At 37.9% G+C, this 136,877-nt stretch overlaps 4 protein-coding genes and 2 long non-coding RNA genes across 10 annotated transcripts in view; 5 read left to right on the forward strand and 1 right to left on the reverse strand.

Moving 5' to 3' along the window:
- The first annotated feature begins 20,049 nt into the window (after positions 1–20,049).
- Positions 20,050–26,740, forward strand: rhcgl1 (Rh family, C glycoprotein, like 1). Its single transcript, XM_067458443.1, has 11 exons — positions 20,050–20,286; positions 20,385–20,577; positions 20,748–20,898; positions 20,982–21,129; positions 24,156–24,322; positions 24,416–24,553; positions 24,669–24,805; positions 24,978–25,102; positions 25,187–25,260; positions 25,675–25,754; positions 26,254–26,740. The coding sequence occupies exons 1-11, from the start codon at positions 20,100–20,102 to the stop codon at positions 26,273–26,275; spliced, it is 1,422 nt and encodes a 473-aa protein (XP_067314544.1). The 5' UTR covers positions 20,050–20,099; the 3' UTR covers positions 26,276–26,740.
- A 34,842-nt stretch (positions 26,741–61,582) lies between these two features.
- lrrc15 (leucine rich repeat containing 15) lies at positions 61,583–68,124 on the forward strand. Its single transcript, XM_067459913.1, has 2 exons — positions 61,583–61,779; positions 66,089–68,124. Exon 2 carries the CDS (start codon positions 66,095–66,097, stop codon positions 67,757–67,759), a length of 1,665 nt encoding a protein of 554 aa, XP_067316014.1. The 5' UTR covers positions 61,583–61,779; positions 66,089–66,094; the 3' UTR covers positions 67,760–68,124.
- Positions 68,125–68,644: 520 nt separating this feature from the next.
- LOC137094336 (leucine-rich repeat-containing protein 15) lies at positions 68,645–82,758 on the forward strand. 4 transcript variants are annotated; one of them, XM_067459911.1, is made up of 4 exons: positions 72,364–72,470; positions 72,868–72,950; positions 78,012–78,160; positions 78,983–82,758. In XM_067459911.1, the coding sequence occupies exons 3-4, from the start codon at positions 78,153–78,155 to the stop codon at positions 81,180–81,182; spliced, it is 2,208 nt and encodes a 735-aa protein (XP_067316012.1). In that variant the 5' UTR covers positions 72,364–72,470; positions 72,868–72,950; positions 78,012–78,152; the 3' UTR covers positions 81,183–82,758. The 4 variants fall into 4 exon arrangements, with proteins under 4 accessions (XP_067316009.1, XP_067316012.1, XP_067316010.1 ...); XM_067459908.1 differs by lacking the exons at positions 72,868–72,950; positions 78,012–78,160 and adding an exon at positions 68,645–68,735 and having other exon boundaries at positions 72,364–72,415; XM_067459909.1 differs by lacking the exons at positions 72,364–72,470; positions 72,868–72,950 and having other exon boundaries at positions 77,100–78,160.
- Positions 82,759–85,889: 3,131 nt separating this feature from the next.
- Positions 85,890–114,737, forward strand: LOC137094338 (uncharacterized). Of its 2 annotated transcripts, XR_010908645.1 has the most exons (4): positions 85,890–86,164; positions 86,271–86,327; positions 113,728–113,782; positions 113,908–114,737. It is a non-coding gene; the product is annotated as an uncharacterized lncRNA (long non-coding RNA). The 2 variants fall into 2 exon arrangements; XR_010908646.1 differs by lacking the exons at positions 113,728–113,782; positions 113,908–114,737 and adding an exon at positions 106,476–107,737.
- Positions 107,871–109,714, forward strand: LOC137094339 (uncharacterized). Its single transcript, XR_010908647.1, has 3 exons — positions 107,871–108,139; positions 108,914–108,951; positions 109,188–109,714. It is a non-coding gene; the product is annotated as an uncharacterized lncRNA (long non-coding RNA).
- Positions 114,738–136,809: 22,072 nt separating the features above from the next.
- her6 (hairy-related 6) overlaps positions 136,810–136,877 on the reverse strand; it is a 2,031-nt gene continuing 1,963 nt past the window's right edge. The window contains exon 4 of the mRNA XM_067458444.1: positions 136,810–136,877. This exon is cut by the window's right edge and continues 749 nt beyond it. The gene's annotated coding sequence lies outside the window, so the exon portion shown is untranslated.

Here is a 136,877-nt window from a genome sequence, read left to right on the forward strand (position 1 = left end):
ATAAACACCATTTTATACAATTTCTTTATTCCAATTCATTTATATGTATATAGCCTTTAGATTTATATATTAAGTTGCTCATGCAATTGTAATCCGTTAACATAGGTGCGTAAAAATAGTACGATTGTGCAATCTTGTGGAATGTATACTCCCAAATGGGTTTTGGCGTGCATATGGTACGCAGTTTTTCGCGTGCATATGATACGCACTTTATGGAGTATTATACAAACCACCCACCCCACCACTCCCAACCTACCCATCTTCTAAATGAGTTCAGAATCTTCTGATCAAAACACAGGCCAAGAAGTCAGAGAAACGAGCGATCTCATATGTAAGCATATGTAAAATATATTGTAACATTAAACATATCATCAACATTAAACATCATATGTATATATAGAAAAACGATCTAATGTTACTGAATGAAAAGTGGACAAAAAAATGAGCTATAGGACTGTGCAAGCATTAGGTGTGGTGATAGACTCAATCTACTGAATTTCGATCTGGATGTTGTCTTTGACAAAAATTATATTTTTGTGGACTTTTTTTGTTCTTCAGAAAGAGTAGGGGTTTAAGCCCGGCACCCTTACCAAACTTAAACGTTGGCCTCATTGCATTGGCCTATCCCAATATATAATGATTGGCTTCATCACTCTGTCTCCTCTCCATAATAAGCTGGTGTGTGTTGAGAGTTCTAGAGCACTGTGGCTGCCGTTGCATCATCCAGGCGGATGCTACTGGTTGGAGTTGTAAATGGTGTAAAGTCATTTGTGCTATATAAATATAACAAGTTATTATAATTATGTAGTATAAACCATGTATCCAGCCACTCACAGTATATGAAGTGCATTGTGGTAAACTACAGTTATAGCATAAAGTTGAAGCATCAAGAGGATAGCATGATAGCTAAATTATTAGTTTAAATATTGATATGAATCAGTGAAAATGAAACATATTCATCAAACAGTACATTTATCTAAATTATTCAATAATAAAACAGCTAAAAAAATAGTATTTAAAAAAAAACTTTTATTTTAACAACACTGTAATATTTGCTTCTTGCTCACTGTTGAACACAGAATATTTTCCATTGGCTACTTTTTATAAACAGCCCACCAGTGTAGTTATGTGAAGTAGGCCAACCGACATTTAGCCTAGTACTGCAGCTCTCTTCAGGTTTTTATCGCCGATATGAAAATACAAAATAAATAAATATGTCAGTCTGTGATGGGTGTGTTTTAATAATACTGGCAGGAGGTAAAAGTGTGGGTAAATTGATTTAGGAAGTTCATGCATGAGACAAAGTTGCTTCCATTTCTGGCAGAGTCAGACTCCGATTTCTCACAGTTGAGCAACATCTGCATTCCCCTATGGTATGGAAGGCAAATTGATTTTATCTTTCCTAGCCTGTCAGCAGTGTGACAGAACATTATAAAACAAAAAATACAACCACTGAATCCACGGGATGTCTAGGGCTGTACCTCATTCCACTCCTTTGTCCCCTGTGATGTGATTCAGTACAAATTTGGCCTCTAAATCCACTAAACACAGAGACACAGATGACTCAATTACCTGTGACACAACTACAAGGTCGCTCGTTAAAATGAAGCTGTATAATACGCAACTACCAATATATTTTTTGGCTGCATTTTCAGAGCTGTTAAAAAGCACGACGGTGTTTTGAAATATTCACTTGTCATATGATTTTGACTTTTATTATAGCAAAACATGGCAAGGTTATGCAGAACTTACTAAAAAAATTAACAACAAAAAGCCAGAGATTAAAGAAAAATATATAAAATTATTTCATAATTTTTTTTCAAGATGCGTTGTGGGAATTTATAGAAAGCAAACATTTTTGTGCAATATATATATATATATATATATATATATATATATATATATATATATATATATATATATATATATATATAAACTTTCATTATAAGGCTTGTACTCAAAGACGTAAAGTTAAAGGTATGAGTTAAAGGAATAACAAACTGGTAAGTTTAGCAGAAGGAAGTCAGAACACAATCCAATTCAGGTAAGAACAGAAGAGAGACAGATATTTAACTACAATGGAGTCTTTGAAGATGATAACTGGTTTTGTCTCACAGGTAGTTGACTTACAATCGAGGAATTGAGATAACAGCATTGCAGATGATAACTGAAGCTTGCAGTATATTCCGAGATAAGTTTCCAGCTAAGATAGTCTGTGTTCCCTTGACCAGGCCAGACAACTAGTGATGATGTGTGTGTTCTTTATAGTGCTGGTTTCCACTGAAGCCGCGTTTCCACTGAAATTACCCACAACAACTAGTCCCAAGAATGTTTTATTAAGCAGAAGTAAAATTAAATCGCTAGTTAATACAACTAGCAAGGCTCAAAATAACACTAACACGGTAGCATAATGAGGGTCCCTACATGCAAACCGAAGCATTGCGAACTTTGTAAGTGTACAAACAGTTTAATAAGAAGATACTTTATAAAGACAGTACATTACACGTATACAAGCAGGAGGCATCTTGGAAAAAAGTGTTGACGAGTCTAGCCAAGAAACGCTGTGCTAAGTGATGAACTGTGACTTGGAATCTCATATGGTCCGTTGTTTCCCGGAAGAAAGCACTGACCGCAACAGAGAAAATAAATAAATAAAAATAAATACTTTCATGTAATTAGAATTCACAAACTTAATTCCTATCGACCAGCTCAGCACAGCGTTCGTGGCTCGACTCATTGAGAAATTTTCCCCAAGATATGACTTGACTATTAACTAATTGATTAAGTAATATGTAACTGTGGTTATGGGTTTCAAATTAATTTTTAATTAGTTAATAGTCATGTGCCCCAACAAGTAAAGTCATAACATAATGAAACCTTTGTAAATCATAGCTAATGATTAATTAAAGCAGACAACTGGAAGTTGAAATGCATGGCTTTGACCCCTTGTGGTAATTAACACATTAATTTACATTATTAGTTAATATAATATGTAACATAATGAATACATAATAACAACTTAATGATTACTTAATCTATTAATCATGTAGAATTTGTATTAGTTGCTGATAATCATTAAAAATAATAATTAATAAATGGGTTAGTTCACCATTAGTAATACATTAACTCATTATTATCTGTGCATTAATTAAACATGAATTAATGCATATTAATGCACCCGTATTGTAAAGTGTTACCAATGATTTTCCGCCAGACCTGTTGCTGTCTGCTGTGAAGATTAGGCAAATTAGTCTGCAACAGACTTTTAAAAATGGTGGTTGAATTAAAATGCTAAATAGAGTCAACCAATCAAAATGCTGCGTGAACTCAACCAATGTTCAATGAACTCAAAGCATGTTCAGCGCCTGAGTCCCACCCCCCGAAAGTTTCTGTACTTAGTAAAAAAGTATCTCGCTAGCAGGGACACTCTGAGGGGGGAAATTCTTACCCAGAATTTAATTTAGACATGGTCCTTATGGTCGAAACACACAGAGTACCACCCCGATGTCCCTAGTTCTTGGGGAAAGTTCCTGTGGTGGAAACGCAACTTTAGTGAGGGAGAGCATGATTGTGACAGTAAGATAAAGCCGTAATGATCAACACGGTCTCACTCCCAACTCGTCAACATATTGAGGCTCGGTCAGGACTTCTCTGCGTCCTTTTTTTAACACACATGGTATCCCTTTTTAACATCATTTTTTAACGAGCAGGGTGCTCCATTCATTTATTGTTTGCCTAATGCGTCAGATCAAGATGCATTTAATTATTTGCATTTGTAAACGTAGACATGATTTTATAAATATGTATAGGCTACTTTTATATTTTGGAGCAACTAACCCAACTCCTATCCTAAACCATACCCACTTCTCAACAATATAAAACACATAACAGGCAAATAAAAGTACAGGTCACGGGTATTTATTGCAAAAACGGACCAAAACAGAATAAAAGTATTAATTCATGTTGCATTCCAAGTCTTCTGAAGTCATACGGTGTCTTCATGTGAAGAACAGAGTTGATCTTAATGTTTTAATCGCTGAAATGATGATCCCGCCGCTCTGTGAACGCACTCATTCATATCTCACTCAAATGATACACACAACTCTTGAGCATGAGTCAGTCGGTCACAAGACACAGGAGAGCCAATGACATTTTACAATCAATGCTGACGTAATGACGCAATTGGTCATGCGACATACGAGAGCCAATGACATTTCACTATGAAATCTGACGTAACGTTTCTTCGGGCAGCATTTTTTTAATTGATGTGTGCATGATCTTCGGCTGATGGAAGCGCTGATCGCTTTTGGGGATTTCCTTCACACAAACCAATCGTTTTTTCCTCGGAACACTTGGAATTTTTGTACTTGTTTTACTAAATTGTGCATGCAGTCATATCTGCCTGTTATAGCATGTGTTTTATATCATATAATACACAAATTGGTGGGTTTAGGGATGGGATGGGGTTGGTTACACGTGTCTAACTAGCATAAATAAAATACATGTAAATGAAAATATACTCCAACATGCCATAATGGCAAAATCATAACCCAATATATAATTTAATTATGATGATATGCCCAAGGGGTCTGTGTATGACGCCAAAGGTTTCTCATTGAAATGAATAAAGCATCCTGCTCGTCAAAAATGTATGCTAAAGTGGTTAAAATGTGACACCGAGGGGTCGTGACCAGGCGTCAGTATGTTGACGAGTTTGGAGTGAGACCGTGTTGTAATGATAGACTTCTATAGTAAATCATCTATTTAACAACATTGTTATTATTAATATTTAGTTCTTCACACCTTTTGTTAAATTGTTACATTTAATATATTTGTAACTTTTTTTAGTGTGGTGGGTGAAAGCTAGAATCAGTGTAAAGGCCTTTACTCATACCAAAATTCTGTCAAATTTGCATTTGCCATTAGTAAAGCAAGAATATACTGGACAAGTCATGCATATTGTTGAACATTGTATAGGAGAAATATATTCAAACATTTTCTGATATTTTCAACAACTACAAAAATGATGAAAGAGAATGACTATTAACTCAGGAGCGCTTAATTTGCTACCACAACTTTTCCATTTTCATACTGTAGTCTAAGGGTGAAAACACTGGAGATACTACATTAGCTTAGTCTCTCATTAGCTTGTGGAGCTGCTATTAAAGTATTGGACATTTTCATTCTCACCTTTACTTCAACTGCAGAGTACAGTCAGAGCCCATGGGAGAACACACTCCGTACAGGCTGTGCACACTGTGTCGTGAATGAGTGATGATGTAAATGCTCAGTCTGAAATGAGCAATATCACAATGGAAAGCATGTGTTTCCTTGCCCCCAAGATAAACAGAACTCATTATATCTAAGCATTGATGTATTATATATATACGTGCTATAATGTGCATTGCTGTACTTTTTAACATTTGCATTCCGATACCATATTGTTTCTGTTTCCGAGTGTGACACACTTTTAAAATATGCGGTAATGTTCAGAACATGGGGAATGCATTCATTACAGATTTATTATAATGACAGATTGGGAAGTTGTAAGCAAAGGTGGCTATAGAGTGAGTATTAAATAAATAAATAAATAAAAGGCTATGCATATTTGCAGAGAGAATCCGGCATTGGGATTTAGGTCACATAAGTAAACCTGACTTAAACACTTTGGGGTCCGTGCGAGCCTTAATAACAATTCAATTCATGGATGGTCTACTGTGCAAGCCAGTGGAAGCATTACTGGAATCAAAGTGACCTACAGGTCTGAAACTTTCATCCCCTGACAAAGAAATCAAGATTTAGTATGTAGGGCACACAGAAATAAAGAAAGAAGAGGGCCTTTGCTTTCTTCTCTCATTGTTATGAAGACCTCAGCAATCCTTTTTAAATTCATATGAGCTTTTTGGGCATCAAATGATAATCAGGGTTAATTAGCATGTAATAACCAAAAACAGCTCAATTACTATGTATTTTCAGAGTTCATTTACTGTTTGTGATCTACATTTCCCGGTAAATCAAATGCAAATGGACAAAATACCCAAGCATAAATTTGTTTGCAAAAACCTGTTTACAAGATACATTTTTACATACTTCTTTGCTGATTTACATAAAAGGTATACAATATTGGAAACATTATATTGGAAGTTTGCTTTTAATTTTCTACTTTCACTAAGCCCTAAAAAATACATTTCATACATTTTAAGTCATTGTGTTTCTGTCCTGGGGCCTCATTTATAAAACGTTCCATTGATTTCATCCTAAAAATGTGTATACACACAAAAGCTAGATGTTTTGTGTGTACACGCACACATTTTGAGATTTATAAAACCATGCATATGCCATAACTTGCACAAAATTCCCTTAATAAAACCGAGTCAGCGGAAGACGTACATGCATCTCCACCCTGAAATTACCATATATGGAGCTTACAAAGCCTAGTTTTACTATGCATATCCTCATCTGCGCATCTTTTGCATATGCATATTCATTCATGTTTTAATGTTAAAAGACATTAGGCAACAATGAGATAAGGATGCGCCTTCACATTGTATTGCTTAAAATCATTCAGTATCCTAGCCTTGCCTTGTTTTTGAGTAAATAAATCAGTATAATAGTTTATAATAGTTTTTCTCAATCTTTTCCACTGGTCAAATAGTATGTTTAATTGCTTTAAATTTTAATGGAAACAGATAGGCCTTATTGCACATTATTGACCATTACTCATGTGAAAAATATTTCCTTAGATCATTAAGTCTCCTATTATCATACGCCAAGCTGTAGTTAAGTTAAAACAGAGCATGCCACAGGAACATTGTTTGCACAGAGTTTTCATACAGATGTGCAAATGTTCCTGTTTTTATAAATCACAACGTATGTGTTGGAAGTGGCATACTCCTGTTTTGTGTGTACGCAATGGTTATAAATGAGGCCCATGGTCATTCCAATTTGAGACATGCATCTTGAGAGCTAAGTGGATGCTTTGAAAAGTGATTTTATTTGTGAAAATGCCTTTAATGTTCATTCAAAAATGATTTCCTTTATTAATGCTTAAAATAAAGTCTATTAATTTGTACCATAATTGTCCTACTTTTTTATCCAGGGGCCTTTTTGCAGAAAAGCAGGAAGTTGGAAAGCATGGAAAGAAACATTCTCATTAAAGAAATGCTGCCATTGTACCCACGTTTTTTTGGTTATTTGGCCAGCACTTATTACAGGAACGACCTCTCAGAAGCAACCCGGGGTGAAGTGTTTTGTTTATATATGTTTCATTAGCTCTCCAGTTAATGGAAACTAAGGCCACTAGATTACCATGCCAGATAGCAGTGGATCTGTAAAGTGGTTTTTATCTTGTTATAAAAAGCATTTTAAATAGATATTAAAAGATTCTAATTTGTTGGCAAGGTCATTAGCTTACATACCATTTGAAATACTACAATAGTTAATTAAGTAACTATATTCATGTATTCTTGGGATTTTTTGATTCATGTGTTTTTGTTGCTTACTAGAAAATGTTACTTGCCTACAGCACAAAAAGCATAAAAAGAAAAATTAGAAACCTTTCCAAAATAGAAAAAAGATATGTTTTATCATGTTTTTATTTTTTAATTTGTATGTGCTGTATTGACTAAAAAGTTGCATTGTTCATGCTAACTAAAGAACCTTTAAAAAAGAACTTTTGCAGTCCAATTCGCTTATACTAATATCCTTCTCACATACAGGGCTTACAATTTTACAATCTATCAAATATACATATATTTCAATTTTGTTTAATAATGTTAAAGAAGGGAAATCACATATTCTGCGATAAAAGAGTTCATACTATGAAAGCAAATCCAAAAAAGAAGATTTATATTAAAATAAAAAAAACAAGCAGCTTGTTCAAAAATCCTTCGTTTGAACATTTATGTGATAGCGATGCCCTATTTTGTGTTCATGACCCTGCCTGGCTCATTCATGATAAAAGAGCAAAATGTGTTAGACAAAAGCACTTGACTTAGCATAGTAGGAAAAAACAGTCCATTTATTTATAAAAATGCACAATTGTGAGGAATATTTTTATTTTCAGGGGATCTTGGTGGGAAAATGTATTACCCTGTTGGGTATTGACCTTTTTAACAACAATAGAAAAAGGGCAATACCTTCTACTGTGCACTGATGTGGTTACAGAAAGAGAAGCCAGTCGACATTGATGTTGCTATGTAACAGAATTATATAGCATTCTACACAAGCGTGTTTACTTGTGCAACACCGAAACGTGGTCACGGGTAAAAATAAAAATGAGTTTAAAATAACAATATGTTGTAGGTTTAAGAGTGAAACACACCCAAACTGGATTATCTGAATTTCCAATATAGTGCTGTGTTTAGCTCCTCTCATCTCATTCATGCCATTGTGCGCTGTATTTTAGATTGTATTGATTTAAAGAGTGGTTTCTGGTCAGTTGCTTGAATTCAAAAGCAGTACATGTGTTTCTATTTTAACATCCCTATTTGTTCTACAGGAACGGCCCTGTTCTCCATCCTGTTTTTACAGATGCTGCCAGGTATCTTAAAGCTTTCTCCAAACTCTGCAAAATCTCGCAACTTCACAAATTTCACTCCTGGATTCGTCCTTGTAACAGATCTAAAAATCAAGACTTACAAGCCGACAATCAAATCAGTGGACAGGAACTTAATAGCTGATAAACTGCCAAGCTTGCAGCCCAACCTCGCCAACCTTGAAAAAAGTCCGCGTGAAAGGTATACCCTCCCCGAAAATGTGCACTCAACACCATGTTTGTGCAGTAGCTACCCGACAAACCTGTGTTGCCAGATGATGCGCCTACTTGAATGCAAAATCCAAACATTCCTTTTGTGTAGTTAACTTGTCAAAGTTGCATTGTTAATGAGGACAGGTTTCTTTTGGAACTACGACAGTGTATGATTTAGAAATAGACTGCTCAACATGATAGGCTCTAATTTTTTTGAGTACTTAATCCCAAAACAAGTTTTTCTTTCTGAGCCCTGCGCATGATACCCTTTGAATGTACTTAATCCTTACAATTGCTGTTTGCCAATGCAGAATGCAAAATATCCGATTACATAAACTGCTACTCACTTGATTTCATTTGTTGTTGTCATCTGCCAAGTTTTTTGAGACTGGTTTGGGCAGAGTATACAGACGAAAAATATAGGTCTCAACACTGCCATTAGGCACAGACAACATGTCTCGATGTTGTCAGGTTAATGTGGTTGGAAAAGCATCAGAACGCAGGCAGGTAAGGGGATAGAAACCAGTGGGTGAAACTGCATCGTTATCCAGGATAAGACTCTCAACAGCACAATAGGTTTACAAATATATTCCTAACATTTCAATGAGGTCAACTTTTGATTTGGACCCCACTGACGTTCATTGTAAAGACAAAAACAGTCTGCAAAATATCTTCTTTTAGGTTCCACAAAAATAAAGAAAGTGCATTTGGACTGTCATACAATATATCCCCTTTAAACCAACTTAATAAATAAATGATAGAGAGTCTCCAGTGTATGCTTTCTAGAAGCTTTAAACAGTATATGCTCCTTGGTTGAAAATGCACTTGACCTTATACAGTCATAATTAAAGGTACACTATGCAACTTTCCATCTACTTGAGGGCGCCATTTCAAAACAAATGCGTAGTTTGATGATGCAAAATTTGAGCGCAGCATCTTGGGACATGTGGTCTTCACTTCACAGCCAGGACGACTGGCAGAAATCACGTTCATATATGCGGTTATTAACGTTACTGTAGTATAAAGCAGTGCATGACCGAGTGTTGTGGACCTGAGCACGGCGGCTGGAGCGATTGTTAAAGAAATACCCGCTTCGCGAACACCGGGACTTTTATTATGACGGGACGGGATACATTCGCTGAGCGCCCACACTGATCTGCTCTTCCGGTTATTATTATGAGGTAATGCAGCTCTGTTTATCATATTAGATACATTTAAGTGTGTTGAAAATGATGTTATGATGTTACTCCGTGCGTTCACTTGTTCACACTGCTAAGAGTAAAGAGAGTTCCCTTTCGGGGAACTCGAGCTGCGTCGAAACGCTGTGAGAACGCCTCTGCGTTAATGCGTCGTGAAGCGCCTGTAGAACCATTCCATCGGAAAAAAGATCGATCGTCGGCGTGATGACGTCATCGACCGGAAGCTATAAAACGTCCGTGAAAACAAACAGGAACTAGCTTCTGTGCCTTCAGTAAGCGATCTGTGTGAACCTGTCTGTCTATTTGGTGTTTTTGTCTGTCTATTGAAAGAGTTTTTCCACCCTTTGTTAAATATTCCACATATTTTACAAAAAAGAGAAAATAAAATAGATAGAGAAATGGCGAGCGAAAGCAGTAACTTTAAGAGGTGTGTTCATCCCTGCCCACGCTACATCACGAGTGGGGATACACACTCTCTTTGTGTTGCCTGCTTGGGAGCGCAGCATGCCCAGGCAGCCCTCGAGGGGGCTGCTTGCGAGCACTGTGAGCGTATGCCACTGAGAACGCTGCGCTCCCGCCGGGCACTCTTCGAGGAGGGTGCCTCGGCTCGTGTTCCCCGCGGCTCTGGTCCCGCTGCTGCCGAGGCAGAGCGGAGGCTGCAGTCGTGGGGTTCACAATTGGATGTTGCGGAGGGGTTTGAGACGGGCGCTGCCTTATCTCTGCCCTCACCCGCTCCATCCAGCGGTTCTTCTCGGGGCTTGGAAGCACGCATTGCGGTTTCTTCCCCCCCGAGAGAGCCGCCGGTGCTCCAACTATCCAGCTCCGAGGAGGTGGACGTTGAGAGCATCGCGACTGAAGATTCGCCACTTCAGTCTCCTGCGAGTGATGAGCTCGTTGAGGTTCTAACGCGAGCCGTGGCCAGGTTAAATATTGACTGGCCCGTAGAAAGATCTGAGGCAGGAAAGAGACGTTCTAGTAAATTAGACGAAAGATTCCTGCCCGCTCGCGCTTCAGAACCTCAGCGGCGGGGCCTGCCATTCTTCCATGATTTGCACACCGAGGTGGCAACATCATGGAGGAGACCGGCATCATACCGTGTGTTCAGCCCTCAGACTACGGTCTATAGTAACATCATGGGGCTGAAGCACTACGGTTATGGGGCGATGCCAAAGGTAGAAGAGACGCTTGCGAGCCATCTCTCGCCTTCCTCGGCATCGTCCCTAAAGGCCCCGACTTTGCCCACCAGACCATTGAAAACAACGTCGGCACTGGTGGGCAAAGCGTACTCGGCGGCAGGTCAGGCTGCTGCATGCCTTCACACCATGGCAATTATGCAGGCTTATCAGGCTGACCTGCTCAGGGACCTAGATGGACGCGATGAAGTGGGGGGTGACGTCATAAATGAGCTTAGAACAGCAGCCGATCTAACTCTCCGGGCCACCAAAGAGACGGCCAGATGTGTTGGCCGCTCGATGGCAGCATTGGTGGCTACGGAGAGACATTTATGGCTCAACCCCACCGAAATCAAAGAGAGGGAGAAGAGCTTTCTGCTCGACGCGCCGCTGTCTCCTGGTGGCCTCTTCGGTGACGCAGTACACACTGTCACCGAGAGGTTCCAGGAGTCAAAGAAACAAGCTGCGGCGCTGAAGCAGTTTCTCCCTCTCCGAGTCCAGGTCCCTGGGGCTGCCGCTGACATCAGGCAGCCCAAGCCGAGTACGAGCTCAGCTCACAGGGCACAACAAAAGCAGAGCGTCGCCGCTCGGGCTCCCCCTCAGCGCGGGGACGAGGGGCGGCGCTCTCAGACGAGGCCTTCGAGGGGCAGGGCTGATCTGCGGACAGTCCTGATCGCCAAGAAGGCCTCGTCGAAGCGTTCCTGACGCCAGAAGCGTCAGGACGCTGAGGGTGGTTCCCCCCGTAGGGAAACGGTGTCTACCCCTGCCTACGGTACCCGTTTCCCTGCGGCACCCTCGGGGGGCCGCGCTGCCAACCCCGCCGCAATGCCGGGGCGCAGTCGGTCTCCGCGGGCCACCCGAGGGTGGTCCGCACCCCCTTCGGGGGGTCCCCGAGCAGTCAAGTCAGTCGTTCCCTGCCGGTCCGCCGCTTCAGGGCACTGCATTTGTTGCTCAAAGAACACCAGAGGCCAGCCTCGAGAGGCTGGTTCCCTTAGTAGATTTTCTAGACGAATGGAAACGTCTATCAAATATATCTCATTGGGTCCTGCAGATAGTAGAAAAGGGGTATGCCATTCAATTCAGAAGTCGGCCACCTCCTTTCTGCGGTGTCCTACCTACAGTGGTGGGCCCGGAGCAGGCTCTGGTAATGGCACAGGAAGTAGAGACACTCCTGCAAAAAGGGGCTATAGAGAGGGTTTCCCCTCCCAGCAGGGAGTCTGGCTTTTACAGCCGTTACTTCATCGTGCCGAAGAAGGATGGGGGCTTACGCCCGATATTAGATCTGCGGCTTTTGAATCGCTCGGTGGCCAAGCTCAAATTCAAGATGCTTACACTCAGACAGATTGTAGCGCAGGTCAGATCAGAGGATTGGTTTGTCACCATAGACCTCAAAGATGCGTATTTTCATGTTTCCATCCTTCCACATCACAGGAAGTTCCTGAGGTTTGCCTTCGGGGGAGAGGCATACCAATATCGTGTACTTCCCTTCGGTCTAGCACTGTCACCCCGCACGTTCACCAAGTGTGTGGATGCAGCTCTGGCGCCGCTGCGTCTTCAGGGCATCCGCATACTGAACTACATCGACGACTGGCTGATTCTAGCGAATACAGAGCAGATGGCGGTTCAGCATCGAGATGCTGTTCTCGCCCATATGTCGAAGCTGGGGTTGAGGCTGAACGCCAAGAAGAGTGTGCTTTCTCCGGCTCAGAGAACCACTTTTCTAGGTGTGAACTGGGACTCGATAATTATGCGGGCGCAATTATCGCCAACACGCATAGCGTCGATCCTGGCAGCCGCCAAAGAACAGAAGCTAGGCCGAGCCGTCACTGTGAAACAGTTCCAGAAACTGTTAGGTCTCATGGCAGCAGCGTCCAACGTAATACCTCTTGGCCTACTGTACATGAGGCCGCTGCAGTGGTGGCTCAAAACACAAGGGTTCTCCCCGAGGGGAAATCCGCTCCGCACGATCAAAGTCACGCGGCGATGCCTACGTGCTCTGGTCATGTGGAAAAACCCGGGGTTTTTATCTCAGGGTCCCGTGTTGGGGGCTCATGTTCGTCGCGTAACGCTAACGACAGACGCCTCCCTCACGGGCTGGGGGGCGACCATGAGTGGTCGCTCATCCCAGGGTCTATGGCAGGAACATCAGCGGCACTGGCACATAAATCGGCTAGAGATGCTCGCAGTGTTTCTTGCATTGAAACAGTTCCTGCCCGACCTCAGGGGCCACCACGTACTAGTCAGAACAGACAACACGTCCGTGGTGGCCTATATAAATCACCAGGGGGGTCTGAGGTCTCGTCCGTTGGACAAATTGGCACATCGGATCCTCCTGTGGGCCCAAGGGAAATTGCTGTCAATCAAGGCAGTATATATCCCGGGGGCCCTAAACCAGGAAGCAGACAACCTGTCGAGACAGGGGCCGAGGCCCGGGGAATGGAGACTCCACCCAGAGGTGGTGGAGCTCCTATGGAAGGTTTATGGGAAAGCAGAGATAGACCTGTTCGCTTCGGCGGAGAACTCTCACTGCCCGCGGTGGTTTTCTCTGACCCGTCCGGCTCCGCTGGGGCTGGATGCCATGGTACAGGAGTGGCCGAGGCTGCCTCTGTACGCCTTCCCCCCGATTGTTCTGCTTCCAGGAGTTCTGGAGAGGGTACGCCGGGACGGGGCCCAGGTACTCCTAGTGGCCCCGAACTGGCCGACCCGAGTATGGTTTTCGGACCTGATATCTCTCCTGGAAGGCTCTCCGATGGAGATTCCGACCAGGAGGGATCTACTCTCTCAGGCGGGCGGGAGATTCCTGCACCCACGCCCGGAGATGTGGAAACTGTGGGCCTGGCCTCTGAGGGGGCTAGGCTCATAGAGGAGGGTCTCTCGGCCGAGGTCGTAGAGACCATCCTACACTCCAGAGCTCCGTCCACGAGGAAGCTGTACGCTTTGAAATGGAGACTTTTCTCAGCTTGGTGCAGAGAACGCCAGTGGGATCCAGTTAACTGCCCGGTTGGTACAGTGCTGGAGTTCCTGCAGGAAAGGTTCTCTGCAGGGTTGACCCCCTCCACACTTAAGGTGTACGTGGCGGCCTTGGGCGCTGTCCACGTCCCTTGCAGTGGAGTGTCTTTGGGAAGACACCCTCTAATTACACGCTTCCTTCGTGGCACATTAAGGTTGAGGCCAGTTATGCACTCGAGGGTCCCGGCATGGGACTTGGCCATTGTTTTGAGGGGCTTGTCCGGACCTCCGTTCGAACCTTTGGAGGAGGTTTCGGATAAGTTCCTCACCCTGAAAACTATCTTCCTTTTGGCCATTTCATCTCTTAAAAGGATAGGAGATATTCAGTCCCTGTCAGTAGGGCCCTCATGTCTAGAGTTCGCGCCTGGGATGGTGAAAGCATTTCTGCATCCCAGGCCGGGTTATGTCCCCAAGGTTCCTACGAGCCCACGGGGTCCCATCACTCTACAAGCCTTCTGTCCTCCTCCATTCTTGACGTCAGACCAGGAAAGATTAAATCTGCTGTGTCCGGTGAGGGCACTGGATACTTATGTCCACAGAGCTGCCCTGTGGAGAAAAACTGAACAATTGTTTGTTTGCTTCGGACCCCCTAAGAAGGGGGCTCCTGTATCCAAGCAGAGGATGAGCAAGTGGGTGGCCGAGGCCATTTCACTTGCTTATGAAGCTGCCGGGCAGCCATCTCCTTTGGCTGTCCGGGCACATTCTACCAGGGGTATGGCTGCTTCTAAAGCACTTTTGTCGGGGGCTTCCCTCCATGATATATGTAACGCGGCCGGATGGTCGTCTCCTTCTACCTTCGTCAGGTTCTACGAGCTAGACCTGGCATCTACAGTAGGGGCACAGGTTCTCTCGTAACCGTGTGCGCTTCGGTTTCACACATACGAGACACTTGGTCCTATGGCGATGTGGGTATAAGCGTTCTCACAGCGTTTCGACGCAGCTCGAGTTCCCCGAAAGGGAACGTCTCAGGTTACGTATGTAACCCTAGTTCCCTGAGGGAACGAGACGCTGCGTCGCTCTGCCATACTCCCGGCGTGTCCGTGATCACTTACTTCAGGCTTTATCAGAAGTTAGTTCCTGTTTGTTTTCACGGACGTTTTATAGCTTCCGGTCGATGACGTCATCACGCCGACGATCGATCTTTTTTCCGATGGAATGGTTCTACAGGCGCTTCACGACGCATTAACGCAGAGGCGTTCTCACAGCGTTTCGACGCAGCGTCTCGTTCCCTCAGGGAACTAGGGTTACATACGTAACCTGAGACGTTTTATTTCGCTCCTGCCAAATAAAACCCGAAACCGAGGGTAACGCAGATATGACGCAATTGACAGGCGACTCCCTCAAACGCTATGCGGAAACATTTGGGATACTGTAGGTATTTAACTGAACAAAACATATAACACCGCCTAGTGGTTTTTGGATATTTTACTGCAAAAATACTACATAGTGCACCTTTAACGCTGCACTTCTGTTTTGTAATAATCCAGAAAGTTCCATTCCTTTGGTTTTGGGAGTGGCTTCTTGTGGTTCCCAGTTTCATAATGTTCTGTGACATGACCTGTGGAGTCATATACGAGATGACAACATTTTATGATATCCTACAAACTGGATTTAATGTACACATACAACCTTTTATTTGTATTTATTTATCTCTTTATTTATTTATTTTTATTATAAGCATGGTTTATTATAATTGGAGGGGTTCCTGCTTATCTTTAGTCTTGTATTATATGTTGTACGACCCATCTTAAGATTTATTTCATCTAATACAAAAATCCTTATTTTATGCATAAGTATAGCCTATAAGATCTGGAATATTCTAACAAAATGTGGTTACACTTTTAAAGTGTCCTTTTTACAGTGTAATTATACACTTAAGTACCAAGTAATATTAATTAACTACATGTAATACAACTACAACCCAGGGTTAGGATGACGTTTGGTTTCATTTTAAAATATTTATAGTTAGTATGCACAATTCATCTTATCTCATATCACATTGTGTTTGTTTGTTTGTTTGTTTGTTTTTTGCTTTTATTTGTATATGGCACACTAAGGGTTAGTGTTAGAGGTAGACATATACTGTTTCTGATACATGTATTCATTAATTTGTTAGTCGCATTACAACTAAAAGTCAAAGAAACTGCAAAGATTCACACATTTTATTGGTTCTTAAACTAACCAACTAGGATTGAATGGACATAAGTGTGACAGTATTCAGCATTTTTTTTATGTTAATAGTACCTTTCTACCTAGATAGTAAATGGCTTAAGAAAACATGGAAAAGAGTGGATGGATAGTATATACTATTCTAACATTTATCCTTACTGGCACTTTTTAGCACCTGCTACTGTTTACTCTTGTCGTAAAAGAAAAACAATCAATAAAAGATTTTAAGACAAAATTCCCTAATAATCAGGAGGAAGGAAGAGTCAGTAAGCTGTTATCTACTTGCCAATCTAGCATTACTACAAAGCTGGCATTCATGATTGACAAAGCAGTCAAGTTGAATAAACAGAAAATCTTCTATCCTTGAAAAAGGTTATGCAAAAGTGTGTGCTGTTCAACAAAAATGGTTGGAATGGTGTGGTCTAAGGGTGTCTGTTATCACTAATGAGTTTTTACTTTCATTGTTACAGATCTTCCGCTTAAAGAATTAATGGAACGCAGCACCAAAGAAAATATCATGTGTATGCAGTGGCCTGACTCTGAACGGCAAACGTGTCGACTACATAAAACCTTACATAATGGTCTAGTTTCTTAGAAAAAGATGAAAGTCTTCATATATATATATATATATATATATATATATATATATATATATATATATATATATATATATATATATATATATATATATATATATATAATTTATTTATTTAATTTTTTAATTTAATTTTTTTTTTTTTACAAAATGCAAAGTTCTATACATTTTAGCTGTTCTTCTGAATGTTAAAATAATTCATTAAAATGTTTACTCTCCAAATTAATAAACTGACAGCCCATAACTAATAATTAAAGGGTTACTTCAGCGATTAGCATTAAAGGGTTTGTTCACCCAAAAATCTAATTTATGTAATTAATGACCCTAATGTCGTTCCACACCCGTAAGATCTTCGTTCATCTTCGGAACACTGTTTAAGATATTTTATATTTAGTCCGAGAGCTTTTCTGTTCCTTCAATGAACGAGTATGCACACTATGCTGTACATGTCCAGAAAGGGATAAAAATATCATCAAAGTAGTCCATATTTGACATCATGTTAATCAGAATCTCTTGAAGCATCGAAAATACATTTCTACAAAAAAATGCATAAAACTCTACAGTCCAAAAACTACGACTTTATTCAGCATTGTCTTCTCTTCTGGGTTGATTCATGATTCGGATCGCCAGTGTCACGTGATTTCAGCAGTTTGAAACGCGATCCAAATCATGAATCAATACACTGATTCATGACCGTTCAAATCTTTATTTGAGGTTTGAAAACAAACGTGGAAGAGAAGACAGTTTTAGTCGTAGTTTTTGTTATTTTTGGACCAAAATTTGAAGCACGTTCATTGAAGGAACAGAAAAGCTCTCTGACTAAATATAAAATATCTTAAATTGTGTTCTGAAGATGAACGGCGGTCTTACGGGTGTGGAACGACATTAGGGTGAGTCATTAATGACATACATTTATGTGTGTGTGTGTGTGTGTGTGTGTGTGTGTGTGTGTGTGTGTGTGTGTGTGTGTGTGTGTGTGTGTGTGTGTGTGTGTGTGTGTGTGTGTGTGTGTGTGTGTGTGTGTGTGTGTGTGTGTGTGTGTGAGAGAGAGAGAGAGAGAGAGAGAGAGAGAGAGAGAGAGAGAGAGAGAGAGAGAGAGAGAGAGAGAGAGAGAACACACTCTTAAAATCGGTTGTTGGTGAATTGCATAAGGACGAAGGAAATTTTCAGAATTATTTCAGAATTTCTTCTGAGCATTGGTTAAAGTATATGTAAATATATTGATGTAAGTAAATCTATGTGAACTTACTGTCCGTAGAAATGTGTTCTGTCGATCAGTGTAATTCAGTCGACATATGAGCTGTTGCCTACTGGTGATTCAACAGAAAACCCCACAGATGAATGAAACCGCTGGTGTCACATGTGCACATGTGTTAGCACATGTATCAGACTATAGGGTGTGCCTCACATGGGTGTCCATAACTTCAAGGATGGTTCTCTTACAAGTCTCACAAAGCCTCACCTTGACTGTTACTCAACAGCAACGATTTATGTCTTTAGTTAACCCTCTGATGTATGAATTATTAGGTAACAAAAGAAAGAGGATATATCAGAATTACTTAAAGACATAATCATGCATTTATTTATTTCCTGAAATACAGTTAGGTATTTTGAGAAAGTTACTAATCTGTCCACTTTTGTGGACTCCATACATGTATCATTAATATTAGCCAATAGCAATTTTCTGTAAAGCAATGAATATGCCTCAAGTAAATAATTAACCTCTAGCAGTTTTTATATAAATATATATAAAAAATGGTAATACCTATAATAAATTATTAACTTTCTCTGAGTAGAAAAAAATACAGGTTGATTCAGTATCTGAGATGGTTTTGCTTGTGCATCTCCTCACATATTGACATACATCTGCCTTTAGCTGATAAAACATTATATCAGGAATTGACATGCATGGTCTGTGCTCTTTTTGTAAACCTGCAGGGGAAACATTGTTTACAATCAGATAAGTCATTTAGTCAACCAGATAAGAGCTTAAAACCCCCTTTTGTAACAAATGCATTTTTTGTCACTAAAAATGTAAGCAGTGAATAACTGTGTTTCTACTGTATATCATGAGAACTGATAAGAAGGGGGGGGGGGGGAGAAGAAAAAAAACCCCTCAAAACTCCATATTATTGTTTTTAAAAATGAGTAGTCATTTCCTTTGAAGGGTTGTTTTTTTCAGGTGACATAAGAAAAGTCTAGTCACTCAAAGTGAGAAGTGATGGTGATGGATTGACACACTAGCATGTTGTTGTGGCAGCATTTGACAGTAACTAAATATTGCGCATACCACAATATAAATGTTGAACATACTGCACATGCTTGACGCAAAAGTGAGGTAAAAAACGTTGACAATAGGCTTTTTATCTGAGCAGCAACGGCAACAATAAGCATGTAAGTCACACACTTTAACAGCGCTTTTAACAATTATTTATACATTTTTAGTAAAATTAATACCCAAAAATTAACAATTAATACCGAAAAAAATATTCTACACAAAATATTAAATGTACTTATATATATATTGCATACTTTTATAATTTTCTAAACTGAACGTGTATGCAAATCTATGATATGTAGATTTAAGAGTTTGTATTATCTTGATAGTTAATTAGTTTTTTCATTTATATATATATATATATATATATATATATATATATATATATATATATATATATATATATATATATATATATATATATATATATATTGATATACCTGTTTAAAAAGCACAAACCTTATTTTCTGTTTTAAAATATCCTATTTGCATATAGATGGCTACTTTTAACGTAAGTGTTTATGTTTATTATTCCAATCAACAACTTAAAAAATATATATAAATTAAAAAACATTAATAAAATGATGGAAGAAAATATCTAAATTGAACTAATATTCTTGCTTGGGCTTAGTTAAGAGACCATATGACACTGAAATTATTTGCAATGTGTTTGCCTATTCAATTCACCTGAAACCATTTCACAGGAACACACATACTATTCTTCCTTTTCCTCAACTTTTTGACATTAGTATGTGTGTTTTATGTCTTTGTATGTCTTTGTAGGAGTGGTTACTTGGTGATGATACGACACACCTCCAGACCTCACTATAAAACCTTTATGACAAAAGGTGAGTCATATTTTTCCCATTGAAAGGAATTCCACTGTCGTCTCCAGAACCTCTCTTCTGGACAATCTGCCAGACTTAAAATGACCAAAAACACCAATGTTCGAATCAGTCTTCCAGCAGTCTGCTTTGTCTGGCAGATTGCAATGATCATCCTGTTTGGTGTGTTCGTTCGTTATGATGAGGAGTCTGACACCCATTGGATCGAACACAGAAGAAGAAAAAATATTTCCACAAATTTAGAGAATGACTTTTACTATAGATATCCAAGTAAGTAACATCACCAGAATGCTTTGCTGCAATTTGCTGCAACTTATCTCCTCATAATCGTGTACATATTGGCACACTAACATTCCTCGTTTCCTCAGGTTTTCAGGATGTGCATGTGATGATCTTTGTTGGTTTTGGATTTCTCATGACCTTTCTTAAGCGCTATAGTTTTGGTGGAGTTGGCTTCAATTTTCTCATCGCAGCTTTTGGAATTCAATGGGCTCTGCTGATGCAAGGCTGGTTCCATTACCTTGACAGTGCTGACTGGAAAATAAAAATTGGGATTGAGAAGTAATTGATTATCATAATCTATTGACATTATTGATATGTTCACCTTCATACAGTGATACATGACTGACATGCTTCCTAGACGTTTACATGTGATTCACTGTTCCATTTTTCAAGCAATGCTTAATATAGGCATTTTGAATCTGTAAGTTGAACTGTCATTTTTCAATCAGCCTCATCAATGCAGATTTCTGTGTGGCCGGCTGTCTCATTGCATATGGAGCTTGTCTCGGAAAGGTCAGTCCGGTGCAGCTGATGGTTCTTACTCTGTTCGGGGTCACCCTGTTTGCAGTTGAGGAGTATATCATTTTAGAACTCCTTCATGTAAGTTTGAAGTCCACCTATTTTCTCCCAATGAATAACATCAGAGCTGGAAATGATCGTTTTTGATGGCTTCATTCATATAGGTGAAAGATGCTGGTGGTTCCATGGTCATCCACACTTTTGGAGCATATTATGGATTGACCATATCTTGGATCTTATATCGACCAATGCTATCTCAAAGCAAACACTTACAAGGATCCGTATACCACTCTGATGTGTTTGCGATGATTGGTAAGTAGTGAAAGAACACCCTCCTCAGCCTTCCCCTGTTTTATTAATCAAGCTGGAAATAACAAATGCCACTTAGAAGAGCTGTTGATTTTTCGAAGGTATTTTACATTTTTACACAAGTACGTATAATTCAAAATAACCACTTTAGCAAATGGTGCCATTTTAGGTTTAATCATATTTTGCCATTTCAAAGCTTCTTAAAGGGGTCATGAACTGGAATTTTTAAATTATTATTATTATTTTATAATGTTTCCTGAGTGCTCAGTTAATATGATTTTGACATCAAAAAAATTCACAATTTAGAAATAAACGGATATTTTCTATCCTGATTTTAGCCCTATGATTTGAAAGATCTGTTTGAAGGGGCGTGCTGTGAGACGTCAGTGTAAGCACCCACTGCTGTGATTGCTGTATGAAATAAGTATTATATGTGGAACCCGCTCGAATACTTTTTCTACATTTTTACTATTACAGCTGTTAAAACGAAATCATGAAAAATGTTGATTATACCATTATATTTAGACATTATGAAAGGTTGCAGTGATGAGCATTGAGATGACAGAGAGTTTGTTGATCACGTTAATGCCGTGATCTCCTCATTACTACGTGGTTTCTGCCCTCCATGAACGATTTAACCACAAATAACAATACAAACATGATGTAAATACAGTAAGCGCTTCATTGCACAGCAGTGTAACTGCGTCATTGATTGCATAGCAGGAGTTTTGGCAGCTTCAGCGAGTGCTTTTATTTAAATAGCATATTGGTTTCATGCTACTGCAACCTGATCTCACAGATTTCCGTGAAATGAAAACGGACCCATAACTCAAAAATCTGTGGTAGTTTCAAGGAATCGCCGAAAATTCTGTGATGGGTCCGCGGAAGTGATGCCTATGTATGTCAATGACAGTCAGCATCCGTGATCCACACACGGATTCCCTGTTCCAACACCTTATATTCGTTAGTTTGATTCAGTCAGCATAATTTATTTACATTTATTTTCTTTTTATTTCACGTTTTGAACACATAACTGTATAACAGGCAGATACACAGATACTGCAGGCACAATTTATTCAGAAACTACAAATATTCCAAGTGTTCCGAGGCCAAACGATTGATTTCTGTGAAGAAAATCCCCAAAAGCGATCTGAACGTCGAGTCCATCCGCCAAAAATTAATAATACATTTCAAAAATTGCCGCCGGAAGAAACGTCAGGTCAGCTTTGACAGCATTGGCTGTCGTGTGTCTCGTGACCAATTGCGTCATTACTTCAGCTTTGATTGTAAAGTGCCTTTGGCTCTCGTGTGTCTCGTGACCGATCGTGTCATTCTAAACTTTTGTGTATCATTTGAATCAGAAATACTAACAAGTGCGACAGTGCGTGTGTGTTCTGTTCACAAAGGGGCGGGATCATCATTTCAACGACTAAAACATTAATATCAACTCTGTTCTTCACATGAAGATATCGAATGACTTCAGAAGACTTGGAATGCAACATGAGTTAATACTTCTATACTGTTTCTGGTCCGTTTTTGCAATAAATACCTGTGACTGTACATTTATTTGCCTGTTATGTGTTTTATATTGTTGACAGTGGGTAGGTTTAGGGTAGGAGTGGAGTTAGTTGCTCCGAAATATAAAAGTAGGCTATAAATATTCATAAAATCATGTCTACTTTTACAAATCCAAATAATTCAATGTGTGTTGGGAATCCGTGTGTGGACCACGGATGCTGCCTGTCATTGACTTACATAGGCATCACTTTCTCTGAACCCAACACGGAATTTTCGTCGATTCAGTGAAACTATCACAGATTTTAGAGTTAAGGGTCCGTGTTGATTTCACGGAATTCTGTAAGACCAGGTTGGCTACTAAGAGAAACAATGTGAAGTTTTTAAAGTCCATTGGAAGCTAATGTTACATTATTGGTGGTTGAAGATATTCCCTCCTTCTATATGTAAAATGATTTGAGTACCCAGAAAAGCACTATATAAAAGTAACAAATTATTATTATTATTATTATTATTATTATTATTATTATTATTATTATTATTATTATTTATCCTGTGTCAATCTTTTCTCATTCTTATGTTACTATTTACTAACGCACCAATGAGCTGCACCAAAGATGCAGTGATGTAGACATAGGCATCAATCTTCTTTCGCAGACATCATAATTCCATACTTTTCACATCCCGTCGTTTTCTGTCCTTGGTTTCATAAAATCTGTATTTGAAATATCAAGGTAGTTTTGAAACTCACAAAATATTTTTATAGTGTAAGATTCTCAGTTTATGACCCATGACCCCTCTTGATCATCAAAAAAATATATATTTTTTGATAATATCAATATTTAATCACCCTCGAGTTTTTCCAAAAACTAACTTTCATAGTATTTATTTTTACATACTATGGAAGTCAATGGGATCCATCAGCTGTTTGGTTACCCATATTCTTTAAAATATCTTCTTTTGTGTTTTATCCCTTACACTCAAAAAAATACTTGGATGTATCAAATTTAGCAATGTTTAAACTAACCCGATCACACATAAATGCGTATAAATAGTACGAGTGTGCAATGTCGTGGAATGTATACGCCAAAACTCATTTTGGTGTGCATATGATACGCTGTTTTTCGCGTGCATATGATACGCACTTTATTAAAGTGTACTATTTGATATGATAAACGCACATTCACATGTGTAAGTTACTGAAAAATAATAATAAAATCAAGAAAAAATTGAATTATGACTCAATCTGTTGCTTCAAAAGAAAACAAAATCTGATCACATTAGCTACATATGCAACATTTGAAAAACGACGAAATGTTAGTTTGTATCAAATTTCACCCTTTAGGCAATGAGGAGAAGTGCTGTGCTATTTATTGCTAACTTGGTGTTTTGGAAGAAAATCAAATCAAATAGGCTTATTAACCCAAAGGGGCCTTGGCTTGTCGTACCCAATTTTGTAGGCTATCAAAATGTTGGGAGTTGATCCTAATTTTCCTAATCCTCCATTTATTCAGGCACACTCTTTCTTTGGATGTTCTGGCCCAGTTTTAATTCTGCTATTGCAGATCATGGAGATGGGCAGCACAGAGCTGTTATAAATACATACCTCGCACTGGCTTCATCAGTTCTTACTACCTTTGCCATTTCAAGTCTCTTACAGAAACATGGAAAGCTCGACATGGTAACCAAATCTCTGCTGGCTGTCTATGAGATCTCAGCTGATCTTTATTTTTACATTCAAAGAATAACCCTTACATGTTTTGGACATTTTTAGGTACATATTCAGAATGCTACCTTGGCTGGTGGTGTTGCGATGGGAACAGCTTCAGAGTTCATGATTACACCTTACGGCTCTCTGATAGTGGGATTCTGTTCAGGAATTGTTTCCACACTTGGATATCGGTTTCTGACTGTGAGTTTTGTTGTGGATGGTTTTTAATGTTTCTATTTACTGTATAGTGCACATTTAATGTCTAAACTACAGGCACTCACGAAACATTATCTTTTATATATTTCTTTCTTATCAGCCTTTTATGGAAAAAACTCTGAAAATACAAGACACTTGTGGTGTACATAACCTGCATGCAATGCCTGGAGTTATAGGTGGTATTGTTGGAGCTATAACTGCTGCTTGCGCCAGTGAGTCAGTTTATGGAAAAGAAGGGTATGTTTGTATTAGTCAGACATTATCATAATAGTTTATTACATTCCCAAAGATTCAGGTTTTATTATTATTATTATTATTTTATACACATACTAAGAGTCACAGTTGGCTTCTGTTTGCCGCAGAAAAGAAAATGAAAGCAAAGTATCGCGTGACTCTCATTTCTGTTCAGGTTGATTAACACTTTCGACTTCAAGGATGCCGTTGCTGACAGGACAGTCAGCATTCAGGGCGGTTACCAGGCAGCAGGTCTCTGTGTAGCACTAGCATTTGGCCTTGCAGGTGGAGCTTTGGTTGGTGAGTGCAAATAAAGTTAAACTAATTGTTTTTAGACAATAATATGCAGTAAAGCTGACATTTGTATGCTGTTTAATCTTCCAGGTGGGATCCTAAAGCTACCAATCTGGGGAGACCCAGCAGACAACAACTGCTTTGATGACGATGTTTATTGGGAGGTAAGAAAAGTGTCTCTGTAGATCTTACCACATGATATCAAGTAAAACGGAACTGATTAATCGGAGGTCTGTCAAAGGAGTCCTGGGGAGAAATAAACCTGTTGGTGTTTATTTCAAACCGATCTCATGGCAATTTGTACGGATTTTACGAGGTGGCTAATTCGTACGAATTTGTACAACCTCATTTGTATGAACAGGTTTGTATGAAAAACGTATGAACATATTTGATGAATTGGTCAATTCGCATTATTTCATGCAAATGACCTAATCTAAAACCCCGCCCCCTAATCCTACCCATTACTGTAGGCAAATCATGCAAATGTATACGAGTGAGGTCGCACAAATTCATACAAATTAGCCACTACGTACAAACACATATGAATTGGTCATGTGATAACGTGGATTTATTCGTAGGTTCCTGAGGATGAGGATGAGGATGAGGATATTGCGTCTAGACACCCAAACATGAACCACACAAGCAGCATGGCAGATACGTGAGTATGCATGCTATATCAAGTTTTAAATCCATTCATGAATCCCTCCTCGCAGTGGGATGGCAACCTTTAGTTATATTTCAGTAATAAAGGTGAAAAAATACAAGTAAAACTAGCTTACTCTAACATGGTACAATACAATTATGTGGATAAATGTCCAGTGTGGAATTACTATTAAAGGGATGGATCACCCAAAAATGTAAATCACCCCATGACTTACTCACACTCAAGCCATCCGGGGCGACATTATGTGACATTCTTCTTTTAGGCGAATACAGTCGGAGTTATATTAAAAAATGTATATTAAAAAAAGACTACTTTTATTAAATTATAAAAGTAGTCCATATGGCTCCGGGCAGTTAATGAAGTCTTTCTGAAGCAAATCGATTGGTTTTTGTAAGAAGAATATCCATATTTAACACGCTACAAAGTCTTACATTTTGTTTAAAAAATGTTGTATGTAAATACTTTTTTAAATGTAAATCTCCTGTGTAAACAGATATCAACGGAGTAATGTGTAGGGGGAAAAAACAGCCACTCCACTTCCTGATGACTTCAACTCTGAATGATTATGGAATAGGAATAATGAAGAATTTACTGACTGATTAGATAAGCTATGGAATTGTTTAAGTCTGTCATGTGCTGTGGGTTGTACTATGTCTTTACCCTAAAGCATCTCGTCTGCAGCTCCTGACTAACCAGTGTCGCCACTGCTGCTTCCACAAAAAAGCTAACCCAAACAGTGCGTTTATTTCCTTTTTGAATTCTTTACATTCTTACTCCAACGATGTGAGACTTTGAATGATCTTTGTTTGTATAATGTCTCTTTCTATGCTGGTTCAATTTTGATGGAGCTTTCTTTTTGTATTGTTAATAATCGTTACATAATTAATCTGTTCAGTGTAAAGAACAAGAACAAGATTGATTATCTCCATGACTAGGTAACTACCCATGTTATTTAACACTGTGATAAAACCTACCTAATAAAGTCAACTATTTTTTAACATATATCGATTTCACAGTTTTGTTAAGTTTTGTTGTTTTTTTATACTATTGAATGCTAAAGGATGTTGATGCTGTAACACGTGATTGACTTTGACAGGCGAATTTGCATACTTGCCCGAGGCCTCTATTTGAAGGAAGTCATTGTGGGCAAAAGAAACTTGCTACTGTTTGGAATGTTGAGAGCTACTAATCTATCAACACTCTGTGGGAAAAAGTCCAATTTATTAAAATAATAAGAGGCCATTCCCATCAGACAGCATGAGATCTCTGTAGATGTATCTTGGAGTCATTCTTTGCAATTCCTGTCACTAAAATTGTTCCCTACCAACATGGATATTCTCTTTTGTCTCCCCTTCATTCTTTCTCAGCCGCAAACCATTCAAACTTTGGGAGCTAGATGAGTATTTGTCACTCCAGAGAAATTAATGTTTATGACATTTCTTTGTTTATGAAAGTTGTCATGGGTAAAGTTATGGTTAGGATAGGAGTTAGGGATGCTGTAAAAACAAACAAAAATCATTGCATATGCATAAAACTGAGAAAAGAGAACAGGCTCTACACACAGAAAAATAGTGTGTCAAAATTGTACCTTTAGCTTGTCGCTGGGCAGTACCCTTAAAAGGACATATTTGTACCTGTTTTACTCATAAAAGGTGCATATTAGTACCTTTGAGTACAAATGTGTACCTTAAGGTACTAGTATGAACCTTTTTGTGGTAAAACTGGTACAACATTGGTTCTTTTAAGGGTACTGCCCCAGCGACAAGCTGTTGTACCCCTAAAGGTACAATTTTGACACCCTATTTTTCTGTGTGTATGAACCAGATCAGCTACACAGCTGGTGTTTTTTGCCCTAACTGACCAAAACTATTTGCAAAAAGCAAGCACTTAAATAGTGTGGGAGGAGGCAACAAGATAGTAATTTTACCTGGAGACCTGGAAATGTACAAGTGTTAAATGAACACTGAAAATAAAATGCATGGGATTTAACAGCACACAGACAACAGATACTCATTATCTACAGAAGGCTATACAGTTTGTCTTACTGCAAGAGTTGCTTACACGTAGTCAGAAATGAAGTGGCTGACTGATTGTTGGTGAACTCTACTGATCAAAGGATTTGAGGGTTATAATTACCCCTCTTTAGACAACCTTGTGAAAATGCAAATAAATTGCTATAATTTGGTTCCTGTGTTTTAACATCAGAGGTGCAGGTCTTCAAAGTGAAACCTGCTCCTTATCTTGATCAGTCCAACATTGTGGAATTACAAATGAAGGAGAAAAAAAAAAACATGTTCTGTGCAAAATCTGTGAATCATCCTCAACTTTGAATGTAGCCTATTCCGAAGGAGACTTTAGCCATTAATATGTTTACAAGCAATTGTCAAAAGCAAGGCCCAAGGCCCAAAAACTCAGACTTCAGAGAGGCCCATTCTCAAGTTGTGGATCAAGATTTTCATATTCTGTGTTTTTTTGGCAATATGTGATGGATCTACATTATGCAATGGTTTCTTACTATTGCCTAAGATGCATAAAGCTTGCATATTTTATTTATTGTAATTGCCTTTAAGTCTAGTTATATCAGATTTTTGATAAATGATTTCTAATTGTACATGTGCAATTGATATATGTAATTGGTTTGAGTAGAGCTCAAATTAAACTAATTAATTCAAACAAATTAACTTTTATGAGTATTTAGAACTTTCTTTTTCTTTTGAATTCACAAACACATTTTAAGTAATCTGAACTTTCATTTTTTGAGTTTTATGAACTTGTTTCTTTTAATTTAAACAAACTTACATTTAACTGAAGCTAGGCTGGGAGTGATATTTCTAAAAAAATAAATAATATTAATAAAATAAAATAAAAAACATTTTGTTTTTTCTTCAGTTATACAACAGTGAAAGAAACAGTCCCACTTTATATTAAGTGGCTTTAACTATACTATGTACTAACATTTAAATTAATAATTTGATATAATGCACTTATTGTGGATATACTTATTGTGTATATATGTTTTTAAAAAATAATCTTGTAATTACAACGGCAATAAATGTATGTCATTATATATATATATATATATATATATATATATATATATTTGATATGTGTTTGATATGTGTATATAAACAAAGGAGATTTGATTTTTGATATTTATATAGTGCTTTTTACAAGTCCAATATTGTTTTAAGACAGCTTCACAGTGTTATCAAGAAGATAATGCAACAGAATTTGTTTTGGCTGTACAGTTGCTTTGGAGAAAACGGTTATCCAGCTAATTTCAATTATCATAGTGTCAATGCGAGCAGATCGGTAATATAGTTGAAATTTAGTGTCCCCAACTGAGAAAGCCAAAAGCCAAAGGCAACAGTGGCAAGGAAACCAAACTCCTTCAGGGCCAGAATGGAGGGGAAAAAAAACCTTTGGAGAAACCAGGCTCTGTTGGGGTGCCAGTTCTCTTCTGGCCAAAGAACAAACAGTGTATGATTTTAATTCTGCCAACATTGCAGGTCTTAAGTCATATTAGGTAAATAGATATTCGTAAGATTATTCGACAGATTGGAGTCATCATGCCAGAGACAGGTTTATTGGGGATGCCGTGTCAAAGCAGCATTTACAGGGGGGAGTTTAATTGACATGCTCTCTGCAGACCCTTCAGGGTTGCGTTGGTCATGTCCAGGCGCAGGTCCACCATCTGGTCTGGATACGGCCCGGATCCGGCTGACTACAGTAAACCTCGGGATAAATAGAGTGACTACATTAGCGTAGATGCATTTCTTCTTAAGATGTAACGAATGCATCAGGTGTTATGGGAAGTGTTCCCGGTTCCTTGTTAATGCAGCCTAACAATCATTTTACTGATTTGAATAATAGAAATTGATATGTTCTATATTTATGCCATAGTAAAGAGATGCGTTAATAATTACACCATTGACCGTGTCCTTACCTTTATACCCATCCTTAAACCTACTCATACAACCAGGTCCATACAACATCACCAACACAATATATATTTGTGTTCAACAAGAGCAGTTAATTTATTTGGTTGGTATTATATGCCCATCTGTTACATTGTGTTAAACTAGCTGAAATTTCAGAGAAGATCACTGCCGGCAAGTCAACCCTTCACAAGCATAACTGCAGAGATCATAGCCTCTCCCATGATGGCGTCATACTATTGTGCATATAGTTTCATAGCTATAGTTGTTGTTCATCATTTTGCGTGAGACTGTCTGCTATTAGGAACAAATGAGTAATAGTGTAAACCAGGCATTATTTGTTTAAGGCAGATGTGTTCTGGTAGTGCAGGTATATCCAGTCATGGAAAGTTACTGGAAACTACGCCGGTCCTCATGTGGCTGAGTAAGGTGATCATCATGGAGTTCAGAATGTACAGACTTATAGTAACAAATTGGATTTGTCAGAACAATATGTTTTGTGCATCAGACCACCCTAAAAATAAACCGTGTATCAATATTAATGGAATATGAAGCATGTTTTATTACCAAGGTTGAAGAGGGACTCCTATTTTTAAATAATGAGTAAGTACTAGCAAAATTGAACCCCTGAAAAACAATTAAATTTACACCAGAGAATTTAATAAGCTTGAAAAAATATATAAATTATGAAAACAAAACATGTTGAGAGTGCAATTGGGACTGAAATATCACCTTGTAATGGATGAGAGGGTGCTTCATTAGGATAAATAATTAACATTCATTTAAATTATTTCAGGGGAAACAAATGGGATGATCATTTTTGATCATTAGGTAAACTTGAAATGACGATATAAAGAGCAGTCCCTTTTTAAAGTGCCTCTTTTGTTCCGGACCTACACATGCTAGTCGCAATGAGACCTGATTGAGTTCCCTAGTTTTAACTGCTGAGAGTAAAGAGGATTACATGAACAAAAGCCTCTGTGGATGGTTGAGGAGGATATCCTGAAGCCAACGGGTTTTGTTTACATCATTGTATCTGTTAGACCACAGAGCTAACACGGGAGCACTAAAATATGCAAATATTCTTAATAACCAAGGAGCTGCAACCATGAAGAGCACGGTGGTTAACGCCTCAGTCCTTTGTTTCAGGAAGAAATGCTTGTGAGTGTTCGGTAAATGGGCTGAAAGTTGCAACACTGTAGGGTTAGTTCAATATTTTTATTCCCGTGCTGTTAAAGACAAAATCCCATGCACCTGAATTTCAAGGTTAGCCTTGTAATATTTTAGAGGTCTTTCAGCAGCTGTGAGTGAAAGACTCTGGTCTCAGAGCAGTGGTCCAGGGGGCGACTGCAATCCAGCTGTGTTTTTAAATGAGGAACATCCATCTGAGCCTCTTTCCTACTTATTGGCAAAAGAGAACAATCAGCTAGATAGAGAGAGAGCTCCACACTGTGGTAAGAATTCAACACACAAAAGCACGCACTTCCACTTAATGAGGGAAATGTACACAAATATGTTAGATTTGTGTTGAAGGTTTTATAGCTGAATCAAAGGTGAATTTTTGTTAAATATTTATTTTTATTTTTTTCATGGAAGAATTATATTTCCCCAGCTAACATGAAACATCCTCTGAGTGTTCTGGCAAGGTTCTCTCAAAGTTTTTCTCCCAGTAACGTTAAAAGAACGTTCTGGTCTTTAATAATGTTCTCAAAACATTAGAACACACATTATCTATTGTGCATGGAACCTTTTTTCTTTGCATAAATGTTTTATCTGGATGTTCTTCTAACACTTTTTAAATGTTACTTTCAGAACATTCATAGAACATTCAAAAGTAACGTTTTGATGAATGTAATGTTCTCCTAACGTTTGTATAACAATGATTAAAGCATTTTTAAAACTGGACATATTGCTTTCATAACTTAATGGGAAAGTTAAAAAGAACACATTTTTGTTAGCTGGGTTGTTGTTCTTGTTTATTTGTATCATTGTGTATATGTGTATCTGAAACTGTATACAGTGCATAACATATATTTTGTGTGTTTTTCAATTTTCGATTGTGTATTCTTTTCCATACATTTACATGTGCATTGTAATTCTGAAGATGATGTATTCATCCATGTTAGTGAACAGCACTATTCAGTAGCCTACATCACAGTGCTATATAATTATCTTTTTTGAATTCATTTTGAATGTCTGATGATGTCTGAAGGATAAAGTAAAATAGATCATTGGGCTGTTAAAATAATGAGAATAATAATTAAAATCAGATCAGAATAAAATTGTGATAAACTTACACCCTTCAATGAAACAAATCATGTTGTTTATCTTTTAAAATTATTATTTTTTTAAATCAAACTTGTGAGAAGCCAGCTGCGTCTGCTGCTTTCCTTTGTGCTTGCAGAGACTCAGGGGATTCCCGCCTATCAGGTCAATCAGACGATGATGGCATTGTGGTGAGGGTGGAATCTAAACTTTCTCGTCTAAACGGGAATCTTTTTTTGTATGTTAATGAGTGAAGAGGCGGATGTAAATTAGATGATTTAGATATGGAGCTCCCAATCCAGCTCCTGTCATAACAAAAAGTTAATTAAGAAAATAATCATTCTATTCAGCACACTCATTCAGCTCTCCCCCACATTCCCTAAAGAAAAGCACAAAAACATTTAAAAAAAAAAATCAACTTTGTGTTTTCTTATAAATGAGAACATTACCCATTCAGTATGCAGTGAGTTTGGTGTTGGTTATTCAAATCAGGGTTGCCTGTGGAAAAAACTAACTCAATTACTTTAGGGAGCCCCAATTGTCTATGCAAATATGTGGATGCATACGTAGTGTTTGCAGATCCAGCCTAGTTTCTCTAGACACTTTTATTGGCTAAAATGCCTATTAAAGGCTTTCTTAAATTTGGCATTTACCTGTAAACATTTACGCTCAGGGTTACACCCCCACCCCCCTTATTACATGGCTGGAATACTTTATTCTGATTGCTCGACTGACATATTCAAATTATATTTTATGATTTAACACTTTATAGACCAGATCTCATGCTAGTCATAAATATATATTACAAATATATATATATATATATACACACACACACACACACACACACACACACAGAGAGAGAGAGAGAGAGAGAGAGAGAGAGAGAGAGAGAGAGAGAGAGAACCAAGCATAATAGGTTCTGCCTTTTTTTAATATAAAAAAAAATATGTTTATGTGGACTTGGTGTAGACTTTTTATACTCACTGTATACACACAGTATTTCACAAAAGTGAGTTCACCCCTCACATTTTTGTAAATATTTTATTATAACTTTTCATGAGACAACACTGAAGTAATTACACTTTGCCACAAGTATTGAGTGTACAGCTTGTACAACAGTGTAAATTTTCTGCCCCCTCGAAATAACTCAACATAGAGGCAATAATGTCTAAACCGCTGGCAACAAAAGTGAGTACACCCATAAGTAAAAAAAGTGTCCGAATTGGACCCAATTAGACATTTTCCCTCAGCGTTATGTGAATTTTTAGTGTTACCAGGTTGTTAGTGTTACTCATACTGGTCACTGAAAGTTCAACATGGCATTTTTTAGTAGCCTAGAAATCTAGAGGCACCCTAGCGGCAGCAAATATAATCTGCCGCAAGTATTGTCTAGCAACTCTCAATAAATGGACTGCATTTATATAGCACTTTTATCCAAAGTGCTTTACATTTTGCCTCACGATCACCCATTCATACACCGACGGCGATGTCAGCCATGTAAGGCGCCATCCAGCTCGTCGGGAGCAGCTGGGGTTAGGTGTCTTGCTCATGGACACTTCGACACTTGGTCAGGTGGAACCGGGGATTGAACCACCAACCTTCTGGTTTGTAGACAACCTACATGAACCACTGAGCCACTGCCGCCCTCAATACACATCTGAGCTGTAAAAACGGAAGTCTGGTCGGGCCAATCACATCGTGTATAGAGTCGGTGGGCGGGGCTTAACATAAGGACGGCCGAATTGCGCTTAAGTGCTTCTAGTAAACACAGAAGATGATGAACGGTGGTCTTTCGAATCAGCTTTGACCACAACTTTGGAAGACTTGGAGTTAAGCTTTTCTCAGAGAAAAGAACAAAAAACGGAATTGAAGTCATTCTTAAGAAGGCAAGATGTGTTCGGAGTTATGCCAACGGAATATGGCGAAAGTTTAATCTACTAGCTCTGCTTCACTTTGCTCTGGTTGGTTGTAGCGCTATCCTATCGCGTGCAGAGGGAGTTTGAAAGACAACCGTTTATCCTGCCCCTCGGATTGAGCCCTGTCTATGGTGAGTTTCCAGACCAAATATTTTGACATGGGTCTGGCTTGTCAGACTAATTTTTCAGAGGATCAAAAAAAAAACTGGAATTGTTGCTCTAAATAAAGATAGCCTAGTCTATAGGTAGATTACAAACACCCTAAAACTGATTTGCAGCATGGTAACCAAGACTGTAAAAAAAATGTCCGTAAAAATAGGGCACAATTTTCTGTATAAATATAAAGGAATTTTCCGTAATGTTTTTTTACGGTGTTTTACCGGTATTTTGAATTACACATTGCATTAGTTTGTGCATTAAGGGTCAATGAAAATTTCCGTAAAATTACTGGATAATTACCAGTACATTTTCTGTTTTTATTTTTTACAGTGCAGCGGTTTAACAGGACAGGTTCTACTCAGACCAGGCATCGCCATGATTGACCAAAGAGGTTGAGTGCACGTGCTCAGCATCATATCCAGACTCCTGTCAGTGCTCAGACCATACTGCATTAAATTGGTCTGCATAGCTGTCGTCCTAGAAGGAAGCCTCTTCTAAAGATGATGCACAAGAAAGCCAGCAAACTGTACGCTAAAGACAAGCAGAGTAAGGACATGGATTACTGGAACCATGCCCTGCAGTCTGATGAGACCTAGATAAACTTAGTTCAGATGTTCTGACGGCAACCAGGTGAGGAGAACAAAGACAAGTGTGTCTTGCCTACAATCAAGCATGGTGGGGGGAGTGTCATGGCCTGGGGCTGCATGAGCGCTGCCGGAACTGGGGAGCTACAGTTCATTGAGGGGAGCATGAATGCCAACATGTAACGAGACACACTGAACCAGAGCATGATCCCCTCCCTTCAGAAACAGGGCAACAGGCCAGTATTTCAACATGATAACGACCCCAAACACACCTCCAAGACGACCACAGGCTTGCTAAAGAAGCTGAGGGTAAAGGTGATGGACTGGCCAAGCATGTCTCCAGACCTAATCCCTATTGAACATCTGTGGGCATCCTCAAGCATCGGACATCCACCAGCTCCGTGATGTAATTATTGAGGAGTGGAAGAGGACTCCAGTGGCAACATGAAGCTCTGGTGAACTCCGTGTCCAAGAGGGTTATGACAGTGCTGGAAAATAATGGTCGCCCCAAAAAATATTGACACTTTTGGTCCAATTTAGACAGCTGTTTAGACATTAACGGCTGTGTTTTGAGTTATTTTGAGGGGACAGCAAATGTAAAACTGTTATACAAGCTATACACTCACCACTTTACATTGTAGCAAAGCGTCATTTATTAAGTGTTGTCCCATGAAAAGATAATATAAAATAAAATATTTACAAAAATGTGAGGGGTGTACTCACTTTTCTGAGATACTATAAATTAAATAAATAAAATGTGTGACCCGTCACGAAAACCAGTGACACAAGTCGGCAGCACTACTTTCGAGCAAAAAAAAAAAAATAGGTGATTTTCGCTTTTTTGCAGAATCTTTTTGTTGAGATCACAAAGAAACCTCTTCTGTGTTTGAGAGAGCAGTGTTGGTGTATTTAAAAGCATACATTTTGAGGTTGAAATCAGCTTGTGTTTCGGAGATTCTAGCACGCAGTAGAGGCGTCATTGTCTGTGTGTATTTGCATACTGGATAAGCCGGCTTTTGTTATCGCCCCGCCCTCCAAGGGAAGCGTGGCTACTTATTATGCGATGATGAAAGCGCCATAATAAGACTGAATAATATCCCTTATCTAAAACTGAGCGAAGGTGAAGAAGAGGAAGAATGTATTTGACTAATTTGATCACCAAGTGATGCTGCTTTCGTGTCTTATAACGCTTGCTACTTGTTTCAGATGGAACTGGTGCCATTGTCTCATATCAGATGTACTGACGATGACCTCAGAGTACTTGTTATTGTAATTTTGTATGCAGTGTCTTATTGCTAGGCCAACTGTTTTTGTCTATTGCAATATTGTAATATGTTTTTCTTAGTGAAAGCATTAAGATAATATAAGCTACTGGTAAAATTGTTATATAAACCCAAATCAATATCTCATGCCCACATATGCATATATGTATTGACCAGCATGTATAGAGATACAAATAACATATGTGTTTCTTAGGGTGTTCACACTTCTAGTTCTGTTCGCTTGGTTTGTTTGGACCGAACCCCCCCCCCAAATTAATAAAACGAATTAGTCCGGTTAGTGTTCCAATTGGCATGTTTAAGACCGAACCTAAAGACAAAGGGATGCGTTCACATCCTGATTGGGTGGCATTTGTGGCTTATTGCCTATTTTGAAACAGAACTTATCAAACAACCAAAACAACTCCGTGTGCTGAATATGATGGCATTTCTCCAGCTGAGAACTCAGGAAGAGCTTATAAAATGTATAAAGTAGTCAAAACCGCGGCAGGAATCCCTTCATTACACACACAAACGATCTGCTGTGAGAAAACGCAATTCTAATGCATGTACTGAAATGTGATGGGCAACATCCTGGCTACGATAAGAAAAGACAAAATGATATGTGTAAGCATTCTGTCCTTTCTTGGAAGACTCTCATCTTCCTGTTTTGTATTGTTTAAATGTATTACAACATGTTGTCCGTGTTGTGTTCATATATCATTCAAACTGCACAAAAAAGAATTTGTTTGGAAGCAGGCCGAGACCCATCTTTTCAGCGGTCACTTATTCAAATGAACGGCACTAACAGAGCAATCTCAGCAGGATTAGTTTTAAACGAACCAAACATGCCAAGCATGAACACACCCTAGTTTACTCACTTGGCTAATACAACTTGCATGCATGCAGTAGTAAACACAACCAAAGGAAGTCATATTTGTACCTTTAATGTTAAACTTGTGATTTTATCTTCAGCCAGCTTAATAAACATTTGATGCCGCTATGTACTAATTTCAAAATCTATTTTTAGTTATTTTCACTGGAATCCCTACATCACATCAAAACTGCTTCGATCAAGCCTGTAAACATCTGACAAGATATTTAAGCATTGTGTGTGCCATCTGTTATCTTGTCATCGCTTGTTATCCACGCAGATTATTCTTGTAACGGTGACATCCAAAATTAGTTTTCCATCACTACTAACTAAAAGTGAATAATTGAAACAGTGAAACAGTTGAAAGACCTCATGAGACATGGCTTAACCATGTTCATATTCCAAGATTTTACAGTGCAAATATACTACTTATAACAGTTCAAAAGCAGCACAAAAAAAGAAAGAATGTGGACCAATTATTATTTGTATAGATTAATGCTTGGCAATGTTCAAGTCGGACAGATTTTTGTTCAGAAGTCCAATCCCCAGCTGAGCTGTTTGCTTCACAAGCAAATCCCAGCTGCATCGGTCTTTTACAACACCTGTTCAGGTTTTTTTCCACGTGAGCTGCGCAGGTTCTTCACAGCTGACTCACAAATCACGTCAAGTGTGTAAGTGGGGTAGACAGCTACCCTTCTTTTGCACACTAGAGTGCCATTCCTTATAATCATTCATCCCTACGGCCCACCCCTAGACCTCCCTCTTAGTTACTCCCAGACTTTATGATAGATAAAGGAGAGGTTCATTATGAAGAGTTTGAAAGACTGTCTGCTTAACTCTTTCCCTGCCAGCGTCTTGAAAAAAAAGTTGCCAGCCACCACCCGGGTTTTTGACCATTTTAACCAAAACTGAATAGCCCATAGAAAATTTTGTTTTATGAATGGGTTGTCAATTAAATCAAGACTTATTTTGAATGTTTGTGAACACAGAACTTTACCTTAAACATCTGAGCATGCAATGATCCTCTTCTTTTAAACACCAAAAATATTCTAGCTTCATGCATTCCTTTTTATCAACTTGAATATGGGTAGGTTTCATTAAAAAAAAGCAACATTTTGAACAAAAAGCCCAGATCAGATTCAGAGGGATGATCAAACACAGATGGAGTAGATCGAGTTCATCAACACCCCTAATGCTTCACGGGTCTTGTAGCTCATCCTGGGTCCACATTTAATTCGCTAACATTAGAAAGTTTTGATTTATATTATGTTTAATGTTGATGATCATGTTATTTTTTCATATGCATTTGCTTACATTAGATTGCTTGTTTAACTCCGTCTTCCTGGCGTGCGTTTTGATCAGGAGATTCAATACTCATTTAGGAGATGCGTGATAGTGCCCCCTATCGTCTAACAGTGAAAAAACGGAAACCCGGAAAATTCTGTGTTTGGCCGGGAAATGTTGTCTCACAATTAACGGAAAAATTCCATGTTTGGCGAGGAAAGACGAAAGAGTTATAATGCTAACAATTTATTATGATGTATCCCAAACAGACATTGTACTGACTATACGTACGTAATTGTGCTTTTATTTGCTTGTTATGTGTTTTATATTCTTGAGAAGAATATTTTCTTAATATTATCATATATATCATATAATTATGCATAATATTTTCCCCCTTCTAGCGGTGAAAAGGTATAAGACCATCCAGTGAATAATAGTTTCTGTTCCTCTCAATTCTGATTTCGTTTTAACTCATACGGTGGCCGATTTAGTCCAAGATTAAAATGGCAATCCCCCTCTTCACTTTCGACATGGTGCCATCAAGTGTTAAAACGCGGAAGGCGAAGATTGAATTTACGGATATGTCCCTCTTTGGCTAATGTACTTTCAAGATGGAGGGGCAACATGGCAACCAGCATTCAAACCCCCCACCCGTATGTATTTTCAATGGCATATTATAAACTTATGAGAATACTTTATTACTTGAATGAAGTAAATATTAATGAGCACATATTTTTTTGAAAGAACTTAGTGTTTTAGCTAAGAATATACTAAAAAAGTTACACAGTGTAGCTTTAAATATTCATAAAATCATGTCTACTATTACAAATGCAAATAATTAAATGTGTCTTGATCTAAAGCATTGGGCTAACTAAAATCAATGTCGGAAGGGACACTAAAGGGGTACGTGCGTAAAAAAGTAATGCTAATGGGTCCTGACCAAGCATCAATGTATCATATAATGTGACGAGTTGTCAGTGAGAATGTGTTGCAGTTTTTTTTTAGGTAATAGATTTTGAAGTACTCATTTGTTCCTTTGTTAGTTATCCATTAATGAAGGAACAGTATTCTAAAGTGTAAGTGAATTAAGTGTAACCGGCTGTCCTAAAAGCTCAGAGCATAAAACATTGTTTAAAAAAAATGCACATATTAGAAGTATATAAACAAGTTATTCTTCTGCCAATGTGTTTGTGCAGTCTTTTGTGTGGGGTGGTGAAGTGCTCTGAGCGTAAAATTTGTTTTGCATTCTCTGTATTTTGATGAGCCCACCTCTGGGGTACGAGGGAGATAAGACGTATGTTGAGAAATAAATATCATCATTTGGAAAACTATCAAAATTTTCCAGCTTGTTTTAATAATCCAGCCCAAATATGCACACACTCTCCTTTTGTTTGTGTTAAATTACATTTGAATGAGAGAAGATGAAATATTCATGAATTGGTAAACCCAGACTTACTTCCTTGTATTAAAGTATGGGATTAAAAATGTAAATGGTGTTAAATGTATCAAGACAATGGAGTTCTTCTGAAATCTGATGCCTGCAACTAAATACAATACAAATCTTCATGTTTTAGGTAAAGTTCTGTGTTCACAAGCATTCAAAAGAAGTCTCGATTTAATTGACAACCCATTCATCTGTACACTGCGTTATAGGATCAAAAAGTCTGACATAACCTCTGTCTGCATGCTGGCATCTCGATTTGAGACGCCTCCTGTGATGTCCGCTAATTCTTTTCATCAGCTGAACATCACAAGGGGCTTAAGGATGCCAGATGTCACTGATTTGAGATCTATGCGCATTTTGTTATGCTATACAGATTCATAAAATTAAATTTGAAATGAATTCCCTTTCAAGTACCTGAGTAGCTTCAGTATAAACACTGCATTGCTCTCTCATCTGAACTCAAAAAGGGTGAGCCATTATGAAGTATTTTACATGCCATTGACACTGGATTTTAACCATGCAGCTCTGATTCAATTATAGATTTCTCCATGCCAGAAATGTTTACGCTATAGGTGAGTCGATGCGGAGTTCATGATCTCAAATGAACCTCGGCCCACTGCTGAGTTTTGCAAATGATGTCAATACCACAGAGCATCATGCTGACATCTTTGCATATTCGAACACAATTAACTGTTTATGCATGAGAATGATACTGTGCTGAAATAAATAAACCATTGGTTATTAAAGGTGCAGTGTAGTGTTTATCAGGATCTATTCACATACATGCAATATAATATATAATATAATATACACAACTATGTTTTTTATTGGAGTATGAAGACCTTAGATAAATGTACCATTAAGTTTTTATTACCTGAGAATGAGCAATTTCTATTTACATACACTGCAGGTCCCCTTACAGTAAAACCGCCATTTTGCGGCATCATGTTTATACAAGTGGAGAACCTTTTTCTACAGAGTGCTAGTTACTCGCTGCTCTCTCCAAAGACAACATTTGTGTCCCGTGTTGGCCACCGTGGCTTCTCTATGTGCTTCGAAAGGGAGGGGTGAGCGGTGGGTAACTGCAATTCACAACCTCATCACTGGATGCCGCTACAATTTACACACTGCACCTTTAAAAGAAATAACGAACATAGCCATTGTTGTCAATTAAAAAAAAGATACGTAAAGCTTTTTCTCTTCTATTTCAATGCTGTCAAAGCGATTAATCACGATTAATCACACCTAAAATAAAAGCTTGTGTTTACATAATGTGTATGTGTACTGTTTATAATTCTTATGTCATGTATCTATAAATACACACTCATTCATATATATATATATATATATATATATATATATATATATATATATATATATGTATGTAATATTTGCATGTATATATACGTCTTTAATGACCCTTGAAGCATGCAGGAAATACAGTTTTCTGATTGTTTCCTTTGCTGGATATAGCAAATGAGGACTAAATGAATGTGTTTAATGAGAAAAATGCTGTATGCTTAATTTTATAATAAGTGGCCGATTAATTGTGAATAATCACATAGCAAGAGTGCGATTAATCGTGATTAAACATTTTATCGATTGACAGCCCTAATATATATAACAACATTTGTATTTAATATATACATATGTATGTGTGTATTTATATATACATAATTATACACAGTACACATATTGTGTAATACAAACTTTTATTTTGGATGCAATTAATCGTGATTAATCGATTTGACAGAACTTTTAGTTTATTTTTTTATTTTTAATTAATGCATTGTTTTGTTTTGTTGTTCTATACTGAGCCATTTCTTTAGCATTTAACATATTAATTTATATATAGATACTATATCAGATTTGCTAATAACAACAATTTTATGTTTTTTTCTAATAGCTTTAGTCCAAAGAGAGTTTTTTATTTGTGCCATTAATTTAAGGCATGCAGAGCCATTATCTGTATTTATAGGGCAGAAACGTGACCAAAGAGATATGAATTGCATGTGCAAATTCCACAAATGATGGGGTCACTGAAGCTGTGTGATTTTCATTTCAGGTGAATCATTTCTTTATCTCCCTGTCTGACTCTCTTATGTTTCTTGCGCTTGTAGCTTAAAGAATGTATACTACAAGTTGGTGGAATATTTGCCCAGAATTATGGGGGATAAATGAAGTATTCGAGTGATAATGAATCTCTCTCTCTCTCTCTCTCTCTCTCTCTCTCTCTCTCTCTCTCTCTCTCTCTCTCTCTCTCTCTCTCTCTCTCTCTCTCTCTCTCTCTCTCTCTCTCTCTCTCTCTCTCTCTGTTTATATAAGTACGTGTGTGGTTCTGTTTGAAGGTGGTTAAAGGGCAGAGGTTTGGCCTCCCGCTCTCCCTCTCAGTAATTACGTTTATGGAAATGGTCTTGGCAGCCTTTGCCCTTTACTTCTTATTTCCTAGCGCAAGAAATCATGGAAATTCATGACTTAATAGAGGGAAAATGCTCCTTCAAGACTTTAGCTGAGTAGATGGCATAGATATGTGGCAGAAAACTCTAGGAAATGGGGAAAGGAAAGCTGGGTCGCCAAAGCACATATTTTGTCTTTTGTTGATTACTGTCAGTTTCCCCACAGTGATTTATGTAAAGCAATTAGCATGAGTAATGCGGGAGCACACGCTTCTGTGTTTGTTTGTTCTCCCAAAAGAGCAGTGAAAAATTAAGCACCTGCACGGATCTATAACTAGGCTAAGCATTCTGGAAACAAGCAGCTGAGCACAGACAGCATTTCCAATTGCACTGGATCGGATGTGCTTCCTATCACTCTTTCCATAAAAAATGAAAAGATGTATTTACGCCATTATTTTTAAATTCAAGTAAATAATTAGCACATATAATATAACATTAGAAAGTTTTGTATTAAGTGTTGTGCACAATGCATACATATGAAATGCATGCATATTTAAATGTATATTTAAAAGCATTAAATTAATGTATTAAAAGATATGTTGGAGTCATAAAGTGCTCAGTTGAGGCAACAACACACAAAAAAGGCAAAAACTAAAAAACAAGCAAACAATAAAACGTATTGTCTAGTTTGTTTTTTTATTCCTGTTGCATTTTGCTCTACAATTAGAATTCAGCTGGCCTCCTCAACACAATCAGCCAAACATCAACGGAGGCCAAGGACTTTGTCTTGCCCCGATGTTGCATTGCCTTATCTTACTCAGTGCAACTCAAGGCAGTCTGTTCCCCTGGCAACACATCCTACTGGGTCTTTTTAAACCTCCCCACTATCCTCTAGCTCTCATTACCATCTCTGTGGTACCTTCTTCTAACACTGTTAGAAAAGCATGGGGTTACAGTGGGCTAGTACATGTCAGTTCAACTGTCCAAGTAAAGGGAGTCACATGTCATGCTGATGGATCTCATCACACCTCTTTTCTGTACTAGCTCTTTAGATCAGACACTTTAGAGCATTGCAGAGCATTGTATAATATTAATAAACCTAAACCACTAGGTTTCAGTATAAATGCAAGTTGACTATACTATTACTATAGATATATATATTACTACTACTATAGATACTATTTGTCAGTGCAAGAAAAGCAATGATAGAGGTTACATCCAAAATTGAGTAGGTTCTTTTGAATAAATAATTAATTTGCAACCATTAAAATAGTATGTTCTATAGTATATATTTTGCTGGCAAAATAGGTCGAAAATCTTTTATTTATTTATAATTAGCCGTTGTCTAGCAATCCCAATGCTCCGAATAGCAATTAAACATCTCAAAGTATCTTTATCTTTGTACGTGAGAGGAGTACCTTTCCTTTGACCATGAAAATGATCTCACTCACACTGACTGACAGATCCGGCGTGTGATCCCATACATAGAATTGGCCTACAGTTGTTCAAAATATCCATCTTGATGAGTATTCACGCAAACATTATCTGTTCTGTCTTATGTGAACTGTTTGGGAAAAACATCTGATGTGTTAGATTATTTTAGATCCATTTTAGATGTGCAGTACAATGGGTCTTAATATAGGCTATAGGCTGTCGGTTTCATTAATGTTAATCAAACAATAATGTATCACAGAAAAAAAAAAGTTTTTTTTCTGGTCTTTGCTACTCTAAGCAGTGTACAAATCTTAGTATTTAGGGCACTTTTTGTGTTTCGTTGCCTCTTCTTGACGGATCGCTTCCTGTTCTCCTGAGTTGTAAGTCGCTTTGGATAAAAGCGTCTGCTAAATGCATAAATGTAAAATGTAAATGTAATGTAAACAAAAACACTAATTTTATTTTTATTTTATTTATTTTTTTATAAAGAATGTGAAAATAATTTGCTCATTGTGACTCCTCATGGGTCACAGTATAGTTCGGGTGTACTACTTTTGCCATTGCTTCTGTTTTATGAATAGTATGAATTCAGACATTTGGTAATGCATTACAAGTAACATGACTTACATAATCAGATGACTTTTTTCAAGTAAATAATGTAGGCTTGATGCATTAAATTTCAATTTAGTCCGAATTTTCATACATTACAAAATAAATACGACCTGATATTGTGTCAATCATGTTTACACATTGCCTCTGAAACTTATGTCGGGTAACATTTTCTGTGTTTTCTGCATCCATAGCAAGCATTTTGAGAGGTGTTTTGACAATTCAGAGCCACCATACAAGCGAACGCCAAAATCAAGAATGACCACCACCTGACTAGTTGATCCACTTCGCCTCGCAGCACAAAGCACTGTATGATGACAACCCATATTTTTAATATGTGGGTCCAGCAAAGCATGAAACTGAGACACTGACGTCGTAAAGTACACTTTGAATCGCTCTGGATAATCCCGCAGCTCCATGATAAGGAAGGGGAACTCTCCTTCCTCTCTAAGTAATCTCATGATTGGATGAACCCAATATTTCCTTTCTTTTTATCTTTTTAAGAAGAGAGAGGACAACAAAATCGTCCTCACTGCTTGAAGACAATTTTTTTTGCAACGGATTCATTAATACACATCGGACTCAATGTGCAAGGTTTCTTTGCGTGACAAATTTTTAGGATGACAAATACGAAAAAACGCATAAGAAAATTTCAGACCTAAAGGTGGGGTGAGTGTTATTTCAAAACCGTTTTACAAAACAGACTCGGGCAGAGTCCAATAACAAACCTGTAGCCAATCAGCAGGTAAGGGGCTTGTCTAATAATGATTCGCTGGCTGCTCTCGAATCGCTCTCGTGGTTCTTTGTTGTGTCACTGTCACGTATTGACTGGAAGTACGTAGGAGGTCAAAGTCAGGGTGGGTTAGACCAGTGGTTCCCAAACCTGTCCTGGGGGACCCCCAGCACTGCACATTTTGCATGCAACTCATCAGCTCATTAGTAGAGATGGCAAGACCTGAAGTGGGTGTGTCTGATTAGGGAGACATACAAAATGTGCAGTGCTGGGGGTCCTCCAGGACAGGTTTGGGAACCACTGGGTTAGACTATGTATTTTGCTGAAATGGAGTATGTGGCTGTTGTTGTTATAAATTTGTTTTGACCATGTTTCAGGTGCATTATTGTGCATCAGGCAAAGTCTAAATTGAGGAAGAACCACTTCTGAAGAGACCCACTGTGCTTCTCAGGGACTTCAGCTCAAGATCTGGTTTTATCAGTTTTCTCTTAACTTGTTCTAAAACTATTTTGGCCAAGCTGGAGTGGTTTTCTGTTCCGTCATTCATATGATTCATTAAAACTTAAGCTTTTCCTGAACAGAAACATTTAGACAGCTGTTATGAAAATTTTACTCTAACTAACAAAATATGGCACCATCTATCACCACTGCATTTGATTCCGGTTGTTCTCAATTAGAGTAAATGAAATGGACTGCGTAATAGTCAGCTTTAATGCGAATGTAGAAGAGTATAATAAAGCAAATAACATTTGGGAGTTTGATTTTCTGATGGCCTTGCAGACTGTTGATAACGTTAAGCCTGTATGTGTCGCTTATGTTCTTGCCAAATTGCAGGTGGGTACACAATTCAACCCATCTGTGCTTCTGTAAGGGGAAAAAGATACAAAAACATACTAAGGCTGAGATTAGGCATATTGATATTGCATTTAAAACGGTTATCTAAATGTAAAAGTAGGAAATTGAAAGAAAGCCAATGACACATTCATGTAATCTACCATACGAAATACTCTGTTATATTAAATACAGGGATTTCAGCTGGTCAGAACAAATTTCTCTAAAACAGAAATCCGCACATTCCCTTGCTGAACACAGACTCAATCAGAATGTTTTCTGCAGAAAAATTAAGCTTTTTTGTTTTTGTACATTTATTAATCTCTGTTTTTCTTCATCCGTGTAATACCCTGATACAGATAATACATGACAAAATAGTGTGCTCACATAAGACCAATTTGCCAAATGAAATTGAAAAGACATGAGGGTCAGTTTATGTTGATAAGAGATAAATCTATAATATAAATTCTCATAGAATTATAGAGCATTTTTACATTTCTCATAGAAGGCATAGAGAGGAATGGAAGGGGGTCAGAGGTGATCTTATCTAGTTTGTAGTAAAATAATTTTAGGGGGATGGAGAGAGGCAGGTTATTCCAGGTCTGTAGGTCTAAACAGAATGTTCCTCCAAGGGACCCGTTAAAGATAAGACTGCTGTGCTCCCACTGCACACCAGAAATGGTTTGTGGTCCCAGCTGTAGCTGTGTGAACATACCTCATAGATTAGACTCTCCCCAGCAGCAGTCATATAATGCTTCTGCCAGCCGTTCTCACTCCCAAGGCGTCAAAATCCGAAGCATGGTCAAGTGCCTTCCGCGTCACAATAAAGACGCTAAAGGTGCCCCTGTGCGTCATTTTGCGACGCGCTGGGTGCTCCATTCATTACAATGATAAACCTTTGGCGTCATAAACAGACGCATTTAACTATTTGCGTTTATAAAAGCAGACATGATTTTATTAATATTTAAAGGCTACTTTTATATTTTGGAGCAACTAACTCCACTCCTACCCTAACCTACCCATATCTAAACAATATAAAACACATACCAGGCAAATAAATGTACAGTCACAGGTATTTATTGCAAAAACTGACCAAAGCAGTATAAAAGTATTAACTCATGTTGCATTCCAAGTCTTCTGAAGTCATACGATATCTTCATGTGAAGAACAGAGTCGATCTTGATGTTTTAATCGCTGAAATGATGATCCCGCTGCCCCGTGAACGAACTCATTCATTTCTCATTCAAATAATTCAAAAGACTCCTGAGCATGACGCAATCGGTCACAAGACACACGAGAGCCAATGACATTTTACAATCAATGCTGACGTAATGACGCAATTGGTCACAAGACATACGAGAGCCAATGACATTTCACTATGAAATCTCACGTAACCGGCGCCAATATTTGAAATTTGATTGTGTTTGTTGATGATCTTCTGCGGATGGAGATGCTGATCGCTTTTGGGGATTTTCTTCATACAAATCAATCGTTTGGCCTCGGAAAACTTGGATTATTTAACTTTTTTGAATAACTTGTGTATGCAGTCGTATATGTCAGGCTATATCCTGTGTTTTATATCATGTTCAGACAAATGGGTAGGTTTAGGGATGGGATGGGGTTGGGTTACATGTTAAGCATGTCTAAATAGCGTAAATAAAATAAATGTAAATAAAATTATGCTTGCTGATTAAATTGAAAAACACACTCCAACATGTCATAATGGCAAAATTATAAACTAATACAATTTCACCATGGCGATAACATTACTAATACCCAGCGCGTCTGTGTATGACGATAAAGGGTTCTCACTGAAATGAATGGAACACCCAGCGCGTCGAAACATGACGCCTTGGGGCACCTTTAGCGTCTTTATTGTGACGCGGAAGGCACTTGACCATGCTTCGGTTTTTGACGCCTTGGGAGTGAGAATGGGTTGAGACACTACAGTGGAAGAAAGGCTCGTTTTTATCCATATATGTCTTAAGTCACCCCTTTGCTAGAGATTCAACAAACAAAAAAATTAAACAGATTTTATATATTGTGAGCCAATAATGGACAGAGCAAACAAAACAAAAAAAGACATGACATTGTGAAAAAGCCAAAATCGGAAAGCTCTGATTATATCGATGCTTGTCTCCTTACAACTGTCCGAAATATCCACCTGCTGTCTCAAAATGTCCTCCCCTCATCTTCCCTTCTCAGATCTCATCTATCAGTTACAGGCAGCATGACATTATTGTCTGTCTCTCATACTAATGATGACAGTGATGTAACCTTATTATATACTAGTAACAATGGTCATAATCCAGATAGACATAAATTCAGAGGGAAGTGAGATAATAAAGCCAGAATGCCAAAAGGAAATACTAATCTTATAGCGTCCTCTTGTGGTAGAAAGGCAATATTGAAAATCAGCAAGGGAGACCAGGGCAAGTTGTCACAGCAATGCATATTGTCATTCACTTTTGTTTGGAAGGTTTTGTTTCTTAAATAATGATATTGTAGTATATATAAAATATATACTATATGTAGAATATATATAATCATCCTTAATAGATTAAAATATGAACATATATTAAATCACTTTTTTATATTAGAATATTATTTTATTAACTTGTTATTTATTATGTTATATGTTTACTGTTTTACTTTATACTTTAAGTTATAAATATTTTTAATTAGCGTATTCGATATTCTGTTTGATGTTTCTGATAAAATTCACAAAAATTATCCTTATTTATAACAATTTAAACCACCAATCATAACCACTTATTGAGAAATCAAATATTCATGCAGCTGGACGTTCTAACTCTACAGATGTATAGGCAATGTGAAAACTGGCTCTGATCTTCAAGTCAATGAACAGTTTTTAGGAAGTTAGGTCACTTTTATGTATGGGGCAAGAATAAATACTTGAATTTTGGAAATGTTTTCATACCCAGTTTAGGTAAATTATTAAGCACTACAACTGAGTGTCAGTTCAGATTCAGCCGTTATCATTTGAAAATAATTGTAATAGACTGCTACTGGCCCGGAAAGGATAGACAATGATATTGTTGAACTTCACACATTATTATCTACTGTTACACAAGAAAGCAGAGCACACATCAGCAATTTTCAAACCCATTTGCAGGATCAGGCTGACCAGAGGATGACTCGCCAAAAAGAAAGCCATTTTCTTTCTTTTCAGAAACAAAGACAATGTTGCTAATAAGTTCACTGATATATATATCAGTTTAACTTGAAAAAGTAAGTAACCTGGTTGCCTTAAAATTTTGAGTTGATTGAAATAAAAAATAAAAAACGTTGAAATAAATTGAAGGAAATTGGTTTAACAAATAAAAACTCAAAAAATTATTGTATCTGAACCAAATAAAAAATTCCATGAAAATTTGGATTGTTTCATTGCGTCATCACAAATAAAACACACACATTACCCAATATGCGTACAAAATCTTTTAATAATATTTGAATTTTTTAAATATTTGTACAGTGTTGCTCTGACTCAAAACACATACATAGATTACACCTTCTATTAACATAAAGTGAGCATAGAATTGCACAATATTAGCATAAATCGGTATAAATTCATTTATTGTTGCTATTTTTTGATACTGTTGCCACATCTTTACTTCATGTAAGTTTGTAATAAGTAAGTATAAGTAAGTAAGGCTTTTGATTATAATTCCCATTACCTTTACAGTTTAGCTCATTTTGCTTTGTGTATAGTTATTGGTTTTATTATATAACATGCATTTCTAGGACAGTTCCTAGATTTCCATATACCATGCTGGATTAAGTAAACCAGATGTCACGCTTGTCATGCCAAGCCATTTGTTTACAGATCCTAGAGGGTTATTTTGTGACAATGGATAAGACTCCTATGACCAGTTCCCAGGATCTGCCCCCTCCTTCACTTACTCCAGCTCTCCTGCCCCACCGGCACAATCACAAGTCTCCTTTATGGACTGCCAGATCCACCATTGTTTTAGGAATCAGGGTAGTCTAAGGGTTCAAACAACACACATTTTTGCTGTGAAACCAACGAGACATAGGTCAGAAATGCAGGTTTTTAAAAGTTGAACTTGTTTTACTTTTAGAATGTGTCATGCAAAAGACATGACGTCTGTCTTGAGACGTGTTACATTGAAAAACAATAGAAAAAATATTGCAGAGGAATGTGTTCTGTGTGAACAGCCCTAAACAGCCTTGCCCCTCTCAGCCCATGATTCTGTCTGAGCCCTCTAATCCCACAGCTCCAACATGGCTCTCCAGACCCTTGACTTCACCATGGTCCATCACACTTTTAACTACACCATGGTTTGTCAATCCTCTTGTTCTACACACTCACCTAAAGGATTATCAGGAACACCATACTAATGCTGTGTTTGACCCCCTTTCACCTTCAGAACTGCTTTAATTCTACAAGGCATTGATTCAACAAGGTGCTGAAAGCATTCTTTAGAAATGTTGGCCCATATTGATAGGATAGCATCTTGCAGTTGATGGAGATTTGTGGGATGCACATCCAGGGCATGAAACTCCTGTTCCACCACATCTCAAAGATGCTCTATTGGGTTGAGATCTGGTGACTGTGGGTGCCATTTTAGTACAGTGAACTCATTGCCATGTTCAAGAAAGCAATTTGAAATTATTTGAGCTTTGTGACATGGTGCGTTATCCTGCTGGAAGTAGCCATCAGAGGATGGGTACATGGTGGTCATAAAAGGATGAACTCATTTCAGAACAGAAACAATGCTCAAGTAGGGCTTGGCATATAAACAATGCCCAATTGGCACTAAGGGGCCTAAAGTGTCCCAAGAAAACATCCCCCACACCATTACACCACCAGCAGCAGCCTGCACAGTGGTAACAAGGCATGATGGATCCATGTTCTCATTCTGTTTACATCAAATTCTGACTCTACCATCTGAATGTCTCAACAGAAATCGAGACCCATCAGAACAGGCAACATTTTCCTTTAGTCTTTAACTGTCCAATTTTGGTGAGCTTGTACAAATTGTAGCCTCATTTTTCTATTTGTATTGGAGATGAGTGGTACACGTCGGGGTCTTCTGCTGTTGTAGCCCATCCGCCTCAAGGTTGTGCGTGTTGTGGCTTCACAAATGCTTTGCTGCATACCTCAGTTGTAACGAGGGGTTATTTCAGTCAAAGTTGCTCTTCTATCAGCTTGTATCAGTCGGCCCATTCTCCTCTGACCTCTAGCATCAACAAGGCATTTTCGCCCACAGGACTGCCACACACTGGATGTTTTTCCCTTTTCACACCATTCTTTGTATACCCTAGAAATGGTTGTGCATGAAAATCCCAGTAACTGAGCACATTGTGAAATACTCAGACCGGCCCGTCTGGCACCAACAAACATGCCACACTCAAAATTGCTTAAATCACCTTTCTTTTCCATTCTGACATTCAGTTTGGATTTCAGGAGATTGTCTTGACCAGGACCACAACCTTAAATGCATTGAAGCAACTGCCATGCCATTAATGAGAAATTGAACAGGTGTGTGTGTGTGTGTATATATATATATATATATATATATATATATATATATATATATATATATATATATATATATATAAAGTATGAATATAAATGTTAGTGCATGTATGCGTGCGTGCGTGCGTGCGTGCGTGCGTGTTATATATGTTCGTATGTCATCTATTTGCTTGTAAGCTTTCATTAGTCTGTCTCTTAAGCGTTGTTTTCTTGATAGCTAACTTATGCTTGAGCTTTCTGCCTAGAATATTTTATCCTTTAGCTTATAATTGCTACCGAAGAATAGTCCTTGCAAACATGATAACAAAGAACTGTTTGCCTGGAAGCTCAAAAAGAGGAGAAAATGAGAACTGCGATATGAGAAAGTGACAACACATGCAGAAAAAAAAACATCCAATCTTATCAGAACTCTACACTGTTTATACAAATGAATGTCCCGTCTTTATGTAAGTATGAAGCTACACTTCAGTATCAGTGATGCTTCCTCTCATTGTGGTGATGAACTTAACAAAATAGAGGAACCGAATGCATGCTGTGGCACTGCGGCATGAACTTTTTATGGGGTGGCCTAAGGTAGTGGTTCTAGGGTAGCACACTAAAATGCACACTGGAAAAAGTGGTAAACATATTTGTGTTTTAAGCCCATCTAACCCATAAGCATCATGACTTGTGTTGATGTAACTTGTCAGGTTGATATAAAAACTGTTAATTTAGATGTTATCATGTAAAACACATTATTTAGGTTATGGTAATTTAGTCATAGTAAATGGGAAATGGTCATTTTTAATTCTGTTAAATATAGAGATGAATATATAACATACACTTACACTCGAGTTTCAGACAGTTAAACACTTTGTGTTGAGTAGGGGGAAGCATATCTTATAAAAGGGAAATAAAATAAAATGTGGTGAAATTGTTGTATACATGCCTACTTGTGAGTTTTCATTGTTCTGTTTCAGTTTGCTAATAGTTTTGTCATCCTAGTCCCCTGCCTGTTTATTTCTATGGTTATTGTCTTCTACGGACATCCCGTGCATGACCTTTCTGACGTGATGGTGTCATAAATCATGGAAAAGCTGAACACAGAAATCACGCATTTGAGGTTAAAAAGTATATAAATATTTTATTTTATTTTTAGAAAATGACAGATGGTTTCTCTAGATAAGGCCTATTCCCCTCTGAAGCCCTTTAAAACCACATTGATTTTGGACCTTCAACCCGTTGGTTGTCATTGAAAACCATTATGTGGAAATTTCTTTTTAACTGAAGAAAGAAAAACATGAACATCTTGGATTAGATATGGGTGGGAAAAATATCAGGAAATTGTCATTTTTAAGTGAACTAATTCTTTAATCTATGCTGTACTGTGGCTCAGTCCTCCTGCTTTGATTGTTTGTTAGCCAGATGTTTGTTCTGAAACATTTAAAAGCATTCTGAAATCTGGTGTGTAGCTTTATGAGTATCCCTGTTGTTGGCTTTTATGGTCAATGTGTTTCTGAGAGCATCTGAAGGAGACTTGAGGTTTCAGACCCACTCCCCTTGCAAAGATGCAAAAAGACAATGATGTAAACATTTATAGCCGAATAGTGAACATATTTTCAGTGTGCAGTAAGACATGACACAACTTTTAACAGCCCTTCGGTGGGTGTATTAACAGGGGAGCTGGCTTGTTTATTTCTAAAATGTGTGCATTACACTCAACTGGAAATGCTAATCTATAATCACCAAACACTATTATGAACAATAGAATATTTGGTAGGCAGTAGGCAATATTTGGTAGTGCACAAAGCAATAGATGTCATTTACACCAAATGTAAATAGAAACTATATTATATTTACACTGCAAAATAGGAAAATAACACAATGCTATTTACACCATGTAAAAGTATTTTTTTGTAATATGTGTAAATAGTAATTAGATGCTATTTATACTTTATTTTGACAGATACATACTATTTACACCTCTATTGTAAACAGGATGCAATATTAACATGGTGTAACTGATTATATTTATTAAATTATGAAATGGATGCTGCCTTAATGGGACAATAAGGCACATTTAAACTGCAGGTCTTGATGCACAATTCAGATTTTTTTGACCACCCGCTTACATCATCTTTTAAAAGCGACCCATTTTGGATATTACACTGTAAATGTAAATGTAAGTCAAATGGGGCGATATGCAATGGACGAAGTCAAAATGATTATTTAATGTTTTACTTTCCGCACTTTTCCAGGCAGCAAAGGCCAGCAAAACAATTATCTCGTAAGGCGGAGAAAAAAGAGAAGCGGCCTTTATCGCAGTTTGTGTCCACCTGAGTTGACCTCCTTCTACTCTGTCCCTTTTTCAATGACGTATACGACTTGCATTTACTGGGGAATATCTGATTTGACCATTTACATGGCCTGTGTGAGGCCTGAATCCGATCTGAGGATATTGGAATTGATGTGTTTTTTTTTGCCTTCTTATATGTTCATATGTCATATCCGATCTGTGCCACATGAGAGGAAAAAAATCGGAATTGGGTCACTTGAACCATGCAGTGTAAATGCGGCCTAAAAGCCCTCCCTACACCTACTCCTAACCCTACCCAATAAATGTTTGTATTATTAATAAACATTTCGCCAGGCCTTTTATTTCCATTTTTAGAATGCACCTGAAAGTGTGACACGTGCAGCAAACAGCCAATCACAGTGTCTGTTTGATTTACTTATCTTCTGAAGACTGAGAGATTGTTTTAAAAATGACTATGCAATTAAATGTGTTTACAAGGCAGGAATAAACACTGCTGCTGCGGCGAAGTTTGAGAAGGCAGCTTAAAGAATATCTGACTATATCAATGCATGATGTGAATCATAGAAATATGCCTAATAATTATAGGTTCACAAAGAGCTCAAATTAATACACATTGTTTAAAAGAATTATGAATGCATTATATTTATATTACTATTTGGCCACTTGTCAAATTAAAATAATATTTATATGAACATATATGAATTCAAAGTGATTATAATTAATATAATATAAACATAATATATAATTAGCACTAAAAGATGCACAATTTTATTTCTAAAGTTTTTTTTTCATTATAAACTGCTTTAATTTGGAACGAGAGATATAGGGGGTGTGGCTTTGTTGTATCTTTACTTGCAGCTGATTGGTCCGGTTTGGGTTTGCGATCTCTAACCCAAAATAAAACTTGCTCCAGAGCAGGTTAGCCTTGTAGTATAAGTTACTATGGTGATGAACACTGATAAAAAACAATCCACCTTCTTGAGCCCGAAGAAACAGAATTTGCTCAAACTAATCTCGAACTAACTGAAACTAGCTTTGTGCAACAGGCCACTGTGAACAATGATCAATCCATAAACCAATGACAACATGATACAGGAACACGAGGCAGGAACACATGAGGGCATGGAGTCACATGACAATAGACCACATGACGAGACCAGGAAGTGCATGACAGAACATGACAGTGAACATGAAAACCTTAAAACATTGCTGCGGCCCAATTCACTTAAACTACGTCCTAAAAGTCTGTACTCTTTTTGTGAAGAAAAAGTATATACTTTTGAGTGTGTAGCAGAAAAGTATGCAACTTTGGGACATACTACTTCGCCATCTTTAAGAGACCCCGTTTAACTGCCATGTCAATCATCGTCAGATTTGATACAGTTCAAATTCTCCACATTCAGATTAATCTCCTACTGTATAGGAGAGAAATGTAGCCGCATGTTGATCTGCCATGTGTGGGTATTTAATGCAGAAACTCTCCTCATGTGTCTGCAGTTGAAATATAATGATGAATTTAAAAGTTAATGGCCAAACGTGTCATTACAAAAGTTCACAATGCTGCTGCAGGTGAAATATAATGTGGACAACACTGAATAAATATATTTTTGTCAGGTTAAATATTGATAGTTGGTCACTCAAACCCCTTTATCTAAACTTCTCTACTAAACCGTTGGACTCGCACATCCATCATGTTTGTAGTTTTTTAGCGCTTTTTATCCGCGTTTGTAGTTCTAAACGAATCCTCGTCCAACTCGCAATGAGTTGTGGGCAATATCAGCCGTTATGCTCGTCGATCCGTACTTTCGCATAATTCGGACCCGAAATAGTAAACCATCCGGGTATCTTTGGAATACTCTTTTCAACATATTACGATTTGGGACATACTAATTCTATTTTCAAAGACTATTTAGTTTTCAGTTAATGTGTATTTATTACCAGACGCATTTTTTTTCCTTTCATTGAACTTATTGAAAACATTTCAAGGAGTCATCTTAAGGCAAATCAAGTCGAAACAACAATTGTAAAAAATAACAAGGGTACAAAAAGAATAAAACAAAAAGGGAATATATTTATGTATTGTGATTAAGCATTCAATCCAACATTGTCAGCAAAAAAAAAAAAAAAGCAACTTAAAAAATGGAAATAATAATGATAAAACAAAGGAAAAAATGTAAAGATAAACAGTTAGATAACAGTTTAGGCTTCTGTCTGAATGTTAAAGCTGCGGTCTGTAACTTTTTGCGCTCTAGTGGTTAATAAACAGAACTGCATGCGTCTTGTGGAAGAACATTGCAGCCGGAGCTACTTCTCTCAGTTTATGTCTATGGCGGATCACGCAGGGACTGTGCTCCTCCGCAGCGGTACCTACCAGTCTGGCCTAAAATAGTCCCAATATAAATACTTATTATAAGTGTACCATAATGATTCAGGGTAAGACAAAAACACGGTTTGGAAAAGTGGATTCATGTTGTACATTCTCATTATATAATTTTTGTAAATCTTGAACACAAAAAAATTTACGGACAGCAGCTTTAACCTAATATTTTCTTTTTGCAGGTGCCACTTTAACACAGATTTAACAAAAACATGCATATTTTCATATTGTTATCTTGTAAATACTGGGACCTTTTTAGGTTTTAAAGGTTTTTGCTAACATCATTTTCAAAGCCGAATCTGACAGATGCACGCATGAAAGCAGAGAGACAAGCATTATTGTGGTAAAGTTGTTGATACAGAAAACAATAGGTCATTTTTTTTACTGAATAGGATTCTATGACTCATATCTGTCTACAGTAAGTTTTAGGAGCAAAGGAAAGGATAATTTTTCAATCAGGCCAGAGTTTCCCTAAACACTCACATCCTTATTATGATTATAATCCTTACTGCTCTGCTGCTATGGGAATCAACACAAGTTACACTGAGACATTTAAAATGCACATCATATACATTCATTAATAAAGGATATATGGTTCAAAAATATTCTAGGTAAAAAACTTTTGAAATAAAACTGTGCATCTTTTGGTGCTAATTATATATTATATTTATATTACGGTATATGAATTATAATAACTATGAATTCATATAATATGTTCATATAAATATTATTTTAATTCACAAGTGGCCAAGTGTGTCTACTTGGAGTTCAGATTATTTATTTTTTCCCACATTGATTTCACACAAAGTACAATTTTAAGTCAAGTCTAATATAATTAAATGGCTTTGTTTCATTAATCCAGTGTATTTTTTTTATTTACACCCAAAATAATGGAAATGAAATGTGACAACATGCCCCATAGCTGGGGTACATTGTAACCATGTGAGGGGCACAATGTAACATGAATTTATCGCAGCTTAAAATGTTATCTGACATCAATTTAAAATATAATCTATATATTATAATAATGGCATTTTTTAATCATTAAAAATAAACACATTTTTGAGTTTGACAACAAACACACCTCAAGTTGAAGATGTATAGCTTTTTCTCACAGCACTTGATATAATGAAACTTATCAATTTTGATGGCAGATCCAGAAAAGTTCAAATGACAATCACCAGTGACAACTGGAAATTCACCCGTTATAAAGTGCAAAAGACTTTCGGAGTAGCTACAGAAAAAAGAGAGACTTCAGCCGGGCCGATGGGAAAGGGCATTTGTACCATGAACTTATAGGGGTTCTAAACAGATGCAGAGACAGCTTTTTTTTCTGCTGGATATGTACGCCTAAGACATTTCAATGGTTCAATTGTAACAGTAGCACACTTGTTAACTTAATTCATACAGTTACAGAGTTTTCTGTTGTGAGTTTTTTGAGTTTTTTTCTGAGTTTTCTGTTTCTGTTGTGCTTTTTTTGCTATGTACATTATGGTAAATGCTATGAGAGGAAGCAATTCACCGCTACTCCACATTAAATACACAAAGTTTCGTCATCCTGGCATGTGTGGAAAGTGTTAAACCAGGGTATTCTCACAAAAATGCGTATAAATAGTACGAGTGTGCAATGTCGTGGAATGTATACGCCAAAACTCATTTTGGCGTGTCTATGGCACGCTGTTTTTCGCGTGCATATGACACGCATTTTATGGCGTATTATACATACGAACCCCCCACCCCACCACCATAAACCTACCCAAGCACGTGTCATATATACGCCATAAAGTGCATATCATATGCACGCGAAAAACAGCGTATCATATGCACGCCAAAATGAGTTTTGGCATATACATTCCACGTTCTATTTATACGCATTTATGTGTGATCGGGTGTCACAACTAACCCCATGACATTCTGTGACCAGCGCTCCCCTACATCTTCCCCCAAAGGAACGAGGAATCCAGATAAAAGTTTGTTTTTATTACTGTACATTCTTAGTTTCCTGTGAAAAAGGAAATGAAACCTGCTGGCACCAGACTTACTTACATGATCATGGTTTAAATCGTGGCTTTATAGTGGCCAAAATTGATGTTCGGCATAGGAAAATTGACATTTTTTTTTTTTTTTTTTTTTTTTTTATGTGGTTCAGATACTATAATTTTTTGAGTTTCTATTTATTAAACCAATTTAAGCGTTTTTTATTTTTTGTTTTTTTTTTATTTTTTATGAACTTAATTTTAAGGCAACCAGGTTACTTACTTTTTTAATTTAAACCAGCAATATTTTTTACAGTGAAGTTGACTTCATTTTAGTCTGCATTGTGTATCAGACAGAATATTCATTGTGGAACATGTTATTATTTATAGCTAAATGTGTGTAATCACTAACTACCAACTAAGTAACTTTGTCAATAACTTAATTTCAACAAACAATTAATTTGCAAATACATGTCAACTAATTCACATTATAGGGAAGCAATTTAAGAAGACAGCTAATACTCTAATGACTGACATGTAGGGCCCTATCTTGCACTCAGCGCAATTGACTTTGTACACCAATGCATGTGTCATTCCTGTTTTGCAACCGCGCAAAGCGTGCTTTTCCCTCCACAGAAGCACGTCACTAAACTAGTGAATGAACTTGCGCTCCCTGGGCGGTTCAGCGCAAAAAAGGAGGCGTGTTCCGGCGCAAACAATCCCTGGTGCTATTTTGCTGTTTCATTAAACAATTGCGCCACTGACCAGAAAAAAACTAGTCTAAAGTCAGTGGCGCGTTGCGCGTTGTTCATTATGCTATTTTAAGGGCACATTCTTGACCATAATGTATAGCGTGCACAACGCGCATACACTTGCTCATGTAATCTACACAGATGCAACAGTTATTTTTGCAAATTTTAATATTAACAAATGAGATGACGGAAATCATTGTGGTGTGCCACAAAGATGTGAAAAAATAGGCATAAATCTAGCTTACAAATTATTCAGAAAATAGCAACAGCGCCGAGACCCGCCCACAAAGTTACTTGCGCTTAGCGCTTTGACACTTGCGTTTGAGATCATTAAAATAGGGCCCTTAGTTGCAAAGTTAATTGATGTTGATAGAATGTCTAAAGTGGACCCTCAAAATAAAGTGTTACTGTAATTTATTCTTGTTCAAAGCTGTGACCACACATTTAGAATCCAGCCAAACACAATTATAAGAGTATGAGACCATTGGTTCAGTAGGGCTCAGACCCTGCTGGCATAAAATATGGGAGATTAAATGACATGCAGACAGACAGTGATTCATATGTCATATGATTCATAAATGTTGGAAAATCCACTGCAGCAAAATGACTAGCACTTGCAAAATAAAAGGAAATAAGTTTGGGTGGGCAACACATTTACAGAGGAACAAGTCATCATAATAACTTTCTACAACTTTTGTTTTGATAAAGTCATGCAATGTCATATTCCCAAGAGTTGTGTTGCCACTTTAGCCAGCAAAATAACTATTAGTGTTAGTTGGCACAGCAAAACTTAACCCTCTGGTCCTCTTTGGTCAAAAATGGCCAAAAAAATTAACATTTGGAAATTGAAAACATTTTTGGTTCATCGGAATGGGATGACACTTGGTGACTTTTGTTGCATTAGCTATGTGAACACACACACAAAAAAAATTATGTTAATGTTAAAAAAAAATATTTTAATTAGTAATGTTAAAGGGTCGTAAAAAATAGTCACACCTGTCTCCTTCGCAGTCAAAAACGACTGGCATAGGAATTTAATGGGAAATACACAAAAACAGGAATTTTTTGCAAGTATATGAAACAAAATCAATAATTCAGCCACAAAGCAGTAAAAAAAAAAAAAAACAAGGAAGAGGTTCTACACTCTAAAACATCAAGAGGTCAAAACAGACTCAAACACTCAAACACACAAACATGTAAATACACTCAGAGACACACACACAAAGCCCAATATTATACACACACAAATGAACTGGTATGGCTGTTATTAATGTGGTAAAATTGAGCCAAAAGTGTCAAATAAGAGGTTAAAATCAGATCTATTATGCAGTGATAAAACATACCTGTTCATTTTTGCTACATTTTTATTGAATTTTGATGGTATTCCGGTATGTTCAAAATGTTCTCCTCTGTGTTCAGGTTCGAATGTAGTAAAAGTAATGCAAAACTGACATTCAAATCAACATAAATAATCTAAACCTTATATAAAAAATAAAAAATCTAAACCTTGACAAAAAGTAGTCTTTGAGAAGGTCTAAGTCCATATTATATATAGCCCTCTCCCTATTTTAACATGAAATACTGTTTTAATTGAAAAATAATCATAAAAATAAATTACATTTTTATTTTTATTATTATTATTATTATATTCAATGGGGAAAAATAGCTAATAAAAATATTTATGTACGGTCACTTTTGACCACGAAGAGGACAAGTGTGACCCTTAAACAAAGAGAACCAGGGGGTTAAACTGAATTAACCCGTTTAATCCCAAATATTTTCAATTTGAGTACATGCATTACTCCTTAGACCTATTTACACATTTAAAACTTTAAATAACAGTAACATATCCAACATATACTTCAAAACTTTATTTCTATTGTTCATGATACACAATGTTTTAAAAAAGGATTTGGGTATGAAAATCACAGCCCATTGAGATAGAACAAATCTCATAGATATAGATGGACAGACAGACAGACAGACAGATAGACAGACAGACAGACAGACAGACAGACAGACAGAAGTATAGATAGACAGAAAGAGGTATAGATAGACAGAAGTATAGATAGACAGAAAGAGGTATAGAGACAGAAGTATAGATAGACCGAAAGAGGTATAGATAGACAGAAGTATAGATAGACAGAAAGAGGTGTAGATAGACAGAAGTATAGATAAACAGACAGAGGTATAGATAGACAAAGGTATAGACCCTATAGAAGTATGTACGTATGGACGGACGGACGGACGGACGGACGGACGGATGGACGGCCGGACAGACAGACAGACAGACAGACTACAGATAGATAGATAGATAGATAGATAGATAGATAGATAGATAGATAGATAGATAGATAGATAGATAGATAGATAGATAGATAGATAGATAGATAGGTAGGTAGGTAGGTAGGTAGGTAGATAGATAGATAGATAGATAGATAGATAGATAGATAGATAGATAGATAGATAGATAGATAGATAGATAGATAGATGATAGATAGATAGATAGATAGATAGATAGATAGATAGATAGATAGATAGATAGATAGATAGATAGATAGATAGATAGATAGATAGATAGATAGATAGATAGATAGATAGATAGATTGATAGATTGATTTTTTTTAGTTTTCCCGTTGTCATTGTGTTAAGATGGCAGTACAAAGAAATAAATGTGTGTGGTTACATGACAAAACTACCCAACAATGTTAGACCTGCCCAGAACTCATGTAGACATCTTAAATGTGTATCATAAATTAAGATTTGCTTTATAATAGAAATTGCTTTTTAATACCACACTTAAATATGGGAGGAAAATGTATGGTCACAATACCCATTTGTTTAATCCCACCGGTCACAATGTGACATACATAGACCTCATGTAATTGAAAACATGTGTCTTCATTTATTTTCATTGCACACAGTGTAGCTTGTGTCTAGAATCCGGTCCCATGCACACATATGTATGAAAAATATTCAACATACTTGGTGCCTTACTTAAAAAAGTAGTTAAAAATAGTTTAACGGTTTATTCTCATTCAAAGTCCCACCATCAAACATCAAAGCTTCCTGTTTTTTCAAACTTCCTGCCCCTTTAAAGAGAAGCACAAGGGTGGAGCTCCAAACCAGCATTTCTCCACCGACTCATTACCAAATAATGTGGGTGAGTATATGAGAGCTTTTGTACAAAGCAGTGCAGTCAGCAGTTGACTGTAAAGAGGATAACCAAAAAGATATGAGGAGGAGGAAAGGAATTTGAAAAAAGAAAACATTGCAGCCGTTTAAAAGAGTAATTGGAAACGCTTTTGTGCATAGAGGAGAGCAAACCACCCAATATCTCTGACAAATCTTCTTCAAGATCAAGGGTAAGATACTCTGTACTAATTCATTCAAACAGAATTTCTGAGTTGTAGATTAATAACAGCTCTTTCTTAAATATTAATAATGAATTAGAGTGATGGAAATCATTAACAGTCATGTCCTTACTAACATAGTTTGATAAACATTCAAAACAGAAACAACTGGTTAACGAAAGCCTGATTTCATTTTTTTCTCAATAACAAAGTATTTAAAGACAATTAGACAAAAAAGAAGAAAAAAATGTAATTAAAGCTAATAATAGTTAGAAGTATTTAAAAGACTACACAGTTCAATGTCCCAGCTCTCACAGACTGTGGTTTGGTTTTACTGGAACAGATTATGAAGTCTCAACTTTTTCCATGTGCTTTTCTTTTCTTTTTTCTTTTCTTCTTCTGACCTAAAATTGCATGTTTGCATATATACTTTATTTTTCTATTAAATATCTGTACAAAGAGAATAGCAGAAGGAAAGTAATGATGTTTTGTTGTTGTTGTTGTTGTTGTTTTGTTTTGTTTTTTAAAATGGGATCCTGTTTATTGAAAGAAATAAGAGAAAAAGCTAACACTTTATAATAATGTTCAGTTGTAAGTCATGTATAAGTGGTTTGTTCATGATGAGATAATCATTTACAAACCATTCATTTGATTGATTCATTCATAAACAAGTGATATGCTAACATTTTATTAATGTTTCGTTAATTCTGTTACAAGGTATTTACCAGTGATTAGTAAATTATTAACTAATCATTTGTGAAACATGACCATACATTTCATAAATGTTAATAAACTGTTACTTTTTTGTATATACTGTAGATTTAGTCATAAATTATTAACAGTTATTATTAAAGTTATTAGATAATGATAAAAATAATAACAATATTTTATTAATCACTGAAATGTCAGTGTAGCATTATCTCAATAAACAATTGTTAATCATGAACAAATGATGATCAAACCATTAGTAAATAATGAATATATAACTTGTTGATGCATTAAAACCCACAAAAATGCCTTTATGCTAAAGCTATTTTTTTAAAGGATGATAAATTACTAGTTGTCAAATTAATAAACATTTTAAAATGATAAAAGGCAGGGGATTGCAGTGTTAAGTTAAATCCTTTCACTCAATGGGTCAGACTTGTGTTCTTTGTGGGGTCTAGTGATAATGTGAACTGCTTTTACCCTCCAGTGAAGCATCAGGTGCATGTTAAAGACTCCATGTGTGTCCGAGAAGACAGCTGTCTATACCCTGACCAGTCAGCATTTACATTAAAGTACACACTACAAAGTGTTCAACACCTGTTTAAGATGATGTTGTAAATGCATTAATAAATCATTTACAAAGCTTTATCACGGGTTGCAAATGAGCTGTACATGTATTCAAGGCATTTACAAAGCTTTCCGCGTTCCCATATCTAAAGAGTAGACTTTCATCACTTGTAAATGTTTCACACTTCATTTGTAGATCTTTCTTATCCGTTACAAATGATCTGTACATGTATAAAAGGCATTCACAACCCTTTCCGCGTCCGGTTTGTGTGAAGTAAATCCCCAAAAGCCACCAGCAGCGTCGAGCCCATCCACCGGCCGATGAATGATTAAGGCCCTGTCCCACATGGCACACTTCATGTGCACTTTCGGTCTTGTGGACTTAAAGCTACACTGTGTGATATTTTCCCCCATCTAGCGGTGTAAAGGTATATGACCATCCAGTGAATATTAGTTTCTGTTCCTCTAAATTCCTATTTCATTTTAACTCCTACGGTGGCCGATTTAGTCCAAGATTAACATGACTTCCAGTTAGACCTCTTCCATGAGTGCCATCGAGTGTTAAATCGCGAAAGGCAAAGCTGGAATTTATGGGTATATGTCCCTCTTTGGCTAATGTACTTTCAAGATGGAGGGGCAACATGGCGACCAGCATTCGAACCCCTCACCCGTATGTATTTTCAATGGCATATTATAAACTTACGAGAATACTTTATTACTTAAAAGAAGTAAATATACATTATATTATTTGCACATTTTTGAAAGAACTAAGTGTGTTTAGCTAAGAATACACTAGCTTTAAAATGGCCATTATGTGTGCGTGTCCGTAAAGTCCACAAGACCGTAGGGTGTCCCATTCATCATTTAAGCTTAAAGAAGGGTGCTCATGTTCGCCCCCTTTGCGACTACTATGCGCCCTTGATGCGCACTTCAGCTGAGCCCGGAAGTTTGCGATCTACGCAGAGGACTTCTACCCGGCAGTCAAAGCGGCATTATGTCGTGAAAGTGCAGACCCAGAGGAAGACTGTGAGGGTTTAGGGTACCATTTGGGACAGGCCCTAACACATTTCAAAATTTACCGCCGGAAGAAACATCAAGTCAGCTTTGACAGCATTGACTGTCGTATGTCTCATGACCAATCGTCAGCTTTGATTGTATTATGCCTTTGACTCTCGTGTGTCATGTCACCGATTGTGTCATGCTAAAGTGTCGGGAGTATAATTTGAATGAGAAATATGAGAAATATGCGTTCATAAAGGGATCATCATTTCAATGATTAAAACATTAAGATCAACTCTGTTCTTCACATAAAAATATCGTATGACTTCAGAAAACTTGGAATAATACTTTAGCTAACACTTTCACACTGTTTTTGGTCAGTTTTTACAATAAAAAAGTAGCCTATTTATATTTATAAAATCATGTCTACTTTTACAAATGCAAATAATTAAATGCGTCTTGATCTGACGCATTGGGACATGCATCAATACATTATATACTCATAATTTACTAATGCTTTGATCATCATTTGTTCATGATTAACAATTTATTGAGATATTGAGATTCAGTGATTAATAATATATTAACTAGTAACTTAACCATTTACTAAGGATCTGTTTGGTTAATTTATGATATGATATTTTTTAAAGATAACTTATGACAGATTTGTAAATCGTTGGCATATTAATCATTTATGAAAGTATAATCAGGATTTGTAAATTACTTGTTTAGCATTATCTACTAACTTGTAAATAATTTATAATTGAACCTACAAACATACAAAAAAGTAACAATTTAGTAACATTTATGAAATGCATTGTCATGTTTTGTAAATCATTAGTTCATCATTAACTAATCAATTGTAAATTACTTAAAACTAAATCTACAAAACATGCATAAATAATTAACAAATCACTCATTAATCATTTATGAATGCATAGTCATGTTTCACAAATGATTAGTTAATTGTTTACTAATAACTTGTAAATGACTTGTAATGGAATTTACAAAACATACATAAAATGTTAACATATCACTTGAAAATCATTTATGAATGTTTTGTAACTGATTAGTTCATCATTAACAAACCACTTATAAATGACTTACAACTGAACGTTATAATAAAGTGTTACCGAGAAGGGTAATAGTCATTGTCTTGATCAGGTATATTTCTGTTAACACTTTAGACATATTTTCTGTCATACTACACATAAACAACTCCAATATTATCATTTTTTTACCTGCTGTTAACTAACAAGAAAGTGAGAGTACCTTAGTTAAATGAGGTCCAATGTAGCTAATCAGTAATTACTATGTCAATTACTATTTCACTATTACAATAATTACCTCCTCTAGAGGACTACCAAAATACTATTATATACTGTTTTATAATTAATGGGAATAATGCACAAAGTGTAATTCATTCTAATGTAAAGTAACGTAAAGGTAAACAACTAGTAATGACTTGTGTATTACCAAATCCTTCAGAAGGAATTTATCTATTTGGAACAGTATTCTAAAGTAAAATCATTATAACTATTTATAATGACTGAAGACATCATAAGCTTTTGAGGTTTTTGTAAGACTTTAAAAAAGTAATGACTACATTGCATTACTACATCACAACTGTTACATCACTCTAAATGAGTTATTATTTAGATCAGTATTTTAAAGTGAAAATCGTGGTAAGCCACTAATAATTACTAAAGTGTTACCAAGTGTCTTAAGGAATTACTATCCAAACCCTTACAAAAACCTCAAAAGCTTACATTGAGTAATTATCAAACCACTACTATCAATCCAACCACTATACTAATTTTAAGGAACCGAAAACTACAGGAAGGACTCAACAGGAAGTTTACACATAAGGCGTTGTCGTTTTCCTTCTGTGTCGACATTTGCTATATGACAGATTTTTTCATTGGCTATTTTTTTTATTTTTAGTACTAAGGACTAAAGTAAAAGTAATAAAAAATATCTGAATTTGACAAAGCTTTGCACTCGTTAGTTCCCAGTTCTAATGATATTTGTCTTGATTCCTTCGTAGGAGTCAATGGACCTGGTGTGGTGCATGATTTTTGGCATGTGTGCCATGAATGCTGTTGCCTCTGCATGTCCAGAAAACTGCCAGTGCAAGCAAAACAAAATCCTTTGTCAAGGCTTTTTAATAAAAGAATTTCCAACCTCCATCCCCCAAACCACCGGTATCCTCTTAATCACCAACACCAGCATACAATCATTAAAACCAGCTGATTTTGAGACTTTCGCAGAGAGCCTCACTATGTTTGTAGCCAAGGACTCAAGAATAGCTGAGGTGGAACCTCATACATTTGACCAAACCAACAAACTCATTGCCTTAGGTTTCAGTGGGACAATGCTAACTTCGCTACCAAAAGATCTGTTTCGGAATCTACAAGCATTATCAACTTTAACGCTCACTAACAACAAAATAGATGTTCTGCCACCATCTCTTCTCACCCCTCTTGTAGATTTGAACAATTTGGACCTAAGCAAAAACCTTCTAACCTCTCTGCCAGAAGACACTTTCCGTGGTTTGAAAAAGCTGGAATATGTCCAGTTGAAGAGAAACTCAATCAAAAACCTTCCCAGCAGTATTTTCCAAGGACTCAATAATCTCAGATCCCTGATCCTCCAGGAAAATCAGTTAACAGATTTACCAGCAGGCATCTTTGATGACCTAGTCAACCTTGAGGTACTGCATCTTCAAGACAACAAAATCACACAGCTACCAGCTAATCTTTTCTCAAACTTGCAAAAGCTAAAGAAACTCTACCTCTCTAACAATAGGTTATCGTTGCTTCCCAATGCAATCTTTTTTAATCTCCCTATCCTCACTCATATATCACTGTTCGAGAACCAACTCAGTAGGTTAATGCCTGGGACTTTTGGCCCAATGGCCCTCCGGGAGCTCTGGCTGTACGACAACATGTTAACCCACATTGAGGAGAATGTTTTCAGCAACTTAACTGAAATTCGCCTTTTGGTGCTTAGTAGGAACCGGATTCAGCACATCTCTCCTGGTGCTTTCAACGGCTTGATGGAGCTAGAGGAGATCTCTCTTCACACTAATCGATTATTCAGTATTGAGGCGGGGATATTCAAAGGCCTTCCAAAGTTAGCTAACATATCCATAGAGAATAATCAAATACATCATATACCAGTAAAACTCTTGGATGGTGTGTCTCACTTAAATCTCCTGGAGCTTCAAAACAATTCTCTACCAAACTTGCCAAAAGATTTTCTAAACTCATTGTCTAAAGTTGATAATATTATACTTTATCAAAATCCCTGGAGGTGTGACCAAGACATAATACCTTTTCTGGATTGGCTTAGACAGTATTCAGAGAAAGTGAAAAACCTTACTTCTGTGACGTGTGATACTCCTCTGTTCCTGAATGGTAGAAATATAAGAGAGCTGACGGAGGATGACATCATGGTCAACCATTCACTGCACACTTTGCCGACCAAAAGGACCTATGAGCCAACATCAGAATCTACAACAGTCTCAGAAGAGAAAGAGGACATAAGTGTAGATGATTCTGTCTCTCAGGGTCTGTCCAAAGACAAAATCATTATCATTGTAGCCATTGTCTGCACTGCCGTCATTGTCAGTCTCATTGCCTTTGTGTTATGGAGGAGGAACAAGCAAGGCAGTCAAGACTTGGACCGTCAAAGAAACACCAACTCAGTTATCTAACATTACATTAAAGTGTTTGTTTTTTTCCAAATTCCTTTTTTAACAGTCTTTAGTGGATTAATGGAGGAATTTTTATTTTTATTTTTTTATTAATAGTCAAAGAAAATTTAACAAAGATTTGTTATTATTATTTTCTTTATTTCTTTCTTGATACGTAATTCTGCTTACTAACTTTTTTGAATGAAAAAAAGATATAGATATGTTTTAATGATCACAACCCTCATGAGTGGTATCACACATGAAGAACTGTACTGTATTTCTTGTCTCTGTCCATGGTTACACATTTTCTGCAGTTATGTATATGTTTGTTCTTATATACCAAAAAACTTTTTCAAAGATGTAAATAAAACAAAGCTTTTCAGAGAAAAATTTACAAGAAAATACTATTTGTCTTTCTACTTTAAAAAAACATATTTAATGTGCCTTTTTGTAGTTATTTGTAATATTTACTAGCAATTTCTGAATGAAAGCAAATATATGCAATATATATATGTATATTTTTTTTTTCTTTTTTTTACATGACTACACTAGTTTTGCCCATATTATTTTCCATTCTATATTTAGGATGCAGCCAAACAACAATTATTTCAGTTCTTTAAAAATGTTTCCATATATTCCCACCCAAAATATACTACTGCTAAGGACCTTTATCTATTTATTGCAACTTTGCAGAGACATGTTCACAAGGCAATAAGAAAACAAACGGTCTTAAACTGCTCACAAAATAGATTTTAAAAAGACAACAAAAGATAATTAAATAATCTGAAAAGTATCTCTAAATATTTGTACTTTGAGAAGTGAGTTTGATGGTTCCATTTTTTTATCTCTTTAAACAGAAAACGAACCACACCCTTTTTGCTGACCTATAGTCACACAGTAAACACTTGGGCTATGTAGATATTGAGTAGAGCACTAAATATATTTGCTTCTGTGAGCAGTTTCTGAAAGGTCATTCCGCTACAATAGAGATAAATAGGTACGTTTTTTTTTTTTTTTTTTTTTTTTTTTTTTTTTTTTTAATTTATTTATTTATTTATTTATTTATTTATTTATTTATTTGTTTGTTTGTTTGTTTAGTTAATTATTTCATTATATTTATTATATTGAAATTGAAAATTGTGTCATTAAAGGGGTGATGAATTGAAAAATTAACTTTCCCTTGAGCGTTTGATATATAAAAGGTCATGGTAATTTAAGAATATTCTGTACAGTTCAGTGCTGAAAACTTCCTCGTTAGTCAAAGAAAAACTCTTAGACTGCATTCACACTGTTCAAGTGACCCAATTCCGATTTTTTTCTCTTATGTGGCAGAGATCGAATATGACGTGAACGTGTAAGCAGGAAAAAAAAAACGCATGAATTCCAATATCCTCAGATCGGATTCAGGCTGTGGTAATAAATCTGATATGAATCGGATACGTGTATTTGGGTCTGCCATGTAGACGGTCAAATCGGATATTCCCCAGTAAATGCGAGTCGTATACATCATTGAAAAAGGGACAGAGGAGAAGGACGTCAAGTCAGGTGGACACGAACTGTGATCTCTTTTTCTCCGCCTATCGAGAGAAATGTTTTGCTGACCTTTAAAGATTCGTGGAAAAGTGCAGAAAGTAAAATATTAAATGTGTCCATTGCATATCGAGCCATTTTACTTCCCTTTCCGGTTAAGAACGGCTTGTTCTGTTTCGCCAATGTACAGTGTAAATGCAAACATCAGATACGGGTCACTTTTAAAAGATAATGTAAGCAGGTCATCAAAAAAATATATCACCATATATCATGGATATAGTCACCAAAGCGGAATTGTGCATACAGACGTGCAGTGTAAATACGGCCTTATAGACACCAGGCCCAGAAAACGATCGTGTACACATATTTACATCATCGCATGACGAAACAGGCCTCTACAGCGCGTCAAATTCAGTAGTCCCGCCCACCGACTCATGAATCTGATCGCCTCGCGCTAGCCAACAACAATAAACATGTCGAAGAATATAGCAAAATATTGCACTATTCCTGGTTGTGGAAGAACACAGTCGCTGCATAAGCTTCCTTCAGATCCTAATATTAGGAATCTGTGGTTGAACTTTATTTTTAATGAAGTTCCAGCTGACATGGTGTTCACTTAATTTCACTGCAGAATCGTTTGTAAACAAATCTCAGGTCAATGCTGGATTTGCAGACATTTGAGATTAAAGCACAATGTCGTTTCTTCGATATTGAATTCGACAGGAATGGTGCAACATACTTACACTCACCTAAATGATTATTAGGAACACCATACCAATACTGTGTTTGACCCCCTTTCGCCTTCAGAACTGCTTTAATTCTACATGACACAGATTCAACAAGGTGCTGAAAGCATTCTTTAGAAATGTTGGCCCATATTGATAGTATAGCATCTTGCAGTTAATGGAGATTTGTGGGATGCACATCCAGGGCACTAAGCTTCCATTCCACCACATCTCAAAGATTCTCTATTGGGTTGAGATCTGGTGACTGTGGGGGCCATTTTAGTACAGTGAACTCATTGTCATGTTCAATAAACCAATTTGAAATTATTTGAGCTTTGTGACATGATGCATTACTTCGTCCTGGAAGTAGCCATCAGAGGATGGGTACATGGGGGTCATAAAGGGATGGACATGGTCAGAAACAATGCTCAGGTAGGCCGTGGCATTTAAATTATGCCCAATTGGCACTAAGAGGCCTAAAGTTTCCCAAGAAAACATTCCCCACACCATTACACCACCACCACCAGCCTGGGCATGATGGATCCATGTTCTCATTCTTTTTTCGCCAAATTCTGACTCTACCAACTGAATGTCTCAACGGAAATCGAGACTCATCAGACCAGGCGCCATTTTTCCAGTCTTCAACTGTCCAATTTTGGTCTTTGAGCTTCTGCAAATTGTAGCCTCTTTTTCCTATTTGTAGTGGAGATGAGTAGTTCCCGGTGGGGTCTTCTGCTGTTGTAGCCCATCCGCCTCAAGGTTGTGCGTGTTGTGGCTTCACAAAAGCTTTGCTGCATACCTCGGTTGTAACGAGTGGTTATTTCAGTCAAAGTTGCTCTTCCATCTGCTTTAATCAGTCGGCCCATTCTTCTTTTACCTCTAGCATCAACAAGGCATTTTGCTCACAGAATTTTCACACCATTCTTTGTAAACCCATAAAAAAATTATTGTGCGTAAAAATTCCAGTAACTGAAAAGATTGTGAAATACTCAGACTGGCCCGTCTGGCACCAACAACCATGCCACGCTCAAAATCACTTAAATCACGCTTCTGTCCCATTCAGTTTGGAGTTCAGGAGATTGTATTGACCAGGACTACACCCCTAAATGCATTGAAGCAGCATTCGATTTGTTGATTAGATAATTGCATTAATGAGAAATTGAACAGGTTTTCCTAATAATCCTTTAGGCGAGTGTATGTGAGTAAAACATGTTTTTATATGCATTGTTATAGATTGTTTTGATTGTGTGTACGTGTCTAACAGAACATACCTTTAGCACGCTGGACTCAGACATGTATGGTGCAGGGCTCGCAAAGCCCAATGTCCCGGGTGTGTGTTTTCCAGACAGGCTACCAAAATGTAAGCCGGCCGGCCTGTGTGTCTCAAACAGTGAAATAAGATTCCTTTCTTGACCTGCACTGTTCACTCTCTCATATCCATAGTACAAATATCTATGCTTATATCCACCGATTGGGCGAGCCATGTAATACAAAAATAATAGTCCAATCAATCGCAGGTGGATGAGAAATAAATCATTGTGTTTGTTTGATAAAGACGTTTACGAGCCCTGTGGTCGAGAGAATCATTCTGTTTGCCGCTTTCAAAACAATCCCTCATGTGAACTGACAGGGGCATAGATATGACAGGAGCTGAAGCTCATTAAATATGCAAATCTTATCCAATCCTAGCTGTGGGCGTTTACTTCCAAGCCTCCAGTGCCTCACGCCCATCAAAACCCAGCGTTCAGGAAAGAGCTTCAAAACCAGTGTAGAAATTACTTATTAGTTTTTGAATATAAAAACCACACAAACATCATTAGTTGACCTCAGACAACAGTATATATAAAAAAGTCAGTTCATGACACCTGTAATACTTTTTTACTCATCCTTAAGTTCTAAACATGCATGAAGTTATTTATTCTGTTGAAAGGAAAATATTTTGAAGAATTTTGTTAATCAAACTAAGTTGATGGTCCCCACTAAGTAATAATGCAGGTCAGAAATATAAAATAAATAAAAAATCAGCTTGCTAATTTGCAGCATTGTAAAGGAGAGGAATCATTTTGTTATTTCATATCGTTTTCTTTGTATACATTAATTATAAATAAATAAGTAAATTAATTAATTAATTTATTAATTCATTTATTAATTCATAAAATTTAGATTTTATGTAAATTCAATGACTTGTATAATGATACTAATTTATTTATTTATTTATTTATTTATTTATTTATTTATTTATTTATTTATTTATTTGTTTGTTTGTTTGTTTGTTTGTTTGTTTGTTTTTCTTTTGTTTGGATAATTCACCCAAAACATTTTAAATTCTGTCTTTATTTACTTAATCACTGTCTTCTCTCCACCAATCAGCTGGTGTGTAGTGGGCGTTCTGGCACAATATGGCTGCCGTCACATCATCCAGGTGGTGCTGCACATTGGTGGTGGTTGAGCAGATTCCCCTTTCTATGTAAAGCGCTGTGAGTGCCTAGAAAAGCGCTATATGCATGTAACAAATTATTATTATTATTATTATTATTATTATTATTATTATTATTATTATTATTATTTATATTATTATTATTATTATTATTATTATTATTATTATTATTATTATTATTATTATTATTATTATTATTATCATCATCATCATCAAGTTGTTCTAAACATGCATGAACTTATTTCTTCTGTTGGATATAAAGAGAAATAATATGAAGAAGTTTGGTCCCCCATGACTTCCATAAGATCTGGTCTAAGGCGTTTAGATTTTTATTGCTGCCCATATTTATCTTAGTCATTTTAGATTATCAAACAGTTTGATTTGTATGACTTTGAACTAAAAACTAAATTTGCTGTTAATGTCTTTTTCTTCAACAGGCATATGCATTTAAAAAGAGCATTGGTATTCATTTACATACTTGTGCACTTGCAGTGGAGCTGCACTGGAGATAAATGTGAAGGTGAAGACTGCAAAAAAGACGTGTATGAAAAAACTGTGACAGAAATCCCAGAAAACCTGAAAGATGGAGCCAGTGAAATATTTTTTGTAAACAGTCAGATTTCAGCCCATTCAGCCCATTCTCCTCCTGGTCGGTTTGGAAAAAACTGTCCGCTGCGACCCTGGGCTGACAGTGGCTTGTCTGCTGGCTGACGAAGAACTGGACATCCAGTAACCACCTGGGAACTCATCCCCAGGGAGGCCATAAGGGGCCTGCTTTTGATGAGGTTTCTGCTGCAGTCGGAACTCACTCACAAGGAGGCCTACTGAGGCCAAACACCTGTCCTGGAGTTAACTGTCCGGACTGCCTCGGCTGGCGTCTCCCCGCCAACCGGCCTTCTAAAGTCGGTCCGTCCCAGCGGCCTGTAGGGCCCTCTGTGCGACAGCGTAGTCTTCTGGGCAGCGCCTACCAGCGTGGACCTAAAAACACATTGCCAACAGCAGTGCACTCAGCAAAAAAAAACACCTTGAACCCTCTAAAGCGAGGGGAGTACAACTTACGTCACCTGCCTCCAGGGCGGCCGTCTGTTTATCAAGTGGCCCGCCGTTCTATGTAAGGGCATCAGCCATGGCAGTGTTTCGGTTCCAGGGGAAAATCCGACCAACCCATGCTAAGCAGATGGTTGTGAAGTACAGCTCGAACCGAGCCCTAGAAAGGTGGAGCAGAAGACACAGAGCAAGAAGTGAAGCATTCAAAACATACTACCAACCGGCCGTCCCTCCCAGAAGTGCCGTCCACAATAAGCTCTGGGGGGCGGGGTTAGCAAAGCTAGTCTAACTGCGCACAAGCGAAGAGACGCCTACCCCGTCCCACGACCACTGGCAAAGTCGCAATCCATTCTGCTACACAACACTCTGCATTAATAACAGCCCCCAAACGCAGAGAAAAGGGGGTGGCCGTTGGCCGGACGACCCTGAACTAAGGGGAAGCCGGGTAGGGATATAAGCTCCTGCAGATGTACTGACAGGAGCCCGGGGCAACTTGCCGGGGCACCTTGCCACCGCAAGACGCCACCGCCATCCCACCAGCAGGCTAGGCCCAATTGATGCCGCACTCTTGTGAGGGCCAGCCAGCATCGATCTGATAAAAACCAAAACCCAAGGCCCTAAAAAGGGCTGGGACAGACCTTACTGCAGTTCATGCGCTAGCATGACCTCATACACTCATCTAGATATTTCACTAGCAGAGGTGCTAACGCTACCCAGAGGGGGCTATGGGCCTAACAGTTCGACTAGGAGAATGCACATAAGTCTATATCGACGCTAAGATTTGGCAGATCAGTGGTTGAATCCGACTCTGCATATCGATGCAATCGATCTTCGACTATTTCGGGGTCACCCCATATATATATATATATATATATATATATATATATATATATATATATATATATATATATATATATATATATATATATATATATTAGGGCCGGGACTTTAACGTGTTAATTAAGATTAATTAATTACGTGACTTCAACGCGTTAATTAATTACGCAAAAAAAAAAAAAAATTAACCACACTTATTTTTGCACCGCGAAACGTTTTTCAATGAATGAGTTTCGACGGACCGCTTATACTGGAACACCAACTAGCGCTCCGGAGTCACGACAACAACAAACCATGGGTGCGTCTCAATCAGCTCCCTAGTCCACTAGTCAGGGCACTGATCAGGACATGAGTCAATGGGCTGACTCCCTGATCAGTGGCCTTAAAACTGAACTAGGGAGCTAATTGAGACGCACCCCATGAGTGAACATGAACGAAGAAGCTGATGAGACTGCTTTGCTTGGCCCCGTGGATGGGAAATTTTGTTAAAAAAACGAAAGGATGGAAGCGTCGTCAAGAGCATGGTTGTGTGCAAGCTATACAACAAGGAATTTGCGTATCACCGCAGCACATCGAGCCTCAAATATCGCAAATATGCTTTTGCTTTAATGGCAAACATTGAGCTGTTCTGCTGTACTGAAATAATTAACAATATTTTGTTGATTAAGCTTATGTATTCAGTCATTATTCAATGGTATACTAAAAATCCATGTGAAAAATTACTTCTCATTGTTCTCAGGTCAAATATTTATATGCAATTAAAATGCGATTAATTTTGATTAATTAATTACAAAGCCTCTAATTAATTAGATAAAAAAATTTAATCGAGTCCCAGCCCTAATATATATATATATATATATATATATATATATATATATATATATATATATATATATATATATATATTAGGGGTGTAACGATACGCGTATTCGTATTGAACCGTTCGGTACGAGGCTTTCGGTTCGGTACGCGGTACGCATTATGTACCGAACGGTTCTTGGACTAATTAATTAGATTTGGAAAATAAAAAAGTGTGTGAAATATAATAATATGCGTTCAACAAGGTAGCCCAATAACCAAAACGACATAACAGGCAATGCCCCTGACACCGCCGAAGTGAAAGAAAAAAAAAAAAAACACCAAATATGTTTTAGGCTGCTCAGTCAGGTGCTCGCTTACTCAGTAGGCTACGCGCTGAATGCTCGTGGCAAAATGGCTATTGCGTTTAACAAACCAGAAATAGAAGATCCTCCAATAACCAACAGGTCTGGTGTTTGGGTGAACTTTGGATTCTTGGAAAGCTATGATGGTGTTGGCAAGAGTGATGGAATAAAAAACAACGGTATGTCGCATTTGCTGATGGTACAGCAGCGGGAATAATTCATGTCATGTCAATCAAAGCCGACAACAAGACGATCTTGTTGTCTTTACGCCGACAACAAGACGATAAAAAGGAGAAACAGCCACAAACTATCCCACAAACTATCCCCGCAGCATTTAGACAGACATTTCCAACTTATTCAAATGGCAAAAGACATCACCGCGGCGAGTGGTCCATTTATAGCCGCGGATATGATATGATATATGATATAGCCGCCCGTTTCACACATACTCCGTCTGCACTCTGCAGTGCGTGTGCGGTGCGTATTTTTTTCCGTACCCATGTTAACGGATGACAGCTTTCAAACTGCACGCAGATGCTGTCCGTCAGTCTGTTCCAGGAGCGTTGCGTCTGCAGCAGTGCGGCGATCGTTTTCGTACCGAGTCAATTTTTTGCTGCGCTGCGTTGCTGCATTAAAGTGGTAGAACATTGTTCGCATTAAAATAAACATGTACTGACGCGAAAATCTAGTAATTTCACCACAGATGCATCTCATTTAAAATATACTCTTGTTTCAAAGTCAACACATGGCTTTTTTTTTCTCAAGTAAAGCACCAAAACGACACCTTACCTGGCATTTAGGTTAAAAAAAAATGTGCCATAATGGAGAGCGCTCGTACTTTCTTGGAGGTGAAAAACAAAGTTCTTTTTGACCTGCAGGATTTCTTTTAAAATGGTGTAAAAACGAAAGAAAAGACGAGAGTGAATAGACTATTGTAAGTTTCTCATTTTAAATGTTTGTGATTTAAGGCTATAAACTATGTTTAAATGTTTTGCCACTTGTGTGAGCTAAATCTAAAGTATATAAATATGAATAAATGAATTTAATAAAATGTTGTTTAAATGTAGTAGGCTACGTAACCTGACTTCTATTAAAGAGTAAACAAAGAAAATTGGAATTCTGACGAGGCATGTTCAGTAAAAACTTTCGGATTTTAAATAAAAAATAATGAATAAATGCTGTGTTTGTGATATGCAACAGCGGATCAGTTGCGGACTGCAAACGCAGCATATGTAAAGCACTACAGGGTGTGGGGCTCCTGCAACGCACACGCAAGGCAACACCGCACCGCACACGCTAATGTAAAGAGCTAATGTCTTATTCCTGTAACTACATAGAAGATGGGTAAAATCATACAACAACAAAAAATCATACTTTGTTAGTTTTAATAAAATAATAATAAAAAAGGTAATTTCTGCCAATTTTTTTCTTTTTGCTGTATCTAAAACATACCGAACCGTACCGAACCGAACCGTGACACCAGTGTATCGTATCGAATCGAACCGTGAATTTTGTGAACCGTTACACCCCTATTATATATATATATATATATATATATATATATATATATATATATATATATATATATATATATATATATATATATATATATATACGTGTAACTGAGGCCAGCTAGTAGTGACTGTGCAAGTAAACTTCAATCCTCTGACCTCAAGAGACGCTCTAGTGACTAACGCTAGAGGTTGCAGCCTTTAACCTCCTTGTTAGAGCCTCCGACTCTAATGCTGGTGGACCCAGATTCGAGTCACACTTAGAGCAAGTGGTTCAAACAGGAGGGGTTGCAATGGTGCCGTGACCCAAATGGGAGTGAGGTTTAAGGGGGCGAGTGTAACAGAGGCCAGCTAGTAGTTGCTGTGTGAGTAAACCTCACTCCTCTGACCTCAAGAGATGCTCTAGTGGCTGACACTAAGGGTTACAGCCTTCAGCCTTCTTATTAGAGCGTCCGACTCTCATGCCAGTGGACCCAGGTTCGCCCACTTGGAGCAGGTGGTTAGAACAGGAGGAGTGGTACACATTTTACAAGTCTTTCTACTTAAAAATGTAATGTTTAATTCAATGTGTTACTTGCATTTTTTGTAGTTAATTGTAATATTTACTAGCAATTTCTGAATTAACCCCAAACACCATGTTTTTTGTGTTGTTTAGTTTTTTTACATGACTAAACTAATTTTGCCCATATTATTTTCTATTCAGTTTTTACAATGCAGCCATTAACAATATGATATTATGAGACCAATAATTATTTCAGTTCAGTTCAGTTCATGTTTTCCTTATATTCCCATCCAAAATATACTACTGCTATTAAAGGACCTTTATCTATTTATTGCAACTTTGCAGAGACATATTCACACGTACATATACAAGGCAATAAGAAACCAAAAAGTCTTAAACTGCTCACAAAATAGATTTTAAAAAGACAACAGAAAATAATTAAATAATCTGAGAAGTATCTCTAAATATTTGTACTTTGAGAAGTGAGTTTGATGGTTCCATTTTCTTATCTCTTTAAACAGAAAACGAACCGTCCACACCCTTTTTGCTGACCTATAGTCATGCAGTAAACACTTGGGCTATGTAGATATGAGCAGAGCAATAAATATATTTACATTTGCTTCTGTGAGCAGTTTCTTAAAAGTCATTCAGCTACAACAGAGATGAACAGGTAAGCATAATTATTTATTTGTTAATTAATTTAATTTAATTTCTAGATTGAAACGGAATATTGGGCCATTAATTCTTATTTACTCATCCTCAAGTTGTTCTAAACGCATGAAGTTATTTCTTCTGTTGAACACAAAGGAAAATATTATAAAGAATTTTGTTAACCAAACTTATTTAATGGTCCCCACTTACTAATAATGCAGGTCAGAAATATAACCGGAAAATGCTTGATAGTTTGCAGTATTGTGATGGAGAGGAATCATTTTATTATTTTAGACTTTTTATTATATAATTTTCTTTGTATGCATTATTTATGAATAAATAAATAATAAATATATATATATATATATATATATATATATATATATATATATATATATATATATATATATATATATATATATATATATATATAATTTTGATTATATTATATATTATATATTTATAATTTTATTATTATTATTATTATTATTATTATTATTATTATTATTATTATTATTATTATTGGATTGTTCACCCAAAAATGTACATTTTGTCCTTATTTACTCACCCATAAATTGTTCTAAACATGCATGAAGTTATTTCTTCTGTTGAATATAAAGAGAAATAATATGAAGAAGTTTGGCACCACTGACTTCCCTAAGAAAGAGGGTGCTTGAGGGTGAGTAAAATATTTGGTTGGGCAATCCCTTTAAATCATCTAATATTAGTAAGTCATGGGGACACTTATATTAGTTATTTTAGATTATCAGGCTATACAATTTGCTTTGCATGACTTTGAACAAAAAACTAAATTTGCTGTTAATGTCTTGTTCTTCAACAGGCATATGCATTTAAAAAGAGCATTAGTATTCATTTACATACTTGTGCACTTGCAGTGGAGCTGCACTGGAGATAAATGTGAAGGTGAAGACTGCAAAAAAGACGTGTATGACAAAACTGTGACAGAAATCCCAGAAAACCTGAAAGAGGGAGCCAGTGAAATATTTTTTGTAAACAGTCAGATTTCTGTCATACCGAAAGGAGCTTTTTCTAAAAACCCTCAAATAAAGAAAATAGAATTTCTAAGCACTTCAACTACGTCCATAGAGGTGGGAGCCTTTGAGGGTTTACCTGATATCACAACCATTGAGATATCTAGCACAAATGTACAATCATTACCCATGGGTGTTTTTAAGGATCTCATCAACCTTGAAAAACTTGTTCTAAAAAGTAACAACATCTATAGCCTTGAAAATGGGTTATTTGATGATTTAAAAAATCTTCAAGAACTAAGCCTACAAATGAATGAGATAAGCTATATTGAAGAGGGAACATTCGACAGTTTAGAAAATCTCAGAACTCTTCATCTTGCAAAAAACAACCTTAGTTCTGTATCGACATCTCTTTTTTCCAAACTTAAGAACTTACGCATTTTCAGGGTTTATGAGAACCTGCTGACCTCTATGCCTGATGGGATTTTTGATCTTCTCCCTGATCTGACAGAGATAGCCTTGCAGAGCAACAAAATTTCATTTATACAACCAAATTTGTTTCCACACAAAAGTAAATTATCTAAACTCTTTTTGGACCACAATCTTATAACTGAACTGCCGCAAGATCTTTTTGTTGGTTTCTCTTCATTGAAGGTTCTTACTCTGAATAACAATCAACTCATACGTCTTCCAACTGTCCTTTTTGGAGAAATGCCTAAAGTGACTGAATTGAGTCTAAGCCATAACAATCTCACAGACTTACCACATGGAGTTTTCAGCCCCCTTAAGAAGCTCAAGAAGTTAGACCTTTCATCAAACCAGTTCTCAGTAATATCTGGAGAGTTTTTTGAAGGTCTTGAGAAACTGACTGATCTGAATCTTCAAAATAACAATATAAAGTCATTAAAACAAGAGGACTTTGAAAAACTTAAGTCTCTTACAACACTTAAATTGGGAAATAATAAACTACAAAGTCTTCCTGGAGATGTTTTTGACGCTCTTCCAAAACTCAGTAAACTATTCCTTTACAAGAACCCATGGCAGTGTGACTGTAACCTGTTGCCATTCTTTGAATGGATCAAAAACAATGAAGACAAGATTAAATCAAAACCTTCAGAAGTCTGTGAGTCCCCAAAAAACCTGGAAAATCAAACAATATCCTCTCTAACAGAAGAACAATTAATATGTCTCACAACTTCACCACCTACCACCCCTGTACTTACAAGTACTGTTCCCATGACCACACTGCACACCACAGTTGTCTCAACAACAAAGTTAACCTCAACAACAGCAGCGCCTACAACAACTACTGCTTTACAGACAACAACTACACCTACTCCAACAACAATACCAGTAACAACTCAAACAACTCAAACAACTACAACAACGCAGACCACAACACCAACTACCCAACTCACAACTTTGCATCTAACCACAACCACACCTACCACCGCTGCTATGACTACAGCTCTGAGGACTACATCAGTTCCCACCACAGTCTCAGCAACTACGCTTCAACCAACAACTGCACCCCTGACAACTACATCAGTCCTTACCACCACATCTATAACCACATTACCATCAACAACGGCCCATATGACGTCTACATTGATTCCCACCACACCAACATCAACAGTTCAAACAACAATTGCGACAACTTCAGCGACTACAACTATATTGATCCCTACCACTATTACAAGTCAGAAAACAACAGCCACCAGTTTACCGCCCAGCACGACTACCAGGACAAAAGAACCTTTTCTCACCACACATAGTAGTTTCATCTGTACTGGCTCTCCTCAGCCTACTCTCTCAAGATCTACTGCCACCCACAGGTACTCATCATGCAAGGAACTGGTGATATATTACACTACTATACTGCTGGTGGAAATCTGCTGTACTCTGGTGCTGGCCAAATTCACTTATTCACTATACTGTTCTCTGGAGCAGAGGGCAAGACTGCACACCGAGGTCAACCTGACTCACTTCTCCTATACTAAGTCCATTACACTCAGACCCATCGAAGAGACAGAGACTGTATATCTGTGATTTTTTTTTCTTTCTTTCTCTTGAACTTTGAGTAGCAATAAATATATATATATATATATAATTTAAATGTAAGTACTCTGAAAAAGAAAGTATAAAAATTGAGTGTCTGTAGACCTCTCACGACTGTTTTAAAGACAGCTCATTATTTCCATTCACTCCACCTTCTCCCTTCTGGGCTCTTTCCAAAGCCACGCCCCCAAAACACATGAACGCGCCTCACCGACCGCTCAGCTGGAAGCATTATTTACCTCAGAGCAGTGTGCATGTCATCATGTCAGAATCACATGTTATAAAAAATCTAACTTTATCAGAATGAATATAAACAAATAAGATGTCTTTTAGTACTCACTATCAAGCTAGAATACCGATACTGGTAAAGTTTAAAATATATTTTAGTTTGATTCGGTAATGAGCTAGTTATATTTATAAGGCAAAGAAAACGGGTAGCATCGATACGTTATTCCAATAACATCAGTCATACTGTGATTAAGATGAATTTTCTATAAGATTCATAACATATACAGTGTTTTGCATGTAAGAGTTTCCATGAAGAAAGCATTGTTGATTAGTAGCTAAAGCTAACTTAGTTCTAAAAAAAAAGTTCCTGGATGCGGTGTACTAGCTTTTACACATGCATTTTTTTATGTAAAAGTTAAATTTTGAGAAATTCAACACGACAGCGATCAACTTGAGCTAAGCATATTGAGTATTTATCATCTCTACTAATGGCTAAGTGTATAACATTGTAACTTTATGCTAAGCAATGTTATGTTAGCTATATTAGGCAGTTTCATGTGCTAGTGATACATGCTTCATGAAAACATGAACCAAAAAATGTATAATCAAAATGAAAAATTACCTGTCCAGCATAAATACAGAAAGCAATTAGTCGTTTTTCAGGTCCCTCAGTTCTCAAGCCATGCTGATATTTACTCGCGTTTGATGTCTTTGTTTATCCAAAGACTTTTTGTGCATTGCATTTTATTGTACTGTCTTTCTTTTTTTCTTTTTTTTTCTTTTTTGCATTGTTTGCCTTTGCTGACTGCAAAACCCTGCACTGTGAATTTTGAATGCTCTTTCTCTGCCATTCTTTTGCCTAGGTTTCGTGCCTCTTGAACTGCACAAATCAAGTGCACGTGGGCGGATCCTGTAGGGAAAGGTGGTCGCCATGGTAGCGAGAGAGAGTGACAGTCGCCCAAGCCAATCACTTGTTTCGTCCCCGAACGAAAATAATGAGCGGTGTTTATTGCAGATTAAAAAGTCTAGAGTCACTCGGTTTTTATTTTTCAGAGTACTTACATTTTAATTATGTATTGACATATAAAGAAAGTTTAAACAAATTTGGACAAAAGTGTTTTAGATCATTCCTACCTACCCTACCCTTAAGTGAAAAGTTAAAATTTCTTGGGATGACACAGGAGTCCTGGCAATGCATTTTATCCAGGATAATTTGATAATGTTCCAATAAGTATTTTTGGACTCTTCAGATAAAAGAATTGCATAGTCAGTGTTAAAAATATGCCTGATGAAGACCTGTTGGTTTGAAAAGTTGCGATAAATTGCAGCAGTTATATGAGTTATATGAAACGTCACATTTGTTTTTTGCTTCAGTGTTAAAAAATATGGCTGATACTTTTTTTAGATTTGGACTCTATGGTACATGAAGGCACTTTCTTTGAAAGAGTTTGCGTGCATGTGTGCATTTGTGTGGAGCTATCTAAAGAAAGCTATTGTGTGACCAGATACTTTTGAGGCAGCATACAAACATGAGGCTTAATAAGAGGAACGAGGCATAGACCTCACTGGCTGTATGTAAACTTATTCCATAAAATACAAATATTTGTCTAGTTGCATACTTATGAATTGTATTATATATTATATATTGTAAAATAATTAACAATATGTATGCATGTACACCTATCCATGGATTATCCCGTAAATATTAAACATATTATGCTACTTGATCCTAATATATTCATTTATAAGGCATTGTGGGCAGTGGAAAGTATTTGCGTAAATGTAATTAGTTACTGTATTTAAGTATATTTTTGGATAAAAAATATATTAACAACTTTTACTCTCTACTTGACTACATTTGCAAACAAGTAAATGTACTTTTTACTCCAATACATTACATTTTTAATGGCACCTAACTTTTTCTGTAGCAGTTTGTTTCTGCTATAAAACAAAGCTTTATCCCCATCTAAGGGCATTGAAGGTGCTATATCTTGAGCGTTTTGCCATAGTGAAATAATAAGTTCAGTCAGATACATTGAGTCTCAAACACCATTGCCTCCTCCCTCATATGTAAATCTCCTGAATAAAAAAAAACATGGAAAAATAAGTGCTTCTCAACATAAGGCCAACCGTGACGCAAGAGTTGAGGATCATTTATATGCACGCCCCCAACATTTGCATCTGTCTAAACGTGTTCATTGTCAGGTGACACTTGAGAATAGCAAAAACAGCTCTCATGACATACGTCATGTTCAGGCTGTGCAGGGGACGTGTGGACTTTTCATTTGTCAACAGTCATGGTTGAGGTTTATTATAATCGGATACCACAACAATTTATTTCAAAATCGTTTGTGTGTTCGGCCCATTTCAAGCTTTGCTCAGCGTCTTAAACTGAAGAAAGTGGCAACTATATTTCTGCAACCAGTAAGTAGTGATTTATCCACTTATTGACTATCTCTTTAAACAATTTCTGATTAAATTGAAAGTTTCTTAGAAAGAACACATTGTCTAGATAACGCAAGATGCTAGTACAGTAACAATAGGAAACACCAAGTACCATACAAAACTAAATAGTGTGTCTAATGACTTTGTCCATTCTAATGACAAAGGATAATATTATTTTTTATTACAAAATACAACTATAGACACATTGCTTAAAGATTGTTCACTCGATCCTTCTAGCAAACATCACCTTTTTGGACATGTTTAGGTAAAACACCGGATAGTATACGTGTTTTTTTCACAGAAAAGCTGTGTTTGGGGGATTTAAATTACTGAAATCTGGCAGCTGCACGAATGCGAGCTCTTTCTCGCGTGCAGATGATCTGAAAACACCAATAAACAAGAAAGCTGCATTTTAGCAATCTCCATTTGAGATGTTCTGCTTAAAGTGTCCTTCAGTCGGTCTGTGTTCTGTCACGACTCACGAGCCGCTTCGCTGAACAACTGAACTGCTGTGAGCTGCTGAAATAAGCCAATCAGAGCAGAGCTCAACATTAATATTCATGACTCTTCCAAATAAGGCAAAAACAGAGCATTACATCCTAGGGACAATTTCTAGGGTTGTAAATGGAGCTGTAAAACTGTATCTGGAATATGTTTGCCCTTAAATAAGCCACATACCATCTATGTAGATATCAGAGAACAATTTAAAATATTGTTTCAAATCATTTCAGGGCACATTTAACATTATTTTATACATCCACTATTGAGAAGACCTTTTGAAGGATCTTGGTTTACTTTAAAGCCTTTTTGTGCACTTGAGCTTAACTGAGACTTGAGAGTTTGTAGACGTTTAAGAGGCTGTTGTGTCGACCTTGATTTATTGCAGTATTGATGGGTTCAGTTTTATTTTAGAAAAGAAACATGATTTCTTACAAATCAATTGTTTCTTATTTTCACTGGTATGTCTCTCAGGTGTCGAGGAGTAGTGCATTGTTGAGCCTATATTTAGTATGAGTAAAATACTTAAGTACTGTTAAAATCAGATACTTTAAGACTTTTACAGTCGTATTTGAATTGGTGACTAGTAATGGAGACATTTTGGCTGTAAAGAATCTGTAAAGAGTTTTCAGGTACTCTTTACAGCTCTGATTGTGGATCCTTTTGCCAAAGGTAATTGGTTATATAGGTAAAGAAATGCAACTTTGGACACATAAGAAGCCATCACAACATAATACTGTCATAATACAATTTAACTTACTTTATATTACGTATAGCAAACATAAATTATATATACTACACATAAAAAATACATTTAATATAAAAAATAGAATATCAATATAAAAATAGAATAATATAAATATAAAAAGAATATATATAAACACACACACACACACACACACACACACACACACACACACACACACACCATACCCATGTCATTATAAACATTTGTGTCCTCATATGTCACAAAAACATGCCCACACACACGTTTAATCATTAAGTAGCTATTCTTAGAATAAAAGCTTTAGGCATACATGGTTACATGGTATAAGAGAGCTAAAGAAAACTATTTTATGATCAATGCTCTTGGGGGGAGACACAAAAGGCTAAATAAGAAGAGGTAGGCCTACAATGATGCATAAGCCTCATTGGCTGAATGCAAACTTAATTAGCCACATAAAATACAAAATGTTTGCCTAGATGTATGAATTGTACTCTCAATCAATTTAGTAAATTACATTTTAATTGGACTTTTAAATGTTTTGAGAGCAATTATGATTTATACATAAACATGGAACTGAACACAAGATTATTGTCTAATGACATGATAAGCATTGGCTTATGATGATTAAAATCACAGAAGACAAATTAGCGTGAAATTATCTGTAGGTTTATTTTCATTTTTTTCTTTTCCAGTCAAAAAGGCAAAATGCTCTTATTCAAAACAGAATAGTGCTTCATACTATCAACCACTAGGGATCAGTGTTGGCGTATTTATTCTGCTATTTTTCAAACAGTGAAAAAAAACCTGTATATAGTCTTATTTTGTCTTTTCTGTTTTGTTTTGTTTTGTTTTTTATGAAGAAAAAAAAGTTATCTGTAAAGACAGAACGTTTATATGAACATTTGTGGAATAGTTGTGGCATGTTCTTATAATGCGTTTTAAAAAGGCACCACTAGATGGCGATGTGACCAAATGTCCATTTATATAAACAATGGATATGCTCGGATCTACCACTGACATCATTTATTCGTTCTTTTATTCGGATCATTGATTCAATTACTTTAAATAAGATTTGGTAAATACTATGTTTGTTACATAGAATTATGAAAACTAAAGTTGTGTGCCATCGTTGTTTACAAAGCAAACAAACAACAGCTCAACATTTTGTTTGCATCACACAGGAGCATGATTGACATTTTGAAGTAGGCCTGTTAAGTGATTCTCTGGATGTTAGATGGGTGAGTAGTTGTTCCCATACAATTATTACAAAAACCTTACTTGCAGAGTCTCTGTGAATCATGATGAATGTGTCATCTGTTTAGCGTGACACTGCCTTGGGTCAGAAATAGAAGGCGGATTTGCAGCACTGATAAAACAACTGGACATTTCATAACAATTTTGTAAAAATATGAAAGTATAGGCTATAGTTTGAAACCTCCAAACATATTTTATAGTGGTTTCCCAATAATATGTGGTTCTGAATGATCCATTCATACATATTCATAATGAACATGCATAATTTATCTTTGCACTGTTCTATCTATATATGAATGGACATTTAACATTTAAGTGGGCCTACCTTAAATAGGTAGATTAATTTTGTGGGGCTTCCCCATACACTCAAATTGTTTTATATGCAGGTTTAAGAATTACTAATATCTATAGGAAAATATTCGACACTTAAAGGTGTCATGAGCTCTCAGAGTAAGAGGAACAACATTACGCTCAGTGACGCTGTTCCAGTTCCAGGGAGACCCTATAGAATTACCATGGTGATGTATGGTGGTATTTTGCAGCCATGGGGATGGCTATATAATGCATTTTTTTTATCTATCCATGGTGAAATGAAATGAAAAGGGAAAAAAGCTTTAGACTCTCAGCTGCATCACAGTTTAGTTTTTTTTATTATGTAAATCACATTGACAAAGAAGCATTTCAGATGCAAAACATAAATTGATTAATTGAATTATTTCAGAGGTTTTAAATTTTAAGGCAAGGAATGAAGCTCCCAGAGGTCTTCTGAATAGCCAGGAAAGAACCTTGTTATAACTTGGATTATAAGGACTTTTTTAATTAGTTTGCAGATTTTTCTTTTTTTTATTTATGAAAATGAAGAATTTAATTAAAATGATCTCTTAAATAAGAGAATCTTGACCAATTGAAAAAAGAGGGGGAAAAAAATTCATAGCATAACAGAAGTTCAGCAAATTGCATGAATTAAATATACAATTGAAAACCAAAAAAGAAGACAAGATAGTAAACATTACATTTGGCTAACATGTCCCAAGACCCCAAAAAAAACAGAAAGAAATGTATTTCAAACAGACTGCCCAATTAACCAATTACCAGGTCTAATTGCAGTCTCCTGAGGAGAGGTTAAGGAGTGAGAGCAGAGTCTCTCTCGTTCTCCGCTACCAAGTCCGAGGTCTAATCAAGTTATCATATCAACAAATCTCTCATCAGGGGCCCATGTCTGACACCAGCAGAAAGAGAGGCCAGTCGACGACTAATTTCAGGCAGCAGGGCGCTGAGTCTCGCCTGCCAGGCGGGATGAAAAGTACCTGCAGACCCCAGTCGAGCTGCCCTCACCATCCCGCTGGGAGAGCACTCACGCTGGGCACAACAGAGCGCTCTCTCCCTGTGTCGCGACTGGATGAGGGGGTAGTAGCATCACAGAGAGATAGAGGAACATTATTTGGCAACGTACACAAAGAACAGGGATAGACAATGCAGTGATCATGCAGAGTGTTGAAGGGAATTGAGGGACCTCCCGTGGCCACGAGAGGGGTTTTAGGGTCAGAGTTTTTAGGGCTGGAGTGGTGCGTCTCTGAAGAGGTTAATGTACTTGTTACGTGGGGTCAGGGTGCAGGCTTCACGGCAGTACATCACCAATGACAGGCCCTCAGAGCCATGACTGAAGCCGAAGGCTCTGATCTAGGGTAAGAAGTCTATTGTATTTTAACCCTGGGGTCAGATCATAAAATGTGTGGTCAGAATGATTTTGTGGACTAGAAGAAGATGGTCATTTGGAATATGGCACTGGCAGACTTGTAATTATGTGTCTCCTTTATTTTATATTATAGGGAATATAAAAATATTGGTTAACCACGAGTCAAACGAGGGTAAATACGTGGCTTTATGACTACTTCACAGAATTGCCGCTGACCATTTATGGGCTCTTGTAAACATGTGCGATGACTGATTATTCATCCAAAGTTAAGCTGTGTGGTTCATTCCCTGGCGTTCACTGAGATGTTTATGTTCTGCTGGCTGATGAGCCATGTGGGCATGAAGTTTGGAACTCCCTGTGCTAAAACGTGATGTCAAGATAAGAAGGTGAAGGAGATATCTGGCTTAAAGCATGACTGAATGTTTGACATACTCTGTCCTCAGACATCCAGTCCCATGATGAAACGGCATACATGTGTAGTGCACGCACAGACGGCCCTTTCACAAATTATATGAAACTGCAGAGCGGGGGGAAAAAATGCAGTAATGTCACAGTGGATTGTCCTGTTCATTTTCAGCGTTGTTGAGGAAGGCACTGTATCTTGTCTGGCTATTCACTTCAAGTACTTAAAAGAGTTGTTAGCTGTTAACTACAAAATCTAAGATAGTTTTAACTTCCGAGCTACATAATTTGCTAACTAGGGCGAAGGGATCAATTTACACCAGTAATAAAGCTTGAAAACATAACATTGAAACATATTTTGGGGTCTATGGAGGGGGAAAACACTTTTTAGGACTGCCAAATGTAATAGATAATAATGATAATGCTCTTTCACTTTTATAAAGACTGTTCAAACGTCATAAAATCATGGTTATTCCATTGACAGCCCTAGTTTCCAGTTTAATTTTATTTATGAGGTTCTTTATGAGGTTAACATCTAATATTACTTAAATAGGCAGTAAGAAAATACACGACTTAATACAAAGTGATAGCTTTTTGTAATACTACAAACATAATGTGTAAAATGGCACAAAACATTTGTTGGGATGGAAATGAATCGGTTATAACTCTGAGTAAGTATCTTGTGCAAGACACGACTGCCGGCGGTTTATGTGATCTCCACATGATTATCCATTTCAGAGGGCCCACTTCAGGTTAAGCAGCCTTTTCACACTTATTTGCATTTCATCTCATGTTAGTGTACATCTTTTTAAACATGCTATTCATTTCTTTAGTGAATAAAAACTGTGTTTCTGCAAAGACGGCTCTGGCAAATGTACAGTTTGGCAACATTAAATCCACTTTGCACTTGTTCCTTAGACTCATTCATGAATCTATGCAGATACCCCATGAGTTGTTTTGTTTTGGACTTGTTGAAAAGGCCAAATTGGACAAGTAAATGGAATTAGTCTTTCTGGACAAATTCCACTTAGTGTTAAGAGCCTCTTTTCTTGATGATGTTTCTCTAGTTCTCGTCTCCTCTTGACCAGATGCACTGAAAGGAATAGGGCAGGTATGGTGAAAGCCCAGTGGGGGACTGCAGAAGTAGGGTGACCCTTAACCCTGGCGCTCACATTATTCTTGTTGGACGGAGGCCACTGAGGCAGCCGGGGCTGCCTGCTGATCCCCACAATACAGCCTTTTCCCCAGGCCATGGTTGGCAGAAAGACCCCCTGGAGCTCTAGTCACCATCTAAAGGCCTTTCAGCATGGTCCGGCTGGCCAGGGCCAAGTACCAGAGTGGAGGGGGAATGGCAGAAAGCAAGAGAGGGAGAAAAAAATACAATAACGAAAGAAAGTGAAGGGAAACAATGGGCTTTAGAGTCCATCTTAGCCTACCACAACAGTGTCAACATCTGTGGTTCCTTCTATACTCTGCTCAACGGATATAATCTATAGTGAAGAAAGCCTTTTCCCGTGGCTTCCTCTGTGAAAAAGGATATAGTTTTTTCATCTTATGTTTTTTCATTGAGAAAAAAGTTTTCAAAAGCCTCTCCAACGTGGCCTTTCAAGAGCGGTTAAACCACGCTGTGATGTACGCCACAGATTGTAGTTTTAAAGCAGAGCACAGAATGGCAAAAGTTCACAGGCTGGTTGGGGGAGATTTATGTCCACATTCATCAAGGAAGGTGATTTGAAGTCTTTCAGGACGCTCGCAATGGTTTCGAGTCGTCTGTGGCCTTGGAAGTGCACCACATGGTTTGTGTGATTGTAAACAGGGCACATGCAAAGCCCAGACATGTAGGAGTAAATTCTCACGGGGTGTTTGGGAGGGAGGCTGTCACTGCTTCTTTCTTTCTCCTTCACTCAGACGCTTCTCTGCCTCTTTATTGCGGTACATTCCAGCCACAGGACGTGCTGCACATAAAGAGTCACTTCATGTCGCTGACGTCAACGTGAAAGGAATCATTGAGTGTCATGACCAGTTTAGATCCCACCCTAATTTATCAGTTACCACCAATTGGTCCTAACAGGGAGCCTGTGGAGATCCAGGTGCTTATCATTATTTCAGCTTTGTTGTGCTTGAAAAAAAACTAGCTGGATATGGAATGATGTGGGCAGAGAAAGACGCTTGTGTTGTTCTGGTGACATACGCACTGTACGACTGGATTTCATTTACTTTTAATAGCAAAAAAAAGTATTTAAAATAGATTCATAGACGCAGTTTAGAGGGAACCATACAGTTATGTGTGACAGATGCTTCATTCTAACACAGAGGGCTTTTAGTATTTTACAAAATATCATAATGTGCATCTTAAGAAAAAATTACTTTAATATGTTTATGCTCATTTATTTAGAAGATATTTTAAAATTAAAAATGTGCCCTAAGCATCTCAGCAGTTCATATCCATGTCATATGTCACTTGAGTCTGATCTGTTAAATATAGAGCTTCAATCACTTTTGCATTAATAACATGCATCTCCGATATCTACTTTTCACAGGACATAAATGTTTTTTTTAAAGAAATTCCATTTACGCATTGTAAACCTTTTTTACAAGCTTATAGTTTTTATATATATTTGTTTAAATAAATTCAAAAACATTAACAAATGTTACCGACCCCAAACCGGTAATGTGTACAGTACCCACATAAACTGGGTGTATGTGTATGTGTACTCTTTATGTGTAATGATTATATACCTTGCGAACATAACTTAAGTGTGTTTTTGATATCTAAACTAATTGTGTTACTTAAACACGTGAGAGCATTTGGCAGCTGGCAGGTGTTCATTTCCCAAATGAGCCCGATTACACGAAAATGCGTATCAAGAGTGTGCAATGTCATGGAATATATACGGCAAAATTAGTTTTGCCATGCATATGGTACACAGTGTTTTGCATGCATATGATACACAGTTTATGGCATATTATACGCACAACCCCCCCATCCTACCCAAGAGTGTGTCATATAGTATGCGCTATAACGTGCTTATCATATGCACGCCAAAACTCTTTTTGGTGTATACATTCCACGACATTGCATTGATACGCATTCTCATGTGATCTTGTTGTTTTTATCATGAACACCTGATTAATAACATCCTGAGATATGTTTCCAGAAATGCCAAGGCAGAGCAAAAATACAAAACCCTCTTCTTATTATAAGAGCAGACCTCTCCAAAAGTGAATTTCTGTAAAATCCTGCTCAGTCATGCGTGGGCCTTCGAGCCCTTTTGGTGGTCGTTGTTGGGGCGTCCTTTAGCATGTTAGTGAACCAGGCCATAATGTTCATTACTCTGTCCCCACGAGGGTGAACCAGCTTACCTTTGTCCACTCCAAAAAGCGAGACTACAATTAGAGATGGCTGACCTGCAGCCAATGTTAGGTTAGGTGAGAGGGGGTGAGGGAGACCCTCTCGAACGATAATCTCTTGTATTGATCTCCCCATGGTGCTCTTCATGTTCACTTTTCTATCAGGCGGATAACAACAGCTGTAAGCTCCTTATTGCTGAATTACAATTATTGGAGGAGAATCACATCCCCTCTGACAAGGGGAGGCACTCTGCAGTAGTGACCCCCTCTTCAGTCTCAGCCACTCCTGATGAAGTGCCTTTAATGCACATATAATGAATGTTTCATTGAGCTTCAATGGCTTTTCATCAAGGAGTTACTTATGACTGTGTTTTTAATGCATTTCTTCTCAAAAAATGACTAATCCTTTTCTATACGCAGCAGTACTGAAATCTATTGTGAGACATAAATATTTCTGGGTAGTGGTAAGCAGGAACAAATTGCAGAGCATATTTGTTGAGTGAGTAAACATAAGGACTATCTAGGGTTTGAGAAGAAAGTGTGTAAAGTATGAGAGGCAAACCAACAAACAAATGTTGTGGTCTTGTTAATTCTCCATTGCCCTAAGACTGTTCTTACAATTTCCTGTCTATACCATCATTCCCTCACCAGCTTGCTCATAAATTTAAGTCTCAGACCACTAACAATCTTTTTTGTGTGCCTCTAAACCTGAGATTTTGTTTTAGTATTTAAAAAAATGTTTTAGTACCAAATGTGAACTTAGATAAACTTTGAATTCTAGTCATAGCTGGTCAAATCTCTCAAAAACAAAGCTTGGATATGTTGATGTGTCATAGTGTTGGTAAAAGGTAGTTCCCCCTATTAATTATTTTTAGCGCATCAAAGTTAACCTGTACTGCTAGTGTTGTTAGTAGAGCAATTATAGCAATTTCCAATTTCTTCACAATTAGTCAAAACAGTCATTACATCTGGTAAAGATTTAAATGAAAGGGGAAAAGTTGATGTATGTGGTTCTCTCAAATACAAAATTAGGGCTAGCGCTAACATGAATGAACGTTTTTTTGTTTGTTTGGTTTTTTTTACTGTAGAAAGTACAAAGTACTCTGTAGAAACTAATGCTCAAGTTGGTGAGAAAAATAAATGGAAATGTATGTTTTAGTTAGTGCATTCATGTTATGTAACCCAGGCTGCATGATTCTATAGCATCTAAATAGAATTAAGAATTTAGAGAACTAAATTAGCACCTCTGTAACAACCTTTTCTTTCTCTACTTTATGGATCCCAATGGACTATTAAATGGATAGTTCACCCAAAATGTGATGTTTATCAGCTTACCCCCAGGGCATCCAAGATGTGGGTGTGTCTGTTTCTTCAGTATAACACAAATGAAGATTTTTAGCCGTTGCTCGTATAATGCATGTCAATGGGGTGTTTTTCTATGAGAGTCACTATGATAGTAAAAATCACATAGACATACGAATCCATATTAACCACAGCATCTCGTGGCGATACATTGATGTCTAAAAACACGAAACGATCAGTTTGTGTGAGAAACCGAACAGTATTTATCTAATTTTTACCTCAAATACAACACTGTGCAAACACCGCGACCACGCCATCACTTCCTGCAAGTGAGGTCAAATTTACAAGATACGTACAGTATGTCTATGTTTTTTTTTTTTTTACTCATAGAAAAAACACCCCATTGACATGCATTATACTGCAATGGTGGAAGTTAAAAATCTTCATTTCTGTTCCACTGAAGAAGCAAACACACCTACATCTTGATAAACATTTAATTTTCATTTTTGGGTGAACTATCACTTTAATGCTGTACTGTATGGTGTTTGTTGACTGACCAGCTACTGCACAGCTGCCTTTTAAGGTGTTATGATGAGAACATCATCATGAGGCAAAAGCACTTCTATATGTCAACCAAATACAGTAAAAATTTATTAACTTAAATTTGGCTAACCCCTTGTTAAGTGTTTTCTTTTGTATGTCCAAAAACCAAGCGCTTTTATTTCATTTAAAGAACGAATGACGGCTACAGAGCAGCTTGTTTTTATACATTGAGAGGTTTCTGTCTTTGTCGTCATTGAGTCTGTTGATATGGTGAATCATTAGGCCTGGTGCCTTTCCTTTGATATTCTGTTTCCCTTTTCTTTTCTTTTTTTTCCGTCTGATCCAAAATCTCCAAGGAAAGAGAGAACCCATTTTCTGTCACAACCCTTTATGCTGTCAGTGAAGTGAAGAGCAGCGACAATAGGAAATTGGCAGATGCTGGTCATGCCACTCAAACATCAATGCAAAAAGATGATTCATGCCTGTGGTATCTTTATATCAAAAAGGACCATTGCAAGGTTAGTCCTGCTCAGATGCCCCTAAGCTGAATGCGTGTGTTTTCCCTCTCTAATTTATTTTTATATCTCCTTTCTCTGTTAATTGCAAGGCGTTGATTCTTTAATAGGATTGTCAACCACCAAGGAGTACAGGCTTTAAAGAAATGCTTTCCAGTTGAAATGTGCCTTTGAGCGCTGATTTTCCAGGGCTTTCTTGCTTCACTTTTAAGCTCGATCCAATTCGCAAGCTCTTTCAGTGTAACTGGGATACAAATCCATGCCATTGCAGCTATCAGAGGCCCGCAATGAGCATGAAAAAGTGGCATTACATCTTGCTCTTTTCGTAGGGGCCTTTTTGGCTTATTCCAGAGTGGAGGGCCCATCCATTGCATTGCAGCCCCTCGTCAGTCTGCCAAGAGTCTCCATTACTGGGATTCGTCATAGAGACGTCGCGAAATCTCAGGCGAGACAATGCTAGCGGCCATCGTTTTCATACCGCCCAGGCGCTCTCTATCTTATCGCTGAAACGCCTTTGTCATGCTAGCATCTGCCATAGAGCTCGCTCCAGGCCAGCCCTTAAAAACACTGGGGAAAAAACTCTTCGCGAGTATCCACCAGGGTGATTTTAGCCAGCATGTCCTTTTTCATTTTTAGCTGGCCAATTCTTCTAGCTGAAGGTTTCAGCGTTCTGGTGATAGTTTTGTTTCTAACGAGTGCGGCAATGTATGCGCGCGATAATCATCCCAGCCAAAAGCCGTCGCTATGCCTTGGCTCTCTTCTGAAGCTATGCTACCTCCATCCTCCTGTAGGTTACCACAAAGGAAACACATTTGCAAACTTCCCCTGCAATTTCTCTCTCTTTGTTACAGGAGGGAAAATCACATTCTCCTGCTTCGTAGAAGAACCCGATGGTTCTTTAGTGATGGTTCAGAAATAGATTGGGCATAAACAGGCACAGATGTGGAGGGAACAGAGACCTGCTAGTGGGGATGAGTACCCCATGGCTTCCACTTAAGCTTGTTTAAAAGCCACAGTATTAAAATTAGTGTATGCATGTAGTGCCTCTTAAACTAAATGAAGACACTTGGCTGACCAGAACAAATTCAATACGAAAATTAACTTAATAAAAAATGTAAATGGAGCAAACGGAATGCAAATTTTCTGTTTGAATTTGACTTGACATTGAACCTATAGACATAGTGGATATGTTCATAACCTGATATTACTTGTATTTTGTGACGGAACTTACTGAATCCAAAACAATGCACGTTGGACTAAATGCGCTCATTGTATGTGCATAGCCTACATAGGAATGTATTTTGACCAGCTGAGAAATCGTGAAGAGCTTTTAAAATGTTTAAAGGAGTCAAAACAGCGGCAGAGATACCTCCTTCACACACGCAAATGAAGATCTGCTGCGAAGAGACCCAGTTGTGCCTGTACCGAACTGTGAAGGGCAACATCACGACTATGAGGAGAAAACACAGGGTCGTTTCTTATGACATTACGTCCTGTTTTTGGTCCATGTTCCATACATGTATCATTAAAACCGCTCTAGTTTGGTTGAAACCGGACCGAGACCCATCATTTCAGTGGTCTTGGTCCGCTTGATTGTTGCGCAGGGTTTGGATGGCAGCTAGCCTGGATGCCAGTGAACTTAGCCCCGCCCACAAAAATTTTAGGTCGAGCAGTTCGGTCTGGCCTCGCTCTATAGAGGAGTAATTATCCCTGAACAGAAACTGTTCGGACCAATGAAATCATCAGGGAGGGCTTTAGACGATGACGGACAGATGATAAACAGTAACGTAATCATCATGCATGTCATCAAAGGGGCTTGGATTATATTGTTCAAATTATGGATTATATTGTTATTTTATTTTTTTACAACGCCGGCAAAGATCGTTTATTCCAACCAGATTCCAGCGCACGTCCAGACGGGGTTGCCAAGTTTTTACAACAAAACCCGCCAACTACTAGCCCTAAACAATAGCTTCTTGTGGGTTTCTCTGGGAAAAAATTGTGTTTTGGGGGTAAAATGTGTGTTATTTTGGCAAGGTTGCCTGCTAAAATTCACATTCATGGGTCTATATATCACATAATAGTCGCTTCAACTCGCGGACATAGAAAACAACCTGCGGGGAAAAAAACGCAGACTTGGCAACACAGTGCATTTGAGCTCTGTTAACGTTGCTTTGTTGCTCTGATTGGTTGTAGGTCTATCCAATTAAGGTCTTTCCTGGTTCGGTTGAAACACGCCTCATAATCACAGCCCAATGGAGAAGTTTCAGACTCAAAATCCGACTAAAATTGAGTATGACCACGTCAGGCTAGATGGCAGCGTTCACACTTATTCAAATGAACCGCACTAACCGAGCAATCACACCTGGGTTAGTTTGTAAACATGTTTGAAAATGAGTTCTGAATTTTGTATAACCATAATAGTAGCATGTGTCCCATTTGGACCTCAGCGGTGGACTTCGGCTGCACGTACAGTATGTGATGGGGAGCAGCCATATACTGTATGTCATGTCATGCATCCCAGGTCTCAGAGGGAGACTGCAGATCCTGAGATAAACCAATCCAGTGAGCTACTGCTTGTGCCAGACATTGCCGATGTGCAACTGAAAAGGGGAAGCCTGTAAAAAATAATGACAATTTACGAGCATATTTTCAAGGGTCTGCAGAGAGGGGAAACTATTTTTGAGATTTTAATTGGAAGCAGAAGACCCCCAGGCCTCTATTTAGGCCTCAAAAAGAGAGGATTCTGAACAATGTGAGGAACAATGCATGAAAAATGTTTTGGGGTTGATATGAATTATTTATTTTTTTAAATTTGTTTAAAAAAATTTTTTAGCAAGAATACATTAAATGAATCAAAAATGGCCGTAAAGCTTTTTACATGGTTATAGAAAATTGCTATTCCAAATAAATGCTGTTCTTTCTAACTTTCTTTTCATCAAAGAATCTTAAAAAATTATGAATCCTGATTAAAAAAAATCATGGTTTTCACACACACAAAAAATAATAATAATAATTAAAGGTGCACTATGTAGGATTTTTGCAGTGAAATATCCAAAAACTACCTGGCCAGTGTTATAGATTTTGTTCAGTTGAGTTCTTATTTGTCATTTTGTAAATTTTTGTAAATCTTATTTGTGATTTGTTCATTTTGAGAAAATTGCTATCTTAACCAAGGAGCTGGGACGACTGAGGGAGTCGCCTGTCAATTGCATCATATCTGTGTTACACTCGGTTTCCGGTTTTATTTGGCAGAAACGCTTTACTCTTAGCAGTGTCACAGCAGCCGCTGAGCGAACGCATAGAGTAACGTCATACCAATTTTAAACAAACTTAAAGGTGTCATGAACTGGCTTTTTAAATGTTTTATACTGTTGTCCTGAGGTCAACCAATGATGTTTGTGTGGTTTTTACATTCAAAAACATCATAACTAATAAGTAATAGGCTATTTTCTACATTGGTTTTGAGTCTCTCTCCTGAACGCTGGGTTTTGGTGGACATGACGCACTGGAGACTTGGAAGTAAACGCCCACGGCTAGGATTGGATAAGATTTGCATATTTAATGAGCTTCAGCTCCCCTGTCAGTTCACCAGGGCGAGAGGAGATTGAGGGAGAAGCGGCAACCAGAATGATTATCTCGATCACAGGGCTCGTAAACGTCTTTATCAAACAAACACAATGTTTTATTTCTCATCGATCCATGATTGATTGGACTATTATTTTTATATTACACATAGCCCGCAAGATCGGATGATATAACAGTGAACTGCGCGCACACACATTCGGTGCGTGCATGCCGCCCTTCAGATGTTGCCCTTCAGAACTTGAGAGAGAGAATAGCAAAACAAGAACAGAATATTATGAGATTCATCGGCCTGCCGGGCTTTGCAAGCCCTGGCCCATGGGTGTCTGAGTCCAGCGTACTAAATGTATGTTCTGTTAGACACGTACACATAAGCAAAACGATCTATAACAATGCAATACTATTACATATAAAAACACATTTTACTCACATGTGTGTTGTACCATTCGTGTCGGATTCAAATCCAGCATCAACCGGAGATTTGTTTACAAACGATTCCGCAGTGAATTGAAGTGAACACCAATGTCTTCCCCACATGAGCTTGAACTTCATTAAAAATAAATTAAGTATCACACATTCCTAATATTATGATCCAAGCATTATGCAGCTTATGCAGTGACTGTGTTCTTTCACAATATCTTGCTTGCTATCTTCTTCCACATGTTTATTACTGCTGGCTTGTGATCGACCGAGCAGCTCAATGAGTCGGTGGGCGGGGCTACTGAATTGCACGTTCTGTAGAGGCGTGTGTTTCGTCGCGCAGCGGCGTAAGTATGAAGCACAGGACCGTTTGCTGAGCCTGGTGTCTATAAACGCTTTCCTTTGACTAACAAGGAAGTTTTCAGCTCTGAAACGTAGAGTATATTCTTATATTACCATGACCTTTTATATATCAAAAGCTCAAGGGAAAGTTGATTTCTCAATTCATCATCCCTTTAAATGTTTCTGATATGATAAACAGAGCTGCATTACCTCATACTAATGACCTTGCAAGCCGTGTGTTTGCGTAACAATCGCTCCGGTGGCTGTGCTCAGCTCCCTAAACACCCGGTCCTGCTTTGCTTCATACTACAGTAACGTTAATAACCGCATCCATGAACATGATATTTGCCAAGTCCTATCCCAATTCTTTTCCACTGGCTGTGAGGTGAAGACCACATCTCCCAAGATTCTGCACTCAAACTTGGCGTCATTCAGCTATGCCTTTGTTTTGAACAGGCGCCCTCTATAGCGGACGTAAAAGTTACATAGTGTAGCTTTAAGGGATTGATAATATTAACAAGTGTATTTTGAGAACCAAATCAGAATTTTAAAATGAATTCTGAAGGATCATGTGACACTGGAGGCTGGAGTAATGATAATAAATGACATTTTAAAATGCATTAAAATAGGAAACAGTTATTTTAAATAGTTTTTACTTTACTATTGATCCAATAAATGCAAACTTGGTGAGCATAAGAGACTTGTTTCAAACCCCAAACTTTTGAACAGTATGCAAATACATTCTCAACATAGAGTGTCTGTGGAGAATATAGAGTAGCCAACTAATATATTTGACATTGCAGTGGTTCACACGCAACTTTGTGCTATGTATGCACTAAATGCATTTAGAGAAAACTAAAGAAAGGGATAATAGATGAGGATGTAGTGCAGTCTGTATCAAACCAAATGATGACACTCCATACTGAGGCTAAACAGCCAACACATGGGCTTTCTAGTCTCCTAATTTATGAGTTTTGCTGGCCAGTGCATGCTGCAGCTTTGATGGGACACCTGCAGTGAAACAGTATCTTTACTGCAATATGCAGAAACTCGAGCAAGCCTGAAGGCTAGTTCCATGTTCGTGCAAGAAGGGTGTGTGTGTGTGTGTGTGTGTGTGTGTGTGTGTGTGTGTGTGTGTGTGTGTGTGTGTGTGTGTGTGTGTGTGTGTGTGTGTGTGTGTGTGTGTGTGTGGGTTCATTAATATGTGTGTGTGTGTGTGGGCTGACAGCCAGACATGCCACCTTGTGTCTTTGAAGATTATTATAGGTGCTGGTAGTCAGCAGAGCACGAGGCACTAGTTTAACATTTACGTCATGCTTGCCTGCGGTGGTAAAAGTGATATAAGGGTTAGTCACAATGCTCAGAGTACTGATTACACTTCCCTTTCCTGTCATGCTAGTTTTGTCAAGGTGTTTTTTTTTTGTTTTGTTTTTTTTAAGAAAGACTGGTAACACTTTACAATAGGGTATCATTAGTTAACTACTTTAGCTTTGTAAACTAACATGAACAAACAATGACCAGTTGTATTTTTTATTAACCAACATCAACAAAGATTAATAAACACTGTAACTGTAACTAGTGTATTGCTCATTGTTAGTTAATGTTAATTAACACATTGTAAACAAACGAGACCTTATTGTCAAGTGTTACTGAAAATCTTTAGTTTTTACTTAAGCAAGCCACAAAAAATAAAGAAACAGAATGAATGAATTATTACACAGGTGAATGTACAAATTAACATACTAATGAATGAATGATTGAGCAAGCGATCAAATGAATGAGTGAGCTAGTGAGCAAACAAATGAATGGATTAAATGAGTTTAAATTACAAATTTTTATTTTTTTCATCTGATATTTTTATTTTATTTTAGCATTATTTAAATTAGTTTTAGTTAACAACATATGGTGATTACAAATCTGAATATGTGTTAGATGACTTTTATGCCTCCATTGCCTGAGGTTAGATCATCAGTGATAAACACAGGGACCTGCTCTATAATTGGTTAAATTGATGGGAAAAAGTTCCAAATTCCTGAGAGGGCAGAGGCCCTGGTTTGGGCATGCAGTGTGTGCAGATGGCTGCTCTGATCTGGAAGTGAATCTAAAGAGATTTTCCTGAACAGGAATGCACCCCGTTAATCTGCAGCCCCTCTTAGAAAAGGACCACTGGACTAAAGAAAGCATTTTCAGGTTTTAGCTAAACTCATAATCAAGCTTTGGTTGTCCAATTAAAAAAAATATATATATATCCTGCAGTACTAGTTTAGTAATGCCATTTCCTTCCCATTAATGGCTCAACACTGGCCTTAAAACAGTTATCAGTTTATATCTTTAAAATTAGTTTTTTATAACACCCTAGTCTGGATGGAATCTACATTTATTTTAGACTGAGAAGGAATTTCACATAGGCTATAGTTTATCGATAACGTTGAAACCTCTTATAAAGCGTCATAAGGCTGTGACTCACCAAGTCGGCGTCAAAGAACTAGCAGCAACAAAAGCTGACTGTGTTGTAGCAGATATACAAAACGTTAACCAAAGCAGCATTTTAAGCCAACAAAACAATAGCATGTAATGGCCCTGACCATTCTGAATATCAATCATGCTGGTCACTTTCTTCATTCAGTCGGCTCATGTTTTGAAAATATTCACACATTAGTAAGTTGACGGAAATTAGAATAGCCTCTGTCTTGTGCCCTTTTGACCTGTGTGCTCGCTTTCATCACTTTTGCTTTTATCCTCGTGCACTGACTCGTTCGCTAAACAGTCCCTCCAGGATTTGGCGGGACTTTTTTCAGATTTTTGCAGCCTAAAATAGCCTAAAAATTTTGCGCTGGTTTTTCTCAAATATTGATGCAATATTTGCAGCATTTCTTTTTTTGTAAGAATTTAACATTTGTATTACTTTTCTGTCCTCAAGAACCATTGGGCTCCAATGTAACACCAAATAAAAAAAACTAAATCAATCAAATGTTATATTGCAGTGTTTTCCACAGCATGTTATCAGACCCTTCTACACTGTAAACATGTTTTGTTGGTTTAACTTTAAAAATATATTTTTTTATTTTATAGCTTATTAAAATAAAAAAAATTAAGTTGATACAATGAAGGAAATTGGTTTAATAAATAGAAACTCAAAATGTTATTGTATCTGAATATTCTTTTATCTTGTATTGTCTAACAGTAAAAAATAAAAAAAAGCGAACAAAAAACTTCCATTAAAAAAAAAGATTGTCTGATTATTTGTTTATTTCAGGCTTTAAAGGGTTGATAAAATGTTAGTATTTTTATAATATAACAAAAAGAACCTTAAACATAACAGCAGCCAAATGTAAGTAAATAAATGTTTCAAACAGATTAAAGTGGAAAAGAACATGACTGTAAAGTTCAAAGGTTAGAACCAGTAGGCCTACACAAGCGGTGTCAGAAATGTAGTAGCCTGCTGTGTTTACAGGGAAACCCTGGAAACCACTATATTACTGAATTTACATTTTCATTCAGCGTCTCCTTCACTCGTTCCGTCTTGCTCTTCGTCCATTTTGGGGTTGTTGACAGAGTGCCAAAGCCACTTTTATGTAGCATACTGTTCATAAACTGAACCGATTGATGTCACTCAGAGCATGCACGCTTGATTGTTTGTGTGTGAGAGAAACGTGCCGCATGCGCGCTTAATGACAGATGCATTGCCAAAGCACCAGTGCAAACAGATGTTAATTGGTCGATTTGAGTTTGAAGTGGGCTTTCCTTTGGAAAACATGTTTAGGCCCAAAATCTGCAGCAAATCTGCAGCAATTTCTTTTTTTATTATTGCAAGTTCCTTCGAATTGTGTCGAGTTAGCTTGATTTTGTGTTAAATTATGCAATCGTGGAATCCTGGAGGGACTGGCTAAACTGAACAGCCAATCTGCAATCTCTTTCACAGTTTCACTGACAGCCCCAATGATTTGCTATCACAACCTTTTTCATCTTTTTTCTAATCTACTTACATATTTAATGTGGTTCAGATAACACAATGGGCCCTATTTAAATTATCTGAGTGCATGGTCTGAAACTCATGACACAGGTGCACTTAGGGTATGTACGTTAGGGTAACCTAACATGCAGTAAACCATTCAGAGTCTCATCTCCCATTCCCTTTAAAAGTCAGTTGCACTTGGACCATGGCGGATTCGCTACACTCTAAACAAAATTTGGTGGTCGTTGCTTGTAATCATAGGGGAACTACTTTTGGTGCCAAATAGCACCATTTCTTTAAATTTGCTCTACAGCACCTTTGTCAAATGGTGCTATGTAGAACCCATAAGAGGTACCATTTCGCATTTTATTTCTTCCTCAATAATGGTGCTAAATTTCACCAACAGTATTTTTTTGGTGTGTAAAGAACCTTTAAAGGTGCTTGAAAGGTTCTTTATATGGCAATGGTGCTGTATAGTACCTTTACCACCCCAAAGAACTGGTGAAGAACCGCTGAAGAACCACTGAATTACCCAGATTTGGTGCTATACAGCACTTAAAGTAGTTTCCTTATGATTACAAGCCAAAGAACCACTTTTAGTACTATATAGCACAGTTTTTTAAAGTGTATTTACATGGCAATATACAATTTCAGTGAACTCAAAATTAAGGCTACCAGGTAACTTACATATTTTTGGGTTAAACCAACAACAATTGTTTACAGTGTACCGCCACCGTGAATTTCTCATTTCAATTTGATCTCTGCTTCTAAATTTGGGCCCACTTAACAGTCATTTGGCAAAGGTGAATATCCTGATTATGGGAAGTTCTGCCTTACTAAATGAGCAATGCAGCTAAAGATTATTTTGAGTGCGTTTGCATATAAATATGCAAGAGAGAGAGAGTGTGAAGATTCTAGGTACAAAAAATTATACTGTCATAAATGTTCAATTATAAGAAATAAAGTTACTTTTTTATTGATTTTAGTCTGAGGCCAAAACAGTCAACCATAGCAAATGGCTTAATTAACATATTAAATAATAAAAATATTTTTTTTTTATGTATGTTGGTTTTAAGGGTAAAGTTAGTGGAAAATATAATTAGCTCAAAAATTGTGGATGTTAATGGAAGTCATGATAGTGTGTGTGCGCAAATAAAGTAGTTGTTGGGTTTTTTTTTATACAGCTGCGGTCTTCTAGAAAGTCTTCAGAGGCTAATGAGATTTAAAATATGCACTACAATTTGTCTGGAAAAGTCTAGGCCTACAATTACTCAATCCTCCCTCTCCTGGCTGGTGATTATATCCTAAGTAAAGGGCCTTGTGTTAACAGTGACTGTGGGAACAGATCAACCCTGGACAACTACAATCCGGACATTAGAGAGCATTACCTCAGCTTCTCATGTTCGCTGTGTGACACAAGGTCGAAGATGGGCTTAACAGCTGTCAGAGCTAAAGCCTAAACTGAGAGGATATGTGCTGCTTGCTAGTATTCTTCTTTTTTTGCGGCTATGCCAGTTATTTCAGTAGTTCAGACATCCACATAAACTGGTATGATTAATATATACATATTAATACAGATGTCAAGATAGTAAATCAGAGGCTCTTACAGGGGCTTTCCCCATAACTCTGCTTATCCATGTTACTCTTGAACTCATTAAAGCTTAATACCCCGCACAGCTGCTAGCAGGACTGGATCTCCTGTCTCGCCAGTCGGACCCTCCCTGGGGCGCGTTCCCAAATTCCCAATGCCCGTGTTCGGTTTCCTGCCCCTGAATGGGAGCAAAAGAGCCACCACTGGTCTTAAAACAATTACCAGTTTAAGAGCTCCAAATAAGCCGCTTCATGGAAAACAATATAATGACAGCAACTGTTATTTACTGTAATGAATTGGCCTCTATTATAAGCATAGGGTCCTGTGGGGACCACTTATTGAGGGCTTTCAATGCTCTCCCTCTGAATGCATGTCAGGAGACATAAAGGCCTCTCAAAGCAACACTAAGACTGTAGCCTTGGCGATAAAAGAGTTGCGGTAAGATCATATTTACAAACCATTCACTAACATTTTAAAGCCTGTTGAGCCACATCCTATTTAGGTAAATAAAAGGAGTCTGTGTGGTGGGAAGTGTGGATGTATACTGTATTCTGGAGAGCTAGTTCAGAGAAGGACTTGACTCAGGCATGGGAAAGCAAATAAGTGGGATTATCTGCCTTCAAAGGTGCAGCTGAATGAATGGAAGGGCACAGAACTCGCACAAAGGTGGGTGAGAGAGAAGTGCCCTAACATTGGTAGTGCAAATACACGCACACACACCTGATTGTGCATTTATCATCCATTATCTGTATGGGTATTTAAGTGCAAAATACATGTCCAGGCGGTTATTCGTTGTCAGATACACCTGCGTGAATCTTAAGCCATGCCTCATGAAATTTTGCAAAATGAATTCGGCATAAAATGAAAGTTTACACAATTATTTTTCAAATAAATGCTTTTTATTTGAATCCTGAAAATATCACTTTCCACACACAAAAAAAAAACTATTCATAAGTATTTCTTGAGCACTAAATCAGCATATTAGAATGTTTTTTGAAGGACACTGAAAATAGTATTACAGTGTGTAGTATGTATGAGGATCTACTGACATAAATGCAATATAATATACATAACTGTTTTCAGTGGTGTATAAAAACCTTGCATAATGTACCGTTATGTTTTTATTACTATAGAATGAGCCATTTCTATCTAACATACCCAGCAGGTCTCCTTAAAGTGAAACTGCCATTTTGCACCATCATGTTTCTACAGTAGCCCTAAATGGACAAACTTCTATACAGAGCGCTAGTCATTCTCTGCTCTCTCCGGCAATTACATTTTTGCCCTGTGCTGGATCCCGTAGCTTCCCTATGTGCTTCGAAAGGGAGGGGTGAGCGGTGGGTGATTGCTGTTCATAAGCTCACCACTAGATGCCTCTAAAATTCACACGCTACACCTTTAAAGTTGCTGTCCGTAACTTTTTTTGTGTTCGAAATTTACAAAAATGATATAATGAGAATGTACAACATGAATCCAAACCGTGTTTTTGTCTCACCCTGAAACATTATGGTACGCTTCTGATAAGTGTTTATATTGGGACTATTTCAGACCGGTCTGGTTGGAACCATGGCGGAAGAGCACAGTCCCTGCGTGACTCACCATAGACATAAACAGAGAGAAGTAGCTCCAGCCGCAATCAGACTGCAGATTTTAAAGTGTGTTTTAAAATGCATTCAAAGCAGTTAATTTAAATTGTATTAATATTTCCTTATATTACTCTTTTACTCGTTCATTTTTTATTTTTTTGGTCAAATAAATGCAGCATTAATATTTTATATTATTAATTATTTAGTCTTATTTATTGAATAATGTTAATTAATATTTAAGCAACTAAATATTGACATGCAGAGTGTCAAATCTGTGAGTCATTCTTGTTTTGAATGTGTACCTGAATCTTCCAAATGATCCTATTCACCGAAATGAATAACATTTTCAAATGCTATTTTATAGGAGCGCATGTTTGATTACTGGCTCTGCTATAGTGTATTAAAATTGCACAGTATCAAAGCAAACTGTAATTGAGTGTAGAGTATAGCTAAGTTAGTAGCATTTCTGTATTCATAGTTACACCCCAAAACTGAAAACATGTATGTTTCCTGCATATGTTGGTCCACATGTCTTACATGCAGCTGTGTTTCAGTTTAACTGTATACATTGCTGCTCCTTCTACTCTCAGTAATGTACTACATCTTAACAACAGCCCTCCATCTGCATTCTCACACTTACAAACAAGCAGGCGTACATATATTACCAAGCTTTTCCCTCCAGGCAGCCTTGGAGGAAAAACGATACCATAGCAGCGCATAGCATTTTGCACATGCCTTCCCGGACAGTTCCCACACTCAAAGTTGTCTTGGGGTGTCTGACCTTTGCCAAGTGCACCGTCCCCCGCCCCCTCTAAACTCAGCTCCTCTTTTTCCCTTTCCCAAGGCCCTCCGGTTTGGACAGCTGCAGCCAAGCTGGCCGCCTTGCTCGTGGAAAACATCCGCCACACATGGAGGGCTTTGGTTGTGGCCTCTCTGCCAGAGAGAGAGAAGGAAGGAGAGAGAAAAAGAGAGGGTGGAAAGATACCGTGTGTGTGTGTGTGTGCGTGTGGGTAGCACTTTTCCCAGCCTTGTGGACACATGTCTGCCCGCCTCCCCTGTCACCCTCTCCCTGCGCACACATCCCAGGGTTCATAGGCCTAATCCCCTGCAGCATGGCTCCAATTTAAGGCCTCCCCACCGTCAGAATGTGGAACATAAACAGGACTGAGGTTACATGCTGCAGCACTGCCTCTCCTTGCGCCCTGTGCCTCGGCCCGGGCCCTCAGCCAGCACACACCATCTGAGATTCATTCATTTTTGAAGCTATAGCTGCACTCCACTGTTTTGTTTTTTCCTTCCTAACCAATAGGTAGCGCAGTGGTTTTTTTATTCTACCCTTCACCTTTCTTTCTTGGCTTCTCTAAGGTGTTTTAGTCTTAAAGGTATAGAAGCCCGTTTCCCCCACTAAATAAAAAATAAAAAAAGAGTAATTGTGACTTTTTTTCTCACAATTGCGAGTTATAAAGTCAGAATTCTGACTTTATAACTCGCAATTGTGAGAGGGAAAAAGTCAATATTGTGAATTTATATCACGCAATTGCAAGTTTATATCCCAGAATTGTAACTTTATATCACCCAATTGCGCGTTCCCAGAATTCTGACTTTATATCACCCAATTGCGAGTTTATATCTCAGAATTCTGACTTTATAACTCAAAGTTGTGAGAAACAAAGGCAGATTTCTGAGATAAAGTTTCAGTTACTCTTTTTATTTTTATGATGTATCTGCTTACCCTCAGTGCATCCAAGATGTAGGTAATAATAATAATTCGTTACATTTATATAGCGCTTTTCTAGGCACTCAAAGCGCTTTACATGGAAGGGGGAATCTCCTCAACCACCACTAATGTGCAGCATCCACCTGGATGATGCGACGGCAGCCATATTGCGCCAGACAGCTCACCACACACCAGCTCATTGGTGGAGAGGAGACCGAGTGATGAAGCCAATCAGGATATGGGGATTATTAGGAGGCCATGATGGACAGGGGCCAATGGGCAAATTTGGCCAGGATGCCGGGGTTACACCCCTACTCTTTATCGAAGGACATCCTGGGATTTTTAACGACCACAGAGAGTCGGGACCTCAGTTTAACGTCTCATCCGAAAGACGGTGCTCTTATATATATATTATATATATTATATTATAATATATTAATATATATATATATATATATATATATATATATATATATATATATATACATATATATCATATATATATGATCGTGCCATTTTGACCTTACCAGACGGAAGTAATAGCGGATGGGAACACTAGATGAGATTCATCTGGCGGTCATAAAAAAAAGATTAATGCTGTTCGGTTTCTCATAGAATCAATGTGTCGTCACGAGCAGCAGGGTTTTTGTGCATGTTGTCTAAGCAGGTTTTTTTTTTACTCTCATTTTTACTCTCAAGTTGTTACCCAGACTGCAACGGTTGGAATTTAGAAATCTGTATTTATGTTCTACTGGAGATGCAAAGACACCTGCATTTTGGATGTACTGAGGGTAAGCAGATAAACATCACATTTTCATTTTTGGGTGAACTATTCCTTTAAGAAAAAAAATTAAATAAACATATCCTCATGTTGTTCCAAACCTTTATGAATATTTTTTTCTTCTGTGGAGCTCAGTGTTGTCTAATATTATTTTGGACCCCGATGACTTCTATTGTAAAGACAAAACAAGTTGAATTTTTACTTAAAATACCTCATTTTCTGATCCACAGTGGTTTTTGTGGATCCATTGTGTGGTTCTGGTTAGCTTGTTTCCCATTTCTTCACCCCCCTCTTGTTTGCGCTGATAAAACTGGTTTAAATACGGAAGAGGATTACTTCAAGATTGAGGCTTGGAGCAGGAACTTTATGATAGGAACCTTTTTTTTTTTTTTATGTTGCTATGACATTGCATCATATTTTTGTTTTGGCATTCATAACCTTGCAACAGTGGAGTGTGACAGTTAAAAGGAGTTACATTTTATCCTATGCAGCTCTGTTGAGCTCACACAAATCTTGCAATGATTCCAACTCAAACATTGAAAGCATTCGGTGATGACTGTTACCGCATCCTCCCCTCTTACCTTTATACTACAATAGGAAGCCTGTAAAAGTTTAAAAAATGGCTCTTGAAGACACAGTTCACCCAAAATGAAAGTTCTGTCATTTTCTCATGTTCATGTCAATCCAAAACTGTATGCAGTGTTTGTTTTTTAGTTTTTTTGCCTATAAGAAAGGTCAGATCTCTTAAAAAATATGTTTTAAAAAATAACTTTTTGTTCAACAGAATAAAGAAATCCAAACATCTTTGGAATGACAATGAGGGTGAGTAAAAGATGGAAGAATTTTCATTTCACACATTCATTTCAGGGGTGAACTATCCTTTTATTTACTAAGTGGAATCAATTTAGCTCATGTTTTTGGATTTTGTCTGAGAAATTATCATTACAAATAACATGTACATAAAGATAAAACTGAAAGATGCTTTTCACTTCATGAAAAAATATGCTGAATTGATAAAGGTTATTGCAAAGAACATGATCCATGATCTTTTTTTCCAGTACGCATATCTTCTTTACTCATGAGACCCTCCGAACATGAAACTCAAGCAAACCCTCTAAAAGATGTACAGAGATAACACGGAGCTGCAAGTTGTCGATATAAAAAGATCAAAACAACGACTTGAGTGTTTTCTCCCCCGCGTGGCCCTTTCAGAAGCGTGGGTCACACCGCGTCGAGGTTACGGCAGAACCCAGTGGAACCTCAGTTTTACTTCAGATCGCATATAAGCTGCTCCAGCTCAGGCACATCAAAACCAAACTCATCCTGATGCAGATTTCCTCCACAGGCCCACCGGGAACCACCACTACGAGGTGCTGCACCCCTAAACTCACCCCGCTCTGAGAAAATGCCTGGGAAAAAAAAAGTGGGCAGCTTTTTGCTCAGAGCTCTCAGCTTAAGCCTCCCCAGTGACAAGAGCTTTCATGATTTAGAAGTCTGGCACTTGTTTTATACCTTCTGGCTACAAGCAGTTGAAACACTGCTCCTTTTTATTTTACTGAAGGCAGCTATCGTGCAAAAAAAAAAAAAAAAAAAAAAAAAAGCCTCTCGAGAAATCCATGTCCAGGTTTTAAGTTGTTTTATTGGTGTTGCTGGTCTTTCGCTCATGCTGCAGTTTTGGAGCTTAAAAATAATATTTGTGATTATATAATCTCTAGTGATCTCCATAAAGTTTGAAAGAGGGCATCATTGTGACCTTTACTGTGTACTACTTCTATCATTGCCGTTGCACTTTCCGCAAACTGAATATTGTATTCTGTGCAAGTGAAAGAGTAGACGTGACATGTTAACTGGTATTGACATGTTAACTTACTATGCCCTTGACCACTAAATCTCTTCTACAAACATGTGTTGGCTCTGCTCGTGTTGAGGTCGACTTTCCATTTTAAAGTCAACATCTGTGTGATTTCAAGTTTTGAAGTTAAATTATCTATCTTTTGTTGTATATCTGATTATGTAAATAAAAGGTATAAATGATAAGTCATCTAGGATGTTATGTCAGATATTAAAATTTTTGATATTAATAGGTGGTTTGTTGACACAATTATTTAAAATTTACATGGTAACACATATTTTGTTATGAAGCAATATGGGGTAAGGGGTAAGATGCCCCAGTGGTTTGTTGCTACTGATAACATAAAATCTGCAATGGGGTAATTAAATGTAACAAATTTTTAAAAAATCAATAACAAAAGCGTTTTATAAAATTGTCAATTTCCCGAATCTTATCCCGAAGCACGAGCGTCAAAGTGGATTCATCTCAAGGTCACTCATTTAACAGTGGGGGGGAAGTGGGAATGATCAGTCAAGAATATAAATTTTTTGGAAATATTCAAAAGTCAGAATCAGAATGCGTAGTTTGCATTAAAAAATGTCCATCAAAATATAATACACAACTTCCTTTGTCTGTGACTAAAAGACAACCCAATGTTCACTAACCCAGAAAAGTATTTTAATTTGATTGGTGTGTATTCTCTTTAGCATGCAGTGTGGAGTATTTCACTGAGTTTCCTGATCATTCCGATTCAATTTCAGCATGTGAAGAACAAATTTGCACTCGCATGCATCGTGTATTTGGTATGTTATCGTCTTTGATTTTACCACGTAAAATTGTTCATATTTATATTACAATATTTAAGAAAAAAAATCTGTTCACAGTTAATATTCTGCAAAAATCATTTGAGAAATTTAGTGGGTGTTCTATTGCCGGGTAAGGGGGTCATGTTATCCCATCAGTGAGGTACGAGGGCCACTTTTTGTGATTTTCAGTTTTGTGCATTGAAGACTAGTTGCAAATGTTTTGATTTATTTCACTGTGTATCGTAATTCTAAACTTATCCCATACATATGTTACAATTTAGCAGAAAATGTTAACAAGAGTGGCATCTTTCTCCATCATTAGTAGTCCCAGAGTCGGAATGGATCTTTGTAGAACACAATCAAACAATCTCTTTTAATGGACAGGAGACTAAGTAGTGTTGGTATTCACAGCTTTGCATTATCTCATCTATGATAAATGTTCTCATCTATAGTTATTTCCTACAGACAACTTGATTATTTAGTGTCTTCACAGCAGGAACTCGAAGGCACCCCACTAGGGGTTCTGAGAGTTGACCATCTGCTAGGGGTCTCTTAACCCCCTGGTCTGGACCTGGAGATGACATTTCACACGGGTGACACTGATGCTAAGCTTGGTGCCCATCTCCAAAAGTCTGTGTTAAGAGAACTTCTAGATATTGAATTTGTAGGCACTGTAAGCATACGGATGGCTATACTCTCTGGCATAAAATTAACAGAGATTTCTGTAATTGTCCAATACATAGCCATAAGAATCATAAATTCTTCAAGAATCATCAATTCAAATGCTGTTTTTTATTTTATTTTATTTTTTTTTAGAAGTATTGTCCAGGACACTTTAATATCCATTATGATGGCTACATTATGACTGTATCCCCTTGTTACGGAGACAGTTCACCCAACAATGAAAATTCATGTTTCTCAACCTGTTTGAATTACTTTCTTCTTTAGAACACAGAAGATCCCCTAATTTTGAAGAACAGTTTTTGTGCATACGACGAAAATCAGTGTTGTGCAAGTTTTGCGACACTGAACCCCATTGAACATGTTTAGAATGACATGAGAGTGAGTGATTAAGTGATGTTAGAATAACGCTAAGTCTGGTTCTTATGTTTGAAGGGTTAACATTTGGAGGTTATTATTGCAACCATAGTCAAATCATAAGGCTTAGTATGCTCCAAAAAGTTCTAGCGAAGGTAAAAATCCACGTTACACCTTATAAACCATACCTTATGTGCCCTTTTAATTGTTGTTTTGATTAATGATCCATTTCATCACTGTCTCTGATACCTGCCACAACCAATAAGGCACAAAAACGAGGGGCTGTGGCAGAACTAACTTAATTCTTGTCGTCCGCCCCTTTGCAAGGTATGGGAAAAATAGCATGGTCTGAAGTTTTTGCGATGAGAGAAGCTCTCTGAATGGGGAGAAGGAGAAAGGGGCTGAAAGGAAAAGGAACTCAGTCAATGGAAAGGGGCTGGAATGGATGAATAAACCAATACCCCCATCCACAGTGTTGATATTTCCCTCAATGGCTCCTTCTAAAGTGAGCATTTTAAGCCACCCCGACACACTAAATTTGCCCATTGTGGCGGGAGAGGCCCCTGCCTCTCGAAAGACTAGGTAAGGAGGCACTGGGGGCAGATGGAACCTGCCTATCACCTCAATGGCGCCTTTCTACCCCTGAGCCTACCCCCTATGCCTGGCTGCCATTCACTAGGCCCAGTGGGAATGTCCCTGGACCCTGCTCTTTGGTAGCAACCCCATACAATGAGTCTCTCTAGCGAGGTTGAATGTGGGCCCATTGTTACACCCAGGGCCATTAAACCACCTCCTGGGCAAACAAGAGCGTCCCTCTTCCTTTATGAAGGCCGAAGAAGCAACAAAGAGAGGAGTCATCGAGACAGAGAGGGGCTGGCCTTTGTTTGGTCTCTTTTCTGAAGGTCTTCAATAGCTGAACTGGGAAGGGGAGGCTTCTGTTTGGTCTTTAGCCTGCCCATATTGCTGGACACTGTTGTTTGGTAAAGCGGAGATGTGAAGTTAATTGACTGAATGGCCCCTAAACGCCATGCCACAAATAATTTGAGAGGGCTGAAAAAAAAACGTATTGTGTACCAATAAGTTCCCACTTCTCTCAACTGGGAGAAATTCTAGCTGGACTCCCTTAGGGTCAAGAAACATTAAAGGCCGTTGAGAGTGTTGGTGCAAGTACAGTTCAGGGGAAATTTATACCATGGCAGTAAAGAAAATGGGCAATGTTGACTCTCTTTGCATGCCAAAAGTACTTTATTCGATATGATGGCAATATCAGGAATATTCTGTGTTTAATGCAAGTTAAACCCATTTCTAGCATCATGTATTACACTATAAAAGAAAAATAGGACTCCAATTGAAAATCTTCAATTGACTGATCACATCTCAATTTTTCAGTTGGCCGAATTGAATTTCTGTGAATTAAATTGTGTCAATCCACAGAATTTCAATTTGGCCAACTGAAAAGTTAGATGTGATAGGTCACTAGAAGATTTTCAATTGGAGACATTATTTTATTTTTTACATTGTATAATCTTGACTCATTCTTAAAACAAGATTTTGGAGGCACTCTCAATAGAAGTGAATGGGACCCTTTTTGGAGGTTTTAAAGCAAAGAGAAAAGATATATTTTTTATAAAAAACCACTTGCATTAGTCTAATCATTTGTTAATCTTATTTAGCTGTTTAAATATTTATTACATTTGCTTTAATGCTTAATATGTTCACTGTAACAACAAAAATAATGGCTCCAATTGAACATTTTCTAGTGACTGATCACATCTACATTTTTCAGTTGGCCGAATTGAAATTCTGTAAATCGATGCAATTTAATTCACAAAAATTCATTTCTGCCAACTGAAAAATTTAGATGTGATCAGCCACTTGAAAATTTTCAATTGGAGACCTGAATGTTTTTTGTTTTTTTTACAGTGTTGCATTGTAAAATGCACGAAAATCAACGCCGATGTACAATTACAAAGAAAAGGTTATAATGCTTTATTCTACATGTGGGCTAAATTCATGATAATACATCCTATATTCTAACCGTTAGTATTTTGATGTGTATGAATTGGTCCCCTTCACTGTAACCTTGATTTTATTTTATTTTAGCTTGATATTGCTGTGAGATGGCCCCTCTTTTACCTCCATTATCCTCCTCAACCAAGGATTACCTGCCTGAGACCAACGCTTTCAAGATGGCATAGTTTTGAGGTTGCAGCTTTTGCTAAGCGGAGACGCTAATCTCTAGAGGAGTAGAATTCTCCCCATACTGGCTCTCTGCCACTATGCCCTCAAGCCAGAAGCCTAATCGAGTTATCATATCAACAAATCTCTCATCAGGGGCCCACGCCTGACACAAGCAGAAAGAGAGGCCAGTCGACGACTAATTTCCAGCAGCAGGATGCTAGAGTTCGCCTGCCAGGCAGGATGAAAAGTACCTGCAGACCCCAGTCGAGCTGCCCTCACCATCCCGCTGGGAGAGCACTCACGCTGGGCACCATGCTGGGGCTGTTATTCGATTAGCTGCAGCGCTAAGTGGGGAGCTCCATTCTACATTCTGAGAGAGCAGCTAGCCTCCCACAGGGCTGACGCTTCTCTCAACTATGTAGGGGTGAAAGCAGAGACAAGGCGAATCAAAGGGAGTGTGTGACTATAATCTGAATAAAAAGGCTGTCTGTGATTCTGTAATGAGCGGGTTCTTGACACAGCAGACAGCTATGGCGCGGCTTTTATCAACGACGGCAATACAGTAACATCCAGCGAGATCAAGCCTGGCATTCAAGACTAGATCCTCAATTTTAACTCAAATGTGCATAAAATCGTAAAAAAAACACATAATCAATAAGAATTCATGAATGGTTGAATTAATGTGTGAAATTATGAGATTAATTAAGAATGTAAACTTGATATGTATACTGGCAGATATTAATAAAGCTACAATCCTAATTGATCAACAAAATGCTCAGCTCTGAATGACCTCTCACCGTTTTGCACTCAGTGGAGTACAGGTCGGTTTCTCTGAGAATGAACGCACGAAGAGAGGTGGCAAGTGTGGGCCCTCGAGTTGACCTGATACTCTTTTGCTACCTGCTGTTTCTCACAAAGGGAGCCAATCGCAGAACTCTTCTGAAGAAAGCCAAGCAGATAATGAGAGCACGACTCTCGCCTCTATTCGCCCAATGGCCACTTTGTGTGCCATGAATAAGATTTATACTCCAGGAGGTATTATTCACCAGACTATTTTTTTCTTGGGCTCACTCTTTTTGTAAGAGTATTCCCTCTCTCTCTCTCTCTCTCTCTCTCCCTCTCTCTCTCTCTCTCTCTCTCTCTCTCTCTCTCTCTCTCTCTCTCTCTCTCTCTCTCTCTCTTTTTTTTTACAAGTTGAATCACGGAGATGCTCGTCAAGCATTGCAAATTGATTATAGTCTTAAACATTTATTAGATTACCACGGCCGGAGCAAACAATCCAGAGGGTGAGAGCTGTCAAGTGGTCTGGAATTCCACTATACTCTTGTCATGGGGATGCTCGCGTGTTTCAGCTCTCCTTCCTGGCTATAGAATTGTGCAATTCTGCAATATCAGCATAAAACGTTACAATTGGCATAAAAAACATTAGTAACTTGCATTAATCAGACTGTAAAACGATAAGTGATTTTTGATTACATAATAGTAAAATATACACATCATAGACAAACATTCTTGAACATACACAAAGTTTTTTGGTTACAATATTGTTCCAAACTTTTTTGGTGGATATGATTTTATTTATTTTTTTAAAGAAAGAAATATCTTATGCTCACCAAGGCTGGATTTATTTTTTTAAAATGGTACATACAATAACAATTTTCAATTTAAAGCGACACTGTGTAAATTTTTAAGTTTATTCTCGGCTAAAAACACTTAATTCTTTCAAAAATATATGTGCTCATTAATGTATATTTCTTTCTTTCAAGTAATTTTTCAAGTAATTTTCAAGTAATTTTTCTTTCTTATTCTCGTAAGTTTATAATATGCCATTGAAAATACATACGGGTGAGGGGTTTGAATGCTGGTCACCATGTTGCCCCTCCATCTTGAAAGTACATTAGCCAAAGAGGGACATATACCCGTAAATTCAAGCTTCGCCTTTTGCGTTTTAACACTCGATGGCACCATGTCGAATGTGAAGAGGGGGATTGCCGTGTTAATCTTGGACTAAATCGGCCACCGTAGGAGTTAAAAACAAATCAGAATTGAGAGGAACAGAAACTAATTTTCACTGAATGGTCTTATACCTTTTCACCGCTAGATGGGGGAAAATATTAGGGTGTACTCACACTAGGCACGGTTGCCATGAACCGGGCCCGAGTACGATTGTCCCCCCTCCCCACTCCCCCGCTGGCCTGCACTCACATAGGGTTTCAGCATTCGTGCCGGAGCACGCTTACGTCATTATGGTGCGACGGTTTCGGGTTTCAACATTCGTGACGGAGCACGCTTACGTCATTATGGTGCGACGGTTTCGGGATAAACAGGAAGAGCGGCGCTCTCTCAACACAATGTAGTCCATCGCTCTGTTTTCTTTTTTTTCGATAATTTTGTGTCGTTTGGTCCATGGTGGTCCACAGCCCTCTCACAGCCTGTTGTTAAACAGATGTGTCGCCTTAGTGGCGCGAAAATGTTCACGTAATCGTGCTGCTCGTATTATGAGGTTTGCAAGGTACCAGCTGAAGTGCAGCAAGGACTTTGCAGCTTTGATTACGGACTCCAGCACGGTTAGCGCTCACACTGCATGTGAACCGCGCCCGAGTCCAACTGATCCGTGCTCTGGCCCACCTCTTCCAAGCGGGCCAGGGCCGGCTAATCGTGCCGAGCCCGGGCACGGTTCGGAGCACTCACACTAGTCAAACGAACCGCGCTTTGGTAGTCAAACGCACTCGGGCACGGTTCAAAATGGCTAGTGTGAGTACACCCTTACACAGTGTAGCTTTAAAGGAATTGTTTTTAATTTTAATATATTATTGTGATCGCAAAGCTTAATTTTAGTCTTCAGTGTCACATGATCCCTCAAAAGTTGCCCATTTTGTGCTCAAGAAACATTTCATATTATTATCAATGTTGAAAACATTTGTGCTTCTTAATATGGTGGGGGAATTTTAATTTTTTATTTTTGTTTGAGTATTGTTTGATAAATAAATGTATTTTAAATAGATTTTTACTGTCACTTTACGGATCAATTCAATGGATCCTTTCTTATTTAAAGTAATCATTATTTTAAAAAGAATAATAATAACAATAAATGAATTTACATATTTAATAAATATGTTTTTGTAGCTTGTATTTATGTTTCCAAATTTTGGAAAGCCAAATGAATGTTCTATAAACTTGATAGCACGTTCAACCTCTCTCTCTCTCTCTCTCTCTCTCTCTCTCTCTCTCTCTCTCTCATCCTCACACACTTTCTGTGCTACGCCAGTGCAGCCGAATCAATAGATTTTTCTTCCTCCATTATCCACCATTTTAATCCCATTTTCATCTCTCTCCTGTCACACAAAGAGAGCTGGCATGGCAGGAGCTCATGGAGTTCTCCTCTGAGCAGCCATGCCATCAGGGTTATGATTAGAATGTCAGAGCGGACTAGCACACACTGGATCTAAGGCCTGAATTTTCTCCGACCTGCCATAAGACGGGTCCTCAAAAAAAAAAAAAAAAAAAAATAGGCAACCCCCTAATACTTAAGAGCACCCCCACCTCACACATTTAGCTCAATCCTCGAAAAATGGGGGTGCTCAAATGTGCTCTTCTTTTCAATAGTGATTTTCAATCACAGGCCAGAGATGCTGAGGCCTGCAAATCTGCCACCTTGAAAAGGCAGTGGGAAATGGATGGAGGTTCGTTTGAAAGGGCTGTTCACAGAACCCATGGAGAACTGCTCCATCAAAAGGTGGCACTGCCAAGACTCAGGACAAGGCTCTTGGAGTTAATCCCTAATTAGCTGAATCAGCAACAAAACAAAAGCAAGCCAACAATTATTAGTTTAGACAGTTTGCGAGAATGAAAAGCAAAGTCTGAAGGGAATCATTATACATTGACTTCGGACCCAATGAGTCACACATAGTTCAACAGTTAAGAAACGGCAAGACCAAAGATAATTAACCAAAACAAACTATTAATTTTAGAATGAGACAAGGGGGCAGACAGGAGTGATGAATGGATGAACCACGACCATCAGGAGTCTTGCAGCTGTCTGGCTTAGAAAGTGAGTTTCCTTTATTGATTGTTTTCTAACCAATTGTCCAACCCGATCACACATAAGTGGAATGTATATGCCAAAACTCATTTTGGCGTGCATATGATACGCACTTTATGGCGTATATATGACACGCTCTTGGGTAGGTTTAGGGTGGTGGGGTGGGGGGTTCGTATGTATAATACGCCATAAAATGCTTGTCATATGCACGCGAAAAACAGCGTGCCATAGACACGCCAAAATGAGTTTTGGCGTATACATTCCACGACATTGCACACTTGTACTATTTATACGCATTTTTGTGAGAATATCCTGAATTGTCATATATAAGCATTGGCTTATAAACTTAAGCAATGCATATACCCACCATTTTCTTTGGCTTTTGTGCCAAAGAACTGCTAACCATGTGCTAAAATTCTTCTAACTGTGTTTAGGTTAAAGTGATAGTTTACCCAAAAAAATTACATTTGATGTTTATTGGCTAACCCCCAAGGTATCCAAGATGTAGGTGTGTTTGTTTCTTCAGTACACAAATGAAGATTTTTAATCCCAGCCGTTGCTCGTATAATGCATGCCAATCGGGTGTTTTTCTATGAGAGTCACTATAAGAGTAAAAACCACATAGACACATAAACACAGCAGCTCATGACGACACATTGATGTCTTAACCACTTCAGCTCTGCAGCACATTTTGCATTTTTTTGAGAATTAGGAATATCTGAATTTAAAAGAGTGCCCTACCCACATACATTGGAGTAAATTGATAAAAATGGTCTCATTTTACAGAAAAAAAATCTAAATTTTAACACAGTGGTGGAATATTGCATATATATTGTATCTATTCACAATCTTATGATAAACATAGATCAAAAATAAATATTTTGATTTATTTTTAATTTATTTATTTAAAAATCTGTATTTTTGTAATCATTTTGGGATCCAAGCTTTTTGGAAGTTTCTGTTGATTCTATAAGTTGGTACTAAACAGGGGAAAAAATAATTTTCTTGATATCTCCTTGCAAATAAAAGTTATTGAGATTTATCTGACCAAAGTGTCTAACAACTCCTACTCATCTGCATTGACATAAACTGGCCACTAGGAAATCGAAAAGAAGGCTCAGCCTCTTCAACTTTGTAAAGGGAGATCTCGGGCTCTGATTGGTCTAGAATCATGATCCGCATGTCTATACATACCTGAGATTCTCAGCTTTTCTGTAGCATGATGCAATATGTGATGACATCGTCAGAAATCGTGGCTAATACCGACAATCAAAACTAGCAATAATAAGAGTATTGGTCTGCATCACATGTTTTGATCTTGACATCGGTGACATTTTACAGTGTCATTTGGCCCTGCTTGCTCACAGACATGTACAGACATGTCTCATTTTGAAGCAAACAACCTAAGGAACAAGCTGATATAGGGTTTGAGGCTAGTAGCTTTACAACGAGTTTGTGATCCGAACATGACTCATGTGTTTGCTTGTTCAAAGGAGTCATTTCCATTTTTGTGATTCTTTTGATAATAAATTTACTGTAAACTATTGGATCTGTGAAATTGCTCAGCGATATTCCTGAGGCTGATAGCTTTCATTTGATATATGACTTGTCTATTTTAGGTGTGTTTGTGTGATAAAAATATGAAATTTTATTATTTGCATTATTTTCTCAAGGGGTGGTCGATGCGGGGGGGTCGAATTCAGACCGTATTATTTTCTTCTATGTAATATAAATGCAGAAGTTATTGGGTTATTAAGAAAGCTGAGGTTCTAATCTTTCAAATGATACCATATATGTCTAGTTTTGTGGTGCGCGAGTTATAGATTTAAAAAAAAGATTATGATGATGCAATTTTGGACCCACCGGTGGGTCCAAGAGGGGGTGCAGAGCTGAAGTGGTTAAGACACAAACCAATTAGTATTTATTTTTATTTTTTTACCTTAGATACGCGGGATTACCTTTTTACCTTAGAAACGCGGGTACATCAGCTGTCCCCGCGCCATCATTATGCACAATAGATCACTTCCGCTGCTTGTATCCCATTAAGAGACGCCGTATCGCCACAAGTCGCTGTGTTTAATATGGATTCATATGTCTATGTGTTTTTTACTCTCATAGTGACTCTCATAGAAAAACACCCCATTGACATGCATTATACGAGCAACGGCTGGAGATAAAAATCTTAATTTGTGTTATACTGAAGAAACAGACGCACATACATCTTGGATGCCCTGGGGGTAAGCAGATAAACATTTTTGGGTGTAATATCCCTTTAAGAATAAATACATATGAAATTTAATGAAGGAATTATTTAAAACATTACATAGAAGAAAGTCGACAAAATCAAAATGCTGATTTGAAATACTTTTTTTACTCAACGTTCTATGTAAAGACAAAAATCTATATACAGTATAAATGCAGTAGTATAATATATGATTTAGATTTGAATACAGTATAATTATTTAGGTTCAAGGACACCAATAGCACTGTAGAAGTCCGGTCAAAGCAGTTTTCAGATCACTCTTGTCACTTCAGTGCCTAGTGTTTAAAAACTTGAGGGCCCTGGAACACAAAGCTTGGAATGTGCCCTTGCCGAAGGAGAGTACGTGGAAGGACTTCGCCCATCTCTGTCGCATTATGGTATGGGGTAAACACACTTGTCTGCCGCTGGTGGGAAAGCTATGCCTAGCTTGGCGTGGGGCAGGAGGGGGTGTGTGGGGGCTCTTTGAGTTTTTGTATGGGAATGTGTGGTTACTCAGTGAGACTGCTTTGAATGTGAAAGAGCACCCACCTCAGAGAGACAGCCCAGGCGGCCGGCCCATGAAAGACGGGTTGGCAGCTGCACGGCACGGAACCAATGTGACCGTGAAGGGGCAGCACGGGGAGCTTGCAGTATGTGGCAGAACCTTCCTGGCACCTCACGCCAGCTCGACTTTCCACGCCGCTCACTCTCCACCCTGGGACCTCCACCAACAGCCCCTTCAGACCCTGGCCCGCACCCTCAGTAATCCCACAGGAAAAATAGGGCTATGCAGGTGGTCCCCTCTGACAGCCCTGACTCTAACGGTGCTACGCGTCTTTGCCTGTCGTCACTCTATCTGTGTACAGCTAAAGGAAAGCAAAGGGATGGTTAGATGACAGATAAAAACTTTTTTTTTTTCTTCAGAAAAGTGGCTGGGGGAAACATGATGCTCTACACCACAGGGATTTCTTCTGCTCTTCAAGCTCCATTAGTACCTGATGCAGAGCATTTTCTAATTTTGCTGGTTCTTTTGTCTCCCCCAGATCTTGTCTCAGTGGGTGAAAGGTTTAGATGTTGAGGTTAAATAGCCATTATTCTCTCAGTGCTCTGAAAAGCTTAATAAGGGTTCTCCCTTTCTGTTCAGATCCCACTGGTAGTATTCTAGAGAGAATTGCAGAGCCATTGAGATCCTCTCTAGAGCCACTAGCAACAATAGCTTCACACATGATTGTTTATGATCATGTGCCTCTGGAGAATTTTAAAAAGACACTTTTCGTGTTTCATACGCATAATGTTGAGCAACACACACACACACACACACACACACACACGTCTGGTTCACTACCTTTGTAGGGATTCTCCATAGACGTCATGGTTTTTATACTATGCAAACTGTACATTATATCCCCCTACACTGCCCCTGCCCCTACACCTACCCATCACATGAAACATTATGCAGTTCTACATTTTCAAAACACATCATCCTGTATGATTTATAAGCATTTTGAAAACTGGGGACCGTACACACACACACACACACACACACACACACACACACACACACACGTCTGGTTCACTATCTTTGTGGGGACTTTCCATCGTAATGGTTTTTATACCGTAAAAACTGTAAATTGTATCCCCCTACACTGCCCCTACCACATTCTGCATTTTTACATTTTCACAAAAAAAACATAATTTAGTATTTTTATGAATCTATTTGCATTGTGGGGACCACTGGGTGGGGGACCTCAGGTTTTACTATCCTATGGGGATTTGGTCCCCACAATATAATATAAACAATAACACACACACACACACACACACACACACACACACACACACACACACACACACAAACACACACACACACACACACACACACACACACACACACACACACACACACACACACACACACACATATCATTATAGTTAATATTAACAACTCACATTTCTGAAGCCCAATTTACATAGACCTTAAAGTCACGATGTTACAGGGGTTGTTGGTTGACTGTGTGTGTGTGTATACCTTCATTTTACAGAAAGAAGATACCGGTATATGTGGGGGATGGAGAGAAGACAGTCAGCCTGCATCCAATCTTTTTTAAAGCTTCCTGTGTAAGAGAGAAACTGCACACTATAAGTGATGAAAGGAGCTCATTCTCCCAATGCGAGATCCTCACGGATTCTTCAGGCTCACTTAAGCAGAACCATACACACACATCCCGCTGTCCACCCGACATGATCAAATTCACAAAACTTCCAGTTTATCTCACACCTGAAGCATCTAGTCTGAACTCCTCCCATCTTATTCTGCTGTAGTCTGTCATTATGAATCTATGATCAAATGTGGCGTGTGGATGAACACACTTTTGTTTATACACCATAACCCACAGATGGCCAACACTTTGCTTACAAAAGCCGGTCATACGTTTGCACAATGCTTTTTATTATTTTTTTATGTTAATTTTTTGGTAACACTATTTTAAGGTGACAGTTACACGTAGCTACATACTATAGTAAGTAACAATGTGTTAAGTAAGTAACAATGTGTTAGTAACAATGTGAAATTCAATTTTCAAAAAGGGGTGAATTGTTGAAGCGCTTTTTGCCATTGAGATGACTGGGAAAAATGTTCCAAATATCACAGGAAAATGCAAAAACTGTGTTGTGTATGCATTTTATTTAAAGTTTTTTTTGAAATCATATGATAGTTTTGTGTGGTAAATAAACCAACATTAAAGGGATAGTCCGCCCAAAAATGAAAATGTTATTTTTATCTGCTTACCCCCAGTGCATCCAACAAGTAGGTGTCTTTGTTTCTTCAGTAGAACACAAATGAACTCCAACCATTGCTGTGTGTAGGTCATATAACCGTGTGAATAAGTATCAATTCTATGAGAGCATAAAAAAAAAAAATACTGCTTAGACAACATGCACAAAGAGCCCTGTGGCTCATGACGACACATTGATATTTTAAGACACAAAATGATCAGTTTGTGTGAGAAATCAAGCATGGATATTGACCTTACCTGAAGTGAAGCGCGTATATCCAGCGTGTGTATTATTGACTTTAACGGAAGTTAAGTGTGTTCCAGGCTGTTGGATATAGTGTTGTATTTGAAGTAAAAAATTATATAAAAACATCTTGATTTTTCACTCAAACTGAGTGTTTTGTGTCTTAAGGTATCAATGTGTCGTCATGAGCCACAGGGCTCTTTGTGCATGTTGTCTAAGCATATTTTTTTTGTTTTGTTTTTTGCTCTCATAGAATCTCCCAGAGCCCCCACTCAGCTAAAGCGGCAGCTTTGGGGGCATATACTTAAAGGGTGTCTTTGTGCTTCGTAACAGACACAAAATGCAAATAAAATGTCTGTCCAACAAGAACAGGTCCCTTACATGACAACGAGATGCATTTAGCCACTTAGCCATTGTTTAAATTCACCTGTTTTAGACAGCTAGCTGTATATCGCGCCGAAGTCTCGTGGGAACTCGGGTGTAGCCGGAAAAAAGGCAAATAGTCCGGTTGGGAAGAGCGTGTGTATGAAGATGCTCTGCTCGTCGGTTCTCCGTATCGAACGTATCCAAAAGAAACGGTTTTCGAGTAACTAAAGTAACTTGTGGGATCAGCGCTGATTTGAGACGCGAACCGTTTAGAACAATTCAGTCTGATTTGGAGAACTGGTTCGACCGGTTCACTGAAAAGAACCGGTTAAAAAGAACGATTCGCATAGAGTGATTATCCGATCGGGCTCACAAGTGAAGACGAAATGGTTCACGTTTGGGCCTTTTCCGAATTGTGGCAACAGAAAATTTGCATCGAACACTTGACTAACACAGACACAACACAAGGCCGATTGAATAAAAATGCCGTTCCGTGGTTGAAGACTGTGGAGGTAATGTAAGCTTTATTTATCCTTCCATGTGGGCACACATGGCTTGAGGAAAGATGTGCAGTAATAAAATAATCATGCTTTACACACACAACGCTCTTCCCAACTGGACTATTTGCCTTTTTTTCCGGCTACCGCTGAGTTCCCACGGGATTTCAGCGTGAGATACAGCTAGTTTTGAGCATTAACTGTAATAGCTCCATGTTGCAAGCACCAATCCGGTTCATTTTTTTATTTTTTTATTTTTATAGACTGTACTCACAAAGGTATAACGATCAAGATAAAGGACAGGTTGTCCTTTAAGTTGGAAAGAGTGGCCAAATATGTTGCAACGCTTTACTTTTTGTGCTGTGTAAAAGAAAGATTAGATAAAGATGAAACATTTTAATTGGATTAACTGTTTAAATAGAAACCTGCAGTCGTTCCCCCCCCCCCCCCCCCCCCCCCCCCCAGAACATAAGGACTTGAAATATGTTGTGCTTCCTAAGGAACGAGGCAGCAAATAACCCCTTGGGCCCTATCAGTGAAATCTACACCACAGAATGATTTCACATTCTCTGTCTGTGTTTTCAGTGACCACCTGTTCAGCTTTCTGCTGAGGACTGATCTGTGTCCGACCCTATTGTAGTACCCAAATATTCCTTACATCTATTACTGGCCAAGAAACTAAAGCCTTTTCCAGTTTCCCCCAATTATTTTATGGAGCTTTACTATCATCTCACCATGGTGACATGTCTTTCTTCACCATTTAACCAGACAAACGGCACAGAGGAAAAAGTCTTGTTAGATTTCTATATGTCTGCCCGGCTGTCTCGTATAGCACGACGTGCTGTCAAAGAGAATTCTGGGAACTACAGGAGTTTTCTGCTTCCACTACAAAAGGTTTAGATTTACAGGGATTTTTTGGGGGGTGAGTCTGCAAAATGGACTGTAACATTGAAACGTTTATAGAAGGGGGCTTCAGTTTTAACAGCATGGTTTGAAAGAAGGTTCTTACAGCATGTGTAAATGAAAGCGGGAAGGGTCTTTATTGTACAGAGCATCTACATTTTTACAGCAGACAGCATTGATATGCAAGACACAAGGTGTACAGTGCTCAGACAGTGTAGGGCCAAAAGGAATGCCCATATATTGAATGTGTGTGTTTATATAGGTGTTTGCATATGAAACCCCAATAGACTGTAAAATAAAGTCTGTTTCTAATAGGATGCAGAAGACCTCTAAAAATACAGATGTTCTATGTGCGGCATTAATATAGACACTGAATGCATATGGACAAATCGTGACAAAGTGGTGAAATATAGGCATCTGTGGGCCAGTGATACAGAAACAGTTGTATCTCCTGCCAACTGAATTAAATTGGCCCTGCTTTCAGTGGGCATCCTGCAGTCTTTAGTGTTACACAGAGATGGTAATACAACTTGACTATTATTAATATTCTCCTAGGCCTCATAAATAGAAAGCTCACTTAAATTATGCTAATAAAGGCAGATTTTGACCTAAAAGGGAACCCAACTGAATACCTCCAATGCCTTCTTGAGACAGGCCACTGCTCAAAGGAGGATTATAAAAACATTAGTCACAGAATCCACATTTCAATGACGCCACATATTTCAAGTCACTGCTGATTACTCTGACACCGTTTGTTGAGGGTTCTGGCTTTCAGGGGTAAAAGGAAGCCACGTTGCATTGAAGCACATGGGAACAGGATACTCGGTTTCACTCCTCCTGCAGTTTAGTGAACTGAAAAAATTGTATCTGTTTCAATTATGGGTATTTTTAGACTGTTTCATGTGTTTAGTTTTTTTTTATTTACGATTAAAGGGAGTTCGCCCAAAAAAAAAAAAAAAAATCTGTCATCATGCCGAAATCTTTTTTTCTTTTTTTTCTGTGGAAAATTTTGGAAACCAAACAGTTATCAACAGTTAATGGAAGTCAGTGGTAACCAAAACTGTTGTGTTATCCAAATTCTTCAAAACAATATTTTGTTCTAAGCAGAAGAGTCAATAAGGTTTTGGAATAATATGAGTGTGAGTAAATGGTGAAAGAATTTGTATTGTTGGGTTGACTTTTCCCATATACACTACAAAAAAAAAAAAAATGTATATATATATATATATATATATATATATATATATATATATATATATATATATATATATATATATATATATATATATATATATATATATATATATATATATATATATATATATATATATATATATTTTTTTTTTTTTTTTTTGTTAATGAGTTGTTATAGTTTGTATCAATAAATCTTGGTCCTCTGCATACTGCAAAAAACAGCCCAGACCCATCAAGGCATGGACTCTGCAAGACCTCAGGGTGGCATGTGGTATCAAGACATTAGCAGCATATCCTTCAAGTCCTGTAGGTTGCAAGGTGGAGCCGCTGTGGATTGATCTTGTTGGTTCAAATGCCACAAATGCTCGATTAAATTGAGATCTGGGGTATTTGGAGGCCAGTGCAACACCTTGAACGCTTCATCATGATCCTCATGTTGATACCATTCCTGAACAATGTGTGTAGTGTGGCAGGGCGCATTATCCTGCTAAAAGAGGCCCCTTCCACCAGGGAACACTATTGTCATGAAGGGGTGTACCTGGACTACAACAAGGTGGCACGTGTCACATTTACATCCACATGACTCACCGGATCCAAGGTTTCCTAACAGAACATTGCCAGGAGCATCACATTCCCTAGATTGCCATATTGCATCCAGGTCCCATCACTGCCCCAGGTAAATGCTACACTAGTACATACAACTGTCCACATGAATAAAATTGGACTCATCGGACCAGATGACCGTCTTCCATTTTCCAGTTCGGACGCTTGTAGGCACTTTCAACGGTGGACAGGGGTCATCATAATAATAATAATGAATAATGATACATTTTATTTGTAATGCACTTTATATTAAACAAAATCTCAAAGTGCTACAGAATTAAAACAATCAACAACAATAAATAAGTAAATAAAAATAAAATAAATAAAACTGAAAAATTAAGAAGTAACAAATCAATCAAAAGCTCTGCTAAAAAGGTGGGTTTTAAGACCTCACTTAAAAGCATCTACAGTCTGTGGTGTCCGCAATTGGTCAGGGAGAGCATTCCACAAACTGGGGCTGCAGAGCAGAAGGCCCGATCTCCCATAGTACGGAGTTTGGTCATGTGAGTTTTAAGAAGATATGTTGAAACAAAGCGGAGGTTTCGTGTGGATGTTTGTGTGGTGAGGAGTTCCTTGAGATAGGTGGAAGCATGGATGCACTGGTGGGTAAGGAGAGAGATCTTATACTCGATCCTGATAGACACAGGAAGCCAGTGGAGTGATTTTAGAATGGGGGTGATATGGTCATATTTGTGCACCCTCATGAGGACCCTAGCAGCACTGTTCTGAATACACTGCAGCCTCTGGAGATTTTTGCTAAGGATGCCGATAAGGAGCACAGTAATCCAGCCTGGAGGAGACAAAGGCCAAGCTTCTCAGCATCAGCCAGAGTTCGTATGGGATGACTTTTGGCAATGTTTCTGAGGTGGAAGAAGGAGGTCTTACACAGATGTGAGCTTCAAAAGTAAGCTGAGATTCCATTCTGACCCCCAGATTAGTGACTGAAGTGGAAAGTGGAATGACCTGATCGGTGATAACGGATTTCTGGACCTGAAGTGGAGTGCCGACTAGGATAGCTTTAGTCTTGGAGCTGTTTAGCTGCAGAAAGTTTTGCTTCATCCGCGCCTTTATCTCATCCAGGCAAGTGATCAAAGTGGATGGTGTGAGGTCAGCAGAGGTGGATGAACTTGTCCTGAGGTAAAGTTGAGTGTCATCAGCATAGCAGTGAAAAGAAATCCCATGCTGGCTGATGACACGGCCAAGGGGGAGCATGTAGAGGATGAACAGGGTGGGTCCGAGCACTGAGCTTTGAGGGACACCGCAGGTGACGTTGTGTGACAGGGATGTAGCTTCTCCCAACGCGTCATATTCAGTTCTCCCAGTGAGAAAAGAAGAAAACCAGTTGTCATAGACATTATACGCAGCAGAGTGTTATGAACTGTGTTGTGGCACATTCGCCCCATAACCATCATTAAAATTGTGTGTGACTGGTTTGTGGTTTGTCCCTTGTCTGACCACTGTTTGTAAATTCTCACCACAGCTGACTGGGAGCAACACACAAGCATTTCCATTTCACAGACATTCTGACCAAGTTGCCTTACCACAACCATTTGGCCCTGGGTCTAAGTCGTTTAGATTTTTATTGCTGCCCATCTACTCAGATCTTGTTTCCTTTCCATTTATTACTGAATATGTATGTATATATAAAGGGTGTACATTGTTTGCAACAATGCTTAGGAAGATGGTACGTGTCAAAGTAACATCCACATGGATGGCAGCACCCAAGGTTTCCCAGCATGACATTGCCCGAAGCTTCTCCCTGCCTCTGCCGGCTTGCCTTCCTCCCATAGTGCATCCTGGTGCCATGTGTTCTCTAGGTAAGCGACACACACGCACCCAGCCATCCACGTGATGTAAAATAAAACGTGATTCATCATTTCAGACAACCTTCTTCCATTGCTCCATGGTCCAGTTCTGATGCTCATGTGCCCACTGTTGGGTCTTTCGGGAGTGGACTGGTCTGCGACTATGCAGCTCCATACACAACAAACTGCGATGCACTGTGTATTCTGACAGCTTTCTATCAGAACCAGCATTAACTTCTTGAGCAATTTGAGGTATAGCTCGTCTGTTTGATCAGACCACACGGGCCAGCATTCGCTCCCCACTGTTCGCCACTGTTCCTTTGACCACTTTTGATAGATACTGACCACTGCAGACTAGAAACATCCCACAAGAGCTGCAGTTTTGGAGATGCTCTATTGTCTAGCCATCACAATTTGGCCCTTGTCAAACTCGCTCAAATCTGTACTCTTGCCCAATTTTCCTGCATCTAACACCTCAACTTTTAGGACAAAATGTTCACTTGCAGCCTAATATATCCCACCCACTAACAGGGGCCGTGATAAGGAGATTATCAGTGTTATTCACTTTACCAGTCAGTGAATAATAATGTAATAATAATGCAATGCCGGATCGGTGAATGTGTGTATTTCTTCTTCTTTTTTTATGTTCAGGTTGCTGTAACTCAAACATTTTATAAAATAGTAATGAAGTAATTAAATGCTTTCTGTTTCAATTTACACATTTTATTGAAAAATTGAGTTTGGGACAAATCACCAAACCTTTTTACATGTTTTTTTTTCTCCCTTTTTTTCCAGTAGACTGTATTTATTTCTTTTTTCTGATCTGTAGTACAGTGATGCCACTTTTCTTCGCCTTGACTGAGATGAAATTCAGTCCCACTCCAGGCGCTGAAGGTGATCTGGAGGCCGTCAAACAGCTTGAGTTTCCAGCATTACTCCTGCACCACTGAAACAAGACCACATTTCAATCCAGGCCAGGTGGGTCAGTTTGCATTGAGAATTAACATTTTGCACAACGAATATACTGTAAAACTGTTGAACCAGAAGCGAGGGGAAAAAGTCATATGTTTGAACAGGTTTGCTTCAAGTTTTCCCACTTTAATGAGAACCATGCACTCTTTTTTTATATATTGCAGTATGTCCTTTAAGCCACCAGGGGGCGTTAGTAGATTCTGATACAGGACTCGCTTATATTTGCAGGACTGCCTTGCAACTAACTTTGTAATAAAGAAAGAAAAAATACAAACATAAGTAACCCTCTTAAAAAATGTACATTCAATAGATATGGCACATGTGGCGGAACCTTAGCATGCCCACCCCCATCAAAACATGCCGCCCTACCCATCTCATTATGTCTGATGCAAAAGAGCATCGACAGAACAGCAGCCTGTGGGTGTCAGATCAGAGTACCTTCCCAGAGTGATCTCTGGCGAGAATAAAAGCTCTGCGGTGGATCTGAAAGACAAGAATGTAAATAAACACACAGACAGCATGGCACTTTAATGGCTTGTCACACTAGTGCACTATCGCACTGCCCAGCGATGTAGCGGTCCCGCCACTGGTTTTATACAAGAAAGGGGATTAGCCAGTGGCCCACGGAAGCATTGCTGCGGCTTAAACCATTTTGCGTGGATGGTGTGAGAGGCGGTGGGATAATGCCATTTCACATCCCTGTGTTTCAGAAGCTCATGGAACCTTTTGCATGATTTGGGCCTCTCTATCTGGTACTGCAAAGTCCAGAAGAATGACTACGAGAACAAAACGTCACCTATAAGTTTTCAGAATACAAGCACCACCACCTAATCTAAACCTAACTGTAGACAGAAGCATACAATAATTTGACTTTAGGATTAAAACCATGTGTGTTTTGTAAGATTGTAGTATACAAGCTGAAAAATGAACTAAGCAGTTAAATATTTCCTTGAGCTGATATTGTATAAGTTATTTGAAGTAGGAATGTAACAAAAGCCACACTAATCACACCAAAGGGATGGTTCACCCAAAAATGAAATGTTCTCGCCCCCAAGTTGTTCCAAACATGTAAGAGTTCCTTTGTTCTATTGAACACAAGATTTTTTAAAGAATGTTGTTAAACAGACAGTTGACAGCACCCATTGACTTCCATAGTATTTTGGTTTCCTACTATGGAAGTCATCAAGTGTCTGGTTACCAACATTCTTTAAAATGTATTGTGTGTGTGTGTGTGTGTGTGTGTGTGTGTGTGTGTGTGTGTGTGTGTGTGTGTGTGTGTGTGTGTGTGTGTGTGTGTGTGTGTGTGTGTGTGTGTGTGTGTGTGTGTGTGTGTGTGTGTGTGTGTGTGTGTGTGTGTGTGTGTGTGTGTGTGTGTGTGTGCTTGTTTTTGTGACATATCAGGACAAAAATGTGTATAATAACATGTGTATGACATAGGTATTACAGAAAATGGTGACATATCAGGACATTACCCCATGTCCCCACTTTTCAAAATGCTTATAAATCATACAGGATGAGTTTTTTTTTGAAAAAGTAAAAATGCAGAATGTTTCCTGTGATGGGTAGGTTTAGGGGCAGGGGCAGTGTAAGGGGATAGAAAATACGGTTTGTACAGTATAAAAACCATTACGCCTGTGTGTGTGTGTGTGTGTGTGTGTGTGTGTGTGTGTGTGTGTGTGTGTGTGTGTGTGTGTGTGTGTGTGTGTGTGTGTGTGTGTGTGTGTGTGTGTGTGTGTGTGTGTGTGTGTGTGTGTGTGTGTGTGTGTGTGTGTGTGTGTGTGTGTGTGTGTGTGTGTGTGTGTGTGTGTGTGTGTGTGTGTGTGTGTGTGTGTGTGTGTGTGTGTGTGCTTGTTTTTGTGACATATCAGGACAAAAATGTGTATAATGACATGTGTATGACATAGGTATTACAGAAAAGGGTGACATATGAGGACATTACCCCATGTCCCCACTTTTCAAAATGCTTATAAATCATACAGGATGAGTTTTTTTTGAAAAAGTAAAAATGCAGAATGTTTCCTGTGATGGGTAGGTTTAGGGGCCGGGGCAGTGTAAGGGGATAGAAAATACGGTTTGTACAGTATAAAAACCATTACGCCTGTGTGTGTGTGTGTGTGTGTGTGTGTGTGTGTGTGTGCGTGCGTGCGTGCGTGCGTGCGTGCGTGCGTGCGTGCGTGCGTCCGTGCGTGCGTGCGTGTGTGTGTGTGTGTGTGTGTGTGTGTGTGTGTGTGTGTGTGTTCACCAGAAGAAAGAAACTCCTACAGGTTTGGAAAAAACTTGAGGGCGAGTACATAATGACAACTTTTTATTTTAGGTACTATACCTTTAAGTCCATGTCTTGTTGCGTGTCTGTGTGTGTGTGTGTGTGTGTGTGTGTGTGTGTGTGTGTGTGTGTGTGTGTGTGTGTGTGTGTGTGTGTGTGTGTGTGTGTGTGTGTGTGTGTGTGTGTGTGTGTGTGTGTGTGTGTGTGTGTGTGTGTGTGTGTGTGTGTGTGTGTGTGTGTGTGTGTGTGTGTGTGTGTGTGTGTGAATATACATCCTAGGAGCTTCCCAAGGGTCCTGTGACGGACACACTCGGCCTATAACAGGAAGCACATGTCCTCAAACCTGTTTGAATCCTTTTATCTCTAGAAGTCCGTATCCGTCTTACCTTGACCAAAAACCTTGTATAAAAAAAGTGTCAGTATTCACACATACAAACCTCCAGAGACATTAGACATCCAAAAAAAGGAAATCTATTAATTTTAACCAGTTGAAGTTAATTTACAGGAAAAGATCTACACAAGCAACCAAAAAGTGCAGGGAGGCTAGCCGCACATTCAATGTGAAAACTGACAACTCACATATAAGGTAAAGAAGATGTTGGATTTAGATTAGGATAGTGGGTTCAAAAGAGCTGCCAATCGGATTCACGAATTGTGTTTTATAGCCTCATGGTGACTTTATAGACTTAATTATCTGTGCTATAAAGAAGCATTTAGTTGAGAGGTTTGAATGTGCAATTTCTGATTACATTGTAAGTAGACAGCATATTTATATGACACCATATCTCTTTTGAATTTTTCAAAAAATCCTGAAAAAAAAAGGTATTATGAATTTTACAAAAATATTAAGCAGTTCAATTAACAATTAATCAGATTTCAGCATTGATAATATTAAGAAGTACTCCAAATCAGCATATTATAATCATTTCTGAAGGATCATGTGACTGATGACTGGAGTAATGGCTGCTGAAAATGCAGCTTTGCCGAAGAAAAAAACCCATTACAATTATGTATTATTTATAATTACAAGTTAACAATATTAATTTATAAGTACTGTATTTCAATTAAATGTGTATGTGAGATACTAAAGACATGTTTGCTTGTTACATATTAACTAGCCACAATAAGCCAAAACTTCTCAGTACTAAGTGAATTGTCTTTGCTTTATTGAGCTATATTGCTATATTTTTAAATATATATTTATTTAAATTATCAAATTTATTTTCAGGTGTGTACTTATTCAAATACATAATATGATGTACTTATAGAGTTACAGTTAGGTTTTTGGTTTAGGGTTAGTTACTTGAATTTATGGATAATGTAGGCTACTGTTATTACTACTAAGTGCCTGTAGTTGGCCTAACGTGTAACTAACATGTAAAATAAAGGGAGTTGTGTAAAATCTTGAGATAAAAGAAATCTTGTGAGTTTTTGCTATGATTCAGAATAAATATCTTTAATAAATAATCACATTTTTGAAAAGAATTCCCATAGTGCGTGCATGTATTTAAACGTTTTACATTTTGCAATCTCCCTCATTCACTGTGCCAAATGTGCCAATTTGATCACTCATTGGTCACTCACATTAATCCCTATGAAAATGTGTCAAACCAAGTTAAGCTTTCTGTTTATATAAAAGTGTGGGGGTGGAAATTTTCAAGAAGTCCTCGCTGCAGCCTGTAGTACGATGACGTACTGGATCAGATCCAACGCGTACTGGACGCGCATGCGCAGTGGTTTCATTCACAATTCGATGACGTCATATACGCATGCGCAGAAGAGTTTTGGGGACATGATTGAATGCACAGGAAAGTTTTGCTGGATAGATAAATACTCAAACCGCTCGCGCAAAAATAACGATTAATAACATGCTCACGCCATCAGGACACACGTTTTGCCTTTTCCCTTGAATGTGTAGCTACTGGTATTTTAAAGTTCTTTACAGATCGTGTTGCATTAAAATTACAGAGACAATTAGGCTACTTGACTCATTTTTCCTTCCACTCAACAGCAAGTATGATCAGAATATATAAAAATTAACTGTTTTGCATGCATGTACAGCGAAACTAGGATAATTTAAGCATCACATTTATGAAAAGATGATTTATTAATCAATAATTACTTAATAATATTTATCAGTACTACAACGACACAGTTTAGAACATCATCTATATACAATAATGATCATACATTAAGATTAGCACATACGCATGATAAATTAACTCTGATCTGTATGAATGACATTGCCATAACGATCCACCATCCAGTACGTATTGGATCTGATCCAGCAACGTCATCGTGCTACAGGCTGCAGCGAGGGGTGTCTCGAAATTTTGGCGGTGGAAATCATATTTTTCTTAGCAACAGAAATCGATTGAATATGAACAGTATTTGCAGCTTGTAGTAGCCGACTATCCAACTCTTGCTTTCCTCTGAATGATATCCTATCGCCTGTTAAAAACGGCACTTCTGTGACTGTATATTTAATGAACATGTTCTTCACATCGTGGCTTCCATCGTTCCATCCTCCTTCCTGTCCCCATGCCCTCGTGCTCACGTACGTCTCTGCTGTCAAACTATCCACACACTGACCCAATCAGCTCCACTCTACCCCCCTCAGACGGGCCCTGTGCGTCAGCGCTTGCTGGCAGGCAGGCGGTGGGGTGTTTGGGCAAGCAGCGGGAGAGTTGATGCGTGTGTCAGAGAGACGCTCTCCCACATTCCCCCGGCGGCTGGCAGTGCGCCGGCTGTGGGAAGGGGGTTCGCCTCTTTCTCACGACCTCTCAGGTTCCTCAGCTCATCTGGGAGCTATTCATTTCCTGCCAGAAAACAGCCTTTCCCCTGCAACTGCAGGAGAGGGCGAGAGAGGGAAAAGGAGAGGAAAATGAGAGAAAGAGAGCTGCATAGTGAGTCCAGAGCTTGGTACAGCAATCCCTGTGCTTAAATCATAAATCCCAGGCTTGTCAGGGCTACAATCAAAGACAAGGCGGTAATGATGACGAGTTAAGAGAGAGAGAGAAGGAGCGAGAGAGACAGACTGAGAAAAAGAAAAGAAGAGAGAGAGAGATCATGCCATATGGTAACACTTAAGAGCCAAGGAGGAAGCAGAGAGGGGGCTTTCGTTTAGTCCTTTTTATTTTTCTCCCTTTCCCCCCCTCCTTTCTACTCTCAAGCCTCTTGCATTTGCACAGAGTGTGGGAAAAGTTAATTGACATACATGCTGGCTAACCCTCCGGTCATGTTGTGACATGTGCACGGGCGCCCCGGCACAGTGGTCAGTGCGCCGGTAACCCGAGACCCTCGTAAAGCTGTCCTCCAGAGGCGGGTTGATGCAAGGCGGGCAGAGGGAAGCACGCCTGAAGGGGGTCGGCGGTTTCCTGGGTTGCGCTGCTCGCCTCTGGATCCAGTTTGGAATAAAGGAAATGAATGCATGGTCCTCCACATCATTGTGGATCTGTTGAGATGGTGTTGTGCTCAAAGTTAAGGTGGGCAAAGCAGGCCCCCATTTCGAGATGAGCATGTCCTTGCAGGCGTTCCTCAAACATGTGGTTCCAATCTCGGCACCACAAAAGGTGTGATGGAAATTCAAAAAGATTGCACTTATCTACACTTTGTGCCTCATAGCAGGTAATTGCAAACACCTGCAATGCCCCCTTCAAAGACTGGCCACACTGAAATAGCTTAAGGCAACACACACCTGGAAAACAGAAAACACAGGGGTGCATGAAGAAGGAAACGTTTCATCATGTCAAGCTTTTTTCTATTTTACACTCAAAAAAATAATGTGTGTGTAAACATTTCTGCATCCTTTATACCCACACAGAAACGCCTAAGCATATTTAATATCCCACTTTTCATTACTTTATTGAGTGTATTGTTTTTTTATTACTAAATATTATAAATGTTTATTTAGTCGTGCAAATGCTAATAAATAAATAAATAAATAAATAAATAAATAAATAAATAAATAAATAAATAAATAAATAAAACATGGCATTATACAAGTAAAAGTCCTTAACTTCTTTCAGACTGAAAGTGTTGGCCGGTAAGCTCGGTGTAGTTCACATTTGAGTTACTAGATGGCGCTAAATGGCCGTGTAATAAAAATCGCTTGCGCTCACTCTCTGCTATTGAACTTTGTTGCTATATTTCAGCTTCAGACTCTTGTAAGCCTCTTGATGGCTTACTGCATGTCACACACAACTCATATACAGGTATTAATCGTTCAATAGTAGCCGAGGTAATATGATCATGAAGTGGGCTACTTTTGATAAAATCCCTAGGCCTATTTATAAAGTGATATGCTAATTCAAGTTTATTTATCACGTTGTTATCAAAAAAAAAAGTAAATTAATCGGGTATTATCGAGAATCTTCATTTAATTAAACGTAAAATAATATTTAAAATAACTTGTTAAACACTATCGATAGAAATGGCGAATTAGGATGTATATCCTGACAAAATCAAGCTTTGTAAAATAATAATAATAATAATAATAATAATAATAATAATAATAATGATAATAATAATAATAATAATAGCCTAATAATAAAAAATATTGGGTTTAACTAGGATCAAGCCTGGGCTAGAAGTAACACCAGCTAGCTTAGGCTCAGTAGCCTTAAAACGAGGCTTAGTCACAGATGTAGTTTGACCAGTTGATTGTAATGACTTTAAAAAGAAAAATAAGCTACTTAAAACAACTTCTTAGACTACTACACTCGAGGCCATTACACCGGCGCGATGAAACAAGTTTTCCTGAGTTTGTGCTTTACAGTGATAAAGAACAAGACAAGCTTCTTCAAAAACTGCAGCATGTTCAGCCTAAACATGCGATACTGCCTGAATCATTGCTCAAAGTATGAATAAAACTTCACAAGAATTGTGTATTACTAAACACTGAGGCCAAACGTTTGATTTTGTAATATGTCATTTATTTATCTTCCAAAATGAAGAAACTTGAAAGCGCATTCAACATATCTTTGGC

Source organism: Pseudorasbora parva, chromosome 12 (genome assembly GCF_024679245.1).
Source record: "Pseudorasbora parva isolate DD20220531a chromosome 12, ASM2467924v1, whole genome shotgun sequence".
NCBI classification, from domain to species: domain Eukaryota; kingdom Metazoa; phylum Chordata; class Actinopteri; order Cypriniformes; family Gobionidae; genus Pseudorasbora; species Pseudorasbora parva.

What these genes read in the sequence shown, in the direction of transcription:
- LOC137094336 (XM_067459908.1), top strand. Translation starts at nt 72,393, where the DNA reads ATGGCTGCCGTCACATCATCCAG. An exon ending in GCTGCCGTCACATCATCCAG is followed by an intron (nt 72,416 to 78,982) that starts GTGGTGCTGCAC and finishes GTTCTTCAACAG; the next exon opens with GCATATGCATTTAAAAAGAG.
- lrrc15 (XM_067459913.1), top strand. Translation starts at nt 66,095, where the DNA reads ATGGACCTGGTGTGGTGCATGATTTTTGGCATGTGTGCCATGAATGCT.
- rhcgl1 (XM_067458443.1), top strand. Translation starts at nt 20,100, where the DNA reads ATGACCAAAAACACCAATGTTCGAATCAGTCTTCCAGCAGTCTGCTTT. An exon ending in ATAAAAATTGGGATTGAGAA is followed by an intron (nt 20,578 to 20,747) that starts GTAATTGATTAT and finishes TTTTTCAATCAG; the next exon opens with CCTCATCAATGCAGATTTCT. An exon ending in TCATTTTAGAACTCCTTCAT is followed by an intron (nt 20,899 to 20,981) that starts GTAAGTTTGAAG and finishes TCATTCATATAG; the next exon opens with GTGAAAGATGCTGGTGGTTC.